We start from the raw sequence: 144,179 nt of genomic DNA, 5'->3' as shown, positions 1-144,179 counted from the left end.
GGAGGGTCCCTCTCGGATACAAAAAAAAAGAAAAATAAAAGAGGGAGAATGATCAGATCGCCAAAAAGAAACGATAAACAACAATTTGGGAGAAACACTTACGAGCAAAGTTCCACTCCTCGGGGAATCCGCTAGGGTTTGACACAACATGCTTCGTCCTCACGTATAAGAATATGGCCCAAAAGCGGTGATTCGTTTTATCGTCTATCTTCGACACCAATTCCTTTGTCCTACGGTGGTGAAGGTGTATCATCGTACCCCTGTAAAAACTTGGGACGAAGAGGTGAAGCAGATGATGAAGAGAAATCCCCTAGTTGGCCAGCTCCGCATACTTGATAAGCATAAGGAAAAGCTTGTATATGTACAGGGAGAGCTGAGTCGGACATACACCATAGTAACGGCAAAAGTTTTCCGCCAAGGAAGGAAGAGGAAGTGTATAGCCAAAAACAAATGGGTACGCATAGAATGCGTAGTACACGGAGCGATGTATCTGCACTACATCGCTACCAGTAGGAATGAGTTCGACATGGTCCAAAATTCGCCATTTAGCCCTAAAAGCAACAAGCACCGCCGCATCTATCTCAGAAACGACGGGCTCAGGATCGTCATCAGGTCGGTTCATGAAGTTTGATCTTACCCTCCCCGAATGTGGAATTATCTCATCCACAGTGGGGAAATTCTCATCTTCTACCATGGTTGTTCCTTCTTCATTAGAAGGTATGTCCCCATCCAACGCTATAGGATCATTGGCTCCCTCAAGATTAGACGATGCACTAGCCATTTTTCTGATTATGTGTATGAAAAGGAAATACAAAGGTGAAAGATATGACAATGAGGTTTTAAAAGCTTAAGAAAATGCAGGTGCAAGAAATTTAAAGAAGAAGAAAGAGAAGCTTGGGGTTTCAAAAGCTTAAGAAATGCAGCAGCTCAAGTAAGGAATGTCCATCCCTATTTATATGAATACGGCACCCTGATCAAGAAAGACAAACACTGCCTCATTAGTTTCGAAACAGAAGAAGTGCGGGAAATAACGTAACGTATTGGGAACATGCGCCATTCAAGTACATATAGTATGTATTAAAAATGTTCTTCCATGATGATTACTTTCAATTTTTGCAAATTAAAACTATTACAGGAAACTCCCAAAAAGGATTATTTTTAAGGCCATGGAAGAGTATGCAAAGGTTCTCCTCCATCACTTCAAGTGGCTAAGGGTGTGAATTATTTATTTTGGTAAACTTCTTTCTATCCCTCAAGGCCTCAACATGTTGTTCTCCACTTTTTTTGGGTATAAGTTACTTTTCTCCATGTTTATGTTTATCATTATGGTTATTGAGGGTAAGACTTAGCTCTTTTTGCGTTAAGTTTCTTGAATCAACTGGTGTGCTTGCTTTTGTGCTTTTAATTTATTTCATCACTTTCAAGCTGTAGTTACAACTTACAAGTTAAAGCTTAGCTATTTTCTTTTTAATATTATGGAACATATGGTGACCATGTCCAGCGTGCAAAAACTTTCCTCTTTTTTAGAGAAGGTAGCATTCTAATGCATGATCAATGAGATCTTATATTTATTGAAAGTTCTAGCTTTGATATTGCCTATTATTTGTGATTACAGAAGTTGCTTTAATTTCTGCTTGGCTAGACATGTGGCGTGATTTTTGATACAATAGCATGTAGTAGTATTTATACTTTTGAAATTATGTACTTCATAAATTGTACTATTGTTAGGTATTGAGTTTTATTTGTGAATTAAAGTACAATAACTCTTTAGAACGTTGTATTATTACCATGAGATATTCTTTCATTCTATGAGTTTATCTACTAAGATTGCGGACAAATAAAATAAGTAATCAAGGATAGTTTGCATGTTTATTGTAGAACGGTAATTGGTAATTATGACATGGTATAACATTTTTTATTTTCTTTTTTATACTTCTTTGAAAATTAGATATATTGTACTACAAATGCTCCTTAAAAAAAGTACAATTTATACAAAAGCAGTGACAGGAACAAATCAAAATTTTGAGAAAGAAAAATATATTACCTAGGTTGAGTACTGATAACTAGGGATTCTAGTTCATTTTACACTCCTTTTTACTTGATTTTTGATTAAAAATGTATACAATTAGTCCCAAAGCCTTATATGGTGTACTTGTTTGCAGGATCTGGTCAAAAAAATGATAAGTAGTCAAAACCAGCTCAAAAAAGAGTGAAACGTGCACAAGTACCAAGAATAAGTCAAGGCACTACTGCAGCATAAAATCAACTACAGCTACATCAGACCCACCGTGGCCACAGACCAATTAGTGTGGTCCGCAGTGGAGGAGTTCAGAGAGGTGCACTTTCGGAGCTTCAAGAAGTGCAGTAGCGGAGGATTTTTCACGGCCGCAATCCATTTTATGCAGTCCGTATAGAGGGAATTTAGAGAGTTGGGAGTTTGGGCGATTGAAGCCAGCGCGGTCCGCGGAGCATTTTGTGCAGACCGCAATGAAGCCACTGCGACGGCCGCGGTGGCCAGATTTAGAGAATGACAAGTCAAGCCAAAAGCCTCATTGCGGTCCGCGGTACATTTTATGTGGACCGCAGTACCTCCGTCAAGGGTATTTTGGTCCAGAAAATTTGGCCTAGTATAAATACTTTCTTTTCACATTTTTAGGGTATTTTTTGTAATCAGTTAGAGTCCAGAGCACGTGAACGACTTTTTTGTTCTATTTTGAGTAATATGTAGCTAGATTAACACTGAATCTTCAATCTCTTAATTTGTAGTCATAATTTATGGGTTATTCTTCATCTAATTTTCTGATTTCTTCCATTATTATGAGTAGCTAGACCCATTAGTTAGGGTTGTGACTCAACCCTATAGTGGGTATTTGATGGGTCTTTTGTTCAAAGGCTTAGATGTTTATGGGTAGTTGATATTTGCACTGAATTGTATTTTCTATCTTGAATTAGTGTTGCAAACACTAATTTGTGCCTATTTGACTTGGGCTCTTCTTGAGAAAGAGAGCTTGAGTCTAGGAAAATCAGTTCAATAAGGAATTGGGGTGTAATCAAGAGATTGATAGCCCCAATTAAACGATTAAACCTAGAGATAGTAATACCCGACTTGAGTCTATATTGCATGCACAAATTTGACACCTAATTGGTCTTGAGAAAGTCAATTAGGCCAAAGTCACTCAAGATACCGAGAGGTATAGAGTGAGTAGTTCCGTGCATTGGCTATATCGCAATCCCCAACATAACATCTTTGCCTTAGGCTTTAGAACCCATCAAGTATTCACATAGGAGAAAATCACTTCCCTAGTGCCTGTATAACTATTTAGAAAACCTTACAAGTATTCTCTCTTAGTCTCATTTAGCATACTATTAGCATAAAATTAGAAGTAACAAACAACAATTATGATTGGAAGTGTAATTAAAAGCACTATGCACTACTAGTTTAGATAGGAATCCAATTTCCAATTCTAGCTCCATGTGGATTCGATCCTGCCCATCTCGGGTAAAAGCTGCTTTGACCGCTCTCACCACTTTGTGGTGGTGTAGGGTTGGCACCGATCACTTTTTGGCACCATTGCTGGGGAGCTAACGGTTTTGGCTATCTATCCAAATAGTTTTGTGTACTGTTTTTCTTTCCTTTTGTGTTACTAATTTGTGTATGTTGCAAACTTAGGTACAAAATTGCGGCAAACAACGCACCTCTTAGAGACCTTCCACTGAGGGAGGAGGTATATGACAGTATTGATGATGAGGTTCCTATAGTACCTCAAGGACAAAGGAGAGGCCGTTAGGCCAATGATAATGTTCCAGACCCTCTCCCGCCACCTCCAAGAGTGGCTCCTTGAGTGCTTCCCAACCTAGGATATGCTAGTGCAATTGTCCCACCCCGGATCCGGGCGGGCAATTTTCAAATTACAAATGTGATGCTTACAAACATCTTAAGGGCTTCGTGGATACCTGCTGGGGGAGCAAGCAAACAAATGTGTCGAGCTCACTACATCTGCCAATAGTTCGCACAAGCTCCTCGTCCTTCTAGTCCAACTCCTCCCTAAGAGATTGGAGGTTACCACCTACTCTTAACCGTGCACGCATCTCGCGGTATTTATCACGATACCGGAGGTACTTTGAAACCATTTTCTGAAAAAACAACCTTTCGCTTCTCGTCCAGACGGGCGCTCTCGATCTCTAAAATGAAAGTATGAAAAAGAATGGAGAGGAAAAAGAAAAAGAAAAAAAACATAAAGAAAAAAGAAAGAGCCAAAAATCAATAAAGATAGAAAGAGGAAAAAGACGCGAAATGCAGAAATAATGAGGAAGGAAACTCACCCTCAAAGCCATCGGGCATATACCCAGTGACATGTCGAAATCCTTGAGAACCTAAAGAGTCCTGTTATCGATGGCAGAGCAAAGTGGGGCAAAGTAAGGGACCATGCTCACCGTATCCTCCATCAAATCACAATCCAAAGGGATTACGATCGAGCGAGAGGATCCATCTATTCTTATGTCCACCAAGGTAAGCCCTTTGTTGAATATTCTCACCTCTTCAGGATCGACATCAGAGCCGAATTCGTAATCATCTACGACCACTCTTTTCGCCCTCTTCTCATCCAAAGAGGGAACGATGGCCTTCCCTAACGTTGATGGGTCACTCCTCGGAATGATCACATCCGCTTTTGGTCGCTCCCCTTCATCCACGGAGGTGATCTCTACGTCCGAAGGAAGCACGGTCTCTACTTCCAAATCCATACCGTCCCCCAGCTCGGTCATGGTCAGCTCGGGGTTCAACCCCGCAGGTTCCTCATCCTCGATCGCTCCTCTATCCTTCGCCTTTTCAGTAGAGCTTATTCGTTTTTTCCCTAGTCTGACTCATCCACCAAATGAAACATTGCAGAAGGCGGAATCTCCGCTAATGGGGCAGCAGCTTGGCGGCTAGGCCCACTCGAGGCTAGGGTCCGAGGGGTGACAGTGGTCTTAGTAGGCTCGCTTGCAGCCACAACAAGTATATGACTGATCGAAGTACTTGACTTGCGAAAAGCAAGAGTAGGAGCCATTTCCCTCTTCGAAGCCCTTCGACCTACTAACAAATAAAGACAAGTAAAAACAAAAGTAAATAAAGGACGATATGAAGGTCAAAATTACTAAGATCAAAGCAAAGTGACTTACCGACCACAGCTCTGCGCCCAAACCTCTCATTAAACTACGGCCACTCACGAATCCCCTCAGTATGTGGCAAAATATAACCCACCCAGTCGCTCATATCGGTGACTAGCGAAGGAGGGTCCCTCTCGGCTACAAAAAAAAAGAAAAAAAAAGAGGGAGAATGATCAGATCGCCAAAATGAAACGATAAACAACCATTTGGGAGAAACACTTACGAGGAAAGTTCCACTCCTCGGGGAATCCGCTAGGGTTCGACACAACATGCTCCATCCTCACGTATAAGAATGTGGCCCAAAAGCGGTGATTAGTTTTATCGTCTATCTTCACCACCAATCCCTTTGTCCTACGGTGGTGAAGGTGTATCATCATACCCCTGTGAAAACTTGGGACAAAGAGGTGAAGCAGATGATGAAGAGAAATCCCCTAGTTGGCCAGCTCCACGTACTTGATAAGCATAAGGAAAAGCTTGTATATGTACAGGGAGAGCTGAGCCGGACATATACATAGTAACGGTAGAAGTCTTCCACTAAGGAAGGAAGAGGAAGTGTATAGCCAAAAACAAACGGGTACGCATAGAATGCGTAGTACACGGGGCGATGTATCTGCACTACATCGCTACCAGCAGGAATGAGTTCAACATGGTCCGAAATTCGCCATTTAGCCCTAAAAGCAACAAGCGCCGCCGTATCTATCTTAGAAATGATGGGCTCAGGATCGTCATCAAGACGGTTCATGAAGTCTGATCTGACCCTCCCCGAATGTGGAATTATCTCATCCGCAATGGGGAAATTCTCATCTTCTACCATGGTTGTTCCTTCTTCATTAGAAGGTATGTCCCCAGCCAACGCTATAGGATCATTGGCTCCCTCAAGATTAGACGATGCACTAGCCATTTTTCTGATTATGTGTATGAAAAGGAAATACAAAGGTGAAAGAGATGACAATGAGTTTAAAAGCTTAAGAAAATGCAGGTGCAAGAAATTTAAAGAAGAAGAAAGAGAAGCTTGGGGTTTCAAAAGCTTAAGAAATGCAGCAGCTCAAGTAAGGAATGTCCATCCCTATTTATATGAATACGGCACCCTCGAGAAAGACAAACACTGCCTCATTAGTTTCGAAACAGAAGAAGTGCGGGAAATAACGTAACGTATTGGGAACATGCGCCATTCAAGGCTAAAAAATGTTCGATCCCCACAGACGGCGCCAAATTGTTTGACCAAAAAGTGTTAAGTATTTTTGTTAAACTAATTGAATAAAATAATAATGGGCAAATCCTAGTTAAATATAATAAATTCTAGATCTGAGATTAACAGACGTCAATTATATAAAACCGCATTCAAGGCTATTAAATACCAAGGGGGTCTTTAATAATATTGTTATGAGTGAATGGCGGAATAATGGCAAGCAATAAATATGATAAATGTCAATAAACGTAAATAGAGAGAATGATTCACAATGAGGTAGGTGATTCTCTCTCTGACAATGATGTAAGGCAATCTAACGTGGGAATATAGAAAGCTTTCTCGGATCTGATGTAGGAAATCTTGGGACCAACAACAGATCGAATCTTGTAAAGACAATGTTTGTAGTTACTTGAGAGTCAACTTTTCTAGAGAGAGCTTATCATATAGAATATTACATACCCTTCTCTTCTCTCTCTATTCCTACTTATATGGGACATTTTCCCCACTTAACTGAAAGTACAAGTGCAAAAAATATTCTTTAGATTATTCCTTTAGAATATCTTATTACTAAACTAGTTGTTTGGACCGGTATGAGTGCTCGACTTCGGCCTTAACTGCTCAGCTCGCCAATATGTTATTACTTAAGCGTGAACTCGGCCTAATCATCTCTTAATTACCATCTCTTAGAAAAGATTACTCCAACAGATTTTGATCAATACAGTTAGTCCCTCCGCCCATCGGGGTTGTCTTTGAACGGGCTCGATGGGAGGACTTTGCGAGTTGCAATTTTGAGAAATCTAAGCTTGTCGGCCGAGGAGTGATCCTTTTATGGCGAGGTGATGATGTGACACCTCAAGATCACTCATTAATGGTCCAGGAGAAAAGACAAGAAAATAGCACAGATATCCAACAAATTTTGAGAAGCAAACAAGAGGGATAAAGATGTAAGGGCATGTATAAGAGGAGATCTAAGTCAAGGAAGTAGCTTAATTTATTTGTTTTACTTTTTACTCGCTGTTTATGGACAATTGGTAATACAATGTGTATTTGTTTGTCTTATTAAGAATTCTGATTCTCCCATTTTTAAGCCTAATTAGTCTTATTATTTATTGATGTGTCCATATAGCTAGGTACTAAATCAACATATGCTATATCATCCATACTTTCTTATTGTTCTCAACCTGACAGTTTTATGCAATTTTATTAGAATATTTTTTAAGTTTGTATTTTATTTAGATATTTTTGTAAAAGTACAAGTCATGGGTTGATCTTGCATGCTTGGCTGACGAATTTACTTGGTTACTTCTTGATAGTTGTTTCGTTTTCCTGTTAGTTCAGTACATGAATGCACATAAGTTGTGAAGTTTGTGTATTTATCAATGGATTCTTTAACATACATATAGTATGTATTAAAAATGTTCTTCCATGATGATTACTTTCAATTTTTGCAAATTAAAACTATTACACGAAACCCCAAAAAAGGATTATTTTTAAGGCCATGGAAGAGTATGCAAAGGTTCTCCTCCATCACTTCAAGTGGCTAAGGGTGTGAATTATTTATTTTGGTAAACTTCTTTCTATCCCTCAAGGCCTCAACATGTTGTTCTCCACATTTTTTGGGTATAAGTTACTTTTCTCCACGTTTATGTTTATCATTATGGTTATTGAGGGTAAGACTTAGCTCTTTTTGCGTTAAGTTTCTTGAATCAACTGGTGTGCTTGCTTTTGTGCTTTTAGTTTATTTCATCACTTTCAAGCTGTAGTTACAACTTACAAGTTAAAGCTTAGCTATTTTCTTTTTAATATTATGGAACATATGGTGACCATGTCCAGCGTGCAAAAACTTTCCTCTTTTTTAGAGAAGGTAGTATTCTAATGCATGATCGATGAGGTCTTATATTTATTGAAAGTTCTAGCTTTGATATTGCCTATTATTTGTGATTACAGAAGTTGCTTTAATTTCTGTTTGGCTGGACATGTGGCGTGATTTTTGATACAATAGCATGTAGTTGTATTTATACTTTTGAAATTATGTACTTCATAAATTGTACTATTGTTAGGTATTGAGTTTTATTTGTGAATTAAAGTACAATAACTCTTTAGAACTTGTATTATTACCATGAGATATTCTTTCATTCTATGAGTTTATCTACTAAGATTGAGGACAAATAAAATAAGTAATCAAGGATAGTTTGCATGTTTATCGTAGAACGGTAATTGGTAATTATGACATGGTATAATATTGTTTATTTTCTTTTTTATACTTCTTTGAAAATTAGATATATTGTACTACAAATGCTCCTTAAAAAAAGTACAATTTATACAAAAGCAGTGACAGGAACAAATCAAAATTTTGAGAAAGAAAAATATATTACCTAGGTTGAGTACTGATGACTAGGGATTCTAGTTCATTTTACACTCCTTTTTACTTGATTTTTGATTAAAAATGTACACAATTAGTCCCAAAGCCTTATATGGTGTACTTGTTTGCAGGGTTTGGTAAAAAAAATGATAAGTAGTCAAAACCAACTCAAAAAAGAGTGAAACGTGCACAAGTACCAAGAACAAGTCAAGGCCCTATTGCAGCATAAAATCAACTACAGCTGCAACAAACCCACCGTGGCCGCAGACCACTTAGTGCGGTCCGCAGTGGAGGAGTTCAGAGAGGTGCACTTTTGGAGCTTCAAGAAGTGCAGTAGCGGAGGATTTCTCGCGGCCGCACTCCATTTTATACAGTCCGCAGAAAGGAAATTTAGAGAGTTGGGAGTTTGGGCGATTGAAGCCAGCGCGGTCCGCGGAGCATTTTGTGCAGACCGCAGTGAAGCCACTGCGGCGGCCGCGGTGGCCAGATTCAGAGAATGACAAGTCAAGCCAAAAGCCTCATTGCGGTCCGCAGTGCATTTTATGCGAACTGCAGTACCTCCGTCAGGGGTATTTTTGTCCAGAAAATTTGGCCTAGTATAAATACTATCTTTTCACATTTTTAGGGTATTTTTTGTAATCAGTTAGAGTCCAGAGCACGTGAACGGCTATTTTGTTCTATTTTGAGTAATTTGTAGCTAGATTAATACTTAATGTTCAATCTCTTAGTTTGTAATCATAAATTATGGGTTATTCTTCATCTAATTTTCTGATTTCTTCCATTAATATGAGTATGTAGACCCATTAGCTAGGGTTGTGACTCAACCCTACAGTGGGTATTTGATGGGTCTTTTGTTCAAAGGCTTAGATGTTTATGGGTAGTTGATATTTGCACTGAATTGTATTTTCTATGTTGAATTAGTGGTTGCAAACACTAATTTGTGCCTATTTGACTTGGGCACTTCTTGAGAAAGAGAGCTTGAGTCTAGGAAAATCAGTCCAATAAGGAATTAGGGTGTAATCAAGAGATTGATAGCCCCAATTAAACGGTTAAACCTAGAGATAGTAATACCCGACTTGAGTCTATATTGCATGCACAAATTTGACACCTAATTGGTCTTGAGAAAGTCAATTAGGCCAAAGTCACTCAAGATACCGAGAGGTATAAAGTGAGTAGTTCCGTGCATTGGCTATATCGCAATCCCCAACATAACATCTTCGCCTTAGGCTTTAGAACCCATCAAGTATTCACCTAGGAGAAAATCACTTCCCTAGTGCCTCTATAACTATTTAGAAAACCTTACAAGCATTCTCTCTTAATCTCATTTAGCATACTATTAGCATAAAATTAGAAGTAACAAACAACAATTATGATTGGAAGTGTAATTAAGAGCACTACGCACTACTAGTTTAGATAGGAATCCAATTTCCAATTCTAGCTCCCTGTGGATTCTATCCTGACCATCTCGGGTAAAAGCTTCTTTGACCGCTCTCACAACTTTGTGGTGGTGTAGGGTTGGCACCGATCACTTTTTGGCGTCGTTGCTGGGGAGCTAACGGTTTTGGCTATCTATCCAAATAGTTTTGTGTACTGTTTTTCTTTCCTTCTGTGTTACTAATTTGTGTGTGTCGCAAACTCAGGTACAAAATTGCGGCAAACAATGCACCTCTTAGAGACCTTCCACCGAGGGAGGAGGTAGATAACAGTATTGATTATGAGGTTCCTATAGTACCTCAAGGACAAAGGAGAGGCCGCCAGGCCAATGATAATGTTCTAGACCCTCTCCCGCCACCTCCAAGAGTGGCTCCTTGAGTTCTTCCCAACCAAGGATATGCTAGTGCAATTGTCTCACCCCGGATCCGGGTGGGCAATTTTCAAATTACAAATGTGACGCTTACAAACATCTTAAGGGCTTCGTGGATACCTGCTGGGGGAGCAAGCAAATAAATGTGTCAGAGGATGCACTTCGGTTGAGATTATTCCATTTCTCACTTAGAGGGAAGGCTTTGGACTATCTTGAAAGGCTTCTCAACCATTCTATCACTACTTGGGATGAGTTAGCGGATAAATTCATTGATAAGTTTTTCTTGCCGGGACATATGGTAACATAGGGGGATGAGATCTTATCTTTCAAGTAGGAGCCCAACGAACCATTGCATGAGATATGGGAGAGATATCGAACCATGGTAAAGGAATGTCCCAACAATGATATGACTGAGGCAATGATACAACAAACATTCTACCGGGGCATTAACACAACAAATCAGTGCATAGTGAACCAATTTGTTGGGGGGTAATTTCATGAAGCTGCCTTATGATGAGGCTTGTGACATTTTTGATGAGATGGTTGACACATCCTCCACTTGGCAAAGTAGAGCCAATGTGCCAGAGGGTGACCCCACGGTCATTCACCTGTACAAAGAGCTCCATGATCATGGACAGGCAATAGCAGAGCTGACAACAACAATAAACCAGCTAGCAAAGGCACAGTTACAGCAGGTTCAAAATCCACAACAGGTAAATGCTATGGAAGGTGTCAACATGTTAGTAAACAAAAGAAGACAAAGAGGTCAACAAAACCAAGGGAGTTCGGATCAATATGACAATGATAGTGGTGGATTCCATGATGATGGTTATGATGGGCAGAATGAAGAAGTGCAATATGTAAACAATTATCAGGGCCAAAGGGGCAATTCTTCCAATCAACAACAATGGAGACCCCAAGGCAATTAGGGAAATCAACAAGAAGGGAATAGTAATTGGGGTAACAACAACCAAAATGCAAATTGGGGCAACTAGAGCGATAATCAGAACAACCAGGGTAATTAGAGTGGCAATAATAACAACAGAGGTGGAAACAATAATCAGGGAGGTTGGGATAATGGCAACCAAGAAAATCGGGGGCAAGGCTTTCAAAGGCCCCCAATGTATCAACAACCGAACAATCCACCCCCATTTCCATCCCAAGGTCCTAGTTCTTCCAATAATGAAATGTGGAGAATTGAAATGATGTTTGAACAGATGATGAAAAAGAACGCTGACTCTGATGCCTAGTTAGCATCCCATAATACTTCAATCAGAAACTTGGAGGTTCAATTAGGCCAAATATCACAATCCTTGAATACTCGCCCTAAGGGGGCTCTACCTAGTGGTACGGTAGTCAACCCAAAGGGTGGGAACAATTTTGGGCATGTAATGGCGGTAACCACAAGAAGTGGACGAGGCGGTGATGTGAATGCCTCCAAACAAAAAGAAATTTTGAGTGATGAAGGTGAGTTGCAAGAGGATGAGATCCCTTTGGTGTTTGAAAATGTGATTGATGATAATATGAATGAGGAAGTGAGAATTGATATCCAGGATGCCGAGGTGGAAACTCAGAATGACATGAACCCGTCTAGGGAACACGTAATAGACATGCCGGAAGTGGTTGTTCCTAAAGACAAAGCTCCTTTACCAAGGCCACCTCCACCTTATCCTCAAAGGCTCGCGAAGTAGAAAAATAAGAATTGGTTTAAGAAATTTATTGACATGATGAAGAGCTTATCCATTAATGTGCCTTTGGTGGGGGCTCTAGAACAAATGCCAGGTTATGCTAAATTCATGAAAAATTTGGTGACAAAGAAAAGATCCATGGACTCAATGGCTCCAAAGTTAGAAGATCGTGGTGCTTTCACCATTCCTTGCACCATTAGGAGTGCATACTTTGCAAAAGCTCTATGTGATTTGGGGGAAAGTATCAACTTGATGCCCTACTCAGTTTTCAAGACTTTGGGTATTGGGCAACCTCGGGTTATTTCAATGAGGTTACAAATGGCAGATAGAACTATGAAGAGACCATTAGTTATAATTGATTTTGTTCTTGTCCGGGTGGACAAATTTATCTTGCCGGCTAACTTTATGATCTTGGATTGTGAGGTAGATTATGAGGTTTTGATCATATTGGAAAGACCTTTCCTTGCTATTGGGAAGGCCTCAGTTGATGTGGAAGCAGGGGAACTCACCTTCCGGGTGGGTGATAAGAAAGTGGTCTTTCATGTGTGCAAGCAACGAAGCAGCCCAACAGTTCTGAAGTGTGCTCTTTTGTGGATTTTGTCACGGCAGTGATAGTTGATGATACTAGTGCAATGACCAATGTAGAGGACCCTCTAGAGGCAGTATTGTGAATATGGATTTAAATGAGGATGAAGGCCGAGTGGAATATGTCAATGCCTTACATGGAATGGGCTCCTACTCTTATGAGCCTCGGAAACTCTCTTTGGATCTTGAGAATAGGAAGAATCCACCAACAAAGCCCTCAATCGAGGAACCTCCGGTGTTGGAGTTGAAGATGTTGCCTCCACACCTCAGGTATTAATTCTTAGGCCCTAGTTCAACTTTATCAATTATTCTTTCCTCTTGTCTTACTAACATGCAGGTAGATGCCATATTGGCGGTGCTCCAAAAGCGGAAGAAGGCAATTGGATGGACCTTAACTGATATTTTGGGGGATAAGCCCCGCCTTTTGTATGCACAAGATTATTCTTGAAGATGATGCAAAGCCCTCCTTGGAACATCAAAGGAGGTTGAACAAGGCAATGCAAGAAGTTGTAAAAAAGGAGGTGATCAAGTGGTTGGATGTCGGGGCCGTGTACCCCATCTCTGATAGCTCTTGGACTTCGCCGGTGCAATGTCTGCCGAAGAAGGGTAGTATGACCGTGGTTACCAATGCGCAAAATGAGTTGATTCCTACCAGGACTATCACCGGATGGAGAGTGTGCATGGATTACCGCAAATTGAATAAAGTGACCCGCAAGGATCACTTTCCATTGCCTTTTCTTGATCAGATGCTAGACAGACTTGCTGGACGTGCCTTCTACTATTTCTTGGATGGGTATTCTGGGTACAACCAATTTTTGATTGCTCTGAAAGATCAGGAGAAGACCATATTCACTTGTCCATATGGTAACTTTGCTTTTTCTAGAATGTCTTTTGGGTTGTGTAATGCACTGGCTACATTCCAGCGGTGTATGATGCCCATTTTTATTGATATGGTGAAAGATATTTTGGAGGTGTTCATGGATGACTTCAGTGTTATGGGTGACTCTTTTGATGAATGTTTGAAAAATCTTGATAGAGTGTTAGCCCGTTGAGAAGAAACCAACCTTGTGCTTAATTGGGAAAAATGTCACTTCATGGTTGAGGAGGGCATAGTCCTTGGCCATAAAATTTCAAAGCGTGGTATAGAGGTGGACAAAGCAAAAATTGAAGTGATTTCAAGGCTCCCTCCCCCTACTTCAGTCAAGGGAGTTAGAAGTTTTCTTGGGCATGCGAGGTTCTACCGGAGATTTATTAAGGACTTTTCGAAGGTAGTGAATCCTTTGTGCAAGTTATTGGAAAAAGATGCTAATTCGTGTTCAATAAGGGATGTATGCAAGCTTTTGAACTTCTCAAGCACAAATTGACCACCACTCTAATTATTACCGCACCCAATTGGAGCTTGACTTTCAAGCTTATGTGTGACGCGAGTGATGTTGCGGTTGGGGCGGTCTTGGGTCAAAAAGTGAATAAATGTTTCATCCGGTGTATTATGCGAGCAAGACAATGAATGATGCTCAAGTTAACTATACAGTGACTGAGAAAGAGCTTTTGGCTATTGTGTTCACAATGGAGAAATTTCGGTCGTATCTCATGGGTGCCAAGGTTATAGTTCATACAGATTAGGGCGCACTCCAGTACTTGATGACGAAGAAGGATTCCAAATCTAGGCTGATGTGATGGGTCTTGTTACTTCAAGAGTTTGATTTGGATATTGTGGACCGGAAGGGTAGTGAAAACCAAGTGGCGATCCACTTTTCCTGCTTGGAGGAGGAGGGGACGCCTCGTGATGGCCTAGAAATCAGTAATTCATTTCCCGATGAACAACTCCTTTCTGTGTCGGTGAATGGTATGCCATGGTTTGCAGATGTTGCTAATTTCCTTGTGACTGGTATAATCCTGTGTGAGTTCTCTTCTAACCAAAGGAAGAATCTCAAACGAGATAGTTTGGACTTCTATTGGGATGAGTCATACTTGTTCAAAATCTGCACGGATGGTATGATCTGAAGGTGTGTTCTGGAGGAGGAGCAATTGAGTATCTTAGAGGCTTGTCATTCCTCCCCCTATGGTGGTCATCACAGTGAGGTGAGGACCACTTCAAAGGTTCTTAGTTGTGGGTTTTACTGGCCAACTTTGTACAAAGATGCAAGTGAACTTGTGAAGAGATGTGACAAATGTCAAAGAGCGGGTGGAATTTCGACAAAAGATGAGATGCCTCTCAATACAATTCTTGAAGTTGATATTTTTGATGTGTAGGGCATTGATTTCATGGGCTCATTTGTTAGTTCGTGTGGGAACACATACATTCTAGTGGCAGTTGACTATGTTTCAAAGTGGGTTGAGGCCGTGGCTTTACCCAAAAATGAGGCCCGGAGTATTGTTGTATTTCTCAAGAAGAGCATTTTTACTAGGTTTGGCACTCCTCGAGCAATCATAAGTGATGGGGGGTCTCATTTTTGCAATAGATCTTTCGACATTTGCTTGCAAAGTATGGTGTCAATCACAAAGTTTCTACCCCTTATCATCCTTAGGCGAGTGGCCAAGTTGAAGTCTCAAACAGGGAAATCAAGAGTATATTGTCAAAGATGGTCAATACAAATAGGACCGATTGGTCAAAGAAATTAGATGATGCTCTATAGGCTTATAGGACTGCTTACAAGACTCTGATTGGTATGTCTCTATATCGGTTGGTGTTTGGGAAAGCTTGTCATCTACCGATTGAGTTAGAGCACAAGGCCATATGGGCTTTGAGGAAGCTGAATCTTGAATGGGATGTGGCAACAAATCTTCGTGTAAAGCAGCTTAATGAATTTGATGAATTCTGATTGCATGCCTACTCCAGTTCGTCCTAGTATAAGGACAAGATGAAGTATCTTCATAATAAATATGCCCGCAAGGAGTTCAAAATGGGTGATTTGGTTCTCTTGTTCATGTCACGACCCTAAAACTGATCCGGTCGTGATGGCGCCTATCGTGAAACTAGGCCAGCAGACACAATTCCCAAATTTAACCATTATTCAATAAAAGTCATTTCTAAGCCTTCAATTAGTCAAATATCTCATAATGTAAGTCTAAGAACAGTGCAGAATAAATACACAAGCCCAACATCGGGGTGTCACAAGTCACGAGTATCTACTCAGGTCTGAATACAACATTTAGTCTAAAAATATAATAAAAACAATCTAAGAAAGAGAAGAGGGAGAAGAGCAGGGCTGCGAACGTCGGGCAGCTACCTTTCTAACTCCGATGACTCTGCCACTAAGAAATCAACACCCGCTACCGGGTTCAGAAATACCTGAATCTGCACATAAGGTGTAGAGAGTAATGTGAGTACGCCGACTCAGTAAGTAATAAAAATAAATAAAAGCTGAGCAGTAAAACAACATGTAAACCACGTCATAACGCTTCAACAAATGTAGTACATTTCCAAAACAGTACAGAAATTATTTACTTCATAAATCAAGCTCAGTTTCAGTAAAACCCTTTTCAAACAACTTTCAATAATTTCAAACGAGTGATAAAATTAGTGAGTAAAAATGATAGAAACGCAAACAGCCCCTCGGGCAAAACATGTACCATACACCTCCCCCGGGAAAATATCAACAGAACAAGCTCCTCGGGCATAACATGAATCTTAAACCGCCTCTCGGGCAAAACATGGATCAAGAACAGCCCCTCGAGCAATAATATGAAACAACAACAGTCCCTCGGGCTACATTGTATCACTCACACTAGGTACCCGCGCTCATTGGGGTGTACAAACTCCTGGAGGGGCTCCTACAGCCCAAGTGCTATAATAAGCCATCTCATGGCATAGTCAAACAGGCTCTCGACCTTATAACAAGCCACCTCGTGGCATAACAAATCAGGCCTTCAGCCTCATAATCATGAATCAGTACAACACTGCTGCGGCGCGCAACCCGATCCCATAATATCCTCACAACACAGGCCATCGGCCTCACTCAGTCAGAAGTTTCTTAAGCCACTCGGGCAACAATGAAACTTGATGTTCAACCCAAAATATCATTTAAAATATCAAAACGGAGTAAATATGGTTGAGTTATGAAAATAGTAGAATACAACATGACTAAGTATAAATATGAAGTCAAAACAGTGAGGAATAATAGTAAAAATACCCTAAGAGTCCAAAACAGTTGGCACGAGGCCCAAATATGGCATTCAGCCCAAAACACAATGATATCAAACAGTTTTCAATCAAATATACGATTTAACAGTCATACGGGACGGACTAAGTCACAATCCCCAATGGTGCATGACCCCACGCTCGTCATCTAGCGTGTGCGTCACCTCAAAGTAGCACAACGATGTGAAATCCGGGGTTTCATACACTCAGGACAATATTTACAATCATTACTTACCTCAATCCGGATGAAATTCTACTTCGCAATGCCCTCGTCGCTCGACTCGGCCTCCAAATGCTCCGAATCTATCCAAAATCAGTATATTATCATCAATATACGCTAAAGGAATGAATTCCCTATGAAAATTACAAATTAGACCTAAAGTCCCGAATTTGGCTCAAACCTGGCCCTCGGGCCCACGCTTCGGAATCCGACGAAACTTACAAAATCCGACAACCCATTCAACCATGAGTCCAACCATACCAAAATTACTAAATTTCAATAACAATTCGACCTCTAAATCCTCAAATCTTATATTCAAATTCCTAGGTCCAAATCCCCAATTTACACCTCAAAAACATGTAATCTAGTCGGATTATTTGATGATAATTCAATATTATAGAGTAGAAATGATCACAAGTGACTTACCTTAAGATTTCCCATGATTTCTTGCTCAAAAATCACCCCAAGCCGTGTTCTTTCACCAAAAAAATGTCAAAATAAACTAAAAAATGGAACAGCATTAATAAACCATATTCTGGTCGCTAAAAGCAATTTCCAGTCGCTAAAAGTGATCTAATCTGGTCGCTAAAGGTGCACATCAGATCTGATGCACCAGTAATCCTTAATTTCACTAAAAAGGCTCTAACTCCATCATACGAACTCGGAATTCGATGATTTTTGTTCCTATGAGTCTGAAATAATAATACGAACATAGTCCTTCAATCGAAACTTAATTCGGAGCTCATTTGCTCAGTGCGATACCCATTTCGCTTCTTAAACAATTAACTCATGATTTGCGTCAAAAACCCAATCGTGACTTGATGAAATTAGACCAAAATTTTCAGATCACTCCTATAAATTCATTATCAAAATTCCAGAAGTCTCGAAATCAAATTTTGATCTCAAGAACTAAAAATGGACCTTTGGATCATTACATGTTTATGCTCAAAACGTCAAAATCTTCCAAAAACTCTTCCAAAACTTATCCGAGCCTCATGGGACCCCAACCAAACATGCCAACACACCCCATAACATGATTCAAACTTGTTCCAACCTTCGGAACGCTTAAAACAACATCAAAAAATCGAATCACCCTCGGATTCAAGCCTAAGAATTTCAAAACTTCTGAATTCCGAATTTGATCAAAAAGTCTATCAAACCTCGTTCGAATGACTTGCAATTTTGCACACACGTCACAAATGACACAGCAGGCCTACTCCAATTTCTAGAATTCCATTCCGACCCTGATATCAAAATTTCCACTGCCGATCGAAATATGCCAAATTTCCAATTTCGCCAATTCGAGCCTAAATCTACCACGGACCTCCAAAATACATTCTGGATGCGCTCCCAAGTCCAAAATTACCTAACGGAGCTAATCGAATCATAAAAATCCAAATCCGAGATTGAATACTAAAAAGTCAAAACTTGGTCAAACCTTTCAAATTGAGAAATGTTCTTCCAAATCTATTCCAATTATCCTGAAAACCAAAACCAACGATTTACATACTCATAATACATCACACGGGGCTAGTCATGTCCGAGAACTGGCAAGCAAAGTGCAAAAGCTCAAAATGACCGGCCGGGTCGTTACATCCTCCCCCACTTAAACATACGTTCGTCCTCGAACGTGCCCAGGGTTGTTCCGAAAACCATCAAATTGTTGTGTAACCTTACCATGCACATACCCGGGGGTGATCCCACTTCACCCTATCCCATATAGGTCCGATAACACAACATAACTGAAATTTCACAATTCATCCTAGCCCATAACCTTAGAACCAATTTTCCACTTCCAAAACTATCTATAAGATCATAATCTCATATCTATACACTGAATAGTCCGAAGAAGCTGTATCAAACCATATTTGCAACCCTAGATGCAATTACATTATATACCCAATAACTCAGACACTCATAGCGATAACTTCCAATCATGAAAGCTACACACAATAACCGAATACCGATAATAAACCTCTTACCAATTAAAGTCTCATTCCAACACTTTCGTATACTGCCAATGATGAAAGAAACACGTAGAATCATAATAATTCCTCAGATCAACCATTCATGAAGCTCCCTCTCTTTTGGCAAGGACAATAGTAAATTTCTAAGCCGAATCCCGATATTATCCTTCCAACATGCTGAAATCGAATCTGATAGTATTCATTCTAGATCCCAATGTCCTTATCTCATCTAACATGACTACTCTAATGATATGACACATCAATACAATCAAAAGCCACAACTCGTGCGACCCGCGCACCAATAAGCAACAGTCCGTATGTACTCAAATCATGGAAAAATGACTCAAATGAGAGAGTTGTATCGCAAGCTCACCAGTACCACCACCACATAATGCTGAGAACCTATCACACATCGTAGAACCAGAACACACGAATCTAACCCAAAGGATCATACCTCCACATAACTTTGCTGCATTGCGCGACCCTATCCAATCACTGGTCCACATAAAACACCTCGAGTCGCTATGCTCAAAATCAACAACCACACTCAATTTGATGTCTAGTACCAAAAGCAAATCATCATAACCACGACAAGGAAAATGACATAACATCACACAAACCCGAAAGGACACAACCAATACGTTATCCACCGAGCAATACCCAATACTCTTCCCGCTCGAATTCCACTGAGAGACCCCAATAAAACCACACTACATGTGCCTATAACCAACAAATCCTAATGCGTCGCAACACAGAAAAGTAACTCATAGCTCTGCCCAAACATGAATAATCTTAATGACAATCGAATGGCACATCCCTCAACAATATTAGTTCGGAGTCAACATACCCGAGTCAATGCAGAACACCCATCCATATTGGGCCTACCAATGAACCCAAATCAACTCTGGTCACTCATAATTGATGAATAACTTTTCGAAAGTTCACAACGACTAAATCATGGCACGTACAACATCTTACTGGCTTTGCCCACATCTTTACAGTCCACAACCACAAAATAACTTGTTTATGAGAACTGCCAGTCTCCGAGTTCATAAAGCATACAAATCACCATATCCGATCCCAACTCCACTGCCCGAATATCTAACACACCTCTAATACTCAATCATTCCACGAGGGTACTCCAAAAATTCTCTTATGCCACCAAGCAAACTTTGAATATCAGCAGTCGATCAGACAAGATAGTGCCACAATACCAATGAAGTATACATAACTCAAACACATCGCCCTTTCTAAAATGTATACCCTCATCAAGCCACACCAATTAATGGTCTCATTTATCTCATCATCTGGAACCGTCCATGATGCCTAAGAATTTATGACCTTCCTTTCAAAACTGAATCACGACCTTACACACGCAAATCTCAACCCTACACAACATACCGTATATACCATGACATCCTATAATAAACATGAGAACTTCATATTCCACTCCGAGCTACAAGCAACTATGTACTCAACCGGCCAAGAACTTTTCCATTTGATCCCATCTAAAAGAAAATCACTACACATCACATGTTTCTCACGTCAATAGAAAATATACCTCTCTACTGTGGTAGAAACCATCAAGAACTCTCTGAATCCCACTGTCACACAACCCAACCATCTGGACTGAATTCCTTTAACTCAACCAAGCTACGCAAGCCATCAAAACCTAAGAGCATTACCGCGAAACACCTGTAGAAACCCACCGCATCATAAGCACCCAAGAACCGATCATATCCATTATCATGTCAATCTAACCTACTACCAAGTTGTCCTAACTCTCTGAGTTCCTTTCGTATTGCCTTCAAATTTATACATTTCCTTGCTAGTACACCATTATCCTTAACCAAAACTTGCCCCACAAACTTTAGCATAACATTACACCATCTAATGTTCATAAGCCACTGAATTCTCCCTCAAATATCCCAAAAAGCACCACATTCAAAATACTTACCCTAAAGAGACTTCCTGTGAATCTAAAGTTTTACCTTCACCTTCCTGATATTGATATGTAGAATCAATAATGATATAGAAATGTCATAAGTCTTGACACCCTCTAATGCAAACCTCAGCTCTATCCAAATATACAACTTGAAAATCTCCAATTATTACATGTAAAATCTTGAACCCATTAGAACCATTCTCGAGAGTCATCCACTCTACTCAAACCGCAATTACATCGATCATACAAACCGGACAAACTGTGCTCCATTGGCACTCTAACACCACAGAATGTAACCTCACCTTAATGCAACCAAGCAACTTCCTATTCTATGCACCGTACATCCTTTACCAAAACAACTCAAGTCATTCCGTGATTCTCATACACTCATAAAGCATAACATAACCTTTATTGAAATTTCCTTTACTCGAGCCATCCTCGGTCTCATCCTCTATAAGCCATAACTGATTCACTAGTATGCCTCAAACTAGAACCAACATAGCACATAACCGTGCAATCAACTAATCAATAGCAGACTCCCCCACTTGGCTCAAAGTCATAGATCAAAACACACAATAACTCATAATGCATATACTCTATTACTGCCATAATAACATAGTCAGATTAAACTCAATCCTTCATAAGCTCGTGCAAGACAAACCATCTAGTACTTCAAATCTTCTACAAATCTCACATTCACCCTCATAACAGTCAAGCCCACTCTCTTAAGCAACTCGAATTAAATTTGCAACGCATATATTTCACTGGTAAAAGATATCTTCCAACAAACAACATAAGGATCACACAAATTTTAGAACACTCTGTAGGAGATAACACATCTGCTTCGCCTTAAACTAACATCTCTTTATACCTTTTCACTGTCATAAACATTACGCAGTCACTTAATCTTCTTGAGTCTGAACTCATATCACGACATGAAATCTACTTCATTCCCCAACTAGAAAACATGGAAAGATCCTTCAACACACCCATAACTCGAGGCTAAACATCAAATCAAGATGGAATTCAAGCACCAAATAGCTCTTTCTACCCCCAAGCAGACCCTTCTCATCACATCCAAATCATATGAATTCATCTCACAGTCACATCATGCTCATCACGTAGCTATCCAACCATCACTTCCACTAACAAGGACATTACCGAACATATAAATACAAAAGCATATGCTCACACAATCAACGCCTCAGTGCTCAAACTATAGGCAAAATCCGGCCTCAAGTCCTCCAAACTAGCCCATCATCAACATGCCAAGATCACATCTTGCTCCTCAACCAGAAAATCACAAGCCCTAGATGCACAGCTAATATCGAGCGCTCATGTGCGCATACGAACATGTAGAAGGAATTCAAAGAGTTACATTTCAAGCTGAATCAAGGACACACGATAGGAATTCAAGAATGTGAAGTTTTTTCTAAAAGTTCTGCAGCCTCCCAAGGATAAGTACAAACGTCTCCGTACCGATCCACGAGACTCTATTAAACCTACTTATGACTCGTGAGACCTATGTAACCTAGGCTCTAATACCAACTTGTCACGACCCTAAAACCGACCCGGTCTTGATGGCGCCTATCGTGAAACTAGGCCAGCCGACACAATTCCCGAATTTAACCATTATTCAATAAAAGTCATTTCTAAGCCTTCAATTAATCAAATATCTCATAATGTAAGTCTAAAAGAACAGTGCAGAATAAATACACAAGCTTGACATCGAGGTGTCACAAGTCACGAGCATCTACTCAGGTCTGAATACAACGATGAGTCTGAAAATATACTAAAAACAATCTAAGGAAGATAATAGGGAGAAGAGCAGGGCTGCGAACGTCGAGCAGCTACCTTTCTAACTCCGATGACTCTGCCACTAGGCAATCAACACCCGCTATCGGGTTTAGAAATACCTGAATCTGCACATAAGGTGTAGGGAGTAATGTGAGTACACCAACTCGGTAAGTTATAAAAGTTGAGCAGTAAAAAACACATAAACCACGTCATAACGCTACAGCAAATGCAGTACATTTCCAAAACAGTACAGAAATTATTTACTTCGTAAATCAAGCTCAGTTTTAGTAAAACCCTTTTAAAACAACTTTCAATAGTTTCAAACGAGTGATAAAAATAGTGAGTAAAAATGATAGAAACGTAAATAGCCCCTCGGGCAAAACATGTACCATACACCGCCCCTCGGGCAAAATATCAATAGAACCAGCTCCTCGGGCATAACATGAATCAAGAACCGCTCCTCGAGTAAAACATGGATCACGAACAGTCCCTCGGGCAATAATATGAAACAACAACAGCCCCTCGGGCTACATCATATCACTCACACTAGGTACTCGCGCTCACTGGGGGTGTACAAACTCATGGAGGGGCTCCTACAACCCAAGCGCTATAACAAGTCATCTCGTGGCATAGTCAAACAGGCCATCGGCCTTATAACAAGCCACCTTATGGCATAACAAATCAAGCCTTTGGCCTCATAATCATGAATTAGTACAACACTGTTGCGGCGCGCAGCCCGATCTTATAATATCCTCACAACACAAGCCATCAGCCTCACTCAGTCAGAAGTCTCTTAAGCCACTCGGGCAACAATAAAATATGATGCTCTGCCTAAAATATCATTTAAAAAATCAAAACGGAGTAAATATTGCTGAGTTATGAAAACAGTAGAATACAGCATGACTAAGTACAAATATAAAGTCAAAATAGTGAGGAATAGTAGTAAAAATCCCCTAAGGGTCCAAAACAGTTGGCACAAGGACCAAATATGGCATTCAACCCAAAACACGATAATACTTTCCAAAACACAATGATATCAAACAGTTTTCAATCAAATACGCGATTTAACAGTCATACGGGACGAACTAAGTCACAATCCCCAACGGTGCACGACCTCACACTCGTTATCTAGCGTGTACGTCACCTCAAAGTAGCACAATGATGTGAAATCCAGGGTTTCATGCCCTCAGGATAATATTTACAATCATTACTTACCTCAATCTAGATGAAATTTTACTCCACAATGCCCTCAGCGCTTGACTCGGCCTCCAAATGCTCCGATTCTAACCAAAATCAGTATATTATCATCAATATACGCTAAAGGAATGAATTCCCTATGAAAATTATCAAATTAGACCAAAAATCCAGAATTTGGCTCAAACTCGGCCCCCGGGCCCATGCTTCGGAATCTGATGAAACTCACAAAATCCGACAACCCATTCAACCATGAGTCCAACCATACCAAAATTACTAAATTCCGATAACAATTCGGCCTCTAAATCTTCAAATCTTATTTTCAAATCCCTAAGTCCAAAACCCCAATTTACACCTCAAAAACATGTAATCTAGTCGAATTATTCGATGATAATTCAATATTATGGAGTAGAAATGATCACAAATGACTTACCTCAAGATTTCCCATGATTTCTTGCTCAAAAATCGCCTCAAGCCGTGTTCTTACGCCAAAAAAATGTCAAAATGAGCTAAAAAAATAGAACAGCATTAATAAACCTGATTCTGGTTGCTAAAAGCCATTTCCGGTCGCTAAAAGTGGTCTAATCTGGTCGTTAAAGGTGCACACCAGATCTGATGTACCAGCAGTCTTTAATTTCACTAAAAAGGTTTTAACTCCATCATACGAACTCGGAATTCGATGATTCTTGTTCCTATGAGTCATAAATAATAATACGAACATAGTCCTTCAATCAAAACTCAATTCAGAGACATTTGCTTAGTGTGATACCCATTTCGCTCCTTAAACAATTAACTCATGATTTGCGTCAAAAACTCAATCGCGACTTGATCAAATTAGACCAAACTTTTCAGATCACTCTTATAATTCATTATCAAAATTCCGGAAGTCTCAAAATCAAATTTCAATCTCAAGAACTAAAAATGGACCTTTGGATCATTACATGCTTATGCTCAAAATGCCAAAATCTTCCAAAAACTCTTCCATAACTTATTCGAGCCTTATGCGACCCCGACCAAACATGCCAACACACCCCATAACATCATTCAAACTTGTTCCAACCTTCGAAACGCTCAAAACAACATCAAAACATCGAATCACCCTTGGATTGAAGTGGTGTTTGTGACTCTATTTGGTGCACTTGACTTGAAGAGCAGAAATGGGGAGGTCTTCAGAGTTAATGGGCACAGGGTCAAGCACTACCTTGGCAAGATTGATGACAGCCACATGGTGGCACTGCTCCATCTAAAGTGATTTGATGGTAACCTGCATCATGTCACGACGTTAAATCAGGTGCTTCTTGGGAGGCAACCCATGTGTCTTTCTTTTTGTTTTTATTTGATTTTCTTTTTAGTATAGGATTTGCTTTTGGTCTAACCGGTTGTGAGATGTGTGTAGGATTGTTTTGATGCAGTGCAGGGCTAAACTGGAAAAATGATGCACTCTCTGAAGTTTGGACTGCTACCGCAATGCATGTTTTGTGGCCGCAATGGCCTTGTTATGGGGGCAAAATCTCATTGTGGTCCGCAGTGTTGAATGGTAAAAAGTGGAGGTTCTCTGAAGATTGTCACCACGGCCGCAATGCATTTTATGCGGTCCGTGGTGCCCTACCACGGCCGCAGTGCATTTCTTGCGGTCTGCAGTGACTGCCTCCCCCAGTGCTTCATATGTTTGAGTACCCCCGAACTGCGGTGCATTTTGTGCGATCCGCGGTGAGTAGGTGCAGTGGGCCCCAGGTCCTTTTTCTATAAATAGGACCTCAGGACTTCATTTAAAAATTATTGCTCATTTGCTCACTAAATAGAAAAAAACATTGTTCATCTCACCCCTAGCTGCACACATTCAATCACTAATTCACTTTCATCTGTGTTGCATCTCATTACTGGTACTTTTAATCTTTCCTTAGTCTCTAATTGTGTTTATTTTCTTTTAATTTGTTAGTTCTACGTCTTTTTCCTCCCTTTTTCTTTGAATTTTTAGCTTAAGGTTGCATAATGTGTTTAGATTAGGGTTAATTAGCTATGAATGATGATTGAACACCTAGTGGGTTAATGATATGTGAATTTAGGATAAAAATGAGACAAAAATTATTCCCTAGGTTGGTATTGCTGCTTATGACTTACTGCGGTCCGCGATGGTTTTTTTGCGGTCTGCGGTGCCTCTCTGTGGTTCGTGATGCCATTTTGTACGCACCGCGGTGGTTGAAATTCAGAGAGTTGAATGTTGAGGACCTTGGCCGCGGTGGATTTTTTGCGGTCTGCAGTGCCTTACCGCGGTCGCACTAAATTCTTGCGGTCTATGGTGGCCTTTATCAGAGAGTGGGTAATTTGACCCCCACCTCAATATGGACCGCGGTACCATTTTGTGCAGTCCGTGGTGGTCTCTTTGCGGCCGCATTGCATTTTATGCGGACTGCGGTCTGCAATTTTGCTTTCAACTGTCAACTTTCTGCAATCATACTCTTCACTGCTTCTCCTGGTACTGTGATACTAACAAGTTTTAATTGAATTCTCCTTGTAGACAATGGTTAAATCACGAGGCAGAAGTGAAAAACATAAAGGCAAAGGAGAGTCCTCCCGGGGTAGGGGTCGAGGTATGATCAAATTGACCCACCCCCCCCCCCAAGTTCGGCAAGCAATTAAAGAAACCAGAAAGTCAATCAAGGCTGCAAATAGAGCTGCTTCCTATTCATAGAAAAGTGAGTATGTACCCTCCCAGAGGCATCTGACTCTGGTTCAGTGCCAAAGTATATTCCTGACTGGACGGAGAGGCATAGATTGAGAGATACACCTTCGGACACTCCTACTGCTCAAGCTTCAATTCAAATTTCTTTTGAGTCATCTGAGGGCAGTGACAGCACAGCATCTACTTCACCCACAGCTTCAACACCCGGGGAGGACCCCATTGAAGGGGGAGAACCCTAAACCGGGGGGTGGAGAGGACTAGAAAACCGGAGGCTTGGCAGGATAGATTCGTCAGTGAGATTGCTTGCCACAAATTCCGAGAGTGGTGGCCCAAGAGGAAGTTGATACTTGAACGAAGATTCATTGAAAAGGACCTTATGCCTCACAACCCTAATATGCAGAGGCAATTCAGAGAGAGACCGGGCTGGGACTATTTTACATACAACGTCGAGGATGCAAATGAGCACTTAGTCAAGGAGTTCTACACTAATGCTTCCCACATCAAAAAGGAAACTAAAGTGACTAAGGTGCGAAACTTGACAGTGAAATTTGATGGGAAGACTATCAATGACTACCTGGGCTATCCGGACGACGATGAAACATTATACTTAGAAAAGATAGCATTGGGTGAGGATACCCCTCCGTGGATTGCAGAGTACTTGGTACTCCCAGGTACCACCCCAGCATGGCTGACAGCAGGAGTCCAAATTTTGAGGAGAACCCTGAACTTCGAGGCTAAAGGGTGGAGACCTTTGTTTGTAGCAGGTTGGACCCCACAACTCATGAGAACTCCCTTCCTATCTTCTGGGCAATTTTGGTAGCATCTATTATGGCGGGGTACCCTATCAACATTGGGAACATAATGTCTAGGGCGATCATAAGGGTGGTGAATGAAGGCGATAGATCCTACCCTTTTCTACATTTCCTGACAATTTACTTTGAGGACCAAGATGTGGATAAAAGGAAATTTGAAGTGAAGGTGAAACCGAAGGCGCCATTTTCCTGGTACATCCTCAAGGGTGATGACAACCCCAAAGACCCTAAAGGCAAAGCCATTACTTCTACTGGCCAGTATGAATAGCCAGTAGTAGTAGCTTCTTCTCAGCCTCCCTCAGCTATACCAGACATTGCCCCAGGACCCTCTACTACCACTGCTTCAGATATCCCCTCATCCTCAACTTACCCGTTGACTGCCCACCATTTGAGCCAAACCCTTGCCATTATCAACAACTGGATGCAGGAAGCTACTTCTAAGCTGTTTGTGCTTTCTAGCTTGGTGGAGGCCAAGTTCGTACCCCCACAGTCACGAGTTCCAGCCTCAGTGGAGGAGACTCTCAAGGAGCTTCTGGACAACCAGAAGAAGCTCCTGGAGAACTAGAAGTTGATCTTGAATGTTCTAGGTACTCATGGAAAGGCATTGAATAAGCTTGCAAAGGAGACAAAGAAGTTGAAAAGACTCGAGCTTCTAAGGAGTCAGTAAAGGAGTTAAGGGTAGAAATGGAGAAGATGAAGGCCACTGACCATCTACCATTGGACCTGCTATTGCATAACCCGATTACAGTAGCTCAGCCTGAGCCAGAGTAGGAGATGGAGAGGCCAGTAAAGAGGAAGAAGGTGATTCCCCGAGCTGATGATGTTGTGATAGAGGTGGAGGACCCCCAGGGAGGTTCCTCTAGCCAGCCTCAGGTCTCAGAGAAGCCACAGGTCCCAGTGCAGGCACAGGTTCCAGAGGTTGAGTCATAGGTTCTTGAGCAGTCCCAGGGACCCAGGCTCATGACCCCATACAGACGGAGGTCCAATAGGGAGTTTCTCTTTACTCTCTATTTTTTATTGAGCTATTTTTGGTTAGTTAGCATTGAGTACAATTCTAGCTTTCATTTGAGGGGGTAGCCCTATTTTGATGACATTGGGTTGTAAATATGATACTACTTTACTTTCTTTTTATTATGCTTTTGTTTTTACGTTTGGTATGTATATAACTTCACTACTTTATTTCACTTTTTGTACTTTGCAACTTTGGTCTGTATATAAATTTATTTTCTGATGTATATATTCATCCCCTCTTAAGTATATTCATTTAAACCCCCCTATTGTACATATTCATTTTTCTTTCCGCATTTTTCTTTCATAGGTTCTTACTTCACATTCTTAGCTTCTTGTTTTGAGTTTTGCGTGCAATAAACCTTTGATTTTCTTAATGCCATGGTTCTTTCCAAAGGTGGAATTTGTGTGAACTGGGTGGCCTTCCCGATGATGGATGGCATGACAACCTTCTTAAGGGCTTGAGTCTGTTTTCTTTTGTTTTAGTGTAAATAGTAGCTAATGAGTAATAGTTCCTCAAGCAAAGCTTCACTTGGGCCTAACACATTTGCCTTTGATCCTATGGTTAAAAACAAATTGTTGTGTATAGGATGGTGAAAGTGGTGACCTTGAGACTCTTGTGTTGGCCGATAATCATCAAGTGGTTTTTCGGGACCATGTGTGTTGCTCAAATCTTAGCTAATGTTGTTGTTGGCCCCCGAATCTGTCTCTTTAGCACTATAGCTTGTGTGGTAAGAATTTGGATTGCAAGTCCAAGTCCCGTGCCATTAGTCTAGAACTTACCCTGAATGTTTGTCTAGGCGAAATTCTAAGTGTAGTTTGACTTGAGAAGTGATTATAGGCTCTCCTTGATCCGAATGTTATCTTGAAAACATCCATATCCTACCAATGATAATATCCCTAGTCAACCCTTTTGAGCCATAGCCTTTTTCTTTCAAAGACCATGATACAAGCCTTTACCCGTTCTAAAAAGACCCTCTTTTGGCACCCGAGCACAAGGCAAAAGCTTAAGTTTGGGGGAGAGATGAGGAATGCAACAAAGTGGTAAAAGGTATAAAGAAAAGGAAAGGCAATGGAAAAGAAAGAAAATCAAAAATCAAAAAGAATGAACAATGTAGAAGAAATGAAAGGAGTCAATAAAAGTAAAGAGATGAAAGGTGTGAAAAGTTTAGAAAGGAGAAAAGGGTTTGAAATGAACAAGAAAGAGTGACATTGTGTCTCTCTAACCCCTAAGAAAGAGGTAAATGACTCAAAAACTCAACAGAATGTGTGCCAAAATAAAGTGCTTAAGGGAAGATGGAACCTACTTAGACCAAATATTTCCAACTCTGAACCAAAATCCTTCACTATATCTCCACAAAATTCCTATATGATCTTGAGTTGAATGAAGCTTACATTAGTGGTGACTCACATAAGGGTCAACCTTATGGTACTTAGAGCCGGACTTGTGACCTTTCTTTGAGAGAAATGAGTATGTTTTCCACAATCCTCGTTCTGAGTGCTAAAACCTAAAAGTGAGATTTGTTTATGGAGAGTTGAGGAATATGAGTTTGGGTTCCACAATGACCAAAGTAGTAGAAAGAGTTTCCTTGATGGATTGAGTCAACTCTTGATGCTCTTATGTCGCACTAAATCCATGGTGATTAAAAGGTCGAATATTGTTAATGATTCATTTGAATTGAGGGAAATTGTTAGTCTCAATTGATACTAGATGAGGTCACTTTAAGTCAGCTGAATTTTCTTGGTTTTGCTCTTAAGGAGGTGGGACTTATTTTGTTTGCTTGAGGACAAGCAAAGGTTTATGTTTGGGGGAGTTTATAACTAGGGATTCTAGTTCATTTTACACTCCTTTTTACTTGAATTTTGGTTAAAAATGTATACAATTAGTCCCAAAGGCTTACATGTTGTACTTGTTTGCAGGGTTTGGTCAAAAAAATGACAAGTAGTCAAAACTAGCTCAAAAAGGAGTGAAACATGCACAAGTACCAAGAACAAGTCAAGGCACTGCTACAACATAAAATCAATTGCAGCCGCAACAGACCTACTGCGGCAGTAGACCATTTTATGCGGTTCGCGGTGGAGGAGTTCAGAGAGGTGTACTTTTGGAGCTTCAAGAAGTGCGGTCCGCAGAGGATTTCTTGCTGTCGCAAAAAGCCTCTTTGCGACCGCAATCCATTTTATGCGGTCCGTGGAGAGGAGATTCAGATAGTTGGGAGTTTGGGCGATTGAAGCCAGCGCGCTCTGCAGAGCATTTTGTGTGGACTGCAATGAAGCCACTGGGGTCGCAGTGCATTTTATGCGGCATCGATGGCTAGATTCAGAGAATGACAAGTCAAGCCAAAAGCCTCATTGTGGTCGGCGGTGCATTTTATGCGGACCGCAGTACCTCCGCCAGGGGTATTTTTGTCCAAAAAATTCGGCCTAGTATAAATACTTTCTTTTCATATTTTTAGGGTACTTGTTGTAATCAGTTAGAGTCCAAAGCACGTGAACGGATGTTTTATCCTATTTTGAGTAATTTGTAGCTAGATTAACACTGAATCTTCAATCTCTTAGTTTGTAATCATAATTTATGGGTTATTCTTCATCTAATTTTCTGATTTCTTCTATTATTATGAGTAGCTAAACTCATTAGCTAGGGTTGTGGCTCAACCATAGTGTAGGTATTTGATGGGTCTTTTGTTCTAAGGCTAAGATTTTTATGGGTAGTTGATATTTGGACTGAATTGTATTTTCTATGTTGAATTAGTGGTTGCAAACACTAATTTGTGACTATTTGACTTGGGCTCTTCTTGAGAAAGAAAACTTGAGTCTAGGAAAATCAGCCCAACAAGGAATTGGAGTGTAATCAAGAGATTGATAGCCCCAATTAAAGGGTTAAACCTACAGATAGTAATACCCGACTTGAGTCTATATTACATGCACAAATTTGACACCCAATTATTCTTGAGAAAGTCAATTAGGGCAAAGTCACTCAAGTTATCGAGAGGTATAAAGTGAGTAGTTCTGTGCATTGGCTATATCGCAATCCCCAATATAACATCTTTGCCTTAGGCTTTAGACCCATCAAGTATTCACCTAGGAGAAAGTCACTTCCCTAGTGCCTCTTTAACTATTTAGAAAACCTTAAAAGCATTCTCTCTTAGTCTAATTTAGCATACTATTAGCATAAAATTAGAAGTAATAAACAATGATTATGATTGGAAGTGTAATTAAGAGCACTACGCACTGCTAGTTTAGATAGGAATCCAATTCCCAATTCTAGCTCCCTGTGGATTCGATCCCGACCATCTCGGGTAAAAGCTGCTTTGACCGCTCTTGCCACTTTGTAGTGGTGTAGGGTTGTCATCGGTTAAGTACCATTTCAAACATAAGGTGCTCCTGCAGAAGATAACACAAAATCGTCATTAATGTTACTTGGTTTATCAAGCATTAGAAGTTTGTTGATTAACTTCTGATTTGGAACTTCCAGAGTAAGTACCATCTTGAGTTAACTATATCTTGAATAAATTTTTATGTTTGATTATATCTTCTCCAATATTTCGTGAATTCTAAATTATTTTAATTTGTTGACTCTCGTAAAAACTGATTATTCATCAAAAAGAGATTCAAAAGAACCCCATGACGGAGGTATGTATTGGGTGGAACTACCATCTTAGTGAACATATCTAGATATAAAGAATGTGCTATATTATAATCAGCCTGAAGAGTTTGTACTTGAATTAAATTATCTACTCAGTATCCTTGGATATTTGACTTATGGAACTTCAGTTTGATACTTTATGTGATAAATACAGTAAATAAATTACTCTATCAGTGTCTTGAGATAGAGAAGAAATTTTCTAATTAAGGTCTGTGAAAAAAATGAGAAAAGCAAAATGGATTACTTTTTTATATTTTCCTTTTCATGATTTTTGATCAGAAAATTTTATTATTGACAAAGCCCACAAATATAATGTTGGGATGACTTAAGAAATATTAATATCATTTCATTTACTTCATATCCGTATATGTTCTTTATAATGAATGGACTATTTATGTCATTTGGTAGTCATATGATTTTAATGTATTTTTTTTCTTTTAATTGAGGGCAAGTAAAATGTATTGACCAACTTTTTTGGACATTATTTGCATTTCATATAATTGTCAGCATTAGTGTCACGACCCATTTACATAATAGGTCATGATGGCACCCAACATCGTTGTCAGGCAAGCCAACGCGGAAGTATTAGTGAATTCTTATTTTACTTACCCAAAACAGTTACAACATTTTTTTTCTTAATTTGCAATTAAAAGCAGGTAATAATATGCGACATTCAATAATAATTATACAATCCAAAAGAAACGTCTACTAATGTGTGTGCCAAGACCTGGTGTCACAAGTTGTGGGCAACTAGTAGAATATACAAAATAATACAACTATCCTACTGTCTGAAGCAGAATAGACAGTCAAAAGTAAGAAAGACTTCATCCAGCTGTTGATCGGTACAGGAAGGGAAAACAGATCACCGTGGAAGTCTCGGACTATGATCAGGGATGCGCACCGGTCTGATAACCAGATGAACCTGCCTCAGAGCCTGTACAATTAAGTACAGAAGCATAACATGAGTACATAAGCAATATGTACCCAGTAAGTATCCCGTCTAATCTCGAAGAAGTAGAGACGAGAGGTCGACTTGATACCTACTAGGGCCAAATAATATAATATGACGTTATGCTAGGCATGATGGTCACAATATATAACATGTGAAATAAGTATTTCTAAGTCATGTCATTTTAATACCTCAGTTAATCCTTTACCATTTAAACCATGTAATAGTCAAGTCATCAATAATAAATTCACATAAATATCATGCGCACGTTATGTCGAGGTCGACGGCCCGATCCAACATAAGAGATACTGTGCACTGCCAGAGGGTCGAATGACGCAAAACATAGATGCATCTATTTCTATCGAGGCGATCGGCCCGATCCACAAATATCAATTATCAACAGAAGAATACAAGAAGGCGCATTTTTAATCAAATAAACTCATACAAGTATTCAACACAACATATGTTCACTTATGTTCATTTCCAATTCTCTAGTATATCCTAACTGATCATATTAGCAAGAAGACATATAACATTTGCAACTATAGCATGACACGGGTCCTAAACTACCCGGACAATTAACATGTTAGTAGCTACGCACGGACTCTTGTTACCTAGTGCGTACGTAGCCCCCACATTTAGTAGCAAATTATACAATTATTACTCCTATGGGGACAATTCCCTCTTACATGGTTAGAAAGGAGACTCACCTCGCTCCAAAGTGCACTTCCAATACCAAGAACGAGCCCGAACCCTCAATTTGGAGCCGAACGATCCAAAACTAGTTAAATGGGGTAAGAACTAGTCAGTACAAGCTCATAAAGTCACATCCTAACTATTAAAGCAATTTCTCAACCTTAAACACAAGTTTCCTAAAATCCGACCCCGAGCCCACGTGCCCGGATTCCGAAATTTTTCGAAGAAAGTTGTTCTTTGTGACCTAAGGAACAATAATATATGATATCTACTTTGCTTCATAACTAATTTCGTGGAAAAATCTAAGTTTTATCAAAACCCTAGGTTTTACTCTAACCCTATAATTTTACCTTAATACTAGTGTTTAATCTACCTAAGACACAAGTATTAAACTAGGAATAGGTAGGATAAACTTACCTCAAGATGCTAGGTGAAAGTCTTCTCTCAAAAGCTCCAAAATTGCCTAATGGAGGAGTGAAAAGTGGCAAAAATAACTTAGAACCCATATTAAATGAAGCTCACTGCTTCAGCAATTTTCGAATCTGCGGTCAAGCTTCTGCGAGGAAGAGACCGCATCCGCGAAATTGGCCAAGCGCGCTGGGACTGCTTCTGCAGTCTTGAAGTCGCTTCTGCGAAGCCGCTTCTGCAGCTTGGGAGCCGCTTCTACGATTTTGGTCCTGGCTTGCCTTGGCCGCGTCTGCGAGAAGACGACCGCTTCTGCAGTCTCGCACCTGCGGCTGACCAACCGCAGGTGCGGTTATGACAGAAGCAGATGCTTCAGCTCTTCTCAACCTTTCCAACTTCACTCGAGCCTCGTTCGATTGACGCTCGGGGCTCCCGGGCCCTGCCCGAACATACCGACAAGTCTAAAATCATGAAACGGACCTACTCAAACCTTCGAAACACCTGAAACAATGCTAAATCTAAGAATCACCCCTTGAAACCAATTGAATCAAACTTATGAACTTCAAGTTCTTAATTCTCCTCTAACGAGCCGAAACGCACCTAAACTACTCGGATTGATACCAAATTTTTCAGGCAAGTCTTAAATGTTATATTGAACCTGTATTGGGCTCCAAAACCAACATACGATCCCAATACCCATGTGATCAATTAATTAGTTTCTTTAAATCCTTAGAATTTCAGTTTAACAATTTCTAATAAAAAATTATTACTCGGCCTAGGGACTTCAGAATTTAATTCCAAGCCTACGCCCAGGTCCTATATTTTCCTACGGACCCTCCAGGACCGTCAAAATACGAATCCGGATCTGTTTGCTAAAAATGTTGACCAAAGTCAAACTTAGCCTTTTAAGAAAATCTTAAGGAATCAAATGAGCATATTTCAACCCAAATCCTTCCAATCCCCAAACCCACCATCCCCGCGGGTCGTAAATTAGTTAAAGCAAGAGCGGGAAGCTTTATTTAGGGGGACGAGGTTCTAAAAAGCAAAACGACCAGTCGGGTCATTACATTCTTCACCTCATAAACAAACGTTTGTGTCCGAGGTAGGCCTAGCGACAAGTTGATTTTGAGAACTTAGAATGCTAAATGCCTCATTTTATTGATAAATAAATAAGACGAATCCAAATCGCCACTAAATAGACAGGAAATAAAAGTCACTAATGGCCATTGGCCTTATTACATTTATAAAGCAAAAAGATAAACTCTTATCTACTTGGTCCCAGAAGGACCTTCCTCGGGTTGAATATTCTCGTTGATCAAATCCTCCAGTTCGCGTAGGTTCACCAGTAAAAATGTCTTTGCCAGGTGTTCTCCTTCATTTCCCTCAGTGTTCTGGTAGTCGGTGACTCTCTTCCTCACTTTTCCTTCCAATTATAGCAGACTGTATTCCAGATATTCCAACTTTTTGCTAGCTTTGGTGGCCCTCTCTTTCCACTCATTGATTTGGTCATTTGACGAAAGACTCTTCCACCGGTCTTGCAAGAGTGGGAGAGTGCTAATCATACTAAAATTGGGGACCTAGTGCCTCATTTTTCTGCAATGTAAACAAGGTTAGGCCCTTACCCCCACCAGACTCGACTATTTAATATCAATAATTAGCATAAAGTATTTAGTTCTCCAAATAAATGCACAGAACGTGACGACGTCCGTTTGGGTTTAGGGAAACCCAGTGGACTTTTGGACAATGCTATTTTAAAGGATCATTATGCGGATGACAAAACTGATCCGGCTAGGTTTGACCATGATGCATGCACAATATAAATAGAGTAAGGTTTCTATGGAGTTTTAAACTGGTACCCTTGAGCGGACAACTCAAGGGAAAGGCACGGAACTGTCGACTGCACCACTGATCGACTAGTTTTATCGCAAATATGCCTTTCTGAATTTAGGGCGTAATGATATGGAAAGAGCGCAACCACTCATTAAAACCGTTGCTATGGTATTTATTCGGCACGAGTGGAGTATGATGTTGAGCATGATTATGCAATAATTAAAAGCATGTTGGAATGTATTTGCACGTTAAGAAAGCGATAAATACAATAGTTTCATAATTTAAAGTAGTAATAAGGAGATAAATAAAGAAGACATGTCAGTTTCGTAGTTGAAGAAGAAATTAAATGCTTTGAAGAAAATAAACAAGTAATTTCACAAAGGGAGGGTATAAATTCACAAGAACAATCTGAAATGGTAAAAGCCTAAAAATCCCCAGCAGAGTCGTCATGCCGTCGCGCCCCCTTTTTCCCTCTTCACATCGGAAAATCGGGTTTATGACATTTTGGGTATGGGACAACTCATTCCTTTTGGGAACTGGGTTTGCATTTTTCGAAGAGTCACCAACTAATGATTTAAGGTGCATTAAGACATCTATAAGGTTCATTTCTAAGTTTGTTTGATAACCAGAGATAGGTTAAGGGCTTGAAATTATCCTAAGGGGAAGGTGTTAGGCACCCCTCAAGATCCACTAGTGTGGTTCTCAGCCAGACAGTTTTTGTGAATTTTGTACAATTAGCAAATAGACAAGTATAGGCTCAAATAGTAGGGAATTTAAGTTTAAACACACAAGAGTTTGAAAACAATTATTAAAAGGCAAAATTTGAAAAAAAAAGAGTTAAAACATACTTAAGAATGTAAAAGGGAGGGGGGATCCTAGGTTTGTTTATAATATGGATCACATCAATGCGATACCCGGTATGACTCTCCTCAGAAGAGGTGATACACGTGGTATTAGCGCACCGGTCATCATATCCATATCTACCCTTCCCACCCCGTTAAGGTATTAGAGCGCGGATTAGTATCGACCTCTATTACATGCTATTACTCGTACCATTCCTATCAGTCCCGGAGGAATTTAGGACTACTATTCCTATAAGAGGGAGGATTTTAGGCTGACTCTTAGGTTTTAAAAGTAAAAGGCTAAGGCGACATACAAAACACGTAGGACTGCATTTTGAAGGGGACATATAAACAATTAAAGGGCTCATATGTACCTCCGCAGGTAATGCATATAAATAGCATGACTTAAACACAATTAGGGTCTGAATTCTAAAACACTAAAGCAGGGTGTTTAAATTGTTGAAGCAGACCAAATTTATTACATAACTCAGATAAGAAGTCCAAATCAGGCCTGTCTACTAGTTGTAGCAGTTGCTAAATAAGGACAGATTCAGTTTTATCATTATTATTACCTAAAGCTTGCCTAGGCGTAATGGTGAGGTCCTAGGAGCATGATATCTATTATTGATTAGGAGTGCAGTAAAACAGTAAACAATTTTAAACGAGCGATTTGGATCCTATAGACATGCTTTCTAAACCGTATTAATTAAAAGAGCAAGTTATTTAATCTAATTCAGAACAGATAGATGCGAGCCAAACTAATTTTTAACTAAACTGGTTTTTAGATCCTATAGGCATGATCTCTATCATAGATGATTCCTAGAAACATGGTATCCGAGCATTAAAGCTGACCCTTGGTCCTATAGGCATGGTATCTAATTGAACAAAGTAAGCATGCAGAATTTTATTAAAACCAAAGCAAATCCTATAGGCATGATTTCTATTAAAAGCCCTTTAGATCCTATAGACATGGTTCCTAATTGTGAAAGTAAGAATGCAGAATTTTATTTAAACCAAAGCAGATCCTATAGGCATGTTCTCTAACAAATCATATCGAAATACATCCTATAGACATGTTATTTACCCTTCTAATGGCTAAAGCATGCATAATCACCTCATCCCTTTTCACTAGCTAACCCCAATATTTGTTACAAATTATTATAGACCAAATGATTGAATTACATCAGAAAAAGTGCAAAAATAAGAAGGTACAACCATAAGAAGCCAGATTCTGACTTCCTCTCTGAGTTATGGAATAAACCACCTCAAATGCCAATGTTGTTCAAAGCCTTCCTCATATCTGAGTGTGTCAGAGTTCCCTAAGGACCTCATGGGATCTCGGGTAGTGCTCATACCCATATTTGCATAATCAAATAGAATGAGTGCTGTGTGGAAGGGCTAGCCCTTATGTGTCCAAGTTCAGAGGGAGCTCAGGCGTACAAGGCAAGGCTCACACAAGAGGGGCAGAACCTAGGTTCTAGGAGTATAGTGAAAGTGCAAAGCATAGTTGAAAAAGAGTTTGTTTAGGCTGGACTAGCAAGTCCATTTTAAAAGTAATCAGTAGCAGAAGTGTTTGATATCAGTAGGGATAATGAACAAAACTCAAACACACAGAATTAGTAGTCACAAAAATGGGTCAAGCGGTTTTGGGAGTACATTGTATAAAGCATATGACTCCAGTAGGGGTCAGGTTTGGTCATGCGCAGCAATAGCTGATGCTGGCATGCCCACAAACCAGCCAGAGAACACAAACACATAGAGGGGATATGGGTGGTTTGGGATTCATAAGTCAGCAAATACATAACAAGTGACTGACACAGTACATACATAAGGAAGCATTAATTTAAAAGGGAAGGAAACATATTAAAGCATGCTAGTAATATAACTTGACTGAAGAAACATAAGCAGGAGTAGATAAGAACGAAAGGAATTGGAACAATCAAAGGAACATGTTGTTGTTGGGGCCTTTAAAAATTAATTAGGACATACCAGTAGAGAAGAAAAGTTCATAAAGGAAAAGTAAGCAAGATTCCACAGTCTAGCCTTGGCTTTCAGCCGGCTAGACAAAGCAGTAGCAAAAGTGGTAGTAGAGAAAAGAGAGAGTTTTGAGTGTAAGTGTGTGTTATGAACTCAATTGTTCGTTTTTTTGAAAGTAGAGAGGGTGGGTATTTATAGTTTTGAAAACGAGTGAAAAATAAGGTAATAAGTAAAGTCTTAACACAAACATGGAAATAATCACAAATCAGATTCAATCAACGCAAGTGATTCCCCATAATTGAGGAATCACTGCTTAACGGATACTAACAGTGGTTAACTAAGGAAAGAAAATCAGTTTGAAACAGATTGATTATTGCCATATCAGGGGACAGTAAAAGCATGAAGTAAATAATCAAGTCTAAGTATAAAATATGCTTAGTTTTGGGAAAGGATTCAGCAAGATCAGACATTACAATAAAGGAAAAGAATCAATTAATTTTAAACAAATGAGTAAAAAGTTAGGGTTTATAAGGGAACCCTTTGCAATCAGTCGTAAGATTGAGGGAGTCAGAATCAATCAAGAGAGGGTCATGATTCTGCACCTCAACATATAAATAGCAAGGAATGAACAGGCATGCAGGGTCAAACATGTTGACAAAAGAAGCAACAGTAGCAGTAGGGGTAAGCTAGGATTCATTAGTAAGAAAATATTCGAAGCACAGTAGTCAAGTAGGTCAAGTAGTCACATGGAATGAACAGTGAAGAAGAACATGGTAACATGTAAGAAAAATCATAAACAAGTAAAGGTCTTACACTAGTAATAAGTGAGAAAAACCCCTTTTAAGAAATTAGGGCTTCGACAGTAGTCGAGTTTTAGAGATGATAAAAACTCAAATCAGATAAGTCAAACAAGGAAAAGTGAGTCAGAAACAAAGAACTTAATCGAATAAGTACATATTTAAACAAATAGTTTCAGAACTAGGATAACACCAAAAGGACCTAGGGTTTTCAACATGTTGAATCAAGTAGAAGGAAAGCATAAACAAGTTGTTTGAACATAGTAAAATCATAAAACAACACCAAAAATCAGAGAAGAGATCTTTAAAAGAAGTTAAGAGAAACCTTAATCGTTGAAAAATGAAGAGTCACTTTGAAAGAAAATCGGAGAACCTTTGAGAAAAACACTTAATAAGTTCATAATATGCACAGATCTAAGATACATCTGAAGAAAATTGAGAGATCCTAAAGGTTAGGGTTTCATAGATCCCAGAAAAAGTGAGAAAGACTTTAAAAGTTACCGATCTAGCCAGAAAAGTCAAGGATCTGACTTGTACAGCCATAGATGGCCGGAGAAAGGCTAGGAATGGCCGGAGAAAGGCCATGAATGGAAGTTGAGCAAGGACTGGACCAAATCTCTTTGAAATCTATCCATGATACATCTCAAACGGGCCACCGGGAGATGCAGGAGGCCATAGGAGACCATGGATTAGGTAGGGATTGGGGTGGATTAGGGTGGAAGTAGGTGGCGGCGGCTAGGGTTCATATGAGGCTGTAGAGAGAACTGAGAGAAGAAGGATTCAAGGGCGGTGTTTGGTGAAAAATGAATTAGGGTAAGGGGTCGTTTAGGTTTATTTTAGGAAGGGTGAATGATGGTCGTTGATCTAAATGATCAACGGTCTAAATTAAATGGGTAGGTGAGGAATCTGGGTTTGGGTTGGTTGAAATTGGATTGGGGTCGAGTTTAATTGGAATTGGGCCGGGGAAATTGGGTTTGATTTGGGGTTCAATTTAGGCTAAAAATTAAATACAAATGGGCTGTTATTTAAATTGCCAATTTTCCTCCTTTTAAATTATAAAAAATAGTAAATAAATTTCTGAAAATAAATTAAAAGCATTAAAATGGTTCACAACATGTAAATAACAATTTAAAAATATAGGGCTTAATTTTATGAATATAAAACACAATTAAATCTTAAAAAGGCTAATATTGCAATTATATGCAATTAGCTTTAAAAAATACTAAATAAAATTGTAAAAATTACCTCAGCTATGTTATGGCATAAAGATGAAAATTCAATTGATTAATTACCAAAAATAATAATTTTAGAAATAATTATTGGGATTTTATGGATAAAAAAACAAATAAATCAATTAAAATCTTTTTAAAACTATGGAAAAATAATAAAACACTTGGATATGCTTATATGCATATGTATGCTATTTTGAAGTTATTTTGCATATTGAAAATATATAGGGAAAAATTGGGTATCAACAGCTACCCCTCTTTACCTGGGAAGGATGAAAGAGTTGTCGGGTAAAGATATGATGGCCAATTTTGACCGAACGAAATAGTTTAAAGAAGTTAGGCCGCACCCTGGCTTCTGAGCTACCTACATATCCCTAGTTTTATAGGAATCAGGCCATATGTAGTTCAGGATTCACCTGCGGAGTGTGCCGATGGTGACTTATCAAGAACGGACGCAATATCTAGGGTAGGATGAGTGGATGGCTTGCGGGAATGGTTAGGTTTGATAAGGTTGCGGGAACTGGAGTGGGACCACTCCTGTCGGGATGGTCGTTGCTCACCGATTTACCTGCAATTAGGAACAATACAAGCGTATACTGTGCATAAATTTAAACATGATGCAAATTCCTGTCGGACCATGAAATGTTGTCTCTGGACGGTTAGGATAACGTCCTTAGACCATGATGTCCTGGGTCATGAAGCGTATGATAAAGGATTTACATGCCATGAAATGATGCCCTCGGGCTATGAGGATGGTGCCTCTGAACGATAACACTTTTGAATAATGATATGCAAAATATTGAAAGAGATCCTCAGGCCATAACATGGTGTTCTCAGGCTTTGAGGATGGTGCCTCCGAACGATGACGTCTTTGGATGAATTGGCGATATTTCAGCCCATGAAGGATATAGTAGTATGATGCTCTGTCTTGACAAATTGAAGGGCAGAGCTTAGCCATAAGAAAAGCAAAATAAATAGAGCTTGGGATAGCGCTTAGTTTCGAAGAAAATTGAAGGCAGAGCTTAGCCCCGGAAGGCAGAATGATAGCCTTATGCAAAGATGTGGTTGGAGGTAGAGATTAACCTCGGAAGGTAGAAGGGTAGCCTTATGCAGGAGTGCAGATGGAGACAACGTTTAGTCTCGGAAGGAAGAATGGTAGCCTTATGCAAGTTGGAAGGCAGAATAGTAGCCTTATGCAATGCAAATACAGATGGAGGTAGAGCTTAACCTCGGAAGGCAGAATGGTAGCCTTATGCAAGAAATGCAGATGGAGAAAGCGTTTAGTCCTGGAAGGCAGAATGGTAGCCTTATGCAATGCAAATGCAGATGGAGGTAGAGCTTAACCTCATAAGGCAGAGTGGTAGCCTTATGTAATGCAAATGCAGATGGAGGTAAAGCTAAACCTCGGAAGGAAGAATGGTAGCCTTATGCAAGAAATAAAATGACAATTGGTGGTAGAGCTTCCTTAGCTGATAGCAGATTGCGGTGTCGCGATTATTGTGATATACAGGATATCACCGGTGTATGCTGACAGCAAATGTTTGCAAGTGCAACGGTTTGGAGAGTCGTATCTTTGAGCAGTGTTCGTTCTGTAGGCGTACAGTATGTTTAATGACTTTGCGATCCTAGTGCCTGCATCCAAAGAAAAATCATGAGTTTTGTAAAAGGGGGAGGTTAGTTCTTATCCCCGCTAGCTTTTGCTTGGCTCGTTCGGCTTTGATTTGGTGATATTGTATGTATCATTGGGGTAGTGTTGCTAAACAAAGCAGTTTCAGTAATAAACATGCATGATTTCATAAAAACATAACATAAGTATATAATTAAAATAGCCTTTTAGATGGACTGATGACTGCGACGTAGCTCGGGACATTGCAACCTATCTTGGTACAGAATTTTGAGGCCCCCCCCCTTAAAATTTCTGCCCCAGTTTGATGGGTTGACGTTTTTGACTGTTGCTCGGCTGAAATTACTTCGGAATTTTGAGGGTCCTCCTCAAAATTCTGCCCCAGTTTCCAATGGCGGAGGGAAATGAAATTTTTATTGAATTGTGACTGAACCCATAGGGTTGCCTACGTATCCCCTCTTAAATGGGAATCAGGTTAGGCATAGTTCAATTTACATCATATATGAAAGCATAGAGATTACACATAGTAACGCTTGACTGCATCTGAATTAATCGGCTTCGGCCAGACTTCTCCGTCCATTTCTGCAAGTATGAGGGCTCCTCCTGTCAGAACTCGGTGAACCATGTATGGACCCTGCCAGTTGGGAGCGAACTTCCTTTTAGCTTCATCTTGATGCGGAAAAATTTTCTTTAGCACCAGCTGCCCCGGTGTGAACTGTCTTGGCTTGACTCTCTTGTTGAAGGCTCTGGACATTCTATTCTAATAGAGTTGACCATGGCAGAGTGCATTCATTCTCTTTATGTCTATAAGGGCTAGTTGCTCATAATGACTTTTTACCCACTCCGCATCGTCGAGCTCAGCTTCTTGTATGATCCTTAGGGAAGGAATTTCTACCTCAGCGGGAATGACACTCTGTACCATAAACCAGCATATAAGGGGTTGCCCCAGTTGATGCGCGGACTATGGTGCGATACCCCAATATAGCAAATGATAACTTTTCGTGCCACTGCTTATGCTTCTCTATCATTTTCCTCAATATCTTCTTGATATTCTTGCTGGCAGATTCTACAGCTCTATTCATTTGAGGCTTGTAGGTTGTGGAATTCTTGTGTCTGGTCTTGAAAGTTTCACACATAACTTTCATCAAGTCGCTGTTGAGGTTGGAGCCATTATCAGTAATGATTGACTTCGAGATTCCGAATCGACAAACAATGCGGTCGCGGACAAAGTCTACCACTACTTTCTTAGTTACTGCTCTGTAAGATATTACTTCGACCCATTTGGTGAAATAGTCAATGGTACTAGGGTAAACCTGTGTCCGTTGGAAGCTGCAGGCTCGATTGGTCCACTAACATCCATTCCCCAAGCGGCGAACGGCCATGGTGAGCTTGTTGCATTAAGCTTATTTGGAGGTACCCTTATCATGTCTCCATGTATCTGACAGCGGTGGCATTTCCGGATATACTGGATACAGTCTGTTTCCATAGTCATCCAAAAGTAACCAACCCGGAGTATCTTCTTTGCTAAGACAAAACCGTTCATATGTGGACCGCAGGTCCCAGCATGAATTTCCTCTAGTAGCCTAGATGTTTCCTTTGCATCGACACACCTTAATAACCCCAAATCAAGAGTCCTCCTATACAGGATTCCTCTGCTTTGAAAGAAATTATTGCACAACCTCCGAAGTGTGCATTTCTGAGTAGGATTGGCAAGCTCTGGGTACTCTCCTTTCGCCAAATATTCCGTGATATCATGAAACCAAGGCTTTCTGTCTGCTTCTTCTTCAACATGGGCACAGTAAGCTGGCTGATCATGGATCTTTACTGGAATGGGATCAATGAAATTCTTGTCCGGATATTGTATCATAGATGACAGGGTGGCCAATGCATCGGCGAACTCATTCTGGACTTTGGGAACATGTTGGAACTTTGTCTTCATGAACCTCTTTCTCAATTCATGTACATGATGCAGATATGGGAGTATCTTAGAGTTCTTGGTTGCCCATTCTTCTCATACCTGATGTATAAGCAAGTCTGAATCGCTAATTACTAGTAGCTCTTGAACATTCATGTCAATGGCCATTTTGAGTCCTAAGATGCAGGCTTTATACTCGGCCATGTTGTTGGTGCACAGGAACCTGAGTTTGGCAGACACCGGATAATGTTGACCGGTTTCTGATACTAGGACTACTCCTATGCCAACTCCTTTGAAATCTGCTCCATCGAAAAACATTCTCCAACCGTCATAGGGTTCTGCAATGTCTTCTCCTATGAATGATACCTCTTCATCAGGAAAGTACGTTTTTAGGGGTTCGTATTCTCCATCCACGGGATTCTCAGCAAGGTGGCCTGCCAGTGCTTGTCCCTTGACCGCTTTCTGAGTTACATAGACAATGTCGAACTCACTCAACAGGATTTGCCACTTGGCTAGCTTGCCAGTGGGCATGGGCTTCTGAAAGATGTACTTTAAAGGATCCATCCTTGATATGAGATATGTAGTATAGGCACAGAAGTAATGTCTCAACTTCTGAGCTACCCAGGTCAAAGCACAACAGGCGCGTTCCAACAGAAAATACCGGGCCTCGTACGGGGTGAACTTCTTACTGAGAAGATGTCCTGCTCCTTCCTCCCCATTTCATCATGCTGCCCCAGAACGCAACCGAAAGCTCCATCCAATACTGCAAGGTAGAGTAATAAGGGTCTACCTGGCTCGGGCGGGACCAAGACTGGTGGTGTTGACAGGTACTCCTTGATTCTGTTGAAGGCCCTTTGGCAGTCATTAGTCCATTTGGTAGCGGCGCCCTTCTTCAACATATTAAAGATTGGCTCACAGATAATTGTAGATTGTGCTATGAACCGACTGATGTAGTTGAGTCTCCCCAAGAAACTCATCACATCCTTCTTGTTCTTTGGCGGTGGTAGTTCTTGAATAGCTTTGACTTTCGACAGATCCAGTTCTATCCCTTGGTGGATCACAATAAACCCAAGCAATTTCCCAGCGGGAACCCCAAATACGCACTTGGTGGGATTCAATTTTAGATTGTACCTTCGCAATCTATTAAAGAACTTCCTCAAATCTTCCATATGATCAGTGGCCTTCTTGGACTTGATGATGACATCATCTACATATACCTCAATCTTCTTATGTATCATATCATGGAAAATGGTGGTCATGGCCCTTAGGTAGGTGGACCCTGCATTTTTCAGGCCGAACGACATCATCTTGTAACAGTACATTCCCCACGGCATAATGAAAGTCGTTTTCTCAGCATCTTCTTCATCCATCCAGATCTTATGATAACCAGCGAAACAATCCACGAATGACTGCAGCTCATGCTTGGCGCAATTGTCAATCAGGATGTGTATATTTGACAAAGGAAAGTCGTCCTTTGGACTGGCCCAGTTGAGATCCCGGTAGTCGACACAGACTCTGACCTCCCCATCCTTCTTTGGCACTGGCAAGATGTTGGCTAACCATGTCGGGTATTCTACTACCCTGAGAACCTTAGTTTTGACTTGCTTAGTGACTTCTTCCTTGATTTTAAAACTCATATCAGGCTTGAAATTTCTGAGCTTTTGCTTTACCGGCGAACATGTCGGGTCGATCTGCAGTTTCTGAGCCACAATAGACGTACTCAGACCAGTCATGTCATCATATGACCAGACGAATATGTCCTCATATTCCTTTAGAAATTCTGTGTATTCTTCCTTTTCTGGTGGCGATAGGTGAATGTTGATTCGCGTTTCCTTGACGTTTTTTGCATCTCCCAGGTTAACAATTTCGGTCTCGTCCAGGTTGGACTTAGGTCTGTCTTCGAAATTCTCAACTTCTCTAACAATCTCGTCAGGTATGTCATTTTCCTCCGAATCAATATCCGTTTGTTGCGTTGTCTCATTGCATGTCACAGTCATTGGTTCATCAAGATAAGTAATAGTAATGTTGTATAAGTAAAGTGATGAGAGAAAACAATAATGAGTGTTGATTCATAAAAAAAAAGTCAAAATGCTTTGATAAATTGCATAATTGTTTTGAACATTGAAGATCTTATTACGGGAATTGAAAATGCAAAAAGAAAATCATTTAGTAAATAAAATAGTGAATGATGCTTGTTTTAGCCTTGCTACCTCGAGGCTCGTCGGCCTCTGGTTGTCCTGATGGTCCAATTGTTGAGGCGTGCCCTCTGCTCATAGCCTGTATGGAAGGGCCTTCCTCCCCCTCCTCCTCGAGAACGACACAACAGTCCATGTCATTGTCTTCTAGGAACAAGTTCTTCACCGCTGCAAGTGCGTCTTCTTTGTCTGACCCATAAACAATGTCAATTTGTTGGAACTCCAAACGTGGTATTGGCTGCTCTAGCAGATAATAAGGACCACGCCATGGTGGCGACCAGTTGTTGAATTCTTCCCAGGTGTAATCATATCCCAAACCGAAGGTAGTGCCATGTTTCTTGAGTTTTATGGGCTTAGCGATTCCTTGGAGGTTCTTGCTGAGCCCCTTGCCAGGTTCGTACCCACTCCAATTCAGTATTCTCTCGATTTTCTTATCCCACCATTTGTCTTTGTCAACAGCATTTACCCGTTCAATGTGGTGGTAAGTCTCTTCACCCAGCTTCCTTCTTCCCTCGATCGCCGAAATGGTCTAGCGACTGTATATAGGGTTGCTACCGTCACCATGAATTATCACCTCTTGGTGATTCCATTCAAAATTTACTGCCTGATGTAGTGTTGATGCTACGGCCCTAGCAATATGAATCCATGGTCGTCCCAACAGCAGGTTGTAAGATGTTGGCACGTCTATCATCTGGAAATCGACATCGAACCATGTTGGTCCCATTTGCAAGCATAGAACAATCTCACCAACGGTGGACCTCTGAGATCCATCGAAGGCTTTCACATTGATTGCTCCATCTTTTATCTCATGCAGTCATTTACCTAGCTTCTTGAGTGTCACCAACGGACAAATGTTGAGACTGAAACCTTCATCGATTAGGATTCTGGTGATAAAATAGTCCTCGCATTTCACGGTGATGTGCAGTGCTTTGTTGTGCCCCAAACCTTCATGTGGCAGCTCGTCCTCATGAAAGGTGATCTTATGGCTCTCCAACACATGTCCTACCGTGTTGGCCATTTCCCCGCCAGTGATGTTGCTTGGTATGTATACTTCACTCAGCACCTTTAGCAGAGCATTCTTGTGTGCCTCAGAATTCTGTAGCAAAGAGAGAATGGATATCTGTGTCGGTGTCTTGTTTAACTGGTCGATGACCAAATACTCCTTGGCATGTATTTTCCTCCAGAGGTCATCTGGACCTGTCTCGATGATGGGTGACCAGTTAGAGGCCTGCTTGCTAGACTCAGCTAGATGTTCAGGGGCATAGACTCTACCAAATCTTGTCATACCATGTGCTGCAATAGTCTCTTCGAACATGACCTTACCTTTCCTCCTCACCTCGGCTGTATAGTCCCAGAGCACAGCCTTTGTATGGAATGGTGTCATGGCCGACATCGTCATTGGGATCGGCGTGGCTATCCTTACTCTGAATGGAGTGTGTGCCTTGGGTGGCAAAACTGCAACCTCAAATGGTGCGGGTGTGTTTGCCTAAGACACGAATTCAACCTCAATTGGTGCTGGTGTCTTTGCGGACGATGTTGATTCAAATTCAAGTGGTACAGACAAGTTCACCTCAGCGTCCTCAGATGGTTGAATCTGGACTATGATTGGATTGAGAGTGACTGCTAGCTTCTTTGGGTTATCACCTTCTGCGATCAACCCGATTGATCCCTCGGGATCCCAATCATCCTCTATCTCAATCATGTGTATACCTCCACCCTTATGGTCTGGCAGAGGGTTATTGCGGACATTTGGAGCAGGTTCCTTTGCCATAATAATCTTGTTATCAATTAAAGACTGGATCTTGTCTTTCAAGGAACGACATTCATCGATGGTGTGCCCTTTCATGCCGGAGTGGTATGCACAAGATTTATTTGGGTTGACCCACTGAGAAGGGTTCTCAGGGGTTGTAGAAGGGACGGGGGTGACATAACCAGCGGCTTTGAGTCTCTCATACAACTGGTCAATGGGTTCAACAATGGTTGTGTATTGTTTTGGAGGTCTGCGATCAAAATTTGGCCGAAGTCTAGGGAAGTTTTAGCGTGAAGGAGGTGATTGATAGTGGGATGGTTAAGTATTATAGGTTTGGTAGACATGAGCAGGTTGGGAGTATCTGGGTGAAGTAGGTTGATATGCGGGAGGTGGAGGTGACTGATAAGTCGGTGGAGTTTGGTATGAGGGTAAAGGTGCTTGGTAATTTGGGGTTGGCTGATATGTGAGTGGAGGTGTTGGGTAAGTTTGGTATTTGAGGGGAGACTTGGTCCTTTATGAACCCATCACGGCCCCTACGTCCCTTTTCTTCGATGCACCACTAGACTGTAAAGCCTTATTTGTAGCTTGCAAGGCCTCGAAGTTTGTAACCATACCGCTTTTGATACCCTCTTCAATTCTTTCACCTAGTTTGATAATATTGGAAAACTTGTGGTTCTCAACCATCATTAGCCGCTCATAGTACTATGGGTCCTGAGTCCGGATAAAGAACTTGTTCATTTATTCCTCTTCTAAGGCAGGTTTGACCTTAGCAGCTTCGGATCTCCAGCGAGTGGCATACTCGTGAAATATCTCTGTGGGTTTCTTCTTTAGATTCTGTATATAGAACACATCTGGCGCATTCTCTTTGTTAAACCTGAACATGTCCATAAAATCGGATGCCATGCCTACCCAGCTTGACCACTTCTTTGGATCTTGGCTGATGTACCAAGACAGCGCATCTCCTTTCAAACTCCTCATAAACAGCTTTATGCGGATTCTCTCGTCTTTCCCTACTCCAACTAGCTTGTCGCAGTACGTCCTTAAATGGACCCTTGGATTTCCTGTACCATCAAACATTTCGAACTTCAAAGGTTTGTACCCCTCGGGTAGTTCGACATTGGGCTGTATGCAAAGATTTTCATAGTTCAGCCCTTCGATTCCTTTGCTTCCCTCAATGCCCTGAATCCGGCTAGTAAATTTCTTAAGTTCCTCATCCAAGTTTCTAATAAGCAGATCTTTTTCATCAGACTCAGGTGTTCTTGAGATAGGTTGGGTGGAGTGTGGCATGGTTTCCACGTAGATAGGGGTGTTATGGTGGGTGTGAAAGTGGTCGTTTGTGGAGTTTTAGGGTTCTGGGATGAGTAGTGGAGTGTTGTTTGGGGTATGGTAGGTGTTACATTGGGTCTTTGGTGGAACAGTATGATGGTGAGAAACGGGATGATTTTGTTGCTTTGGGATATTTTGAGGAGGTGTAGGGTTTTGAGTGTTGGGAAAGTTGATATTTGGGGTGTTGAGGGAAAATGACAGGCTTGCCAGATTCCGAACCTGATCGAGCGCTTCTTGGAATTTCAGCAGCTTCTGTTCAAGTTAGGATACATTCACCTTAGGAACCTGAGTACCAGGGCCATTTGTGGCCTCTACCCGTTCAGTTAGATTCTTCTTTCTGACGTTGTTCAAATCTTCCATCTTGCTTTTGTTCTTGTTTTTGACAAGACTGAGATGAGGTGTGGGTGGAGGGCCCCTGGATATCGTGGAATAAGATGATGATGTCAGAGTGTACGAACTAACCTTTGGGGAGGGGAATAATAAAACAAAAAGGTAACCAAGTTAGTGAGGATCATAAAAAGTATTATAATATTTAAACACATAGTGTGGGAATGTAAATCGTGTCCTATTTTGGGGACCTCTTTATGCCCGGGGTAGACCTAGCGACAAGTTGATTTGGAGAATTTAGAATGCTAAATGTCTCATTTTATTGATAAATAAATAAGACGAATCCCAAATCGCCACTAAATAGACAGGAAATAAAAGTCACTAATGGCCATTGGCCTTATCACATTTATAAAGCGAAAAGATAAACTTCTATCTACTTGGTCCTAGAAGGACCTTCCTCAGGTTGAATGCTCTCATTGATCAAATCCTCTAGTTTGCGTAGGTTCACCAGTAAAAATGCCTTTGTCAGGTATTCTCCTTCGTTTCCCTCAGTGTTCTGGCAGTCGATGACTCTCTTCCTCATTTTTCCTTCTAATTCCAGCAAATTGTATTCCAGATATTCCAACATTTTGCTAGCTTTGGCGGACCTCTCTTTCCACTCATTGATTTCGTCATTTAATGGAAGACTCCTCCACCAGTCTAGCAAGAGTGGGGGCGTGCTAATCATATCGAAACTGGGGACCTCGTGCCTCATTTTTCTGCAATATAAACAAGGTTAGGCCCTTACCCCCACCAGACTCGACTATTTAATATCAAAAATTAGCATGAAGCATTTATTTCTTCAAATAAATGCACAGAACGTGACGACATCCTTTTGGGTTTAGGGAAACCAGGTGGACTTTTGGACAAGGCTATTTTAAAGGATCATTATGCGGACAACATAACTGACCCGGCTAGGTTTGACCATAATGCATGCACAATATAAACAGAGTAAGGTTTCTATGGGTTTTAGACTAGTACCCTTGAGCGAACAACTCAAGGGAAAGGCACAGAACTGTCGACTACACCGTTGATCGACTAGTTTACCACAAATATGCCTTTTCGAATTTAAGGGGTAATAATATGGGAAGAGCGCAACCACTCATTCAAAGCGTTGCTATGGTATTTGTTCGGCACGAGTGGAGTATGATGTTGAGCATAATTATGTAATAATTAAAAGCATGTTAGAATGTATTTGCACTTTAAGAAAGCGATAAATACAATAGTTTCATAATTTAAAGCAGTAATAAAGGAAAGAAACAAAGAAGACATGTCAGTTTCGTAGTTGAAGAAGAAATTAAATGCTTTGTAGAAAATAAACAAGTAATTGCACATAGGGAGGGTATAAATTCACTAGAACAATCTGAAATGGTAAAAGCCTAAAAATCCCCAGTAGAGACGCCATGCTGTCGCGCCCTCTTTTTCCCTTTTCACATCAGAAAATTGGGTTTATGACATTTTGGGTATGGGACAACGCATTCCTTTTGGGAACTGGGTTTGCATTTTTTGAAGAATCGTCACCTAATGATTTAAGGTGCATTAGGACACCTATAGGGTTCATTTCTAAGTTTGTTTGATAACCAGAGATAGGGTAAGGGCTTGAAATTATCCTAAGGGGAAGGTGTTAGGCACCCCTCAGGATCCACTAGTGTGGTTCCCAGCCAGACAGTTTTTGTGAATTTTGTACAATTAGGAAATAGACAAGTATAGGCTCAAATAGTAGGGAATTTAAGTTTAAACACATAAGAGTTTGAAAACAATTATTAAAAGGCAAAATTTGAAAAAAAAAGAGTTAAAACATACTTAAGAATGTAAAAGGGAGGGGGGATCCTAGGTTTGTTTATAATATGGATCACATCAATGCGATACCCGGTATGACTCTCCTCAGAAGAGGTGATACACGTGGTATTAGCGCACCGGTCATCATATCCATATCTACCCTTCCCACCCCGTTAAGGTATTAGAGCGCGGATTAGTCTCGACCTCTATTGCATGTTATTACCCGTACCATTCCTATCATTCCCGGAGGAATTTAGGACTACTATTCCTATAAGAGGGAGGATTTTAGGCTGACTCTTAGGTTTTAAAAGTAAAAGGCTAAGGCGACATACAAAACATGTAGGACTGCATTTTAAAGGGGACATATAAATAATTAAAGGGCTCATATATACCTCTACAGACAATACATATAAATAGCATGACTTAAACACAATTAGGGTCTGAATTCTAAAACACTAAAGCAGGGTGTTTAAATTGTTGAAGCAGACCAAATTTATTACATAACTCAGATAAGAAGTTTGAATCAGGCCTGCCTGCTGGTTGTAGCATTTGCTAAATAAGGGCAGATTCAGTTTTATCATTATTATTACCTAAGGCTTGCCTAGGCGTAACAGTGAGGTCCTAGGAGAATGATATCTATTACTAATTAGGAGTGCAGTAAAACAGTAAACAATTTTAAACGAGCGATTTGGATCCCATAGACATGCTTTCTAAATCGTATTAATTAAAAGAGCAGGTTATTTAATCTGATTCAGAACAGATAGATGCGAGCCAAACTGATTTTTAACTAAACTAGTTTTTAGATCCTATAGGCATGATCTCTATCATAGCTGATTCCTACAGACATGGTATCCGAGCATTAAAGCTGACCCTTGGTCCTATAGGCATGGTATCTAATTGAACAAAGTAAGCATGCAGAATTTTATTAAAACCAAAGCAGATCCTATAGGCATGATTTCTATTAAAAGCCCTTTAGATCCTATAGACATGGTTCCTAATTGTGAAAGTAAGCATGCAGAATTTTATTAAAACCAAAGCAGATCCTATAGGCATGTTCTCTAACAAATCATATTGAAAATCGAAATACACCCTATAGACATGTTATCTACCCTTCTAATGGCTAAACCGTGCATAATCACCCCATCCCTTTTTACTAGCTAATCCCAATATTTGTTACAAATTATTATAGACCAAATGATTGAATTACATCAGAAAAAGTGCAAAAATAAGAAGGTACAACCATAGGAAGCCTGATTCTGACTTCCTCTCTGAGTTATGGAATAAACCACCTTAAATGCCAATGTTGTTTAAAGCCTTTCTCATATCTAGGTGTGTCAGAGTTCCCTAAGGACCTCATGGGATCCCGGGCGGTGCTCACACACAAATTTGCATAATCAGATAGAATGAGTGTAGTGTGGAAGGGTCACCCCTTATGTGTCCAAGTTCAGATGGAGCTCAGGGGTACAAGGCAAGGCTCACACAAGAGGGGCAGAACCTAGGTTCTAGGAGTATACTGAAATAACATAGCGTAGTTGAAAAAGAGTTTGTTTAAGCTGGACTAGCAAGTTCATTTTAAAAGTGATCAGTAGCAGAAATGTTTGAAATCAGTTGGGGTAATGAACAAAACTCAAACACACAGAATCAGTAGTCACACAAAGGGGTCAAGGGGTTTTGGGAGTACATTGTATAAAGCATATGACCCAAAAGGGGTCAGGTTTGGTCATGCGCAGCAATAGCTGATGCTGGCATGCCCACAAACCAGCCAGAGAACACAAACACATAGAGGGGATATGGGGGTTTGGGATTCATAAGTCAGCAAATACATAACAAGTGACTGACACAATACATACATAGGGAAGCATTAATTTAAAAGGGAAGGAAACATATTAAAGCATGCTAGTAATATAACTTGACTGCAGAAACATAAGCAGGAGTAGATAAGAACGAAAGGAATTGGAACAATCAAAGGAACATGATGTTGTTGGGGCATTTAAAAATTAACTATGACATACCAGTAGAGAAGCAAAGTGCAGAAATGAAAAGTAAGCAAGATTCCACAGTCTAGCCTTGGCTTTTAGCCGGCTAGACAAAGTAGTAGCATAAGTGGTAGTAGAGAAAAGAGAGAGTTTTGAGTGTAAGTGTGTATTATGAACTCAATTGTTCATTTTTTTAGAAGAAAAGAGGGTGGGTATTTATAATTTTGAAAACGAGTGAAAAATAAGGTAATAAGTAAAGTCTTAACACAAACATGGAAATAATCACAAATCAGATTCAATCAACGTAAGTGATTCCCTATAATTGAGGAATCACTACTTAATGGATACTAACAGTGGTTAATTAAGGAAAGAAAACCAGTTTGAAACAGATTGATTATTGCCATATAAGGGGGCAGTAAAAGCATGAAGTAAATAATCAAGTCTAAGTACAAAATATGCTTAGTTTTGGGAAAGGATTCAGCGAGATCATACATCATAGTAAAGGAAAAGAATCAATTAATTTTAAACAGATGAGTAAAAAATTAGGGTTTATAAGGGAACCCTTTGCAATCAGTCATAAGATTGATGGAGTCAGAATCAATCAAGAAAGGGTCATGATTCTGCACCTCAACATATAAATAGCAAGGACTGAACAGGCATTTAGGGTCAAACATGTTGACAAAAGAAGCAACAGTAGCAGTAGGGGTAAGCTAGGATTCAGTAGTAAGAAAATATTCGAAACACAGTAGTCAAGTAGGTCAAGTAGTCACATGGAATGAACAGTGAAGAAGAACATGGTAAGAGGTAAGAAAAATCATAAACAAGTAAAGGTTTCACAGTAGTAATAAGTGAGAAAAACCCCTTTTAAGAAATTAGGGCTTCGACAGTAGTCAAGTTTAAGAGATGATAAAAACTCAAATCAGATAAGTCAAACAAGGAAAAGTGAGTCAGAAACAAAGAACTTAATCGAACAAGTACATATTTAAACAAACAGTTTCAGAACTCGGATAAGATCAAAAGGACCTAGGGTTTTCAACATGTTGAATCAAGTAGAAGGAAAGCATAAACAAGTTGTTTGAACATAGTAAAATCCTAAAACAACACCAAAAATTAGAGAAGAGACCTTTAAAAGAAGTTAAGAGAAACCTTAATTGTTGAAAAATGAAGAGTCACTTTGAAAGAAAATTATAGAACCTTTGAGAAAAACACTTAAGAAGTTCATAATATGCACAGATCTAAGATAGATCTGAAGAAAATTGAAAGATCCTAAAGGTTAGGGTTTCATAGATCCCAGAAAAAGTGAGAAAGACTTTAAAAGTTACCGATCTAGCAAGAAAAGTCAAGGATCTGACTTGAACGGTCATGGATGGCCGGAGAAAGGCCATGAATGGAAGTTGAGCAAGGACTGGACCAGATCTCTTTGAGATCTAGCCATGATACATCTCAAACGGGCCACCGGGAGATGCAGGAGGCTGGTATACATCTCAAACGGCCATAGGAGACCATGGATTAGGTGGGGATTGGGGTGGATTAGGGTGGAATTAGGTGGCGGTGGCTGGGGTTCATATGAGGCTGTAGAGAGAATTGAGAAAAGAGGGATTCAAGGGCAGCGTTTGGTGAAAAATGAATTAGGGTAAGGGGTCGTTTAAGTTTATTTTAGGAAGGGTGAATGATGGTCGTTGATCTAAATGATCAACGGCCTGAATTAAACGGGTAGGTGGGGAATCCGGGTTTGGGTTGGTTGAAATTGGGTTGGGATAAGGTTTAATTGGAATTGGGCTGGGGAAATTGGGTTTGATTTGGGGTTCAATTTAGGCTAAAAATTAAATACAAATGGGTTGTTATTTAAATAGCCAAGTTTCCCCCTTTTAAATTATAAAAAATAGTAAATAAATTTCTGGAAATAAATGGAAAGCACTAAAATGATTTAAAGCATGTAAATAACAATTAAAAATATAGGGCTTAATTTTATGATTATAAAACACAATTAAATCTTAAAAAGGCTAATATTGTAATTATATGCAATTAGCTTTAAAAATACTAAATAAAATTGTAAAAATATGTAAAAATTAACTCAGCTATATTTTGGCATAAAGATGAAAATACAATAGATGAATTACTAAAAATAATAATTTTGGAAATAATTATTGGGATTTTATGGATAAAAAAGAAATAAATCAATTAAAATTTTTTAAAAATTATGGAAAAATAATAAAACGCTTGGATTTGCTTATATATGCATATGTATGCTTCTTTGAAGTTATTTTTCATATTGAAAATATATATGGAAGAATTGGGTATCAACAGGACCTTCTCGCCAACTATGAATGATACATCGCGCGCCTTCTGATCCGCGTAACTCTTCTGTCTGGACTGAGCTGCGCGAAGCCTCTCCTGAATCAACTTTACCTTTTCCAAGGCATCTTGCACCAAATATGTACTGTATAACTTAGTCTCACCAGGCTCTAACCACCCGATAGGAGAACGACACCGCCGACTGTATAAAGCCACAAATGGGGCCATCTCAATGCTGGACTGATAGCTGTTGTTGTAAGCAAACTCTGCCAAAAGCAAGAATTGATCCCATTATCCTCCAAAGTCAATCACACATGCTCTAAGAATGTCCTCCAAGATCTGAATTGTCCGCTCCGACTGCCCGTCGGTCTGTGGATGAAATGTTGTGCTAAGCTCCACGCGGTTCCCCAACTCACCCTAAACAGCTCTCCAGAAATGAGAAGTGAACTGAGGGCCTCTATCTGATATGATGGAAATAGGCATATCGTGCAACCAGACTATCTCCCGAATGTAAATCTGAGCCAGCCTCTTCGAAGTGCAAGTAGTCACAACTGGTATAAAGTGTGCCGACTTGGTCAACCTATCCACGATGACCCATACTGCATCAAACTTCCGCAAGGTTCGGGGTAAGCCAACCACGAAATCCATAGTAATGAGCTCCCATTTCCATTCTGGTATAGGCATCTGCTGAAGTAAGCCACCCGGCCTTTGGAGCTCATACTTGACCTGTTGGCAATTCAAACACCTAGCCACATACTCCACTATGTCTTTCTTTATCCTCCGCCACCAATAATGTTGCCTCAAGTCACGATACATCTTCATAGCACCCGGATGAATGGAATACCGCGAACTATGTGCCTCCTCTAGTATCCTCTCCCTCAGACCATCAACATTAGGAACACATAGGCGACCCTGGAGTTGCAAAACACCGTCCTTGCCAATAGAAACCTCCTTGGCACTACCCTGAAGCAATGTCTTTCTAAGAACTGCCAAATGTGGATCATTGAACTGCCAGGCCTTGATTTGCCCTAATAATGAAGACTGAGCAACAATGCATGCAAGACTCGGTTGGGCTCTGAAATATCCAACCTCACAAGTCTGTTAGCCAAGGATTGGATGTCCAAAGCTATTGGTCTCTCCTCTACTGGAATGAATGCCAAACTACCCATACTCTCTGCCTTCCTGCTCAAGGCATCTGCGACCACATTTGCCTTGCCCGGGTGATAAAGAACGGTGATGTCATAATCCTTCAGCATCTCAAGTCATCTACGCTACCTCAAATTGAGATCCCTCTACTTGAACAAGTGTTGTAAGCTGCGATGATCAGTATAAACCTCACATGATACCCCGTATAGATAATGCCTTCATATCTTAAGAGCATGAACAATCGCGGCCAACTCTAGATCGTGCATATGATAATTCGTCTCATGGCTCTTTAGCTGATGTGAAGCATATGCAATAACTCGCCCCTCCTACATCAATACACATCCCAATCCAATGCGCAAAGCATCGCAATATACCATATACATCCCTGAACTAGAAGGCAATACAAGAACTGGTGTTGTAGTCAATACTATCTTGAGCTTCTGAAAGCTCGTCTCATAATCATCAGACCAATGGAAAGGATCACCCTCTAGGTCAATCTAGTTAGAGGTGATGCAATAGATGAAAAGCCCTGCACGAATCGTCTGTAATAACCTGCTAACCCCATGAAACTCCTGATCTCGGTCACTGAAGTAGGACGTGGCCAACTCTGAACTGCCTCAATCTTCTTGAGGTCCACCTTAATACCCTCCCTTCCATAATATGCCCCAAGAATGCCACTGACTCTAGCCAGAACTCACACTTAGAGAACTTAGCATATAGCTTCTGCTCTCGCAAGGTCTGAAGCACTACCCTCAAATGCTGCTCGTGCTCCCCAGGCTACGGGAGTATATCAAGATGTCATCAATGAAGACGATGACAAAGGAATCAATATAAGGCCTAAACACTCTATTCATCAAGACCATAAATGCTTCTAGGGCATTAGTCAAGCCAAAGAACATCACCAGAAACTCATATGGCCATATCTGGTCCGGAATGCAGTCTTCGGAATATCCGAGTCCCGAATCTTCAACTGATGGTACCCTGACCTCAAGTCGATCTTAGAGAACACCCTAGCACCCTGTAACTAGTCAAACAAATCATCGATGTGAGGCAATGGATACTTGTTCTTGATGGTGACTTTATTCAATTGGCGGTAATCAATGCACATCCGCATAGTCCCATCCTTCTTCTTCACAAATAACACTGGTGCACCGCAAGGTGATACACTGGTTCTAACAAACCCCTTTACTAACAACTCATCAAGCTTCTCCTTCAACTCCTTCAACTCTTTTGGAGCCATTCAGTACGGTGGGATAGGTATAGGTTGGGTGCCTGGAGCCAAGTCAATACAGAAATCAATATCATGATCTGGTGGCATGCCAGGAAGATTAGTAGGAAACACATCGGCAAACTCCCGAACTACTGAAACTGAATCAATCGTCGGAGACTCTGCGGTGGTGTCCCGAACATAAGCCAAATAAGCCAAACACCCCTTCTCGACCATTTGCCGAGCCTTCAGGAAAGAGATAACCCGGCTAGACATATCAGTTGTGGAACCCTTCCACTCCGACCTTGGCAACCCTGGCATCGCTAAAGCAATAGTCTTGGCATGGCAATCTAGGACAGCTTGATATGGAGATAACCAATCCATGCCCAGGATGATCTCAAAATCAATCATATCAAGCAACAGGAGGTCTGCTCTAATCTCAAAACTACAGAATGTGACCACACAGGACCGGTAGATTCGATCCATAACCACAGAGTCGCCCACAAGAGTGGACACATGAATAAGAGTGCCCAAGGACTCAGAAGCAATAGCCAGAAAATGAGCAAACAGAGATAACACATACGAATAGGTAGACCCTGGATCAAATAATACCGAAGCATCTCTACCGTAAATGGAAATAATACCTGTGATGACGGCATCTGAGGCCAATGCATCTGGCCTAGCCGGAAGGGCATAAAATCTGGCTAGAGCGCTGGATGGCTGGCCTCCACCTGACTTAGTAGTTGGCTGACCTCTCCCTGCCTGGCCTCCACCTCTAGGACGGCCCCTACCAGTCTGCCCTCCACCTCTAAGTGGCAGGGAGGACGGTGCTAGAATTATAGGTTGCTGACCCTGTTGTACTGCCTTGCCCTGAAGCCTGGGGAAGTATCTCCTCATATGACCAAGGTCTCTGCACTCGAAACAACCCCGCAGTGCGGCAACTTGCTGCCCTAACGACTGACCATGATGGCCTGTAGACCCACTGGAAGAAGCTTGAATAGCCGGTGGATGGTATGAACACTCCGGCATAGCACTGAAATAAGAATCAGAAGAACCCTGAGGACCTGAACACCCATCGGAGGAACCTTGAATAGCTGGTGGGCGATAAGAACTCTCTGGTATGGTGCTGAAATAGGGACGCGCTGGAGCAACCCGAGCAGGTGGTGGTGCTGAATGTGGGGGCCTACTGGGCTGTCCCCTCCCAAACTAACCCCTTCCCTAGGCCGGGGAACCTCTGAACTCTCCAGAGAATTTAACCCTCTTATCCTACTATATCTGCTCCCTACCCCTCAGACGGTAGCCCTCAATCCTCCGAGAAATCTCCACCACTAACTGATAAGGAGTCTCCATCTCCACCTCTTGGGCTATGTTGGCCCTGATGCCAGAATGCAACCCTACAACGAACCTCTGCACCCTCTCTGTGTTAGTAGAAAGTATCATCAATGCATGGCGGAATAACTTAGAAAACCTCACCTCATAGTCGGTCACCGATATCTGACCCTGCTCCAGCTGCTCGAACTGATACCGTAGCTCTTCCCTCTTAGAGGGTGGAATATACCTGTCCAGGAATAACTGTGTGAACTGACTCCAAGTGATGGGAGGAGAACCTGTTGGCCTGTCAAGAAAATAAGATTGCCACCATCTACCAGCCCTGCCCTCTAGCTGAAAAGTGGTGAAGTCAACCCCATGCGACTCCAATATCCTCATATTGTGCAGTTTGTCCCTACACCTATCAATGAAGTCCTGAGCATCCTCATGACGCTCACCCTCGAATACAGGAAGGTAAAGTCTAGTCCATCTATCCAACAGCTTCTGCGAGTCACCATTCGCAGCTGGTCTGGGCTCGGGTATCACTGCAGCAACTGGTTGAGCCCCATCCGCGGGTAGTGCACCGGGAGTCTGATACACTACATTTGCATGACCATGAGCCTGAGCAGTAGGGCTCTGTGCTCCCCCTCCTGCCTGTGATGTAGCTGGATCTGCTGGAAATAAACCAGCCTGAGTTATGGTGTCCATGAATTGTAGCATACGAACATGACCTCCTGGAATCCTGGTGCTGTCATAAAGTCCGCCGAGGTAGGCTCAGCTACGGGCACTTCGCCCTGCTTCTCAATAATGGGATCTCCCGTAGGATCTGCTGGTGGTGCTACTGGAAAAGCTCTGGGATGCCTCGTCCCCTTCCTCGGGTCGGTGCCCTCCCCTGGCCTTTGCCTCGGCCTCTAGCAACAAGGGGAGGAGCCCCTCCCGGGTCTGGAACATCCGTCGTGCGTGTCCTCACCATCTGTGAGAGAATAGAAGGGAGAAATTTATTGTACCATCCACTGCAAGATAGGAAATGAATAAAGAGTAGTTTCTTAACACCCTATAGCCTCTCGAAGATAAATACAGATGTTTCTGTACCGATCCGCAAGATTCTATTAGGTTTGCCCATGATTTTTGAGACCTACATGAACCTAGAGCTCTAATACCATGTTGTCACGACCCATTTACATAATAGGCCAAAATGGCGCCCAACACCGTTGTCTGGCAAGCCAACACGAAAGTATTAGTGAATTCTTATTTTACTTACCTAAAACAGTTACAACATTTTTTTTCTTAATTTGCAATTAAAAGTAGGTGATAATATGCAACATTCAATAATAATTATACAATCCAAAAGAAACTACTACTAATGTGTGTGCCAAGACCTGGTGTCACAAGTTGTGGGCAACTAGTAGAATATACAAAATAATATATTTATCCTAATGTCTGAAGCAGAATAGACAGTCAAAAGTAAGGAAGACTCCATCCAGCTGCTGATCGGCACAGGAAAGGAAAGCAGCTCACCGTGGAAGTCTCGGACTATGATAAGGGACCTGCACCGGTCTGATAGTCAGATGAACCTGCCTCAGAGCCTGTACAATTAAGTACAGAAACATAGCATGAGTACATAAATAATTTGTACCCAGTAAGTATCCCGTCTAATCTCGAAGAAGTAGATATGAGAGGTCGACTTGATACCTACTAGGGCCAAATAATATAATATGATGTTATGCTCGGCATGATGGTCACAATATATAACATGTGAAATAAGTATTTCTAAGTCATGTCATTTTAATACCCCAGTTAATCCTTTACAATTTAAACCATGATATAGGCAGGTCATCAATAATAAATTCACATAAATATCATGCGCACGTTATGCCGAGGTCGACGGCCCGATCCAACATAAAAAAAACTGTGCACTGCCAGAGGGTCGAATGGTACGAACCATACATGCATATATTCCTACCAAGGTGATCGGCCAGATCCACAAATATCAATTTTCAACAGAAGAATACAAGAAGGCGCATTTATATTCAAATAAACTCATACAAGTATTCAACACAACATATGTTCACTTATGTTCATTTCCAATTCTCTAGTATATCCTAACTGATCGTATTAACAAGAAGACATATTATAGCATGACACCGGTCCTAAACTACCCGGACAATTAACATGTTAGTAGATATGCACGAACGCTCGTCACCTAATGTGTATGTAGCCCCGCATTTAGTAGAAAATTATACAATTATTACTCCTATGGGGACAATTCCCTCTTACAAGGTTAGAAAGGAGACTCACCTCACTCCAAAGTGCACTTCCAATACCAAGAACGAGCCCGAACCCTCAATTTGGAGCCGAACGATCCAAAACTAGTTCAATGGGGTAAGAACTAGTCAGTACAAGCTCATAAGGTCGCATCCTAACTATTAAAGCAATTTCCCAACCTTAAACACAAGTTTCCTAAAATCCGAACCTGGGCCCACGTGCCCGGATTCTCAAATTTTTCAAAGAAAGTTGTTCTTTGTTTCCTAAGGATCGATAATATATGATTTTCACTTCGCTTCATAACCAATTTCAATCTATGTTTTATCAAAATCCTAGGTTTTTCTCTAACCCCATAATTTTACCTTAATCTTAATGTTTAATCTACCTAAGATACAAGTATTAAACTAGGAATAGGTGGGATAAACTTACCTCAAGATGCTAGGTAAAAGTCTTCTCTCAAAAGCTCCAAAATCGCCCAATAGAGGAGTGAAAAGTGGAAAAAATGACTTAGATACCATATTAAATGAAGCTCACTGCTTCAGCAATTTCCGCATCTGAGGTCAAGGGACTGCGTCTGCGGTCCCGCTTCTGCGAGGAAGAGACCGCATCCGTGGAATTGGCCAAGAAGGCTGGGACCGCTTCTACGGTCTTGAAGCCGCTTCTGCGGGGCCGCTTCTGTGGCTTGGGAGCCGCTTTTGCGGTTTTGGGCCCGGCCTGCCTTGGCCGCATCAGTGAGAGGACGACCGCTTCTGCGGTCTCGCACCTGCGGCTGACCAACCGCAGGTGCGGTTATGACAGAAGCAGATGCTTCAGCCCTTCTCAACCTTTCCAACTTCTCTCAAGACTCGTCTGATTGATGCTCGGGGCTCCCGAGCCCCGTACTGACAAGTCTAAAATCATGAAACGGACCTGCTCCAACCTTCGGAACGCCCGAAACAACGCTAAATGTAAGAATCACCCCCTGAAACCAATTGAATCAAACTTATGAACTTCAAGTTCTTAATTCTCCTCTAACGAGCCGAAACGCACTAAACTACTCGGATTGGCACCAAATTTTGCGAGCAAGTCTTAAATGTTATATTGAACCTGTACCGGGCTCCGAAACCAATATACAAGCCCGATACCCATATGATCAATCATTAATTAGTTTCTTTAAATCCTTAGAATTTCAGTTTAATAATTTCTAATAAAAATTCATTACTCGGCCTAGGGACTTCAGAATTCGATTCTGAGACTACGCCTAGGTCTCATATTTTTCTACGGACCCTCCGAGACCATCAAAATACGAATCCGGGTCCGTTTGCTAAAAATGTTGACCAAAGTCAAACTTAGTCTTTTAAGAAAATCTTAAGGAATCAAATGAGCATATTTCAACCCAAATCCTTCCAATTCCCGAACCCACCATCCCCCCGAGTCGTAAATTAGTTAAAGCAAGCGCAAGAAGTTTTATTTAGGGGGCAGGGTTCTAAAAAGCAAAACGACCAGTCAGGTCGTTACAATTAGCTTATCGAAGAACAAATAAGGCCAAGCATTTTTTTATTATTATTTCATTAATTGTTAAGTGGTTTAATCTTAAGGATAGGAAGATCTTATACCGTTTTAAGAGAAAAAAATTAGATTTATGATGCATCTTTAGATAGTAGTAATAGTGTCTTTCCCTTTACTTTCTTTGCTCCCTCTTCTCTAAAGGTCCATAACTCGACTCTTGGATATAGTACTCTGGAGTAGTTTGTTTGTGGAGATCCTTGGTTTATGTATATGATCCCTCTCTCTCTCTCTCACACACACACACACACATACGCATGCGCACATGCACACGCACACCCACATCCACACGTCTCTTTATGCCATGATATTTTTCAGTTCTTGCTATGGGACTTTTATTAGTTAATGTTTTCTATCTAAAAATGTTTGACTTCTTATTCTCTTTTTGGAATAGGACAAGAAGTTGTTTGAAGAATACATAGTAGCAGATGTTTCCCGTAATGAACAAATATTTGTAATACTCTATGGCTCTCAATTGGACTATGTTATCTCTTTTATTCATAGTGAAAACAATAATAGCAACTGATACATTTGGTTGATCACGTAGCTTAGGATTGTGGGTAGAAAATTAAGAGCTAATAAGGCGTATGCTTGAGTTTGATTTTGTAATTGTATTTAAAGGAAGTGGAAGAAACATAAATATTTGCTCAATTTCAACAAGTCCAAGGAGGCAATATACATTGTTCTATGTTTGTCACGATTTTCCAAGGTTGGAACTGTGCTTCCGTATTTATGAACTTATATTTATTCTAAACCATAAGCTACGTGGGTACAAGACTAGACACAACCAAAACAACTTTAGAATTCAAAATATTGGGTCCATGCTATGCACGAGCAATACTCATCTAGTTATAAATACATTATACTCAGGGGCGGATCTGCCCTACAAATTGGGGTTCACGTGAACCCATAGTCTTCCTAGCAAATCAGTTTTTTCATGTACATAATTTACATAAATGGTCTAATATTAACTTGAGGAACCCATGCTCTATATAGCCTATGGCTGTCCAACGGGACGGGACGGCCCGTCCCATCATGCATCCCCTCCCGTCCCACTTCAAATTAAACAGGATGGGCCAATGTTAAACAGGACACAGGATGGGACGGGGTGGTCATTTCGTCCCGTTTGTCCCATCCCGTTTCGTCCCGTCCCGTATCCCGCCTGAATTTTTTTAAAAAAATCTAGTCGTTGGGCAACGACTTAAATTGCAAAATAGCCGTTGCCAACGGCCAAAAATGGGCAAAACACCTCCTACCCCCTCCCCCAAACACCCACTACCCCTCTCCAAACTTTTAATATAATCCCTAAGTTTATTAAATTACACTTTGGTCCTATTTTCTACTACAAATACCCCCATTCTTCTTCATTTTTTCCCATAAAAAATCAATCTTCTCTCTCAAATCTCTTACATTCTAATATTCTATATATATTATTCTCTCAATTTTGTTACTATCAACTATTAAGTGATAACTTTCAAGTTTCAAGTATTTGAGCAAATTTTTTGTCACGACTCGGATTTTCCACCCTTGAGAGTCGTGATGGTGCTTACTAGTGAAAGCTAGGCAAGCCAACCATTTGAATTATTTACCTTTTTCCCATTTTTATCCTTTAGCAATTATGAACCAACATTATATATACAGCGGAATTAATAAGCAGAAGAACAAAATACAACCATTTAAATATTACCAATACAATTCCTTAAATAAAGACTACCCAGAATTGGTGTCACAATTTCACAGATGGTCTAGGAATACTACAAATAAAGGTCCGAAAAATAAGTACGATGATGTCTCTGAAATATATAAGTGAAACAGGATAAAAGGATAGAAGGAGACGCTAGGGCCTGCGGACGCTTGCAGAGCTACCTCGGATCTCCAAATGGAATGAAGGCAGCAACCCCAAAGCTAAGGTCCGAAAGTTGCTGCACTAGGATCTGCACACAGTGTAGAGTGTAGTATCAGCACAACCGACCCCATGTGCTGATAAGTGCCTAGCCTAATCTCGACGAAGTAGTGACGAGGCTAGGACCAGACTACCAAATAAACTTGTGCAGTTAAATCACATACAGTGGAAAATAAAAGCAGGAAAGTACAGTTAAGGATGGGAGGGGGAAACATGTTGCGGGGAACATCAAATAATAACAGAAGAACAGCATGTAAATATAAGGCACACCATAACTCAATTATAAACAAGAATCATAAATCAAACAAGTGCACGGCATCACCCTTCGTGCTTTTTCTCTCGTCCTCACCATAAGAATCAATATCATCTGCACGGCATCACCCTTCGTGCTTTTACGCTTGTCCTCACTATAAAAATTAATATAATCGGCACTGAATTGTACATCGTGCAGCACGGCATCACCCTTTGTGCTTTAACACTCTCTCACAAATATCATACACGGCATCACCCTTCGTGCTTTACACTCTTCCTCACAAAAAATCATACACGGCATCACCCTTCGTACTTTAACACTCTTCCTCACCCAAACAACAATCACAAAGCAATAAGGGCAAGGGAATCAACAAATTCACAATAAAATCCTGATAAGGGAACAATAGTACAACAATCATATCCCGGCAAGGGAGATAACATTAAAACAACAATATCCCGGCAAGTTAAACAATATCATAATCCTTTTTTTCACATTTACTTCACAACTCAATTCACAATTTGAACCAATGCTTTTTCAACTTGAGCCAACGCTCTTCAATGTTCAAATACCAATATTACTTCCACAAGCCTTGCTCAACAATAGAAATCATCACACAAGACATGAACAATACAAACGAAGTCACATTAATCAGAGTATAAGACTCACGGGCATGCTTGACACCAACGTATAGATACTCGTCACCATGCCTATACGTCGTACTCAACAACTAACACATATCAAATAGGACATAACTTCTAATCCCTCAAGTTAAGGTTAGACCAAACATTTAGCTCGATGCTACGAACACAATTCAAGCCTCAACTACCGCTTTACCTCTTGATTCTACTACCAATTCACTCGTATCTAGCCACAAGTTACTTAACTACATCAATAAATGCTAAATGAATCAATTCTAATGCATGACAATAGGTTTTCTAATGTTTTTCCCAAAAATTCAAAAATTGACCCCGAGCCCACATGGTCAAAATCCGAAGTTCGGACCAAAACCCGATTACCCATTCACCTACGAACCCAAATATATAATTTGTTTTGAAATCGGACCTCAAATCGAGGTCCAAATCCCCAAAGTTTGAAAAACCTAGGTTCTACCCAAAACACCCAATTTCCCCCATGAGAACCCTTGATTTTGAGTTGAAATCATATGAAAAGGTGTTAAAGATCGAAGAAGACGAGTTAGAAATGATTTACAATCGATTTGGAGAAGAACGTTTCTTTGGAAAATCGCCCAAGAGAGTTTATGTTTTGAAAGAGTTTGAAAAATGAAAGATTTTTGGCTAAGTTATGAATTTGTAGGTCGCAGATGTTGCAATTGCGAACCCCTTCAGGACCTGCTACCATCGCATTTGCGATAAGGTGTTCGCAATTACGAACTCGCATTTGCGAAGGGAGTTTCGCATTTGCGACAGCTGGGGATATCTGGGTTCTCTGCATTTGCGAAAGATTGCTCACAATTGCGAGAAAAGATGGCCAGGCATACTTCGCAATTGCGAAGTGGCCCTCGCAATTGCCAAGCCTGATAGGCTCGCAATTGCGACACCTGACCTCGTAATTGCGAGATCAGGGCCTGCAACACATACCAGTTGAAAACCTGCAATTTCCTAAGTTCAATTCCACTCTGTGGTATATCCAAAACTCACCCGAGCCCTCGGGGCTCCAAACCAAACATGCACACTAACCTAAAAACATCATACGGACTTGCTCGTGCAATACAATCATCAAAATAATATCAACAACTATGAATTAAACCCTAAATTCATGAAATCATTCAAGAACACCAAAATTTCCAATTTTTCAACTTTAAGTCCGTTTTATACCAAACCAATATCGATCTTTACCAAATTTTACAGATTCAACCTAATTATTATTTCAAACTTGTATCGGGCTCCGAAACCAAAATACGGGCCTGATACCATCAATTTCAAACATATTTCATTTCCAAAAACTCATATATATTCCAGAAAATAATTTTCTTTAAAAATTTATTTCTCGGGTTTGGGACCTCGAAATTCGATTCCGGGCATATGCCCAAGTCCCATACTACGGACCCTCCAGGACCATCGAATCACGGGTCCGGGTCCGTTTACCCAAAATGTTGACCAAAGTCAACTCAAGTTCATTTTAAAAGCAAAACTTACCATTTTTCACAGATTTTCACATAATGGCTTTTCGGATACACGTCCAGACTGCGCACGCAAATCGCGGCAAGACAAAAAGGAGGTTTAAGGCCTCGGAACACAGAATTTAGTTCTAAAACAAGTGATAACCTTTTCAGTCCTCACATTCTCCACCTCTAAAACAACAGTTCGTCCTCGAATGAACATAAGAAGGAAGTACCTGAGTCGAAGAAAAGATGGGGATAACGGCTCCGCATATCGGACTCGGACTCCCAGGTCGCTGCCTCAACAGGCTGACATCTCCACTGAATACGAACAGAAGGGAAACTCTTCGATCTCAACTAACGAACCTGCTGGTATAGAATAGCTACCGACTCCTCCTCATAGGACAAGTCCTTGTCCAACTGGACAGTGCTGAAATCTAACACGTGGGATGGATCGTCGTGATACTTTCGAAGCATGAATACGTGAAATACTGGATGCACGACTGATAAGCTCGGCGGCAATGCAAATCTATAAGCCACCTCTCCCACTCGATCAAGAATTTCAAACGGGCCAATGAATTTAGGGCTAAGCTTGCCCCTCTTCCCAAATCTCATCACGCCCTTCATAGGTGACACCCGAAGCAACACCCGCTCGCCGACCATGAATGCCACATCTCGAACCTTACGGTCAGCATAACGCTTTTGCTTGGACTGAACTGTACAAAGCCTATCCTGAATGATCCTGACCTTTTCCAAGGCATCCTATACTAGATCTGTACCCAACAATCGAGCCTCTCCTGGCTCAAACCATCCAACCGGCGACCGACACCGCCTACCATATAAAGCCTCATAAGGAGCCATCTGGATGCTCGACTGGTAACTATTGTTGTAGGCACACTCCTCTAAAGGCAAGAACTAATCCCACGAGCCTCCAAAGTCAATGACACAAGCTCGGAGCATATCCTCCAAAATCTGAATAGTACGCTCGGACTGCCTGTCCGTCTGAGGATGAAATGTTATGCTCAACTCAACCCGTGTGCCCAACTGCTGCTGAATTGCTCTCAAGATATGTGAGGTAAACTGTGTACCTCGGTCCGAAATAATAGATACGGGCACACCATGAAGACAAACAATCTCCCAGATATAAATCTCAGCTAACCTCTCAGAAGAATAGGAGATTGCCATAAGAATGAAATGTGCTAACTTGGTCAGCCTATCAACAATGACCCACACTGCATCAAACTTCCTCTAAGTCCGTGGGAGTCCAACAACGAAGTCCATAGTGATATGCTCCCACTTCCACTGAGGAATCTCAATCTTCTAGAACAAACCACTAGGTCTCTGATGCTTGTACTTTACCTGCTGGCAATTCAAACACCGAGCCACATATGCACAATATCCTTCTTTATCCTCCTTCACCAATAATGCTACCGAAAATCCTGATACATCTTAGCGACGCCCGGATGAATAGAGTACCGGGAACTATGGGCCTCCTCTAAAATCAACTCTCGAAGCCCATCCACGTTAGGCACACAAACTCTGCCCTGCAGCCTCAAAACTCCATCATCTCCTAATGTTACGTGCTTGGCACCTTCGTGTTGCACCGTGTACCTAAGGATACATAAATGAGGGTCATCATATTGCTGATCTCGGATACGCTCCAATAAAGAAAAACGAGCGACTGTGCAAGTTAACACACGGCTGGGCTTAGAAATATCCAACCTCACGAACTGATTGGCCAAAGCCTGAACATCCAAAGCAAGCAGTCTCTCACCGACCAAAATATACGCAAGACTGCCCATACTGGCTGACTTCCTACTCAAAGCGTCGACCACCACATTGGCCTTTCTAGGATGATATAAGATGGTGATATCATAGTCTTTCAATAACTCCAACCACCTCCTCTGCCTCAAATTTAGCTCCTTCTGCTTGAATAAGTATTGCAAACTCTTGTGATCCGTGAACACCTTACATGACATGCCATACAGATAGTGCCTCCATATCTTCAACGCATGAACAATGGCTGCTACTCATGGACCGAGTAATTTTTCTCATGAATCTTCAACTGACGCAAAGCATATGTAATAACCTTGTCATCCTGCATCAACACTGCACCTAGTCCAATACGAGATGCATCACAATAAACTGTATATGGCTCTGAACCTGTGAGCAAAACCAACACCGGTGCCGTAGTCAAAGCTGTCTTGAGCTTCTGAAAGCTCGCCTCACACTCATCCGACCACCTGAACTGGGCACCCTTCTGGGTCAACTTGGTCATCGGGGCTGCAATAGATGAAAACCCCTCCACAAACTGACGATAATAGCCTGCCAAACCCAAGAAACTCCGGATCTCTATAGCTGATGTGGGTCTAGGCCAGTTCTTGACTACCTCTATCTTTTTTGGATCTACCTAAATACCCTCTACTGATACAACATGACCCAAGAATGCAACTAAACTCAACCAGAACTCACACTTCGAAAACTTAGCATACAACTGACTATCTCTCAAAGTCTAAAAAACCACTCTCAGATGCTGATCATGCTCCTCCTGACTGCGGGAACAGATCAAGATATCATCAATGAAGACTATCACGAACGAATCCAAGTAAGGCTTGAACACACGGTTCATTAAATCCAAAAAAGCTACTGGGGAATTAGTCAACCCAAATGACATCACCAAGAACTCATAATGCTCGTACCGAGTGCGGAAAGTTATCTTAGGGACATCGGATGCCCTAATCCTCAACTGATGGTAGCCAGATCTCAAGTCAATCTTCAAAAATACCTTGGCATCCTGAATTTGATCAAACAAATCATCAATCTTCGGCAATGGATACTTATTTTTGATTGTAACCTTGTTCAACTGTTGGCAATCTATGCACATCCTCATCGATCCATCCTTATTCTTGACAATTAACACCGGTGCACCCTCAAGGCGAGACACTAGGTCTAATGAAGCCTTTATCAAGCAAGTCTTGAAACTGCTCCTTCAATTCTCTCAACTTAAGCGGGGCCATACGATACGGCGGAATAGAAATGGGCTGAGTGCCCGGAGCCAAATCAATGCATAAGTCAATATCCCTATCGGGTGGCATACTTGGCAGGTCTAAAGGAAATACCTCAGGAAACTCACGAACAACATGCACAGAATCCATAGAAGGAATCTCAGAGCTAGAATCACGAAAATTTGCCAAATAAGCCAAACACCCCTTCTCGACCATACGCCGAGCCTTCATATATTAGATAACACTACGGGTAGAATGACTAGGAGTCCCTCTCCACTCTAAATAAGGTAAACCCGGCAAGGCTAAGGTCACAGTCTTGGCATGACAGTCCAAGATAGCGTGGTAAGGTGATAACCAGTCCATCCCCAATATGACATCAAAATCAACCATATCCAAAAGTAACAAATCTACACGAGTCTCAAGACCCCCAATCACAACTATACACTAACGATGGACATGATCTACCATAATAGAATCCCCCACCGGTGTAGACACATATACAGGAGCACTCAAGGAATCACTAGGCATGACCAGATACCGTGCAAAATAAGATAACACATAGGAGTACGTAGATCTTGGATCAAATAAAACTGAAGCATCTCTACTACAAACCAGAACAGTACATGTGATAATTGCATCGGAAGCCTCAGCCTCAAGCCTGGCTGGAAGAGCATAACATCGGGGCTAGGCCCCACCACTCTAAACGACATCTCTGGGACGGCCTGCTGCAGGCTGTCCTCCACCTCTAGCGGCCTGACCTCCACCTCTAGTACCTCTACCTCCACCTCTAGCACCTCTAGTTGGCTGAGCGGGCTGTGGAACACTCGGTGCCTGAACCATGGCACGGGAACTCTGATGTTGAGAGTTGCTCAATACTCGAGGGCAAAATCCAGCAATATGCCCCATATCACCACAAGTATAACAAGCCCTCAGCTGTTGAGACTGCTGACCTTGACAACCTGAATGACCACCCCGAAAACTCTGGAGCGGCAGTGAACTGATAGGAGCTGGCGGTGCACTGTAGGACTGTTAATCCGAATACTGCATATGAGAACCGCGGCCACCTGAAGCACCATGAGAAACCTGAAGTGCTGAATAAAAAGGCCTAGGATGATGGCCTCTACCATACGAATCCCTGCCTCCAGATGACGCTCCACTGAATCTGCCTGAATAACGAGGCCTCTTATCAGACCCGTGACCACCCCCTGTGATAGAACCATCTCAACCCTCATGAACACATTGGAAGCATCCTGAAAGGAAATATCGCTCCCCGTCTCCTTAGCCATCTGAAGTCAAATAGGCTGAATGAGCCCCTCAATGAACCTCCTCTCTCTCTCTCTCAATGGGAAGTATAAGTAGAGCATGACGGGCCAAATCAATAAACCTGGTCTCGTACTGAGTAACAATCATAGAACCCTATTGGAGACGCTTAAATTGACTCCGATAGATCTCCCTCTGAGTGACAGGAAGAAACTTCTCCAAAAACAGCTGAGAAAATTGATCCCAAGTCAAAGTTGGTGACCCAACTGGTCTAGCCAAACAATAATATCTCCACCAAGTCTTGGCGGATCCAGATAAGCGAAAAGTAGCAAAGTCGACCCCATTGGTCTCCACTATCCTCATGTTACTGAGAACCTCATGACAACTGTCTAGATAATCTTGGGGATCCTCAGAAGATGCACTGCTGAAAGTGGTAGTGAAGAGCTTGGTAAACCTGTCCAATCTCTACAAGGCATCGGCAAACATAGTTGCTCCATCACCGGTCTGAGCTACCACACCCGGCTGAACTGCTCCAACTGGCTGAGCTGCTGGAGTCTGAAATTGGGGGGCCATCTACTCCGGAGTTCGAGTAGCAGGAGTCTGGGCTCCTCCTCTAGCTTGAGAGACAGCTGGTGCTACATGAAGCAAGTCTGCCCGGGTGACACTCTCCATAAGGCCCACTAGACGGACCAGAGCATCCTGAAGTATTGGGGTAGCAACGAACCCCTCTGAGACCTAAGCTGGGCCCACCGGAACTGCCTGGGCAGGAACCTAATCATCAAACTCAACCTGAGGCTCCGCCGCTGGTGCTGCTGCTCTAGGATGAGCTTTGTCCCTACCTCGGCCTCTAGCACGACCTCGACCTCGCCCTCTGCCCCTCGTGGGAGTTGCTATTGGGGGCTCGGGCTGCTGATCAGTGGATGAGAAAGTGCGTGTTCTTGCCATCTATGAAAGAACAGAGTAGAAATTCAATTAGCATTGAGAAACCAAACCGCACGACAGGAAAGAATAGATGTGAAGTTTTTCCTAACTCTGTAGCCTCTGGGGGATAAATACAGACGTCTCCGTACCGATCCCTCAGACTCTACTAAGCTTGTCCGTGAATTGTGAGACCTAAGTAACCTAGAGCTCTGATACCAACTTGTCACGACCCGAATTTCCCACTCTCGGGAGTCGTAATGGCACCTACTAGTGAAAGCTAGGCAAGCCAACCATTTGAATTAATTACCTTTTTCCCATTTTTATCCATTAACAATTATGAACCAACATTATATAAACAGCGGAATTAATAAGCGGAAGAACAAAATACAACCATTTAAATATTACCAATACAATTCTTTAAACAAAGACTACCCATAATTGGTGTCACAATTTTACAGACGGTCTAGGAATGCTACAAATAAATGTCCGAAAGATAAGTACAACGCTGTCTCTGAAATACATAAATGAAATAGGATGAAAGGATAGAAGGAGACGTTAGGGCCTGCGGACGCTTGCAGGACTACCTCGGATCTCCGAATGGAATGAAGGCAGCAACCCCAAAACTATGGTCCGAAAGCTGCTGCACCAAGATCTGCACACAGTACAGAGTGTAGTATCAGCACAACCGACCTCATATGTTGGTAGGTGCCTAGCCTAATCTCGACGAAGTAGTGACGAGGCTAGGACCAGACTACCAAATAAACTTGTGCAGTTAAATCACATACAGTGGAAAATAAAAGCATGAAAGTACAGTGAAGGATGGGAGGGAGAAACATGTTGCGGGGAACATCAAATAATAACAGAAGAAGAACATGTAAATATAAGGCACACCATAACTCAATTATCAACAAGAATCGGAAATCAAACAAGCGCACGACATCACCCTTCGTGCTTTTTCTCTCGTTCTCACCATAAGAATCAATATAATCTGTACGGCATCACCCTTTGTGCTTTTACTCTCGTCCTCACCATAAAAATCAATATAATCGGCACAGAACTGTACATCGTGCAGCATGGCATCACCCTTCGTGTTTTAACACTCTCTCACAAATATCATACACGGCATCACCCTTCGTGCTTTACACTCTTCCTCACAGAAAATCATACACGACATCACCTTTCGTACTTTAACACTCTTCCTCACCCAAACAACAATCATAAAGCAATAAGGGCAAGGGAATCAACAAATTCACAATAAAATCCTGATAAGTGAACAATAGTACAACAATCATATCCCGGCAAGGGAGATAACATTAAAACAACAATATCCCGGCAAGTTAAACAATATCATAATCCTCTTTTTTCACATTTACTTCACAACTCAATTCACAATTTGAACCAATGCTTTTTCAACTTGAGCCAGCGCTCTTCAATATTCAAATACCAATATTACTTCCACAAGCCTTGCTCAACAATAGAAATCATCACACAAGGCATGAACAATACAAACGAAGTCACATTAATCATAGTATAAGACTCACAAGCATGCTTGACACCAACGTATAGATACTCGTCATCATGCCTATACGTCGTACTCAACAACTAACACATAGAAAATAGGACACAACTCCTAATACCCCAAGCTAAGGTTAGACCAAACACTTACCTCGATGCCATGGACACAATTCAAGCCTCAACTACCACTTTACCTCTTGATTCCACCACAAATTTGCTCGTATCTAGCCACAAGTTACTTAACTACATCAATAAATGCTAAATGAATCAATTATATTGCATGACAATAGATTTTCTAAAGTTTTTCCCAAAAAGTCAAAAATTGACCTCGGGCCCACATGGTCAAAATCCAAAGTTCGGACCAAAACCCGATTACCCATTCACCCACGAACCTAAATATATAATTTGTTTTGAAATCGAACCTCAAATCGAGGTCCAAATCCCCAAAATTTGAAAAACCTAGATTCTACACAAAACACCCAATTTCCCCCATGAAAACCCTTGATTTTGAGTTGAAATCATGTGAAAAGATGTTAGAGATCAAAGAAAACGAGTTAGAAATGACTTACAATCGATTTGGAGAAGAAATTTACTTTGAAAAATCTCCCAAGAGAGTTTATGTTTTGAAAAAGTTTGAAAATGAAAGATTTTCGGCTAAGTTATGAATTTGCAGGTCTCAGATGTCGCAATTGCGACCGGGGGTCGCAATTGCGAACCCCTTCAGGACCTGATCATCACATTTGCAATAAGGTGTTCGCAATTGCAAACTCGCATTTGCGAAGGGAGTGTCGCATTTGCGACATCTGGGGATATCCGGGTTCTTCGCATTTGCGAAAGATTGCTCGCAATTGTGAGATAGGCTGGCCAGGCATACTTCGCAATTGCGAAGTGGCCCTCGCAATTGCCAAGCCTGATAGGCTCACAATTGCGACACCTGACCTCGCAATTGCGAGATCAGGGCCTGCACACATACCAGCTGAAAACCTGCAATTTCCCTGTTTAATTCCAATTCGTGACCTATCCAAAACTCACCCGAACCCTCAGGGCTCCAAATCAAACATGCACACTAACCTAAAAATATCATATGGACTTACTCGTACAATCAAATCATCAAAATAATATCAACAACTATGAATTAAATCCCAATTTAATGAAATCATTCAAGAACACCAAAATTTCCGATTTCTCAACTTTAAGTCCGTTTTATACCAAACCAATACCGATCTTTACCAAATTTTACAGATTCAACCTAATTATTATTTCAAACTTGTACCGGGCTCTGGAACTAAAATACGGGCCCGATACCATCAATTTCAAATATATTTCATTTCCAAAAACTCATATATATTCCAGAAAATAATTTTCTTTAAAAATTCATTTCTCGGGTTTGGGACCTCGAAATTCGATCCCAGGCATACGCCCAAGTCCTATATTTTCCTACGGACCCTCCGAGACCTTCGAATCACGGGTGCGGGTCCGTTTACCCAAAATATTAACTGAAGTCAACTCAAGTTTATTTTAAAAGCAAAATTTATCATTTTTCACAGATTTTCACGTAATGGCTTTCCGTATACATGCTCGGATTGCGCATGCAAATCGAGGCGAGACAAAAAGAAGGTTTTAAGGCCTCAGAACACAGAATTTAGTTCTAAAACAAGTGATGACCTTGAGCAACTTTCAAGCTTCAAATTAATTCGTCAAGTATTTGGAGCAATATTTTGGGCAATTTATTCAAGTTTCAATATTTAATCGCAGTGCACTCATTCCATCTCGTTATATTTAATCACGGTGCACTCGTTATATTTGTATTTGAGATTTGAAAGTTCTATTAATAAAATAAAAGGCTCTAAGAGTTGGATTTTTTTATGAATTATCTTAGTTACTTAATACTTTGAAATTATATTAAATAAATTATAACTCTGTTATAAATTTATAATTGCTAGAATATTTCATTACAAGTCTTTTGTTTTAATATTTTATAATTCTTTACTTAGTTTTCTAATTTTCGTTTTAACATTTAAGTTTATTAAATAAGTTAAAAATCTAGCCGTTGCAAACTTTAAAAACATAGTAATTTTCAAAAAACTAGTCGTTTTTTAAAGAAAATACACTTAAGGCCCACGAACCCGTCTTGTCCCGTTTCGTCCCGTCCCATCTTGTCCCATCCCGTTTGTTAGCGGGATGGGATGGGATGACTGTTTCGTCCCGTCCCGTTGGACAGCCATATTACAGCTAAGTGGTGCACTGGCTGGATGGTTGTTTTATTTCCCCAAGAACAAGGGATCGAATCCCCTTGGACCTCCTCGCCCTACATTTTTCTTTCTTTCTTTCTTTCTTTCTTTCTTCCGTTCATTTGTTTCCTTCCGTCTTTTCCTTTCTTTCATTCGTTTCCTTCCGTTTCTTTTTTTCTACTCATTACTCCCTTATATTTTGTGCTTTATTTTGCACTAAAATTTGCACAAGTTTCAAATTACGGTATTAAATTATCATTAACATTTTTTTTTCTTTGTTTTGATTGTAGAAGATAAGAACTAAATTATTTAAGAAATGTATAAGTTATCTCTTTAATTAATACTATTTAAAATTGATAATAAGTCAAAATACTAAATGTTCTCACATTATTGACCAATTATTTTTAACACTATTTACAACACCAAATTTACGTTAAAGCCGGTGGTGCACCCATGGTCTCAAAATCCTGGATCCGCCTCTAATTATACTAACAGTTACATCTCATTCACGTCTACTACAACTCGTCTTTCTAAGTTGTTGTACTCTTCCGTGAATTTCAGGATGCATTTTTCAACTTTTGAGTGTGTGTACATGTGAGAATATAATTTTTTTAAGAATACTCCTCCCTCCGCTCCACTTAATTAATTTTTTAGTGTTTTTTTATGGTTCATATTATTTGTTTTTTTTAAATATAAAAAAAGAATTAACCTTTTTTTTTCAAACCTATCCTTAGAGTAAAGAGCCTAGGAGTATTTATTATATTTTTAATGACTAAACTAAGGTTAATATAATCAATTTTATTATTAATTAGTGTTAAGAGGTGAATTGCTTAATAGGTATGAAAATAGTAAAAAAATGGGATGGAGGGAGTATTATTTAGGTTTGTCACACTCACACCTATGTTTATTCTATTTCTAAAAAAAATCATTATTTTTGTTAATTAGTTTAAATTATTAAAATTTCTGATTTTCAAGAACCCACGACCTTGGATTCAACGTGCCGTAAAAGACCAAAAAACAAAAAACAAAAAAAATAAAAACGTGTATCGTCATCTTCCTTACATTTTGTCGTGATAATCAAATTCCATTAAACTTCTGTCCTTATGCATTACACTGCTAAAATCTTAACCCAAAAGAGGAACCCTTTTTGCAAGAAAATGGAGCTTCGGAAATCCCATTTTCTTCTCAAATCAATTCTTTTGCTGATTTTTCTCCTGCTCTTTGTTTCTGTAAGTTATCAAATTTCGATCCCTGCCAAACAAGATGGCTTCTGGTACGAGAACAGAACACCAAAGGTAGATTCAATTTTGATCGAGGCTTTCTTTGACCCAGTTTGCCCCGACAGTAGAGACGCATGGCCCCCACTTAAACAAGCTCTACAGCAATACGGTTCTCGTGTCTCTCTTCTTGTCCATCCATTCCCTTTGCCGTATGCTCTTTTCTAACACCTTTTGTTGTTTATTTTTCAAATATCATTGTTTGATTTGTCATAGTTAGACTATTTTAGGCTGGCTATCATCTTACTTCAAATACTGGTGGCTCATTTTATATGATATTGTTTGACTGGACATAAGTTTTAAAAAAAGATTTTGAAACTTGTGATCTAATAATTACTTCAATTAGGGTAATGTGAGTATCTTAAAGTGAAGTTGTTCTAGATATAGAAGAAATGTATCGTTCCTTCAAACTAAAAAGAAAAACGTATCACACAAATTGGGACGGGGGGGGGGGGGTATTGGAATGAAATGAATCTATTGGATATATAGGATTTTACATATAGCTAAATGAGGTGTAGTTGATTGATTTTTAACTTTCAGTTTATATCTGGAACTTAAATCCCTTTTTTTTTTTGTGTGTGTGTGTGTGTTGGGGGAGGGGTGGGGGGTGGGGGAGGGAGGGGAATAGAAGTTAATCTAAGTGGAAATATGAATGATTTGACCGATTTATTACTCCCTTTACTGAGTTTCAAGAATTCGTGAGAACCTATAATTACTTTGCCTTCTTGAACGTAGGGGTAAGGTGCCGCGTACACACTAGCCTCCCCGGATCCCACTTGCGGGATTACACTGGGTTTGTTGTTGTTGTTGTATATAGGTAAAAAGAGAATTTTTTTGGGTGAATCTCTGCTTGCTGTTAGCTGAAATGATGATATATTCATTAGTGTAGGCTCTTTTTTGCTGATTGATGTAATTTTCTTTTCTATGTAGACTTCTTTTGCATTCTATCTCAATCTTTTGAGCTCAAATTGCCGATGTTTTGGTTGACTATCTGATATGTTTACTCTCTTTGGTATATATTGAACATCCAATTGCTTCAGTAATGGTTAAACACTGTGGTCACTGGTCATATATCACTGTATATATTTTCATTCTCCATTTGCTGTCTGAAGCATTATGTAAGATGGTGTCATCTTTATCGAGAACTTGCCTACTTAACATCTACATGCTAAGATGAACATGAATGATGCTTCTTTGAACTTTGCTTCAGCACAGTAAAGTTATCGACTGCTATGTTGATCTTTAGAAAGTATTAGCTAATGCAATGTCTGTATTTGAAAATTCATTATTCTTTTGAACTTGCTATACCATTGTGTAAAATGGTGTGTATTTCCTCCCACAAACGCAATTGCTAGCGTTTTTCCTCTTCCTCTTTTTCTTTTTTGTTGAGATTCAAATGTTGCATGAGTAATGCATGACAATATGTTGTTTTCCTGTTCAGCTTTTGGAAATAAATCCTACCAGACAGAGATTGACTTGTTTGCTCTTGCTATTCTGCAGTTACCATGACAATGCATTTCTTACCTCGCGCGCATTGCATGTTGTCAATAAGTTGAATGCATCTGCCACGTACAAGCTACTGGAGTCTTTCTTTGATCATCAGGTAAGAGGACTTCTGTACTGAGTATGTGGAACCTCAACTACTGTCAATAACTCATGTTAAAAACCATTGTTCTAAGTGAAAAGATACATGCATCTCTCATTTTTCTGTCTATGTCCATGTTTGTTTTTGCCTTGATAGTTAATGTTCTTTGTGATTTAATTTTCAAGATGAAAGTGTATGCTGCTGATTTCCTTTTCTCTTTTCCCCTAATATACTTGTTGCTCTATTGTATGCTTTAGCGTGATGCTTCAAAAGTCCTACTCCTTTAGCTTATATTCCTACTTTCCAGTTACTTGCTATTGTCATGGACTTCTTATTCTAGTTTATAAGATACTTTGAGGTGTCTATAGGCAATGTAAATGATGTTTTTGGAACCTTACGACTAGGTAACTTTCAATTTATGGCTTCATAGCATCTTCCTTCTACTTTAAACAACCTTGACATCATTAGTTGTGTGGCCTATTATGTTCCTGGTAAATTACCTCAAAGAGTAGGTCTTCTATCACTCAAGTTCCTTCAACTATTGATCTGTAGCTGGAGTGCTTTTAGTCAAGAAAATTATTCAAAAGAAAGCATTGCAATTTGCAATATGTTCAAATTCCGAAAATTGGAGAATTTTGTTTGATGGTTATGACTTGTTATTACTTCAATTCTTTTCCTCCCCTTCATACCCCCACCCCTGGTGGAAGAAAATCCCGAGAAGATGAAAGAGAGAGAGAAAAATGACCTCTTAATTCAGGCATAGAAGCTAGCTAATCAGTTTATAGTGAACAAAAACCTCTTAGTTCTGTAGTTAAAGCTTTGTCAAAGCAAAGTAGTGAACCTAAAACCTTTTCGTTATTTGATTAAAGCTTTGTCAAGGCAGAGTGAAAGACAAGTGAAAACGGACAAAAAAAAAAAACAAGCTACTATAACATTTCAAAAAGGGGACCGCACCCGTTTGGCCATGAAATATTACCTTCATATTAGTTCAACATATTTTTTGCCTATACTAGTCTGGCACATATTTGTGAATATTGAACTTCAGTATTTGAGCTTGCTTCAAGTGAAATATTGACATTCTGGAAGGTTATTTCAAGTGAAATACTAGTTTCCTCTCATAAATCTTCAATTTTCACAACTTTTATTCCAAATGAAGTTCATGTGCAAACACAACTGAATCACAAACTTATTTTCATCTAGAAATTCAAATTCTCCTTTTCAACTTCAATTCAAATATTGTCCAAACGCCTATGAAATGTCACTACTTTTTTAGACATTGGTGAGCTAAAAGATGTGCATGAGTGTAATAATTTGAAGCAACAAAAGAACCTAGAAAAACATGGCTGATCGTGAACCACGGATTAGTCAACTGATTGAATGCACAAAATTGTTAATTTACGATGTTTGACATGTATTTGAGTACTTAATTTGACGGTGCATTGTTGAACAGGAAGAGTTTTACAACAAAGCGACTTTCAACTTGTCTAGAGCATCTGTTGTCGAAAAAGTTGCGAGATTTTCAACTAATGCAATTGGGAATTCAAATTATGATGTGATTAAGGCTGGGTTTACTGACTACAAAACTGATCAATCGACACGATTTTCCTTCAAGGTAAATTATCGTTAATTATCACTGATGCCGGACGCCTTGTTCTTTCTCCCCTTTTACTTCTTCTAGCTGATTCATTTATGTTTTTTCTCAGTATGGCTGTGTGAAAGGTGTGTATGGAACTCCCTTTTTCTTTGTAAATGGGTTTCCCCTACCAGACGCTGGCTCAGCAGTGGACTATAACGGGTGGAGACGCGTGCTCGATCCATTGATTCACCAGCAGGACACCGGGAGGAATGACCTTTTGCATTTCTTCTTGTGAATCACAGATCTTTAACTATCTATTTGCATCTATCTCAATAGTTAGATTACTGAGAAAGACGAATCTGTATCTTGTTTAAAATAATTCGGTTGTTAATGTAGTTTTCTGGCTGAAGTGATTAAGTATGAATATTTCTGTACAGTTAATGGATAATGGATTGTGAACTCTCTTTAGCTAATGTTGTTGATATGGTAGATGAGCTGGGAACCCGCATGTTAAATACCCACAAATTCTAGGAACTAAGTTAGATTCAAATGTCAACTAAATGTTTCCTTGCATCAATCCTTTTTCGATCAATTTATGGCCTAGCTTTTGGAGGTGGATCTAGGATAAACTCTATAGGTTTAACCTCAAATATTTTTAGGATTGAACCTATTGTATTTTTTTAGTTATGAGTTCATATTTATTAGTTTTTGTAGTTTTGGTGGACTTTTACACATAAATATATGCTCCGCGTCGAAGTTACCGTTGGATTTTTTAAGCTTATTTTAGCTTAAAAGAGGGTGAATGGGAAATGGAGGAAAAATAAAATATTTGAATTTCTCTCCTTGACAAAGGGACATTGTCACATATTGTAGGAGGAAAAGACTTTTAATTGGTATATATACAATTGCTTTTCTTCTAGCTCTTAAAGAATTAAGAAGAAAGCAAGCCTTGCGATGTCGTTGTCGCTCGCTCGCTCGGACAGACCTTCTGAAGAGTTGCACCTCTTCGTTTAAACTCAACATATTGGCTTCCTTTCAGCATTGTTTTCTTACACAAAACAAATAACGTAAGTGTGATTTGATGCTATCATTTGAGTTCTCTGAAACACTGGGTTTGAAGTACCGTTTTGTGTAATTTGTTCTATTCTGGGAGGAAATAATCCACAACCTCGGGTATTAAGAGGGGATTAAGTTCCTTAAGGAAATACTGTGAATTCAGTGGGCTCGGATTAAATTATGTTTCTTCTACATTTATGTTTAACGTTATTTTTCTTCTCCAGAATTATTTTACAAATACAGTATAGTAACAAGCTTAAGGAACTTAATATTTTCTATTTGTGTTATACTCACTGTTCTGGATACTAAAACCTTTGTGGTTTTCTAATCTCATTTTGGAGATTAAAGCCTTCGTGGTCTTTTACTCCATTTGTTTACTTTAACGTATATTCTATTTTGGTTTACTATCTGTTATTCGGAGATTAAAATCCTAGTGATTTTCTACTCTATGAAGATTAAAATCTACGTGATTTTCTACTCCAGTTTTATTCAGTTTGAAGATATAAAAACTTCATCGTTTATTAAATGTTTGTTTATGTCATTCTTTTACAGAAATGACGAATGAGAATGGAAACCAGAATGTTCCTATGGTGACTGCCAATGCATCGACAAGCCGAACAACAGTGCCGTTGGCACCGGCACCGACAGAAAAACCTGAAAAAATTTCCGGGATTGATTTCAAGCGGTGGCAGCACAAGATGTTCTTCTACTTGATGACTTTAAGTCTACATAAGTTCATTAAGGAAGATGTTCCTGTTCTGCCCGACGAACAATGGAAGCTTTCTCGTGACTGAGGCGTGGAAGCATTCTGATTTTTTGTGCAAGAATTACATTCTTAGCGGACTGGAGGACGATCTGTATAACGTCTATAGTAATGTGGAGACGTCAAAAGAATTGTGGAATGCACTTGAAAGGAAATACAAAACTGAAGATGCTGGGTTGAAGAAATTCGTTGCAGCTAAATTTTTGGACTACAAAATGGTAGATAGCAAGTCTGTTATTACCCAAGTCAAGGAATTGCAAGTGATTATTCACGATCTTCTTGCTGAAGGTATAAGTCGAATTAATATTGATGTTGAAAATATTAATTATATTATCATTACTAATAGAATTTTCATTGAAGGCCTTGTCATCAATGAAGCATTCCAAGTTGCAGTGATATTGAAAAATTGGCTCCTTTGTGGAAGGACTTCAAAAATTACTTGAAACACAGACGCAAGGAGATATCGCTTGAAGATTTCATTGTTCGGTGGAGAATCGGAGAGGACAACAAAGCTGCTGAAAAGAAAGGTCGTGGAAACCCAACATTAATGGGAGCAAACATTTTTGAGGATGCTCCTCAAAATAATAGAAAGAGGAAGAAGGCTTCTGGACCTAAAAACAACCAAAGCAAGAAGCGGTTCAAAGGAAATTGCTACAACTGTGGAAAAACTGGGCACAAATTTGTAGATTGTCATGCTCCAAGAAAAGACAAGAAGAAGGGGTCAAGCAATCATGGTTGAAAAGCAGGAGGATATTGACGACTTGTGTGTTATGCTTTCTGAATGCAACCTGGTGGAAAATCCTAAAGAATGGTGGATTGATTCTATAGCAACTCGCCATGTTTGTGCTGTTGGAGAAGCGTTTGCTACTTATGCTCCCGTTGGACCCGAAGAGACACTTTCTATGGGAAATTCTGCAACAGCCAAAATAGAAGGATGTGGCAAGATATTTCTGAAAATGACTTCTAGCAAGGTGGTGACTCTGAACAACGTCCTTCATATTCTCGAGTTAGGAAGAACGTAATCTCTACTGCACTTCTTGTTAAGAACGGGTTTAAGTGTGTCTTTGTATCTGATAAAGTTGTAATAAGTAAGAATGAGATGTTTATAGGAAAAAGTTACCTCACTGAGGGCCTTTTCAAACTGAATGTAATGGTCGTTGAGAATAATAAAATTTCAGCTTTTTCTTACTTACTTGAGTCAAATCTATATTATATTAAAAGGAGAGTAGTATGCATTGTGGTTAAGCCAAGTGGCAAGCTAAAATGAAGCCACTTGGCAATTTTAGGACAACATTAATAATTAGAAATATATATATAAACATAATTAATGGAGGTATTTTAATGAATCTTAAGCTAAACACAATTCTAATACATACATACATACATACATACATACATACATATATATATATATATATATATATATATATATATATATATATATATATATATATATATATATATATCAATATCTATATTTATATCTATATATTGATCCACTCATAGATTTTCTTCTATGTTAGCTAGAAATATGGAGGTGAAAAATTAATTAAAAACTATAATAGAATATATATATATATATATGAAGACGTGAATTGAGATAACCTATGACTATTTATACTTTGGAGTAAGTTAAAATATAAAATAAAACTAAAAATTACTTAAGATATTAAAGATTTATTGAGTTTAAAAACTAAATAAATTCAAGCAATAAAATAAGATCTTACATAAAGTATACAAATTAATTATAAGGTAAGAAAAAAAATAATCAGCAAAAGATATTTTAATAACGAGAAAAATAAATTCATATTAATATTGATAAATCGTGCAAACGAATATTTTATACGTAAATATTACTACAACATTTAGATATAATGTGTTCAAACAATTAAGAAAATATTTTTCTATGATTAATATTTGAATTGAGTTTAGTTAGTTTAAGTTTGAAAGCATACCATAATTTTTTGAAAATATGGTCCAATTAAGAAAATAGAATGATAAAAATTATTTGAATTTGAGATGAGAAAGTATTTTAATTTTTATCTATATTATATTAGAATGAGTGTGGTAAAAATAGATATTAAATTCAAACAGGCTAATAAAAATTCACATGACAATGTAATAATATTAGGTATTGAATAATATAAAATCAATAATAAAGAATAAATAGAAAAAAAACTAAGATTTTTTATCATAGGAAAAAGTGTAAAACTTATTTAAATTTGAGATGAGAAAGTTTTTTATATTATGATAAGAAAAGTCATAATATAAGTCCACATAACTCAAGTCTAATATAGTAAAATCAAAAACTAAAAATATTGAACAACAAAAATAAATTAGAGATAATATAAGGACATTTATAAATCATAAGTTTAGAAAATAAAATAAAGTAAATATACAATACTTAAAAATATTATTAAATTTTAAATAATTTAAAATTTTCGAGCAATAATTTTAAAACAAAATAAATATTTATTTTATAATTAAAAGATTATATATTTATCTTATATTATTAAAGAAAAGTAGTTGAGAATGATATTCAATAAAGTTATGAGTTAATGAAAAGCCACATAAAACATAATAAGACTATATATTAGATTAAAAAATAGGAAAATTATGTTAACTTATTAGAAATTTACTATTAGAAATGAAAAGAAAAGACTATTTGAATTTGAGATTAGAAAGTTCTTAAAACTATGCTGCAAATGCTCAAATTATGAATAATACCACGAAATTGAAGTCTTATTTATAAAAAATAAAACAATAATAAAATAACATTTTAAATTATAAAATAAATTTCTAATATAGGTAATTTTATAAAAATTAAATTTGTATCTTAAAATAAAAAAGAAAAAAAATTTATGTAAAGAAGTAAAATGACAGTGAAAATATTACTACAACATTTAGATATAATATGTTCAAACAATTAAGAAAATATTTTTCTGTGATTAATATCTGAATCGAGTGCAGTTAGTTTGAGTTTGAATGCATAGCATAATGATTTGAAAATGCGGTCCAATTTAGAAAATAAAATGATAAGAATTATTTGAGTTTGAGATGAGATTTTTTTTTGAAAATATTACATAAAGGATTAAAATGACAGTAAAAATATTATTACAATATTTAGAAATAATGTGATAAAAATTAAGAATGTTTTTTCCTATGAATAAATAAACTTTTAAAAATACAAAATAAATTTCTAATATTGGTAACCTTAATAATGAAAATTAAAAATTAAATTTTATCTTATAGCTAAAAAAGAACAAAAATTTAACTGCATCTAATACAAAATTAATTATAAGAGAACTTAATACATTTGGAACATGATAATCAAATAACTTATATATTAATATTTTGGACTTATGATTAATATCTGAATCGAGTATAGTTAGTTTGAGTTTGAATGCATAGCATAATTTTTTGAAAATGTGGTTCAGTTTAGAAAATAAAATGATAAGAATTATTTGAGTTTGAGATGAATTTTTTTAAAAAAAATATTACGTAAAGAATTAAAATAATAGTAAAAATATTATTACAATATTTAGAAATAATGTGTTCATAAAATTAAGAAAGTTTTTTTCTATGATTAAATAAATTTTTAAAAATACAAAATAAATTTCTAATATTGGTAATCTTAATAATGAAAATTAAAATTAAATTTTATCTTATAGCTAAAAAGAAAGAAAATTTAACTGCATCTAATATGAAATTAATTATAAGAGAACTCAATACATTTGGAATATGATAATCAAATAACTTATGTATTAATATTTTAGACTAATTAAAAGTTACAATTTAAAACAAAATATGACATTATTTTGGTTATAGGTAAAATATTAATATAAAACTAGTTAACATTTATAGTAGGGAAGAGAATGTATATTAAAAAGAAAATAGAAGTAGTGTGAGGATACTTATACTTTAAATTAATTTTAATATATATAAAATCAATTAATTAAATTATATTTAAAAATATTATTGGCAAATTTAAATGATTAAAATATTATGAATAAGAGGATAAAAGCATAAAAATATATCAAATTTCGAGAATAAAACATTTATTTTTATCATATACTATTAAAAGGATAATAAGCAAGATATTAATTTAGTCATAAGCTAACAAAAAATTATATGATATTATGATAATATGAAATATTAAATAATATAACTATAAGAAAAGAACAAAAAAAAAGAATTTATGTAAAAATGATGTGATGAATAAGACATATTTGACTTTCCTAATAAAAATAAAGTGATTGTAAGAATTTTGTTAAAATAATATGATCTAATGTGCTCGAACAAGACAGATCACAATATGACATGTTTAGTATTCTTTAATATCGACAACGGAACGAAATGCAAGTACTAAAATCAAGGGGTTAGGTTGCTACAAATATATGTTAAAAAGATTGGTTGTCTACTACGAGATTTGATCAATAATTTCATATCCTGCTTCATAATTAAATTCTCATGTTATATAATTTTTATATGAGAGATATATATTTTAAGGTTATTTGTACATAATTTATATATATATATATTAAGGTTATTTGTACATGATTCAAACAACATACATCGCAATTTGAAATGATTTGTCCGCGCATCGCGCGGGTACTAATACTAGTGAATTTTAAGAGGAAAATGAAAGATGATGGCACTATTGATAAATATAAGGCAAGACTTGTGGTCAAAGGGTATAGACAACGAGAAAGTCTTGACTATTTTGATACATACTATCCAGTTACAAGAATTAATCCATACGAACGTTAGTAGCATTAGTTGCAGTTCATGGTCTTGAAATTCATCAAATGGACGTTAACACGACCATCTTAAATGGAGATTTGGAGGAAGAAATCTACATGGAACAACCTAAAGGGTTTGTGGTTCCAGGTAAAGAAAAGATGGTATGTAGACTTGTTAAGTCCCTTTACGGACTAAAACACCCAAACAATGGCGTGCGAGATTTGACCAACTAATTTTGTCAAATAGTTTTAAGATAAATAAATGTGATAAATGAGTGTACATTAAAAATGTTGCAAATCACATAGTCGTTGTTTGCTTGTATGTGGATGATATAATGAGTAATGACATTGCCAACATAAATGCGACTAAGCGTATTCTAACTAGCAAGTTTGATATGAAGGACTTGGGAGTTGCTGATTTAATTCTGGGCATTAAGATCCATAAGACTCCTCAAGGTCTGGCATTGTCACAATCTCATTATATTAAGATAGTACTTGGAAATTCAAGTACTTAGATTTTAAAGTTGCAAAGACTCCAATTGACGTGAATCTTGCACTAACAAAGAACAAAGGCCAAAGAATATCACAATTGGATTATGCTCGTGTGTTCGGATGTTTAATGTATATCATGAATTGTACACGACCAGATATAGCTTTTTCTATAAGTAAATTGAGTCGATACACGTGTAATCCATGTCAATCTTATTGGATGGCAATGAAACGAGTTTTGGGATATTTAGAATATACCCAGGACTTTTCTTTGCACTACAGTAATTATCATGCGGTAATTGAGGGATATTGTGATGCATATTGGATCACCGGTTCAACTGATTCTAAGTACACAAATGGATATGCATTCACTATTGGTGGAGGAGTGATATCTTGGAAGTCGTCCAAATAAACCTGTATTGCCTGCTCTACAATGGAGGCTGAGTTCATAGCCTTAGATAAAGTCGGTGAAGAAGCTGAATGGCTCCGGAATTTCTTGGAAGACATTCCATTTTGGCCCAAACCGTTGGCACCAATATGCATACATTGAGATAGTCAAACGGCAATTGGAAGGGGCTGGGAGCGTTATGTATAACGGTAAATCTCGTCATATACGACGAAGACATAAAATCGTTAGGCAATTACTCTCAAGAGGAATTATCACGATTGACTATGTAAATTCAAGCGATAATGTGTCAGATCCACTTACGAAAGGCCTAACTAGAGAGATAGTTGAGAAATCATCTAGGGAAATGGGACTATGGCCGAGGACAAGTCATTCTAGCGATAACTCTACCTAGAAGACTAGAGATCCCAAGATCTAGGTTCAAGGAAATCAAACAAAGTCATTAGTGACGGTTCAACATTGTCAACTAAAATCTTAGTCCATTCTCGGGATATGACAATGTTCAGTACCAAGGATAAAACGTTAAGGCTTTTTAATGGTTTCTAAATTTGATACGGGGTATATCAAATAGTGTATCTACGAGATAAAATGTTTAGGAATCACCTATGTAAGTGTGAAGTGTTAGCCGCTTCAAGGAGAATTTTGTAAGGCCAGTTCTCTATGCACTTATGAAACCAGGCAGTGTTCATAGCTGAAACGAACACAACAATGAGAATCAAAGACGGTTAAGGGTTGATTGTGTGACTTATGTTTGTATAAGTATACACTAAAGTTCGACGGTTCAAAAATATCAAATTTATCGATTGATCGAGTATATCCGACATAAGTTCACTACGGAAAGTTCAAAGGAAAACCTACTTATCCAGATGCGATTAATCCTTGCTTGCGAATCACACAGTTTTCATGTATATTTCCATGATATATCCATTCCCCATTCATGTGGGAGATTGTTGGGGTTTTAAGCTTATTTTAGCTTAAAAGAGGATGAATGATACATTGTCCCATATTGGAGGAGGAAAAGACTTTTGATGGGTATATATATAATTGCTCTTCTTCTAGCTCTTAAAGAGTTAAGAAGAAGGCAAGCCTCACGCCGTAGTCGTTGTCGCTCGCTCGTCTCGGCTTCGTCTTCGGATTTAGATTAGGATTGGTCAAATGATCGATTGATTGATTAATTTTTTGAACCAAATTTATTTGTTAATATTAAAAATTACCATAATATTATTCAATCCAAATTATCCATTTTTTAATGGAAAATTAATTCTCCTTCGTGTTGTCACGCCCCAAATCTGGGGAGGTGTGGTTGGCACTCGGTGTCGCACTGGCCCGAGCGAACCACTCTTTAACTCATGATCATTCGACCAAAACTAGAACATACATAGGCTGAGTTAGCTGAGCTCATTCCTTTCGTAACTATCATGAGCCAACATAGCCATAACTCATAATGTACAACTGTAAGTGGAAAACATTGTACCACTGAACCATTTTTCTTAAAACATGAATACATATGGGCCGTCAAGGCCTCTGATATATTGTACAAAATGAACCTCTGTCTACAAAGCCTTTAAAATTATTTGACATCAAATGGGCAAGGTACCGACCTACCCATAAGTCCGTCGCTAAAACTCTGACACGATGACTTATAGACTCGGCTGCACTCCAAAAGAGGTGGAGTCTTACCGGTCCTTTGCTGAACGCTAACCTTGTCTACCATGAGGGCTCGTCAAACTGATTACCTATACCTGCAGGCATGAATGCAGCGTCCCCAACAAAAGGATGTCAGTACGAATAATGTACTGAGTATGTAAGGAAGAAACTGAAACATAACAATAAGTCAACATTAATTAAAGACATATAAGAATTAACCTGAATCTATGAAGTGTCACCGTATATGCATACTTATTATACTTACACATATAATGCTTCTCTTTGAGACTATTTCTTTTATCCATATCATATGATGCATGACTGCCCAACTGATCAGTGGTAACTGCCCGACCGACCATTGCACGGTGGTAAATGTATGACTGCCCAACCGGTGGTAAATAATGATACATAACTTCCCAACCGGTGGTAACTGTCCGACCGGCCGTCGTACGATGATAAATGAATATGCATGACTGCCCAACCGGCCGTAGCACGGTGGTAAATATATAATTGCCCAACCGGTCGTAGTACAATGATAAATACATGACTGCCCGACCGGCCGTAGCACAGTGGTAAATGCATATGCATGAAGATGCATGTATTACTATATTATATACATTAACATCTTTATCAAATACCTCAATAGGGAACTAGATACATACTTAGACATGCTTGAATATTACTTTACAGGAATGAATAACATAGACATCCTTAACTTCTAAGAGTAGAACCACTTATGAAATATTATTATGTTTACGTATCGTTACTTGGATCATGCTAAAAGAAAGACGGGATAGCCTTAACATACCTTTGTCGCCAAATTTCTACTTGTATCCATGAACAATCTCCTTAAAAATAGATGAAAGACGATGTTGTAATTACTGCACGAGCCAATCATCATCTAGTTTACCAAATATAGATTGAAATATTGAAAGAGAAAGCTGCAATAGAGTCAGTGTTACAACTGAAATCAGTTTTGACCGTAACTCCACCTCCATTTCCATGTCTCACCTTCCCACAAGTACATGGAGAAAACGAGAAAAAGAGCTTCATTTAAAACATCGTTCGTGCTACAAAATAATCCCAATTCAAAGCTTAATCAAAGAAATTTTTTTGCGGAGTTCTACAATGAAAAAAAATTAAAAAATAATAATATACTAACTCCTTGTAATGGTAACCCTCTAAGACACTATATAAATATATTATCTATTAAGTCTCTACTTGCACTAATTAGAATGTCTTATGTTCACAAAATGAACAAAATAGCCCCACGTAATAAACAATCAAGTATAGGTGGCACAAGCTCAATACATAGCGAACAATTAAATTAGCGAGTTGCATGTCTAGTTACACGTGGATTGATGCCCACACAATACTTATCTATTAATTAATAAATTATTCATATAATTAAAAATTATCTCCAATTACTTAAAATATTATCTATTTTTAATACACTTTATGTACCCTACTATCATGGTCATGTGGTACCATATAAATAAATAAATATATTATTATTTCATTAAAATATTCATGTAAAAAAAATACATATATTTTCTCAACTTATAATTTTCTTAATCTCATATAAAGAGTACAAGTTTTCGTACGCTTAATTCTTAAAATGGTAAAAGATAACCTTCTTTTCTTGTGAGAAAAATAATTTCTATCTTTACAATAAAGAAAATCTCATAAACTTTCTTATATTATGTGTATAATTTAAAGCATATCCAGAAGTAGCAATATTAATAACTATATAAAATCATATTTTTCAAACTTTTTTCTACAATAAATGTCTCACTCAAAATAAATACCATATCAAAATATATCTAACGGTATCAATGTTGTTAAACTTACGGGGTCTTATAATAACATAGTCACAAATCCTCTATAATCTCATGAATGATATTAATCCCTTCAAGCTCATAGGGATTACTATGACTTATCCTAATATTAAAGTACGAGATGTAACACACGTTTTAAATTTCCGTTTTGTTTTGCGTAAATAGCCATTTACGTTATGGCAGTTTTACGTGAACAGTCATGACAAACCTTCTGAAGAGCTACACCTCTTCGTTTAAACTCAACATGTTGGCTATAAATAGCACATTATTCCCTTAGATTTTTCATACGAAATTTCTGAGTTCTCCTCTTCCTTTCTGCATTGTTTTCTTACACAAAACAAATAACGTAAGTGTGATTTGCTGCCGTCATTTGTGTTCGCTGAAACACTGGGGTTTGAAGCACCGCTACACCAGTGTGTAATTTGTTCTATCATGGGAGGAAATAATCCACAACCTCGGGTACTAGGAGATGATTAAGTTCCTTAAGAAAACACTGTGAATTCAGTGGACTCGGATTAAATTCTGTTTCTTCTACATTTCTATTTATAAGTTATTTTTCTTCTCCAAAATTATTTTACAAATACAATATAATAATATTTACTAGGTTCAGTTGAAGTCTGACACTCGTATGCAGTATGCTGCATTCGTCCCTGCTAGCTTTAGTATGGTAGGATTATAAAATCATGTGGTTGCACGTCTAACGAACGGTACTAAAACAACTCTTGAATAGTCCTTTTATATATTTCCCGAATGCAGTAGACATTTTCTTCCCCCATTAGAATATTGTTTTGGTTAATAAATATCTATACTTGGTTTTGTTTTCACTATTTCCAAACTTAAACGTGAACCCCATATTTTCCCCCAACTTGTAACACCTTTTGAACAACAAAAAGAGGGGGGAAATGAGAAGAAAAGGGACCTTGAGATTTGAGAACATATGATATCAAGTTTTAACGATTCCCCTTTGAATAAAAATATTTGGAGAAGTTCTCTAAAAACAGAACACAAATGCATCTCTGTTCTTTAAAAAAAACAAATATCAAATAGTCTTTCACGAACCAAAATAAATATTAAAAAAATATATAATTTAAATATCTCAATTCACTTTTAATGAGTTTTTAAAGCCACGCAAATATTATACTACTATGTTTCTTAAGGTTACAATTTTAAAAGTTAATACTCCCTGCGTTCCAGTTTGGGTGAACGTATTTACTTTTTGGTCCATTCTAACCGGAATGACCCCTTTTTAAATTTGGAAATAATTTAGCTTAACTTTTTAATTTTACCCTTAATGAGAAGTTTTTATAACCATATAAGTACTCTGGACCCTATTCTAACATGTTTAGGATCATAATTTTTTTTTTTTTTTTTCTTAAACTTCGTACCAATCAAACAGGTTCACATGAATTGGAACGGAGGCAGCATTTCTCTACCGAAGGAAAAAAAAAAAGGAAAAGAAGAAAAACCCAAGTAAAAACCGATTAGACCGGTTGAATGCAGTTAGGGCAGCTAAGAAACCGGGAGTATAAATAATCCCCCCAAGTTCGCTCGCTGTAAACGGTCAGGGGGCGTAACAAAGCCGAACAAGACTGCTCTTCCTTCGCCAAAGAACAACTCCTACTATCTTATCCTTATTCTCAACAACAACAAAAGGTATTCCAGATCCCATCTCTCAAACCCTAGCTTCCATTTTACACTCCTAACAATTCCAAATTTGTGTTCTTTCTTCTGAAATAGTAGTAATTTCTTCTTTGGATTTTTGACTTGATTTGTTGTTATTAATAATAGATGGATCGGTACCAGAAGGTGGAAAAGCCAAGAGTAGAAACACCCATTGATGCAAATGAGATTCGTATCACCAGCCAAGGCCGCATGAGAAGCTATATTACCTACGCTATGACCTTGCTTCAGGTATAAAAATCTTTTCTTTCCTTAAAAGAATTATTTATCTATCGTATTGTTTTGTGCTATGATGTTGCTTACCATGCTGCTGTGTTTCGGTTCCTTTTGTTTTTGTTTTTTAATAATGTGGTTTCATATTAAAAGTCAAATTATTAAGTATTGGAATGAAATGGGTTATCATAATCTCCCAGTAATCTATTTTATAGACTTTCGTAATGTGGTTTTCATAGTGTGGCCTAGAAATGAGCCTGCTTCAGGTGTTTCTTTGATAAAAATGTTATCTTTTTAAGTCTTACTCAAATTGTTATGCTAGTTATTTTGCTTATCATGCTTCTATATCTGACCTCTTAATGTTGTTTTTTGTTTATTTTTATAATCTGGGTTTCGTATTAAAAGTCAACTTATTAAGTATTGGAATGAAATGGGTTTCATAATCTCTGTCTCATAATTTTTTGTAATGTGGGTTTCATTTTATGGTCTTGAGATATCCAGCTTCAGGTGTTTCTGTGATTGCGCTCTTAATGTGTTGCTTTATAATGTGGGTTCCGTTTTAGAAGATAAATTATTAAGTTTTGAAATGAAATGGGTTTCACAATCTTTTGTTATCAATACTATAATTTTTCATAATGTTGGTTTCATTTACGGTCTTGAAATTAGCCTGCTTCTCTGATAAATTTTTTAATTTTTGCTATTTATTGAATAATTCTGCTAGTGTTCTAATGTTTCCATGCTTCTATGTTTGCACTCTCGATTTATATATTTTTCTATATTTCAAAACGGTTTCATTTTATAGTCTTGCATAACCTTGATATGAGCCTGCTTGAGGCATTTCTCTGATAAAAATCTTGTCCTTTTGCTCTTTATGGTATCCTTCAACTAGTGTTCCTAGCTTTCCATGCTTCTGTTTGTGTTCTGTTAATTATCTTTTATTTTTAGTTTTCATAATACAGCTTTTACGCCCCCAGGGCATTGTTCTAGTGGTAAAATTGCAACATGTGATGTGTGGATTCGGCACATGGCACGAGTTCGAACGCTGCCATAGACAAAGACTGGTATTTAAGTGGATAAGGGTAGAGGGGGTGGGGCATCATCCACCTAGTTTGCACTGTTCCTCCGAGATTTCTTAGTTATAATATGAATGGGGCTTTTATTATTTGCTCTTAAAATGAGCGTGCTTCCAGTTTCGTTGATAAATTTCTTACTTTTTACTCTTTATTGCGTACTTTGATTAGTGTTCCTAGCTTTCCTTTTTTCTGTAATGTGGGTTTCAGTGTATGGTCTTGAAATGAGCCTGTTGCAGGTTTTTTCTCTAAAAAGATCTTATGTTTTCTTTGTTATATCCTTCTGTTCTAGCTTTCCAGTTTCTTTTGGTGTTAGGCTAGCAACAGTGAGTTTACATGGTTGATAGGTTAGTTTGTATAGAATATAGATTTGGTTGTCCATTTGTTGATGTCTCTAGCTTCTGAGTTACTTCTGAGTTCTGAGTTATCTAGTTATCCTAAGGTCCAGTACGTCAGTTTCTCGAAATACCAAGAAAAGAAAATCATGAATTTCTCCAATTAGTTTGCTGAAGAGTGAATATATTGCCAAAGCCTTATAGAAACAATGCTTCTGCCCATCAATTTCAAAAAGGACCCCAAAAAGAAGGAAAAGGAAAAGGAAGAGAAAGAAGCACTTTTAAATCTGGAGCAGTATTAGTTTGGTGAAAACTACATTACCAAGAGACTGCTAGATTTTGGTGAGTGAGGTTTTATTGCCATACTAAGAACTTTATATTGGATTTTGGTGGGTGAGGTTATTGTCCCATAATGAGTACTTTGCCCTATGGGTATGGAAAGCTAAAAACTGTTCTGCAGCAGAAAACCGACTCAAACTGACTTAAAAAACTGACATGTTCTTTACGTTGATACGGTTTGGAGTTTGGACTTTGATGTTAACATTAGAAGAATCTATCCCCTCCTCATGAATATAGCCTATTAAATTTTAGGTCTCTACTAGAGTTTAACCTTTTAAAGGTAACTTCAGTAAGAGGCCTCATACTCTTAAGGTAAGCTAAATTCAGAATGTCTAATATGTTCTTGATAATAATTTGCTTCTCACTAGTCATGTAACGCTAACATTTTGTGTTTCTTCTTCTTTTAACAAGTTTATTCAGTTTTAAAATCTTGCTCTATCTCCAATACTGCCTAGAATCTTCAAATAGATGCAAGAGAGCACATTCTTCGCAGACAAGTTAACCAAAGTCAAAAAAGTACTTAGCACTGATAAAAAGGCAATAATGAAAAACAAAAACAGAATAAACGAAACCGTTTGTCAATATTTTTGTTTCATTTGGTTTATGCAGTTAACAAGCCGACTTAGTGCATGTTTGATTTTTTTGAACCATGAATACCCCTACTTTGACCTTTCATTTCTAGATGGCTTACCAGGGAAGATATTGCCTTATTGCTGATTCTCTTCTTTCCCCTTTTGCTGTTGGAAAAAGGGGCATGGGAATTAGCATCAACCTTAAAAAGTTTAAAAGCTAATTAGCTTTCTACACCTTGCATATTGCTGCATAATTTGCATGAGATTGTTTTAATATCTCTATTGATAATATGATTCATGTGTACTGCTCTCTTATGATACTTGATGTTCTTACTTTCGATGCAAAATCTGCAGGAAAACACATCAGATGAGATTGTGTTCAAGGCCATGGGCAGGGCAATCAACAAGACTGTGACAATTGTGGAATTGATTAAGGTAGACAATGCTTACTTTTTCCTTTGTAGTTCATTTGATCGTTGCATATTAGATCTCTAATAGACTTTTGGATTCGATCGCATGGTTCCAATGCAGAGGAGAATTGTTGGTCTTCACCAAATTACTTCAATTACATCCACAGACATTACTGATACATGGGAACCCCTTGAGGAAGGCCTCCTGCCGTAAGAGGATCTTACTGAAACTATGCCTTGGAGCTTTTGTCTTATTCTCTACTGCCTTAACCATTCCCTCATTTAACTTAATTATATCCGTACATGTTTTTTTTTGTGCTGCAGTCTTGAAACAACCAGGCATGTCTCAATGATTACAATTACTCTTTCTAAAAAGGAGCTGGATAAGAATAACATCGGGTGAGCTTCTTAATTTTTCAATTATTCCCGGACTTTGCATCTTCGACTTCTATTCCATTTTCCTGGAAAAGAAGCAGTATTTCTGAAGAACTTAAGCACGTTCATATAGAAATTATCTGCCTACTTTCTAGTTATCTTCAGTTTTACCTACTATGTCAAATTTTCCGTTCTGAATATGCCAGTTCTTGAATATTTCCTGAGCCATAAATATTTCTTTCTTTATTTGGATTGCTGCTTATTGTATAAGCATAAAGACGTGTTGTCAAACTTTTTGTACTTAGACCAATTGCTAATTGGCTTACAAAATCTGTGTGTCATGCTATGCTCTGTGCTGGCAGGTACCAACCTCCAATTCCAGCTGACCAGGTGAAGGTGTCTACAGACATTGACTATGAAGGAGGTTTGTTATATTGTGCAAATGAATAAGAATTTGGTTACACGTGAAACAAAATGGAATTTATTTGGTAATATATGATCTTTAGATGGATCACCTAATGGTCGAGGAAGAGGTCGTGGTGGTAGAGGAAGAGGAAGGTCTAGAGGTTATTCAGGTACGTCGTTGAGCTTTATTGTTGTAAAAACTCTGCTGATATGTAAATTTACACTCACATGTCAGGGCAACTTCTCTGCGAACACAACATGTTTGATTCTATTGGGGCATTGGTTGTTCACTGGTTGTGCAAGTCTTTCTTTTGGGATATATGGAATTGAGTGTATGCATATTTTTTAATCAGTAACGTGTATATACTCTTTGTATGTGCAACTTATCAGTTGAGGCTGAAATTAACATGTCTTAATGCACATGCTTCTTTTTTGTAAAACTATATAGTGAGGAATTAGGTCATATATGGCTTGTGATAAAAGGATTCATCTATAAGGGAATAAATCAATTATGCAAAGGTTTCCGCAGAAGAATGAGGAACCAAGTCACTAACTGCATGCCATTAGTGCAATTTTTAAGGTGAAATTAAATTAGTTTACTTGATTTCTTTTTTGATAATGTATGGTAAGTATTTTAGAAAGTGGCACCAAGTAGGTGCAGCAGCTATTTGGTTTGGTGGGTGATCTGGAAGCAGAGAAAGCAAAGGATTTTTGAAGGAAGAAAGGAATGCTTGTAGAAGATCAAATACAATCTGTTTGTAGCAGATTGTATCTTTACGTTAGTACTGGTGTAAGATGTCAAATGTATATGATGTTGATACTTTGACAGAATTCCTCAATTCCTTACTTTTTTCCTTTTTGATAAGTTTACTTATCAAAAAAGGACAAAGGAAAAAAATGAGGAACCAAGTCACCCATCAAAAAAAGAAAAAGAAAAAGAAAAAGAATGATGAACCAAGTCAACTAAGAATTATGTTAGAGAGGGGGTTTGGGAGGAAAGGGAGTGCTAGAAGTATTTTAATTTTGCAAAGTGTCTTGAACTAGCCTTTCAATTTTCTTGAAGTTGTTCTCTAATTTTTTTTTTTTTTTATGAAATGATGTGGTAAGTACTAAATAAATGCTCTGCCAAATTCTCAAGTCATAAGGTTGGAGCATTATATGCAAAGAAATAATTTTAGTTCATAAATGGCTTGTAGGGGAGAAACCATGTTGTGTCAATTGTAATACTTCCTCCGTTTCAATTTATGCGAACCTATTTCCTTTTTAGTAATGACCCATTTCCATATTTGAAAATCATTTACCTTTATGCAATTGATTTATAGTCACGCAATATATATACACACACACATATATATGCCTCATTTTACACCACAAGTTTGAAAGTCTTTTCTTTTTTTTCTTGAACTCCGTGCCCAATCAAATAGCTTCACATAAATTTGAAACAAAGAGAGTAGCTTTTTTCATAGTTCAGAAATGTCTACAAATCCTTGAGCCGGGTTCTGTTGGAAACCACCTCTCTACGTTCAAGGTAAGAGTAAGGAAGGTACACACTACCCTTCCCAAACCCCACTTATGGGATTATACTGGGTTTGTTGTTTCTGTTGAAATGTCTACAAAACCATGATATTGATTCAAAATGTGATGCATTTTTTTTATGCTATCCTAATACTTGCTTTCACCATGATGTCTACAAAACCATGATATTGATTCAAAATGTGATGCATTTTTTTATGCTATCCTAATAATTGCTTTCACCAAAATCCTGACCGCCCCACCAAGTGGGTGATGATTGATGTGGAGTTCTCTGTCCCCACTCTATGTTCAAATATATTTACATACATGTGAACTGAGGATGGTTATTCATGACATTCTGGCTGCATCTTATTCAGGGAATGGCTTTATGCCTGCGGAGTATGATGATGGAGGGTATGATCGGAATCGGAGCTACGGCAGGGGCAGGGGTCGAGGCAGGGGTCGGAACTTCCGTGGGCGTGGAAGAGGAGGGTATGGTGGTGCTCTGGACACTCAGCAAGATGCTGGTGGCTACATCCAAGAAGCACCTGTTCAGGGCCGAGGTAAGGTGTCGATGCCTTTGCATAGTTGTATGTTCCTCTGAGTAATTAAAATAACTCCTCTAAGACATTTCTAATGCTGGTTCACTCTTCCCTTTTTAAAATTTAACAACCTTTGTGTTCATGTTTATAAATTTCCCCAGCTTGTTTGGTTTTGCCCTCTAATGGAGTTGTGTTAAGTGCAATAAGCTTCCAGTTATAGAGAGTGTTGCTCAGAGCAAAATGGTATAGAATGGACAGAAGAGATGATAATTATATTTTACACCCACCCACCCCCTCCGCACAGGGGTTAACAGTGATTTCCCACTAGAGGAGCTTTACCACTAGCGTAACTGTGCCTCGTGCATGATGAGTTTTAAAATTCATTATTACTGAAGTAGTGTAAGAAATTGTGAGTGGACATAAGAAAATGCTACTCTAACAAGTGGAAGGTTAACTAGTAGTTATTGCTGTAATTTATTGATCCCATGCTTCCTCTTCCTAAGGGTTTATTTTGCTGTAGGCCGTGGACGTGGCAGGGGACCTCGTGGCAGGGGACGTGGATTCAGACCTAATGGGCCACCAATCCATGTTGCTGCTTAGTTGGTCAAACTTGGAAGCAACACAGAGATTATGTTCTATGAGTGCCTGCTCCTTTTTTTTCAACGTTTTTCTTTCATTTGTTCGTATTAACTTTAGGTTATTTTGATAATGTAATCAGTGTAGACTAGCATTAGAACTCAGTACCACCCTCCTTGTGGTGAGCATTTTTGTTTTCCTTAAGATCTTTCATGTTTTTTCAAGTAGGTTAGGTGTTTGATCAAGTGTAATTTCAATAGCGAGCAGCACATTCTTTTATATGTTTGTCAGGTATTCAGTGTTGACTTCATTCCCAAGGACTGCCAATAATACCCTGTTTACTGTATCTGCTTCTTACAGCCATCAGCTTTTATTATCTTCTCAATTTTGTTGCATGGCAATTGAGATTAGTCTGGTGTTTAACAAAATGTCCCATCCATGTAAAAAGTGATTAGAATACAGTTGTGTGTGGATTGATATTTTTCTAAACAAAAATTGTATCAGGCAACCTTTTACTTTGCATAATTATCTATCAGCAGTTCACGTTATTAATTTCAGTTACATCATATGACATTATAAAATTATTCCGAAACAACCTGCATGATATCAAGCGTGTTTTGTTTTTTGTTTTGAAGAACTAATATAAACACAGTACTAAGAAGTACAATGTAATTGTAAATTTTAATAACTAGCATAGGATAAAAGGGAGCTATAGAAAAAGTTTGAACATGATAATGAGAGAAAAAGTAACCTATAAAGAAGAGTCAAAATGATACAAATTTTTATAAGGTTGTGGGTCAACGTAGAAGAAAGTTTAGCTTAGCTTTAGTTTATTTAAAACGACAAAAATAACCCATCTATCTTTTGAGAAAGTAATGTTTTGCTTTCAGAAAACATTTTTTTTTTTTTTTTTTTTTTTTGTAACCAAAAGAAATGATTTTTAATTTCAGAAAACTATTTTAATCTGGGAGAACATGGCTCGTTACTTAGGCTCCAAGAACCTCAGAAGATTATTCATGGTGTCGGAATTATAATATTACTATTATAATTCAATTGCTGAAGTATGTGCCTATGTCATTTCATCTTCTTGGGACCATTTTAATGATTGCCTAAAGCTTATAGCCTTATATTAAGATCAGATTTCCCTTTCCTTTAATGAAGGAGACAAACTCAGTTTGAGGACAGTTCCTAGTTGGGAAGAAGCAAAAGCATAGAGTGGAAGAAGAGCTTCAGTAAAAAAAAATGGAGAGAGAAGAGAACATTGTAATTGTGGGTACTGGCATAGCTGGTTTTGCTACTTGTTTGGCACTTCACAGGTAAGAAAGAATATACTCTAGCAAAACTTATCATAGATATTACTGCATAAGTATGTTGAGTTTTGGGAGCTGTACTTGTTTGACGACCACAGATCTGGCATATAAGCTACGAGTTATGTAAAAGGGGCTTAGACAAATTTAAAAGTTTGTGTATATATTGAGAGGTGTATTCACTACCTTCAAAAACTTAATTCACCAGTAGCAAAATGTGTCATGTATTATACTGCATATGTTTGTTGAGTTGAGAGTTAGTGTTGTGTCTATATAGTGGCGGAGAAACCTGATAAGAATCGGGCATAACTCAATCCCAAAAGCTAGCTTAAAGGGTGAGAATTGCCCGAGCTATATAAGGAGTCCAAGGAACCCATCCATCTCCGGTGTCGGTGAGGGATTCCATCATCACTGAAAGGGTGAGGACTGGCCAAGCCATTTAAAGAGTCCAAGGAACCCATCCATTTTCGACGTGGGATTCCATCAAAAACCTTGGTACACAAAAACATTTTCTACAAATGTCGTTTGTGTCTACACAAATATGTTTGACGAATTGCATAAATGCTTTGTTTTGTAGGGTGGGGCTGCAGAGTATTGTCTTGGAATCAGCAGATTCGTTGCGAGCGACTGGATTTGCTCTGGCATTATGGACTAACGCCTGGAGAGCTTTGGATGCACTGGGAATTGGAGACTCTCTTAGACAAAGTTCCTTATCCATTACTGGGTAAGAGTTTCCCCTTATATTTCAATCTTATGAGATATCTGATTGAATTCAACATAATCCGATAGCATACGGATCAGTTTCTAAATTGGTTGTTGGAAAAATTAATTTAGGTTGGTCTCAGAAGAAAACAATTATACCTGATTGGAGTTAGTCATAGAAGAACTGATTTGGGAAAGTCTCGTCTTTTAAACTTCAGTCAAAACCTTTTGGAAAAATATCACTGAAATCCTAACTTTATAGCGATTTCATATGGTTAAAATTAGCAGGAAAATCAACTAAACACCTTTATTTAGTTCAGTAATAAATTTATTTTCCGGATAGCTGAAAAGCAAAAGAAATTGTCTCTATATCAATATATATTGAATTGGGTTGGGGGGGAGGTTGTCCAGCAGTAATTTCAAACAGCTGATAAAGAGAAAAATAATTGTTTTTGAAATGTGGAAAATTAAACATATAGAAAACAGGGAGGCCAAAATTAAATTTCCAGATATCAGAAACCAAACACATAATCAAAGCTGATGTTGCAAAACCGAAAACCCATTGTTTAGGGGTTAAACGCTAAACTGATTTGGTTGGTTTGGTTTTAGAACATTTCTAAACCAAAAATGAGCAATGGCTTTATTTGCTGATCTTGTTAGTCGCTCTTCCAGTCCTCATTATTATTGTTGTTGTTTGTTGTCGTCGCTTCTGTACAATCACATAAACACTCTAACCATATCTTATCCTATAGCAAAATGCATTCCTTTAGATCAAGGTACAATCACATAAGTGCTCTCCTCAATTAGTAAAAGCCCATCCTCGATCAGTCCCTCGAAGCTGTATTCACACAACTAACTACACTAGTATTTGATTGTCCAAATTGCATGGGATTTCTTGTGTTTTACTCTTTATCAAGTATCAACTATTGCTGCAGGATTAAAAGTTTCTCTGCGGATTCAGGAGCACCTATCAAGGAGGTATCATTTGTGGATGATAACTGGTAAATATTCAATGCTTAACTGATTAATTTATTTGTATAGTTGTTCAATCAATCGATCAACTATACATCAATCTCATATTAGTTGGGGTCGGTTATATTAATCTTTTTATGCGTCACCTCTATTTAGGTACATTTTGTTCTAACACTAGATAATCTAGGTTTTAAGACAAATTAGGAATCCTCTAAAATAGTATCACAATCTACATAGACATACAAATCTCTAACTATGATAAAAATTAACTCAAAAACACCGAAGTAACGTAAGTATAACAAGAAAAACTAATGTATTTAATCTCCGTGTACTATCATATAAGCCTTGACGATCTCACGACATCTTTGGACAGAACAATCACATATGTCACAAAGGTCTTAAGTATGAATAGGATGCACTGCACCATCGCGTATTCAGGGGATGCTGCATACCAATTGTCTGATTGTTCATTGGTGAAGTGATTTGGTTCATTGTCCTAATCCCTATGATTACGAAAAAGAAAGTTCATCTTTGAACAATGTTTCTCTTGGCTGACAATGTGTTTCTTAGATCTGTTTGTTGAGTTGAGTATGCCTTCCTTCAACTACCGGATGGACTGATTCCTCTGCCAAAATTTCTGTTTTTGAAGTCAGTAGAAAGTCATCTAAGGCGAGCTATATCATGTTTCAGTATAGATTATGAAAGCCGTTGCGTGAGAAGGAAAGATCTGTTGGAGAAATTAGCGAATGAACTGCCTCAAGGCGCTATTAGATATTCTTCCAAGGTTGTTTCCATTGAAGAATCTGGACCAATGAAAGTGGTACATCTTGCAGATGGTTCCACTATTAGAGCTAAGGTATATCTTTCTGTGGAATCTTTCACTTATGGTCCAAGATCGCTTTTTCTTCAACCTTGGAATCCTTATACGTATTGAAGCTTCAAATATAAAATTCCTTATTGTAGTCTGATATGACTAACTATGACAATCTTCAATTAAGGCCTTAATTGGGTGTGATGGAGTCAATTCTGTGGTGGCAAACTGGCTTGGGCTTCAGAAACCTGTTTATTCTGGGAGATCTGCAATTAGAGGGTTCGTTGAGTATCCGGACAAACATGGTTATCAGCCTAAGTTCCATGCATTTTTTGGAGGTGGACTTCGGTTTGGCTTTCTTCCTAGTGATGAGAAGAGTTTGTATTAGTTTTGCACATTCACACCATCTGCTATCCATTGTGAGCAAAGCTCATACATACTGTTATTTTGCAAACAGATTATTCTAATTTGGTGATGTTAAGAACTTGTGTTTCTCATTACAGAATATCAATCTAAACATGTTTAATTGTTCCCTTTTAATTGGACTGCAGTTGATGGAAATGCAGAACAAGATTCACTTAAACTGAAGCAATTTGTGTTGAACAAGGCCAGTAATGTGTCTAAAGAACTCTTCGCCGTTGTAGAGAGAACAACGCTAGACTGTATATCTTGCGCTCAGCTGAAATTGAGATTGCCGTGGAATGTTTTGCTGGGGAATATTTTGAAGAATAACATTTGCGTAGTAGGTGATGCACTTCATCCCATGACTCCAGACCTTGGTCAAGGTGGATGTTCTGCCTTAGAAGACAGTGTTGTTATTGCAAAATGCCTCAGAGAAGCTTTGGTGAAACCGATAACAGATAGAGGAGTTGAACAAGAAGATGAGGACGAGGACGAGGAGGAATTTATAAAGATCAAAAAAGGACTTGAAAAGTATGCTAAAGGGAGGAGATGGAGGAGTTTTACATTCATCAGTGCTGCTTATTTATCTGGTTTTATACAAGAGAGTGGTAGCAAGGTAATCAGTTTCTTAAGAGAACGCTTTTTGGCTGGAGTCACTATAGCAGTTACACTCAGAATGGCTAACTACGATTGCGGAAAACTCACTGTTTCTTGAAATGTATGTCCATACATCTCAAACTGTTGAACTGAAGAAAGAAAGAGGTGCCAACATTGGTGAAATTCCAACTTTTTTTGGCCATTATGATATACTATTCTTCTTGTATAACTTAGTCAACAGCATAGTTTGTGGCATGTTCCATTGAAACTCCTCCCTGGTTAATAAACAACAACCCAGTGTAATTCCACAAGTGGGGTCTGGGGAGGGCAGTATATACGCAGCCTTACCCCTACCCTGGACGTGTAGAGAGATTGTTTCGGATAGACCTTTAGCGAAAAGGATGAAGAAGCACCGATAGCAAGTCCCTGGTTAATAAACAAACATTATAATTGCTTGGCTCTCCAGTACATATGTATGCAGGATGTTGTGGATCTTTTGATGTTGAAATCCATTCTTCTGACTGAAATTATGTAAATGAAGATGAACTAGTGCCTAAATTAAAAGTTGATTGGTTGGTCTTCACCTAAACAACAAATAACATAACCTTGAATTAACTCGAACTGAATGGTTAAAATGCAACTCCTGTCTTCCATTTGAATACATGGTCAATTAGGCAATAAAGTGGAAACCAAACACCTAAGACTTAGAGAAGAGAAAACTACCCTCTATAGCCCCTCAAAATTTTAAGGGATTTTTTCATTCTTATACACTATTGGAAACTTTATTACCCTAAATGTTCATGTTTACTAAATTACCCTACCTACACAAGTTTTGTTTACAAAATATATACTTTCCACCTTAAAAGGCTCCCAATCCAATTTTAGTGCCTTCAATTAAGGGATTTAGTTACACCCTTTTCCTTTTTTTTCCCTCCTCTCTCCTCTCTTCTCTCGAGATTCTGTCTTTCTCCTTCATTTTCTCGAATTCCTACAATACAAATTAAAAGTCAGATACTTCCATACAATACCAAACAGAAAGCAAATAATTGCCACTCTTTTTAGCAACAATCCACTAAAAAATGGACAAGATACCCATCAACAATTATTTTAAACTCTATCTTGGCACACTAACTCTTTTTCAAACAAACAGTTAATGATAATAGGCGTTACTTTCAGGCTAGAGTGGTTATTCACAATAAAACAATGATGCAGTAGCATAAAAAATTAAATCTTTAATTAGTTAGTCCAAAATTTAATTTATATTAAGCTCCTACGCTTCTTAAGTTGGTTTGAGATTGGTACAATCAAAACATTAATTAATAAAACAAAACTTTAATATATATTTTTTACTTTAAATCTGGAGTAGATATGGAGGACAAAGAGCCAATTTTGTCTGCATTTTGATTAAAATTTTTTTGGGTACGGGCAACTAGTTCACCTGTTGCGTTCAAAGGCGTGAGAAAGTCGCAGGGATTCCTAAAGCTGGAATTTTAACGTTTGCCAACTCTATAGGAACCAGTGGTATTATTCTTCATTCCTGATAACACGCGACGAAGACACCTTTGCCAAAGCCTCTCTCACCTCCTAGTTATATACAACTACAATATAATATCACTTAGATATAATTTTTATATAATATGTCTTTTGTATATTTTGTATCTTATTTATACATAGTAAAAATAAATTTCATACAACTAATTATATATTATACAATATATCTACAACTTATCTATAACTTTCACACATTATTTTCAGCCATTTAAATACAATTACAATAACATACAACTTAAATACAAATTTTATATACTATGTCTTTTGTATATTTTGTATCTGATTTATATATAGTAAAAATAAATTTCATACAACTAATTATATACTATACAACTTATCTATAATTTTCATACATTATTTTTACTCAGTTATATACAACTATAATATCATACAACTTAAATATAGTTTCTATACAATGTTGTTCAACTTTCATACAATAGTTAAATAAATAAAAGAAAAATATATAACAACAGAATATAATTTTTCTATAATTTTTCTACAATTCTGCAGTATAATGTATGTCATGCCTTCGAGTTTCAATTTGAAATTAAGCCAAAGCCAGGTCTAATCTTCACCAAAACCCCTGAAAATTCTTCTTCTTCTTCTTCTTCTTCTTCTTCTTCTTCTTCTTCTTCTTCTTCTTCTTCTTCTTCTTCTTCTTCTTCTTCTTCTTCTTCTTCTTCTTCTTCTTCTTCTTCTTCTTCGAGTTTCAATTTGAAATTAAGCTAAAACCAAGTCTAATCTTCACGAAAATCCCTCAAAATTGAGATATAAACTCCAAACTATATTCCCAATTATTTGCAACAACACCCAATCCAAACAAATAATGATTTTTAAGAACCCAAATTCGAATTCAAAGCTTTTTAATAGTTGTGAATGGTAGAATTGCTGTTCTCTTTTCCTTTGCTTTACATTACTGAAATTTGGGATTGAGAGATAGAGAGAGACGTAGAGAGAATTCTCAATTCTTTGCAACAACATCAAATCCAAACAAACAATATTTTTTGAAAACCCAAATTCGAATTCAAAGCTTCAAAACTTTTTAATGGTTGTCAATGGTGGAATTGCTGCTCTCTTGTGCAAGATACATGGGATGTAGAGAGAGAAACGTGGAAAGAGAAACGTGGGGAGTGGAAGATATATTAGAGTAATTTTAGGACACTAATTATTATCATTAATTCTCTTAGAATGTACATAAATGGTAATCGGGGTATATAAAATGTAATTATAGTAAAACTTGAGTAGGAAAAGTAATATAGTTTCATATAGTGTATAAGAATGTAAAAATTCCAAATTTTAATAGCCCATATTTTTTCCCATTGACAGAAAATAGCCCTCCGGCCCAAACATATTACATCAAATAGCCCGAAATATCTATTTTGTATAGTTTTTGCATAGGGACAGTCTATTTTGTATATTTGTTGTATAGTGACAGTCTATTTTGTATAGCGACATTATATTTTATATATTTTATTGTATAGTAATAGTCTATTTAGTATATATTTTGTATAATGACAATCTATTTTATATATATTTTGTATAGTGACAGCCTATTGTATATAAATTATATAGTGACAGTCTATTCTGTATATTTTTGTATAGTGACAGTTTATTTTGTATATGTTTCATATAATGACAGTCTATTTAGTATATTTTCTATATAATGACAGTCTATTTTTGTATATATATTGTCTACTGTATATAAATTGTATAATGATAGTCTATTTTGTATAATTTTTGTATAGTGATAGTCTATTTTGTGTATATATATATTTTGTAATAATACCAATATATTTTATTTGATTTTTCCTGATCTGCTGTAAAACCCCATTTAAAATCTTGTAAAAATATGAACTTGCAAATATACGAGATGATATACATGTACAGGAAAAATCAAATAAAACAAACCTAGGTCAAGAGTTTTGAGAATGTTATATTTGTATGGTGAGTGTAATGTGCAGCTGCTATACAGAGAGTGGAACAAAAGAAGAGAGAATTCAAGAAAAAGATGACACGCGTTCACTGCCATTTCAGTGACCATTAGTTCATCAAAAGGTACAATTTTTCAGTGTTTTAATATTCTCTGCAGCTTCTTCAATATTTCTCCATGTTGCTAACGTGTTCATTACGCCGTTGTTGGATTTCAAGCTATCCATTGATTGATACACCGAAACTCCGTGATACTCAAGCAAAGATTGCTTCCCTTCCGGCGTCAATTTCTTAAATTTCGGAACAAATTTCTTCATTGCGTCATCTCCCGGGCAAAATTCCGTTAATCCGCCGTCAACATTGTGTTCAAATGCTTAGGGTTTTGAGGAGGTGGTGGTTCTGGTGTTGGCTGAGGATGAAGGGATGGTGTAATTTGAATTCTGACAGCGGCGGAGAGAGCAGAGGAGGATGCCCTAGAGAGGGGGAAGAGTGGCAGTGGTCTTGGGCTAGCCTTTTAATTAACTTTGGGCTATAAAATACATACTACAATTTTGTGGCTAGCAGCTGATGTTAGTTTCTAGCGGCTGGCTACAAATGAAGATTGCTCAACACTTAACGACATAGTTAGCCCATTGAATAACCGTGTTGTGCCATTTCTCTTGGCATTTGCATCTATACTCAGTTTTTGGGTCACTATTGAAATTACATCCACTTTGCATAAAAATTTGCAAGTTTACTCACTCTAAGATCAACTTCGGACTTATCAGGTCTGCATTTGAAGAATTTTTTTTATTCTGAAGTACAACGCACTCAAGGCCAATTAAGTGTAAAGTGCAAAAATTACACTTAAGATGCACTCAAGGCCAAGTAGGCCTGAAATTCAACCAATGTCTTCGTACACCTGAGGCCAAATAGGGCTAAAGTGGAAATTGCCCGGGAATAGAAACTTCTTCGAATTTCAATAATCTAACACACGATTCAATACCTAAATCTACTCTAAGCGAGCTCAAATTTGAAATATAACCTCCAAATATCATAAAGAACAAACCCCAATCATCAATTTGTCAAAACAACAATAAGTTTAACAAATTTGTTTTGCAATTAAGAAGAAAACAAAGAAGAAAAAAAACCCTAAGTAGTAACAAAGAAAAGAGCACCACTAATATTTGGCTAAAAATATGCCTAATATGTGTTGAAAAAAATTGGATGATTATGGAGAATAAAAGGTTTAGCTTGAGGTGTGTCAATGACACCGTCCTTAAGAATATTTCACCCACACCGTGATAAATAATATTAGGCATATCCCCCAGGATTCAACAAGCTCTTCTAGTATAACTAGGAACAGAAACAACAAAGTTTAACGAAAAGAAAACCCAGCACAAAGAAAAGGGAAAAAGAGTTTTTAGCTTTGTTATTTTCACTATTCTCAAAAGATGAAAAACAGCAAAATATATAGTCCAAAACTTCACAATCTGATGAAAAAAAATACGTTAACAATCAAAGCAATACATTGAAAACTTTTTTGTTACAAAATAATCATAAAGACAATGTAATAGGCCATAACGTATAACAGCTATCATTAACTGTCAGATTTCAAAATCTGTTACAAAAGTAACCCATGAGATAATTTGATAAAACCGTTAACAAATAACGTATAATAACTACTATCACTTAATTGTCAGATTTCCATTCAAATGAATTCAAACTAAATAAATTAGTGTTACAAATACATTAAAATTATTATTATAATAATGACCAATTAATACAATGGTGTGAAAATGAATCTAGACATAGTTTTGGAATGTTTCTTTTTGAGATATTAAAAATATTTTTCTATCAATCCCCACATATCTCAAAAAAAGTATTAAAAAAATAATAAATAATAAAATAATTTGCTGGGTTTCACAAATGAGCATAATGTGTCGAATCTAGTGTCTCTTGGACTATGAACCGGACCTAGATAAAATAAGATTAAACTTACAGAACAATTGGTGAAGTTCAAAACTTCTACGAACCAACAATTCTTTTGTAAGTTTAGTGTCTTATCTATCACATTATACCCGCACACACTTTGTTGTTTGTCGCGGTTTTGCGCTAATAGGCCATGCGCGCGCCTGGTTTTTATGAGTGCTCTAGAAATTTTTTTCCATAAATTTCATAGGAGCGACCCCACACCACACTCATATAGGTCCATCCATCAAGTGTATTCTGCAGCATAATACACCACCTATAAAAGGCTATGGATTATTAGATTAAGAGTTTAATAACTCAGCCTCTCATTCCTTGCAGTCTTGCACTATATACACACGCACACCATAGGAAGGGATATAATTAATAATGCACATTTGATCAACTAATGACTTGTTATTACCAATATGAACCTACTTCATTGGATCTCCAATCACATAGGTTGAGTTACCATCATAGTTGATATCACTCAAATTGACAAAAGTCCCATTCCACACGAGGGTTGCGCTCGTTGCGGGACTTAACCCAACACCTTACGACACGAGCTGACGACAGCCATGCACCACCTATGTCCGCCCTCGATGTTTCAGATATTAATTTTCTTCCCAAAGGTTTAGTCAGAGGATCGGCCAACTTCACATAATCTATGAAAATAATTTCATCTCTCAGCAGCTGCTTTATCACATTATGTCTCAATCGGATATGTCTACTCTTCCCATTAAAGGATTTATTTTTGGCAATGGCTATTGCAGCTTGGCAATCACAATGCATCGACACAGAAGGCGTCGGTTTAATTCCTAATGGAATACTCGCCAAAAGGTTCTTTAACCACTCGGCAATTCCAATGCCACAAACTCAGATTCCACGGTAGATCTAGCTATTATTGTTTGTTTAGCTGATTTCCATGCCACAGCACCCCCAACGAGGGTGAACACATAACCACTAGTGGATTTCGTCTCATCTGAATCAGAGATCCAGTTAGCATCACTGTATCCTTCTAGTACAGTGGGAAATCCACTATATTTAATACCATAGTTCATGGTAGCTCTCAAATATTTCATTATTCTTATAATGCATTCCAATGATCATGACTCGGGTTTTGAGTATATCTACTCAATCTACACATAACATATGCAATATCAGGTCTAGTAAAATTCATCAAATGCATTAGGCTACCAATAATTTGAGCATATTTATTTTGATACAAGATCTCCCTTATTCTTTTTTAATTGACTACTTGCATCATAAAGAGTGCTTACATGTACCACATCAAAATTATCAAAATTTTTAAGAATCCTTTCAACATAATATTCTTGAGTCAACATTAAACTATTGCCATCTCTTATAATTTTCATGCCTAAAATAACACTAGCTTCTCCCATGTCTTTCATCTCAAAATTAGAAGACAAGAAAAATTTGGTTTTATGTACCAAATCAAGGCTAGAACTAAAAATAAGCATGTCATCCACATAAAGGCAAATAATAACACATGTACCATCTACACATTTTGTATAAACATATTTATCTACTTCAATTGATGAAAAACCATCATTAATCAATACTTGATCAAATTTTTCATGCCACTATTTAGGCGCTTGCTTTAGACCATATAAAGATTTTAACAATTTACATACTTTATTTTCTTGTCCAGACACTATACAACCCTCAGGTTGCTCCATGTAAATTTTCTCTTCCAAATCACCATTTAAAAATGTAGTTTTAACGTCCATTTGGTGAATAAAAAGTTTATAAATAGAAGCCAAGGCAAGTAAAACATGAATTGAGAAAATTCTAGTTACATGAGCATAAGTATCAAAATAATCAACATTTTGCTTTTGGGTAAAACCTTTTGCAACAAGTCTAGCTTTGTATTTATCAATGGAACCATCCGGATTGAGTTTCTTCTTAAAAATCCATTTACAACCAATGAGTTTAGTCCCCGGAGGTAAATCAACTAAAATCCAAGTTTTATTTTGTAAAATTGAATTTAATTCTACATCAATAGCTTCTTTCCAAAATGAGGCATCGCATGAATAAATAGCTTCAGAATATGTTAAAGGATCATTATCCAGAAGATAAGTATAAAAATCATTACCAAAAGATTTTTCTTTTCTTGGTCTTTTGCTTTTTCTTAAATCCTCACTTTCAAAATCATTTTGAACAATTGGAACATGTGAAATATTATCACTTGGAATAATAGGAGCATTAGAAATTTTCTCAAATTTTAAAGGAAAAATATTTTCAAAAAATTCAGCATTTTTTGTTTCAACAATAGTATTGTTTTCAAGTACATCACTTTTGACTACTAAAAATCTGCATGCTGCACTGTTTTCAACATACCCAATAAATATATAATCAGATGTTTTAGATCCTATTTTCTTTTCTTAGGATCAGACAACATAACTTTAGCAAAGCACCCCCACACTTTCAAATATTTCAAATTAGGTGGATACCCTTTCCATAATTCATAAGGAGTTTTATCCGTTTTCTTATAAGGAATTCTATTTTGCAAATGACAAGCAGATAAAATGGCTTCACCCCAAAGATTATCCGGAGCACCAGAACTAACAATCATGCTATTCATCATTTCTTTTAAGGTCCTATTTTTTCTTTCCGCTACATCATTTGATTGTGGAGAATATGGCGGAGTTATCTCGTGAATTATGCCTTCTTTGTCACAATAATAATTCAACAAAATAAATTCACCACCTCTTTCGGATCTAACTCTTTTGATTTTCTACTTCAGATTTATAAATTAAAAACTTATCAAAAGCTTCATCTTTATTTCTCAACAAATAAACTTTTGTATATCTAGAAAAATCGTCTATAAAAGTCACATAATATTTTTTCCCTCCTCTAGTCATTGTTTGTTTCAAGTCTCTTAAATCAGTATGAATTAAACTTAATAATTCAGATTCTCTAAATACTGAAGCACATGATTTCTTAGTTTGTTTAGCTTCTGCACAAACTTCACACTTATCAATATTCGAAAAATTAATATTTGAAATAAGACCTTCAGAATGCATTTTTTTAATATAAGATAAACTAACATGTCCTAATCTAGCATGCCATAAATTAAAAGAATCAATCAAGTAAGCAGAAGTACTAGCATTTTCATTGATAACATTGATAACTCTTGCCAACAAAATTATTATTCTTGGTCAACACGACCTTATCAGATTCAAAAGAAACCTTCACCCTCACTTTTTCTAATAATCCCACAAAGACCAAATTGGCTCGGATACTAGGAACATGCAACAGGTCATTCAATGCCAAAGTATTGCCAGATGTGAGTTTGAGAAGAACTTTGCCTTTTCCAAGAACTTGAGTAGTTCTTGAGTCACCAAGATAGACAACTTCTTCTCCCTCCTCAACTTGGGCGTAAGACACAAAGTCTTTTTTGTTAGCACATATGTGCCTAGTGGCTCCAGAATCTAACACCCAATCTTTCACATTGGCCACAAGGTTCGCTTGGGAAACAACCGCAACAATTACATCATCCACTTTGGCTTCAGTCAAATTTACTTTAGCCTTAGTGGGATTGTCATTCCCAAGCCTTTTTCGGCATTGAGCAATATAGTGGCCAGGTGTACCACACACAAAACAGTTGCCTTTTTCCTTGAAGGTTTTATTGTTGGTTTTGGGTTTATAACCATTTCTTTTATCATACCTGTTACTTGATTTTTTCTTACGGTTGTTCTCCTCCACAAGGCTACTTCTAGTAGCAATTTCTTTTCCTCAGTCAAAAACAGCGTGCTTGCGGTTAAAATTATCTCCACCAAAAACAACAACAGAAACAGTTGGTGCAGCAGGAGTAGTAGCATCGACAACAACATTAGCAGTGTTATTCTCCATAATAACAACGTAAAATATCTTTAAGATTGTGGGAAGAAATTGGATGATTATGGAGAATAAAAGGTTTAGCTTGAGGCGTGTCAAGGACACTGTCTTTAAGAATATTTTGCCCACACCGTGATAAATAATATTAGGCGTATCCCCCAGGATTCAACAAGCTCTTCTAGTATAACTAGGAGTATAAACAATAAAGTTTAACGAGAAGAAAACCCAACACAAAGAAGAGAGAAGAAAAGTTCTTAGTTTTGTTATTTTCATTACTCTCAAAAGATGAAAAACAACAAAGTATATAGTCCAAAACTTCACAATCTGATGAAAAAAAAAACGCAATCAAAGCAATACATTAAAAACTTTTCTGTTACAAAAGTAATCATAAAGACAATGTGATAGACTAACGTGTAATAGCTATCATTAAGTGTCAAATTTGAAAATCTTTTACAAAAGTAACCCATGAGATAATGTGATAAAACCGTTAACAAATAACGTATAATAACTACTATCACTTAATTGTCAGATTTCCATTCAAATGAATTCAAACTAAATAAATTAGTGTTACAAATATATTAAAATTATTACTATAATAATGACCAATTAATATAATGGTGTGAAAATGAATCTAGACATAGTTTTAGAATACTTCTTTTTGAGATATTAAAAGTATTTTTCTATCAATATGATGTCATTTACCTTGCAATCCAGCGTAATATTAGTGGTATTAAAAATATTTTGTGAAGTTTTTAGCTTAGTTGTGATGTTTGTATGTGTAGGAACAAATGAAAGCGAATAAAGTAAATGTGCATGATTTGTGGCAAAAAATAATAGGGAATGTGCAAAGATGGAAGATAAGAGTTGGGCAAGGCACATAGAGGGGAGTCCAGCGCCTAGCACCCATTATAGCACTAAATTTCAATGATATCCCCAGTTCTAGCATCGGATACGACACTCAATTTTAGTGCTATCCTCAGTGCCCAACACTCACCATAGCATCCAAAGTCAATGCTACAGGTAGTGTGGTGCACCTAGCACATTCCAGAGGCCAACTTTTTTCTTTTTTGCTTGGACTTGGTTAAAGTTGTGTAGAACTTTTTCTACACATATAAATAGTCCTTAAACTCAATTTTTGAAAGGAATTCGATCAAGGGAGAGCAAGGCGCCGCCGTGGAGGCTGACGTTCATTATTTCATCTTTCTTCCACCAAATTTAGTAATTTTTATATTTTTTGGATGATTTATTTGACTATCATATCTATGTGGAGCTAAACTTCACGTTTTAGGATTGTAACGACCTGACCGGTCGTTTTGAGCTTTTTCACTTTGCTCGCTAGTTCTCGGGCATGAAAAGCCCCGCGTGATGTATTATGACTTATATAAATCATTGGTTTTGGTTTTCAGGGTAATCAGAATGAATTTGAAAGAATAGTTCCCAATTTGAAAATTAAAATTTGAAAAGTTTGACCAAGATTTGACTTGTTGGTATATGATCTCGGATCGAAATTTTTATGATTTGGTTAGCTACGTTAGGTGATTTGGGACTTAGGAGCGTGATCAGAATGCATTTTGGAAGTCCATGGAAGCTTTAGGCTTGAATTGGCGAAATTGAGATTTTGGCGTTTTCCGGTTGATAGGTGAGATTTTGATATAGAGGTCGGAATGGAATCCCGGAAGTTGCAGTAGTTTCGTTATGTCATTTGGGATGTGTGTGCAACATTTCAGGTCATTCGGACGTGGTTTGATTGAGTTTTTGATCAAAAACGGAATTCGGAAGATTTTAGAAAGTTTGGCTTGAATCCGATGTGTTTTGGTTGATTTGATGTTTGAGGTGTTTTGAAGGTTGGTACAAGTTTGTATAAGGTATTGGGTTATATTTGTCCTTTTGCTTGAGGTCCTAGAGGCCTCGAGGTGATTTCGGATGGTTAACGGAGAGGTTGGAATCTTGTTGCAGCAGTTGATATTGCTACTTCTGGTATTTTCCGCACCTGCGGTTTGGGGACCGCAGGTGCGGCACTGCAGAGATTTGGTCCCAGAAGCGGGAGAGGCTTGAGGAATAGGAAACCTCAGACGCGGCTAATGGGATCGCATTTGCGGAATCGCAGATGCAAATGGAGAATAGCATATGCGGTTTGCGGCTGGTAGGTGAATTCCACAGAAGCGGAGGATTAGACCGCATATGCGGTACCGTAGAAGCAGGTTTTGGACCGCAGATGCGGGTATCCCTGGGGCAGAATGCTTAAAAAATGAGTTTCGCGAGCTTTGGTCTATTTTCTCCATTGTTGATCGATTTGTGGAGCTTTTGAGAAAGATTGAAGAGGAAATCGAAGGGTAACACTTGGAGGTAAGATTTTTGAACTCTATTCTCGATCCTATGTTAATTCCTACTTGTTTAATCATGAAATATGTGGAAATTAAAGCTTAAAATTGGAGAATTAGGGCTTGTAATTGGAGACCTAGAAATTTGGATTTGAGGGGCCATTTGAGGTCCGATTTTGATGTTCTTGGTATGTATAGACTCATGAGAAGATGAGGATTCTACTGATGTAACTTTTATCGGATTCCGAGACATGGGTTCGGGGGCTGGGTTTGAGCACTTTCGAGATTTTTGATGTAAACTGGATATTTTCGAGTTAGCTTTGTTCCCTTAGCATATTTTAATGATTATGTACTGATGTGGCTAGATTTGGAGTATCCGGAGGTCGATTCGTGCGGGCAAAGGCATCGCGGGCTAGAGTTTGGACCAGATTGAGGTAAGTAATGATTGTAAATACTGTCCTGAGGGTTTGAAACCCCGAATTACACATCGTTGTGTTACTTTGAGGTGACACACACGCTAGATGACGAGCGTGGAGTTGTGCACCATTGGGGATTATGACTTGGTCCGTCCCGTACGACTGTTAAGTCGCGTATTTGATTTGAAATCTTATGATATTCTATGTTCTAGAGATTTATATTATATTTTGGGTTGTATGCCATGTTTGGGGCCTTGTGCCGACCTGCTGAGACCCTTAGAGGCATTTTCACTATTTTTCCTCACTCCATTTGTTTTGAAAGCATATACTCAGTCATGTTTTACCTGTTATTGTTTAAATCTGGTTTTATCACTTTACTTCTTAAAATGTGAAAACTGTTTGGGTTGAGTTCCTATTTTATTGATTGTCCGAGTGATTGTGAAGTTGATGACTGAGATAGACCGATGGTCTGATAATGAGGGTATTGACTGAGATAGACCGAGGGTCTGATTGTGAGGTTAATGACTGAGATAGACCAAGGGTCTGATTGTGAGGTTAATGACTGAGATAACCGAGGGTCTCATAGTGAGGTTAATGACTGAGAGAGGCCGAGAGCATAATTGTGAGGATTATATATTTATGGATCGGGTTGCATGCCGCAGCAATATATATTTATGTATGTATATGTATATGGATCGGGCTGCACGCCACAACGATATGTTGGATCGGGCTGCACGCCGCAACGATATAGCGTTTGGGCTGTAGGAGCCCCTCCAAAGTCTGCACACCCCCAGTGAGCGCCGTTGATGAGATATACGGATCGGGCTGCACGCCGCAGTGATATACGGATCGAGCTGCACGCCACAACGATATACGGATCGGGCTGCATGCCGCATCGGTTACTATATGGTACCTATTGAGTGTGAGTGCTGAGTGTGAGCATTGAGTGATAAGAGTTGAGTCACGAGTGACTGAGAGGCTTGCCCGAGGGGCTATAAATATATATACAGGTACATGAGTGATGCTTTGCCTGAGGAGCCTGGTTATGAACTTACTGTTTTTCACTCCTCCTTAAAGTGAGTTTTTTTTATCGAATATGTGGATTTAATTACTGCTTTCACTCATCTTTAGATCGAGCCTCTATTGAAAATGTTGAACAAATGTTTTAAATAATCTTTCATTCAAACATAAGTTTTTAAGTTAGAAATGGGTACAAATTTATGTTTTTTTTGCCCGAGGGGTTGTATAAGAACTAAGTTTTTGCCCGAGGGGCCGATTATGGTTTTCATCTCTTTTATTATAATTGGTATCGAACCCCTATTGAAACTGTTGGAAAGCATTTTAAATGATTTTTTACCAAAAGCTGGATTTTAAATGAGACGTTTGACTCGTATTCCGATTTGAAAGCCTGTTGTGCTTATTGAGTTTATCATAAATGTGGATTTATCGTTTCCTACTGCTCAGTCTTTATTTACTCTTATTACTTACTGGGTTGGAGTACTCACATTACTCCCTGCGCCTCGTGTGCAGATTCAGGTATTTTGGAACCCGGTAGCGGGTGTTGATTGCTCAGACGCGGAGTCATCAGATTTAGCAAGGTGGCTGCACGACGTTCGCAGCACTGCTTCCGTCCTCTCATTTTTATCATTGTATTTAGTACATTTTTAGACTCTTTTCGTATTTAGACCTTGGTAGATGCTCATGACTAGTGAGATTATTGGTTTATAAAAACAACCGGGTTTTTTAGACTCTTGTTGTATTCAAACCTTGGTAAATGGTATAAAAACAACTTTTATCGGAAAATGGTTGATTTGGGAATTGTGTCTGCTGACCTTGTCTTCACGAGAGGCGCCATCACGACCGGGTCCGATTTGGGGTCGTGATAAGTTAATATCAGAGCCTAGGTTACATAGGTCTCACGAGTCATGAGCAGGTTTAGTAGAGTCTCGCGGATCGGTACGGAGACGTCTGTACTTATCCTCGGGAGGCTGCAAAACATTTAGAAAAAACTTCACATTCTTGACTTCTTATCGTGTGTCCTTGATTCGGCTTGAAAAGCAACTCTTTGAATTCTTTCCACGCGTTCGTATGCGCGCATGAGCGCTCAGTATCAGATATGCATTGATGGCTTGTGATTCCCTGATCGAGGGGCGAGATGTGATATCTGTGTGTTGATGTTGGGCCGTTTTGGAAGACCTGGGGCCGGATTTTACCTATAGCTTGAGCCCTGAGCTGTTGATTTCGCGAGCGCGTGTTTCTGGATCTATATGTTCTGTTATATCCATGTTAAGGGAAGTAATGACTGGATAGCTTCGTGGTGAGGGTGAAGTGACTGCGAGATGTGTTCATATGAATCGAATGAGGTGAGAAGGGTCTGCTTTGGGGCAGCAAGAAATATTAGGTACTTGATTTTCATCTCGATTTGAGGTATAGCCCTGAGTTATGGGCGTATGAAGAATCTTTTTATGTTTCACAGCTGGGAGTGAAGTAAATTTCATGTTGCGGTATGAGTTCAAGCTCAGGAAGGCTAAGTGACTGTGTAATGTTTATGACAGTGGAAGGTATATAGGAATGTTAGTTGGACGTAAAACAGGTGGGTTATCTCCTGTGGAGTGTTCTGAGGTTATGTGATCCTCATGTTGTCTGTTAGAATATCTCATTTACAAGTGAAATATAAGTGTTGAAGATTTAAATTTGGGTCACTTAAGAGAGTGGGCTTGGCTGTTGCGAGGATGAATGCAAGATTGACAAAAGATTCAAAGTACTAGATGGTCTGTGTTTCACAAGCTTACAAAGGATTTGAGTTTAATCTCACTATTGTATTATGGCAACAATAAAGTATATGCGTTATGAGTTATTAAGTGTGTTATGATTTATGGCTTCGAGCCAAGTGGGGGAGTCTGCTATTGACTAGTTGATTGCACAATTATGTGCTATGTCGATTCTAGTTTGAGGCGTTCAGGTGAATCAGTTATGGCCGACGAAGATTGAGACCGAGGATGGCTCGAGTAAAGGAAAATTCTTAACAAAGGTTATAGGATGCTTCATAGGAAGTTGCTTGGTTGTAATGGAATGATGTCACCTTCTGTGGTGTTAGAGTGCTAATGAGGCACGTGTTGTTCAGTTTGTTTGATAAGGCTAATTTCAGTTCGAGTAGAGTGGATGAATCTCGAGAATGATTCAAATGGGTTCAAGATTTTTACATGTAATAGTTGGGTATCTTCAAGTGGTATATGTGGCTAGAAACTGAGTTTTCGTTGGAAGATGTCAAGACTTGTGGTATTTTCTATATTAATTATGGGATTCTATATATCAGTATCAGGAAGGTGATGGTACTGGCTTTGGATTCGTAGGAAGTTTCTTCAGGGTAAACATTTTGAATGTGGTGCTATTGGGAATATCTAGAGAGTATTCATCGGCTTATGGATCGTAGAACGGTGTGGCTTTATGCTTGGGTCTCGTGTGGTAAGTCTGGGTTGAGGAATTGTGATGTTATAGCAAGAAGGAGTATCAAGTTGAAGGTAAATTAGGAGGTAACTCGGATAGATGGGATAACTTGGTAGTAGGCCGAGTCGGTATGGTAAGGATATGATTAGTTCTTGGATGCTTACGAGGTAATGAGTTTCTACAGGTATTTCGCGGCAATTCTTTTAGGTCATAGTGACCTGTGTAGCTTGGTTGAGTTAGAAGGACACAGTCCTGACGATTTAGAGTTGTACAAATGGAATTCGGAGAGTTCTAGATGGTTTCCACCACAGTTAGAGGGGTATATTCTTCCTATTGGTGTGAGGAGCATGGGATGTATAGTGATTTTCTTCTAGATGGGATCAATGGGAAGTTCTTGGCTAGTGGAGTACATAGTTGCTTGTGGCTCGGAAGGGATATGAAGTTCTCATGGTTATCCTAGGATGGTACGATTTATGCGGTATGTTGTGTAGGATTGAGATTTGCATGTATAAGGTCACGGTTCAGATTTAAAAGGAAGGTCACAAATTCTTAGAGAGCATGGGCAGCTTCAGGTGACTAGATAAGTGAAATCGCTGATTGGTGTGGATTGATAAGTGTATACATTTCAGATAGGGTGATGTGTTTGAGTTATGGATGCTTTATTGGTATTGCGGCACTATCTTGTTTGATCGACGAATGCTATTCGAGTTTGCTTGGTGGCTCAGAAGAATTTTAGGTGTACCTCTCATGAGATGATTGAGTACTAGAGGTGTGTTATATATGCGAGCGACAGAATTGAGATCAGATATGGTAATTCGTGTGCTTTATGGACTTAGATACTGGAAGTTCTCGTATACAAGTTAGCTCGTGGTTGTGGACGGCAAAGATGTGGGTAAGTTAGTCAGATGATAGTACGTGCTATGATTCAGTCATTGTGAACCATCAGAGGATTATTTATCTGTTGTGGGTAACTAGAGTTGATGCGTGGTTCATTGGTAGACCTATATGGATGTGTGTTCGGCATCAGAACGACTTTGTTGACTTCGAGTTGCTATTGGTGAGGGATATGTTGATTCGGTTGTTATTGAGCTATTAGTAATCAGGGGGATCTATGAGTTACCTTTCTGTGTTGCGAGCCGTCAGGATTTGTTGGTTATAGGCACATATGGTGTGGCGTTATTAGGGCCTCTCAATGGAATTCAAGTGGAAAGAGTACTGGGTATTGCTCGGTGGATGGCGTATCGGTTAAGTCCTTTCGAGTGGTGTGGTGTTATGTAATCGCTTCACGGTGGTTACGATGATCGCTTTGGCTTTAGACATCATACTACGCGCGGTTGTCGATTTTGAGCATAGTGACTTAAGGTGTTTCATGCAGACCAGTGTTTGGATGAGGTTGCACATTAGAGCGAAGCTATGTTGAGGTATGATCCTGCGGGTTAGATTCGTGTGTTCTGTTTTTACAATGTGTGACGGGTTCTCAGCCTTGTGTTGTGGTGGTACTGGTGAGCTTGCGGTATAACTCTTTCATTTGAATCATTTTCATGACTTGGGTATGTTCGGATTGTTGCTTATTGGTGTGCGGGTTACACAAGTTGTGGCTTTAGCCTGTATTGATGTGTCATGTCACCAGAGTAATTGTGTTGGATTAGATGAGATCGTTGGGGTCTTTAATGAATACAAACGGATTCGATTTCAGCATGTTGGAAGGATATATCGAGGTTCAACTCAGGAATTTGCTATGGTCTTTGCCAAAAGAGAAGTGACTTTAGGAATAGTTGATCTGGGAAATGGTTATGGCTTACTGCGTGTTTCATTTATCATTGGCAGTATATGAAAGTGTTGGAATGAGACTTTAGTTGATAAGAGGTTCTCTATCGATATTCGGTTGTTGTGTGCAGCTGCTGTGATTAGAAGTTATCGCTACATGCGTTTGAGCTATGTGGTATATCACATAATCGCACCGAGGTTGTAGGTATGGGTTATTACAGCTGGTTCAGGCTTAGTCTGAGTATATGTGTGAGATTTTGATCTTGTGGATGATTTTGAAAGTGGAAATGTGGTTCTAAGGTTCATGGGCTAGGTTGGACTGTAGAATTTCAGTTACATTGTGTTATAGGACCTATACGAGATAGGGTGACGAGGGGTCACCCCCAGGTATGTTCATGGTAAGGTTAGTCAGCGATTTGTTGGATTTTGGAACAACTTTGGGCACGTTCGAGAATAAACGTATGTTCAAGTGGGGGAGGATGTAATGACACGAACAGTCGTTTTGAGATTTTTCACTTTGCTCGCCAGTTCTCGGGCATGACATGCCCCGCGTGATGTATTATGACTTATGTAAATCGTTGGTTTTGGTTTTCAGGGTAATCAGAATAAATTTGAAAGAATAGTTCCCAATTTGAAACATAAAATTTGAAAAGTTTGACCAAGATTTGACTTGGTTGTATATGATCTTGGATCGGAATTATTATGATTTGATTAGCTCTGTCAGGTGATTTGGGACTTAGGAGCGTGATCAGAATGCATTTTGGAAGTCCGTGGAAGGTTTAGGCTTGAATTGGCGAAACTGAGATTTTGGCGTTTTCCAGTTGATAGGTGAGATTTTGATATAGGGGTCAGAATGGAATCCTGGAAGTTGAAGTAGTTCCATTATGTCATTTGGGATGTGTGTGCAAAATTTCAGGTCATTCGGACGTGGTTTGGTTAAGTTTTTGATCAAAAACGGAATTCAAAAGATTTTAGAAAGTTTGGCTTGAATCCGATGTGTTTTGGTTGATTTGATGTTGTTTGAGGTGTTTTGAAGGTTGGTAAAAGTTTGTATAAGGTATTGGGTTATGTTTGTGTTTTTGGTTGAGGTCCCGGGGGCCTCGGGGTGATTTCGGATGGTTAACGGAGTGGTTGGAATCTTGTTGCAGTAGCTGATATTGCTGCTTCTGGTATTTTCGCACCTGCGGTTTGGGGGCCGCAGGTGCGGCACTGCAGAAGCGGAGATTTGGTCGCATAAACGGGAGAGGCTTGAGGAAAAGGAAACCGCAGAAGTGACTAATGGGATCGCATCTGCGGAATCGCAGATGCAAAGGGAGAATCGCAGATGCGGTTTGCGGCTGGTAAGTGAATTCCGCAGAAGCGGAGGATTAGACAGCATATGCGGTACCGCAGAAGCGGGTTTTGGACTGCAGATGCGAGTATCCCTGGGGCAGAATGCTTAAAAAATAAGTTTCGCGAGCTTTGGTCTATTGTCTCCATTGTTGATCGATTTGTGGAGCTTTTCAGAAATATTGAAGAGGGAATCGAATGGTAACACTTGGAGGTAAGATTTTTGAACTCTATACTCGATTCTATGTTAATTCCTACTTGTTTAATCATGAAATATGTGAAAATTAAAGCCTAAAATTGGAGAATTAGGGCTTGTAATTGGTGACCTAGAAATTGGGATTTGAGGGGCCATTTGAGGTCCGATTTTGATGTTCTTGGTATGTATAGTAACTTTTATCGGATTCCGAGACGTGGGCTCGGGGGCCGGGTTTGAGAAATTTCGCGATTTTTGATGTAAATTGGATATTTTCGAGTGGGCTTTGTTCCCTTAGCATATTTTAATGATTATGTACTGATTGTGTCTAGATTTGGCACATCCGGAGGTCGATTCGTGCGGGCAAAGACATCGCGGGCTATAGTTTGGACCGGATTGAGGTAAGTAATGATTGTAAATACTGTCCTGAGGGTTTGAAACCCCGGATTACACATCGTTGTGTTACTTTGAGGTGACACACACGCTAGATGACGCGCGTGGAGTTTTGCACCGTTGGGGATTATGACTTGGTCCGTCCCGTACGACTGTTAAGTCGCGTATTTGATTTGAAATCTTATGATATTCCATGTTCTAGAGATTTATATTATATTTTGAGCTGTATGCCATGTTTGAGGCCTTGTGCCGACCTGCTAAGAACCTTAGAGGCATTTTCACTATTTTTCCTCACTCTATTTGTTTTGAAAGCATATACTCAGTCATGTTTTACCTGTTATTGTTTAAATCTGGTTTTATCACTTTACTTCTTAAAATGTTAAAACTGTTTGGGCTGAGTTCCCTGTTTCACTGATTTTCCAAGTGATTGTGAGGTTGATGACTGAGATAGACCGAGGGTTTGATTGTGAGGGTATTGACTGAGATAGACCGAGGGTCTGATTGTGAGGTTAATGACTGAGATAGACCGAGGGTCTAGTAGTGAGGTTAATGACTGAGAGAGGCCGAGGGCCTGATTGTAAGGATTATATATTTATGGATCGGGCTGCACGCCGCAACAATATATATATATATATATATATGGATTGGGCTGCACGTCGCATCGATATGTTGGATCGGGCTGCACGTCGCAGCGATATAGCGCTTGGGCTGTAGGAGCTCCTTCGGAGTCTGCACACCCCCAGTGAGCACCGTCGACGAGATATATGGATCGGGCTGCACGCCGCAGCGATATACGGATCGGGCTGCACGCCGCAGTGGTTACTATATGGTACCTATTGAGTGTGAGTGCTGAGTGTGAGCGTTGATTGGTAAGAGTTGAGTCACGAGTGAATGAGAGGCTTGCCCGAGAGGCTATATATATATATACAGGTACATGAGTGATGCTTTGCCTGAGAGACCTGGTTATGAACTTACTATTTTTCACTCCTCCTTAAAGTGAGTTTTTTTATCCAATATGTGGATTTAGTTACAGCTTTCACTCATCTTTAGATCGAGCCTCTATTGAAAATGTTGAACAAATATTTTAAATAATCTTTCATTCAAACTGAAGTTTTTAAGTTATGAAATGGGTACAAATTTATGTTTTTTTTGCCCGAGGGGCTATATACGTACTAAGTTTTTTCCCGAGGGGCCGATTATGGTTTTCATCTCTTTTATTATAAATGGTATCGAACCCCTACTGAAACTGTTGGAAAGCATTTAAAATGATTTTTTACCAAAATCTGGATTTTAAATGAGACGTTTGACTCGTACTCCGATTTGAAAGCCTATTGTGCTTATTGAGTTTATCATAAATGTGGATTCATCGTTTCCTACTGCTCAGTCTTTATTTATTCTTATTACTTACTGGGTTGGAGTACTCACATTACTCCCTGCACCTCGTGTGCAGATTCAGGTATTTCGGAACCCGGTAGCGGGTGTTGATTGCTCAGACGCGGAGTCATCAGAGTTAGCAAGGTGGTTGCACGACGTTCGCAACACTGCTTCCGTCTTCTCATTTTTATCACTGTATTTAGTACATTTTTAGACTCTTGTTGTATTCAGACCTTGGTAGATGCTCATGACTAGTGACACCCCGATGTCGGGCTTGTGTAATTATTCCGTCTTTTTCTTTTAAATGTTCATTATGAGATATTGGTTTTTAAATGGTATAAAAACAACTTTTATCGGAAAATGGTTGATTTGGGAATTGTGTCGGCTGGCCTTGTCTTCACGAGAGGTGCCATCACGATCGGGCCCAGTTTGGGGTGGTGACAAGGATGTTGGTTCTTTTGACTATTATTATTAGAATATTGATATTGGTTTATTTATTCAATCATGCGCTTAATTATTTGATTGATTGATCGCCAATTGAATACTATCTACCAATTTAGAATTGAACTTTAAAGTGATAATTCTAAATTGCACATAGAATTGAGTAAAGCAAGTTTTTGAACTTAGGCATGAGGGAATGGATTCGCCGTTAGGATAGATATATACTTAATCATCTTGCTTGGTTATTATGCAGGACTTATGGATGCATTCTTGTTGATTCTAACTCTATAGACATATAGGCAATATGTTAGCTTGAATAGGCGAATAAGAACTCGAGAGATGCTTATGAGCAATATTAGCCATGTCAACCAATAAACTAGATAAATTAGTTAGTCAATTCAAGTGAAGAATACATTAGGATTGTTAGATAGCCCTTAACCCTAAATCGCTTTCATCACATTGATAACATAAAAATCTGCTCTTCTCTGTTTAAAGTTCATTATTTATTTTTTCCCATTTTAGTCAGTTTAAATTTAAATACTTTCGGGCTTAATCTTTGTTTAGATAATTAGAATAATCTTTAGTTAATAGTTGATAACAAGTTCTCGTAAGAGCGATACTCTTCTTATCACTTAATTACTTGACGACAGCATATACTTGCGTATACGTTTGGCCACAACAGCCACAACAACTCACTATTATAAAATACCATAAACTACCTTATAACCTTCTCAGAAATACCATGTAAATACACCGTCACATTTGACTAAGAAGAAGGAGGATGTGGAGAAAAAAGCCTGAAGTTTTATATACTTTGAGTTCCATTTAAACTTTATAAAAAAAAATGGGTACATATTAAATGGGGACGACTAAATAGGATGCCTCATAATTTTTTTTACCCTTTTTCTTGTTGTGTAATTGTATTGGATAAAGCCTGCAACCACCATTTCGCTCTATGATGAACATGTTATGGCCCGCGTTGTGTAAAGTAACATTTTGTCCAAGATCATAGGTATTCATGACTATTTTATATATGTAGTTTCTCTGCATATGCGTTGCACATGTATCTCCAATTTTTTAATAACTATGAAAGTTTGTTAAAACCTGTTTTTGAGTAACGGAATAAAAATTAAGAGAGTAAAAGCAACTTGATAGACGTTGAGTTCGAAATGATTAATATAAACCAAACTTTGATGTATATATTGTCAACAATATTGATGATTTTATGTATCGATGATGTAAGGGACCAAAAATACAATTTTTATTTGCATAATTAAATAGTTTAAGTTGCTTAAAAACTAGATCAGTAGAATACTTTCTCCGGTCCATAATAAGTGACCATTTTATCTTTTTATTTTGGTCCAAAATAAGTGTCCATTTATATAATCAAGAAACAATTAATTAGGGAATTTAGGGTGGCAACTGGAGAATATGCCTTGGTGTCACTAGATACGATTCAAAATGAACCACAACCTGTGAATTTAGGGAGATAGTTTTTTGAATAAGGAGAAGAAGATGCAATGTTACAATAATGTAGAGAAGAGGCGGCAAGAAAAGGGGATTTATCACCAATGCATAGTGGAAAAATTTGCAAATCTCATACAAGGAAGAATAGTTGGGATGACAAGGTTAGTGATTTTTTAAATGTTAGGCGACCTCCAATGAGAGTTGCCAAACAAAAGAAGGCCGCCCCAACTACATCAACAAAGTCCAATCGTTCAAAAAAGAAATCATGAATTTTGAATACATCTTGAAGAATTGGGATTGTGATGAAAAAGAGTTACAAATTGAAGAAATTACAAGTTCGGACAAGAAGGGACAACATTTTAATTCCTTCATCATTTTATTCTACCATTATGTTAGTATACTCATTTGTAATATCATCACAGAGTATGTTATAAACTCTGTGATGATCATTAAATATTTGGTTCTTTCCAGTTCTTTCTTTTTACATGCTTGTTAGTAAGCGAGGCTTTTTATTTGCCTCAATAGGATTAGTAAGGTAAGGTTTAGCCCGATTTGTATTACCTTGGTCCTATGCCTTTGGAAAATATCCACACGGTTATGAGATTATATGCCCTCGTGAGACATTGCCGACAGATACACCATGAATCCTCTACATGAGGCTGTCATCATAAGGCAGTGTGAGGCGCAGAAGAGTGATTATATAGCCAAGGCATATGGGTAACAATACCGGTGCTATTGTCCCCCTTATTTGTACTTTTCCTATTTGTTGTATTTTTCTGTTCTTTTATTAATAAAAAACTTAGCCCTAGGCGTTTGCCTAGCGGATTGCCAAAAAAAAAAGAAGAAACAATTAATTTATTTTTCTAAAATCTTCCCTTATTTACATATTTCAATGTGTCAAGGTAATAATTAATTAAGGTTAATTTAGTGAATACATCTTTTTTTTCTCTAGGAGTTCATATTTCAGTATGAATAACGCGATCCGCAAATTATTTATGAAAATTTATATACATACAATGGTAGACTGATGCTAACAAAACATGAAAGTTTCATTTAATAAGACACAAAATTAGAAATCATCAATATGAGATAGTCCTTCAAGAGTGACAGTTCAAGATTTGCTTTACCAATTTTCGCATGATACCTGATTTTTTCAGTCCTAACAAGTGGTATCAGAGCGAGGTTCAAGACAGATTTATCTTGGCAAGTTTATTCTAGCCCCAACCTATTTGATAATAATCATGATTTTTATCTAAGAAATCTGACTAGAGTGGTGTTCACATTGAGACAAACTTTGCGATGGAGATTTGGAGATGTGGCCTGTTGAGCTTATGTGAAGAAAGTGGATCAAGTTTGTTTTTGTCAGAAAATTTAGGCCAAAATGGAGAATTGTTAGGTGTTTGCCCTAATTTTCTTACCATATTTAGTTTTCCTATCTCTTTAAGGAAAGGGCAACATATTTATCATAATTGGGTTTTCCTTCTTGTAAAGGAAATTACAGATCTCTCATATTTGGCTAGTCCATTTTCTTGTAGAAAAGGTTTGGGTTCGGCTCTGCTCCATCACTTTTGGCTCCAATAAACATCAATACACATCCAGATGGCTGACACGTATTCATATAACTATGAAAGGTTGAGATTACTTTTTAAATTATTCTTGTACTTTTGGTTATTCTCCATCTTCTGTGGACTAGAACAAGAAGAAATTGGTCTGCGCCAATTTTTTCCTCCAAAAGCTTCTATACCTAATACACCTATGAAAAGTAGTAATAGTACCAAAAGAACAAACAGACAACATTTGACATGGACTAAGCAAAAGACATTCTATTAGAATCCTACAAAAAAAAATTTCACTCCAACACTGAGGGAAGTGAGACAGATGACCAACCAGGAGATTCCACCGACGGTGGCACGGGAGTCAGCCCCACCTCAATGAACTAAATCAATGAACTTCGTCATATGGAACTGCAGAGGGCCCAGTCCCCGAAATTTAGGAGGAATTTTCGTTCTCTACTTAATTATTATCGGCCACCATTAGTTATTCTTCTGGAAACTCACCTGGCATATCACCTCTTTATTAAAGAAGACTTTAATTTCTCCAACATGTCCCAAGCTCCGGCACTAGGGCAAGCAGGTGGTATAGTAATTTTATGGAATGAAGCCACTGTTAATATTAATGAGCTCTTTGTCACAAACCAGGCAATACATTGCACGGTGCATGTATGTTCTCATGGCCCACCTTTTTTATTTTTAGCAATTTATGCAAACACGCTACTACAATCTAGAATAAATCTATGGGAAAACTTGAAGCACATAGCTAACTGTTATACATGCCCCTAGATTGTAGGAGGAGATTTTAATGAAATTATTTATGCAAAAATTTGGAGGTTGTTCTTTAAATAATAATAGGGCTGATATGTTGTTTAATTACCTAAATTATTGTCAACTTATAGATTTGGGATTTAACGGTAGCAAATACACATGGAGAAATAAGCGTAGGTGGGATAGTCTAATAATAGAAAGACTAAATCGTATAGTTGCAAATGTGGAATGGCTAAATATTTATCCGGAAGCTCATGTTACACACCTACCTAGAACCCATTCAGACCACTGCCTTTTATTGTTAACTCTGCAAAATAAAAACTCCCCAAAAATGATATTTTTAGAATGGAAACTATGTGGTTATCCCACCACGAATTCCCCAGTATAGTTCGTCATATTTGGAGTACTATCCTCCCATGCTAGAAGCCATACAAGATTTCACCCTGCTAATTAAACGTTGGAACAAAGAATCCTTTGGTAATATCTTTAAACAGAAAAACCAACTCACTGCTAGGCTAGCAGGAATACAAAAATCTCCTCATTATCCAACAAGCGATTTCCTTCAAACCTTAGAAAAAGATCTCATACGCCAATACAATCAGATACTGGCTCAGGACGAAGATTTTGGAAATTGAAATCGCGTATAAATTGGCTGAATCAAGGAGATGATAATACTAGATTTTTTGATTTATCTACTCTCAAAAGACGGAGACGTAATAAAATATTTTCCCTAAAAGACTCTTTTGGAAATTGAATTTCGGACCATGGTCAACTCACTCAACTATCAGTCACTATTATCAAAATTTGTATACAACCTCACACACTTCTTCATAAAAAAGTTTCCTACATGTACTTACAATACTCTATCACACAACGAAGCAGATAGCCTATGCTCACCAGTGACAACCCAGGAAATACTAGAGGCAGTCCAATCCTTCCAACCAGAAAAATCCCCAGGGCCTGATGGCCTTCACACACTGTTTTACCAAAAATTTTGGAATCAAATTCAATCTTCTGTAGTTCCTTTTTGCCAACAAATTTTCCGAACAGGAACTATTCCGAGTGACCTAAATAGGACTTACATTTGTTTAATCCCAAAAATTAAAAGTCCTTCCACCACAACACACTTTAGACCCATTAGTTTGTGTAACACGCTCTATAAGATTATCACAAAAATTATCGTAAACCGTATAAAGCCACTTAGATCGAATTATACACCCTACTCAATCTGCGTTTCAAAAGAATAGACGAGCATCCGATAATGCCATAATTGTTTAGGAATTACTAAATCATTTCAATAAATCTAAATTAAAATGCTCTAGCATGTTGCTCAAAATCGATCTAGAGAAAGCTTTTGACAGAATGGAATGGAGCTTTATACGTAGATCATTATATATTTTCAAATTCCCTCTCCACTTAATCTCACTTATTATATCCTGCATCTCCACTACTTTCACATTCATTCTTATTAATGGCTCACCGACTCCTTATTTCAAGCCTTCTAGAGGAATTAGGCAAGACGATCCGCTCTCACCCTACCTATTTATTATGTGTATGGAACTACTATCAAGATGAATTAACACCGCAGTGGATTACCAACAATGGAAGCCTATCACTATAAATGTCAAATCACCTCAAATATATCCCTTATTCTTCGTAGGCGATATTATTTTAGCTTCCAAAATAACTACTAATTTCTGACACCAAATTATTGATATACTAGAATAATTCACCTCCCACTCGGGGCAAAAGTTAAATTTTGAAAAGTCTAAAATCTTTTTCTCAAAACACTGCTCCATCTCCGATAAAATTTCATTCTTTCTTCCTTTAATATGCCCGAAGGCAAAACTTTTAGTAAATACCTAGGCTTTCCTATTTTCACTTCTAGGCCTACCAAAAGAGATTTTTAATTCTTAATAGACAATTCTAAAAATAGATTAGCCGGCTGGAAAACAAATCACCTTAACATAGCAGGACGCACCACCTTAATCAAGGCTACTCTTAATACCATTCTCAACCACGTTATGCAAATCGTATCAATCCCTTCCTATGTGGTCAATCGATTAGAATCCTACCAAAAAAAATTTCTTTGGGGCTCCACTCCTCAGAAAAGATGGCTTCACCTTCTCAATTGGAATACCCTCACTACTCAAAAGGATCAGGGGAGCTTAGGCATCCAACGACTTATACATAAAAATAATGCTCTACTAGCTGCTACCGCTTGGAGACTTTTCCATAACCCTCAAAGCCTTTGGGCTTCATTCCTAATTCATAAATATACAAATCACCAACGTCACCATTCAAAAAAACCTTCCGTACTCTGGAAACACATTATGAAAGGGTGGCAAACCTGCCAACTAGTCCTCCAATGGCAAGTTAATAAAGGCACCAATGTGCTCTTTTGGAGTGATAATTGGATTGCCCCAAACACTAATATTCGAAGCCTCATACAAGGCCCTCTGACCAACCATGAAGCGACTCTAACAGTTGCTCGAACATTAAATATCCATAGAGAATCAACCTTCTCCTTTTCTTTTGAATTACCTATCCATATAATCCACTTAATCAATTTCACATACTTATCTCCTTATGAACACAGGCCCGATCAAGTCACTTGAGGTGTCAATCCTAAAGGATGTTTCACTGTTAGTTCTTGTTACAAAATGCTCCAGCCACCCAATGATACGAGAAACAATCATGGGTGGATATGAAAAAATCATATGCTACCCAAAAAAAAAAATCTATGGCTCATTAGTCATAATAGATTACCCACCAATATGTATCTCCATAGGCTAGGGATAATCTCGTCCAACATGTGCAGCATTTGCCATAATGAGGAAGAATCCATAAGCCATATATTACTTCACTCCTCTAGAGACAAACATTGCTGGGAAGGGTTACACCTAAGACCCTTTATAAATTTATTAAGTACTAATACAAACACTAACACTTGTTGGTTAAAAATACTTGTCCTTCAAAAGGGTACACTAGTTAATTCTCAAATACCCCTACAACTAATCATTTCCTTTACCTTGTGGCACCTTTGGAACGTTAGAAATAAATTCTGCTTTGAGAATCCACACCATACACCCTCCATTTCCACAATTCTACAATACACCCAGGAGTATCAATACCTTGTTAATCACTCTACCAAACCATGCACCCAAATATCTATGTATGTTAAATGGAACCCACCACTACCCACCATTTTTTGTCTAAATACGGATGGAGCTATTAAACAGGAAAAATAAACGCAGGCTTTGGTGGGGTATTCAGGGACTACAAGGGCAATTAGGTTATGGGTTATGCGGGTTATTCTCCCTCTACCAGTGTTATCAATATTGAACTCATGGCATTACTACGTGGCTTGTAAATGACACTTACGTATCATTTAACTCCACTTCAAATCCAGATGGATGCACAAGAGGTAATAACAATGATGAACAATAACTCACTAAACTCACCCATTTTACTTGACTGCAGGTTCCTGATCCAACAACTGAGTAGTCCACCACTCAGCCACACTTACAGGGAGAAGAAAGTAGCTGACAAACTAGCACATTTTGGCATGGAACTGGAGGGCACTACCATCACCTTTTTTGTAGACCCTCCTCACTTCATATGGCAGGACCTTTTGCATGACAAACATGGCTATGGAAAGATTAGAAGGGTAACAAAAAGCAATACTTTTTGCATGGACTCAACACACTCTTTTGGTACCCACACTGAAGCACCTTCCACAAGCTCTACTCCTATAAGAGCAGCCATTTGCAAGATGCTAACCAAAGGAGTAGTACTAGTTCTATTTCTCAACATAGTAGTAGTAGTAGTTTTAATTATCCTTGTAATGTACAATGGCACAACACTGCCGCTAATAGTTCTCCTAGGCTTTTTGTATCAATGCCTACGGGCAAAAACTCCCTGTAACGTTTTGACTAATTAATATAAAGTAATCTTAAAAACCAAAAAAAAAAAAAAGACTAAGCAAAAGGCTGGTTTGTCTTTTTTTTTTATATTTAAATATATTTTGCTAATTGTTTACTTCAATTGAACTTGATTACTAATCACATAAATTTATACCTAGTCTCTTTATATATTACATTAGACATGGTAAATTTTACATGAACACAACACCTAGGGAAATGTGATAAGCTTTTCTCAACAAAAAAATCTCTATTTTGTGATGACCTTTTACTTGTGTTAGAAATAAATTCTGTGTTTCGAGGCCTTAAAACCTCGTTTTTACCTCACCTCGAGTTGTGTGCATGGTATGGACGTATATCCGGAAAGCTTCTATGTAAAAATATGAGAAGTAGACATTTCTAGAGTTAAAATTTAATTATGGTTAACTTTGATCAACATTTTGAGCAAACGGACCCGGATCTGTGTTTCGACGATCCTGAGAGGTCCGCAGTAAAATATGACACTTGAGTGTATGCCCGAAAATGAATTCCGAGGTCCAAAGCCTTACAAATCCATTTTTGAACGAAATTATTTTGCTGAATTATTTTTGAAATAAAGAAAAGAATTAATGTTTGAAACCATTGGTATCGGGCCCATATTTTGGTTCTGGATCCCAGTACAAACTTGTTAAAGTATTTAAATGATAACTGTAAAATTTGGTAAAAAATGGAGTTTGTTTGACGTGATTTGGACCTCCGGTTGAAGAGTTATGAACTTTAAGTGTTTTTGATGAAAATGATGAGTTTTGAGGTTTAATTCATAGTTATTGATGTTATTTTAAGAATTTGATTGCATGAGCAAGTCCGTATGATATTTTTGAGTTAGTGTGCATGTTTGGTTTGGAGCCCCAAAGGCTCGGGTGAGTTTTGGATAAGCCACAGAGTATTTTGAACTTAGGGGAAAAACTGTTGTGTGTTGTAGGTCTGCAGGCTTTGCAATACGAGCTCGAATTTGCAAAGACTGGGTTGGGTAGAGAACCTTCGCAATTGCGACCTTACCAGGCACCGCATTTGCGAAGAATGGTTTGCATTTGCGAAGTAAGCAGAGCTAGGAATCCTTCACAATTGCGAAACTTTTGCCGCAATTGCGAGTTCGCATTTGCGAACATATCATCGCAATTGCGATACCTGCGCCTGTGTAAATAATAACTTAGTCGAAAATTTCTCATTTTTCAAACTTTCTCAAAATCTAAACATCTTTGGGCGATTTTTCAAAGGCAACTCTTCTTCCAAATTGATTGTAAGTCAATTCTAACTCGTTTTCGTCAATTTTTAACATTTTTTCACATGATTTCAACTCAAAATCAAGGGTTTTCATGAGGGAAACTGGGTGTTTTGGGCAGAACCTAGGGTTTTCAAATTTTGGGGATTTGGACCCCGATTTGAGGTCCGATTTCAAAACAAATTATATATTTGTGTTCGTGGATGAATGTGTAATCGGGTTTTGGTTCGAACCTCGGATTTTGACCATGTGGGCCCTGGGTCGATTTATGACTTTTTGGGGAAAACATTGAAAAACTTATTTTCATGTATTAGAATTGCTTCATTTAGTATTTACTAATATAGTTAAGTAACTTGTGGCTAGATAGAAGCGAATTGGTGGTGGAATCAAGAGGTAAATCAATAGCTGAGGCTTGATTTGATTTGTGTTCGTGGCATCGAGGTAAGTGTTTGGTCTAATCTTAGCTTGAGGGATTAGGAGTTGAGTCTTAATTGCTATGCGTTAACTGTGGAGTACGACATATAGGCATGGTGGCGAGTATCTATACGTCGGTGTCAAGCATGCCCGTGAGTCTTGTATTGTAATTTTATGACCCCGTTGTGGTTTATTCGTGCTTCATATGAGAATTATATTATTGTTCCCTTGTCGGGATGTTGTTGTGATATTATTGTTCTCTTGCCGGGATGTTGTTATAATATTATTGTTCCCTTTCCGGGATGTTGCTATTATATTAATGTTCCCTTGCCGAGATATTGTTATTACATTATTGTTCCCTTGTCGGGATGTTATTGTTATACTATTGTTCCCTTGCCGTGATCCTTTTATGATTGGTGTTGATAAATAAAATGGGAGTGGGTTGCACGCCTGTAACGGTAACATATGAAATGGGAGCGGGTTGCATGCCTACAACAGTAATATATGAAATGGGAATGGGTTGCACGCCTCCAATGGTAAGATATGAAATGAGAGCGGGTTGAACGCCAACAACGGTAAGATATGAAATAGGAGTGGGTTGCACTCCTGCAACGGTAATATGTGAAATGGGAGCGGGTTGCACGCCTGCAACGATAATATTTGAAATGGGAGCGGGTTGCACGCCTGCAACGGTACTTTATGAAATGGGATCGGGTTGTACGCCTGCAACGGTATTACATGTGCACTTGTTTTCCTTACTTCCTTATCTTTTGCTGGTAATTGATTTATGGCGTTCCTTACATTTTTCTACCGTTATTCTGTTGTTATCTGTTACTCCCCGCAACATGTTTCCCCCACCCAACTTTAGTTGTAATTAGCTGCTTTTATTTTTGTTGTATATGATTTAACTGCATAGGTTTATTTGGTAGTCTGGTCCTAGCCTCATCACTACTTCGCCGAGGTTAGGCTAGGAACTTACCAACACATGGGGTCGGTTGTGCTGATACTGCACTCTACACTGTGTGTAGATACTGATACCAGAGCATTTGGACTACAGTGAGGGTGGTGTCTTCTGTCCATTCAGGCGACCCGAGGTAGTCCTGCAGGCGTCCGTGGGCCTTGGCATCTCCTCATATCTTTTCTCTTCTGTTTTTACTCATTCAGAGATAGACTTATGTATTTCATTCAGACCTTATTTGTAGTATTCTTAGACAGTCCGTGACTTGTGACACCAAATTCTGGGTAGTATTGTACTTCAAATTATGTAGCAATGTTTGGTTGAAATATTAAGTTTCGTCTTCCGCACTTTTGATTATTTAATTTATTTCACTGTTTAATCACTTATTATTTTAAATTATCGAACATGTTTAATAAAAAGGGGTAATGATTTTATAATATTCGGCTTGCCTAGCTTCTACGAGTAGGTATTAGAAAATCCGACTCTCAAGGATAGAAAATCCGGGTTATGACAAGTTGGTATCAGAGCTCTAGGTTACTTAGGTCTCACAATTCACGGACAAGTTTAGTAGAGTCTGAGGGATCGGTATGGAGACGTTTGTATTTATCCCCTAGAGGTTGCAGAGTTAGGAAAAACTTCACATCTATTCTTCTCTGTCGTGCGATTTTGTTCTCTCACTGCTAAATTGAACCCTCTACTCCTGTTCATTCACGAATGGTGAAGTCACGTACCGCTTTTTCAGCCGAGCGAAATCTCCGACCGGTGATGGATCAACTACATCTTTAGATGCCTTGTGGAGGTTGGACAAGTTCACCAAGCTCTTCACTACCACTTTCAGCGGTGCATCTTCTGAGGATCCCCAAGATTATTTGGACAACTGTCATGAGGTTCTCAGGAACATGGGGATAGTGGAGACCAATGGAGTCGACTTTGCTACTTTTCGCTTATCTGGATCCGCCAAGACTTAGTGGAGGGATTATTGTTTGGCTAGACCAGTTGGGTCACCAGCTTTGACTTGGGATCCGTTTTCTCAGCTGTTTTTGGAGAAGTTTCTTCCTGTCACTCAAAAAGAGATCTATCGGAGGTAGTTTGAGCGTCTCCATCAGGGTTCTATGACTGTTACTCAGTATGAGACCAGGTTTATTAATTTGGACCGTCATGCTCTACTTATACTTCCCACTAAGAGAGAGAGAGAGAGAGAGAGTGAGGAGGTTCATTGAGGGACTCATTCAACCTATTCGACTTCAGATGGCTAAGGAGACAGAGAGTGAGATTTCTTTTCAGGAGGCGGCCAATATGACCAGGAGAGTTGAGATGGTTCTATCACAGGGAGGTGGTCATGGGTATGACAAGAGGCCTCGTCATTCAGGTAGATTCAGTGGCACCTTATCTGGAGGCGGGGATTCGTATGGTAGAGGCCATCCTCCTAGGTCTTTTCAGTCAGAAACTTCAGGTTTCTCACGGTACTTCAGGTGGCCGTGGTTCTCATATGCTGTATTCTGATTAGCAGTCCTACAGTGCACCACCAGCTCCTCTCAGTGCACCGCTGCTTCAAAGTTTCAGGGTCGTGAGCCCCTGCAGCCGAGATCTTATTTTACTTATGGTGAAACGAGGTACATTGCTAGATATTGCCCTCGAGCACCGAGTAGTTCTCAGCACCAGGGTTCCCGTGCTATGGTTCAGGCACCGAGTGTTCCACCGTCCGCCCAGCCAGCTAGAGGTGGGGGTAGAGGTGCTAGAGGTGGAGGTAGAGGTATTAGAGGTAGAGCTCAGGCCGCTAGAGGTAGAGGCCAGCCAGCAGGAGGCCATCCTAGAGATATAGTTCAGAGTGGTGGGGCCTAGCCCCAATGTTATGCTCTTCCAGCTAGACGTGAGGCTGAGGCTACCGATGCAGTTATCACAGGTACTGTTTTGGTTTGTAGTAGAGATACTTCAGTTCTATTTGATCCAGGATCTACGTACTCCTATGTGTCATTTTATTTTGTACCATATCTGGTCATGCCTAGTGATTCTTTGAGTGCTCCTATGTATGTGTTTACACCGTTAAGTGATTCTATTATGGTAGATCGTGTCCATCATTCATGTATCGTTGTGATTGAGGGTCTTGAGACTCATGTATATTTGTTACTTCTGGACATGGTTGATTTTGATGTCATATTGGGGATGGACTGGTTATCACTTTACCATACGATCTTGGACTGTCATGCCAAGACTATAACCTTAGACTTGCCGGGTTTGCCTCGTTTAGAGTGGAGAGGGACTCCTGGTCATTCTATCCGTAGTGTTATCTCATATATGAAGGCTCGGCGTATGGTCGAGAAGGGGTGTTTGGCCTATTTGGCATATGTTCGTGATTCTAGTGTCGAGGTTCTTTCTATTGATTCTGTGCCTATTGTTCGTGAGTTTCCTGAGGTATTTCCTTCAGACCTACTGGTTATGCCACCCGATAGGGATATTGACTTCTGCATTGATTTGGCTCCGGGCACTCAGCCCATTTCTATTCCGCCGTATCGTATGGCCCCGCCTGATTTAAAAGAGTTAAAGGAGCAGTTGCAAGAGTTGCTTGAAAAAGGTTTCATTAGGCCTAGTGTCTCGCCTTGGGGTGCGCCAGTGTTGTTTTTCAAGAAGAAGGACAGATCGATGAGAATGTGTATAGATTACCGGTAGTTGAACAAGGATACAATCAAGAATAAGTATCCATTGCCGAGGATTGATGATTTGTTTGATCAGCTTCAGGATGCCAAGGTATTTTCGAAGATTGATTTGAAATCTGGCTACCATCTGTTGAGGATTATGGCATTCGATGTCCCTAAGATAGCTTTCTGCACTCGGTACGGACATTATGAGTTCTTAGTGATGTCATTTGAGTTGACAAATGCCCCAACAACTTTTATGGATTTGATGAACTGAGTGTTCAAGTTTTACTTGGATTCGTTCGTGACAGTCTTCATTGATGATATTTTGATCTATTCCCACAACCGGGAGGAGCATGAGCAGCATCTGAGAGTGGTCCTCCAGACTTTAAGGGATAGTCAGTTGTATGCCAAGTTTTTGAAGTGTGAGTTCTGGTTGAGTTCAGTTGCGTTCTTGGGTCATGTTGTATCAACAGAGGGTATTCAGGTAGATACAAAGAAGATAGAGGCAGCCAAGAACTGGCCTAAACCAGCATCAGCTACAGAGATCCGGAGTTTCTTGGGTTTGGCAGGCTATTATCGTCGATTTGTGGAGGGGTTTTCATCTATTGCAACCCCGATGACCAGGTTGAACTAGAAAGGTGCCCAGTTTAGGTGATCGGATGAGTGTGAGGTGAGCTTTCAGAAGCTCAAGACAGCTTTGGCTATGATGCCAATGTTGGTTTTGCCCACAGGTTCAGGGCCATATACAGTTTATTGTGATGCATCTCGTATTGGACTTGGTGCGGTGTTGATGCAGGATGGAAAGGTTATTGCTTATGCTTCACGTCAGTTGAAGATTCATGAGAAGAACTATCCGGTCCATGATTTGGAGTTAGCAGCCATTGTTCACGCGTTGAAGATTTGGAGGCATTATCTATATGGCGTGTCATGTGAGGTGTTCATGGATCACAAGAGTTTGCAATACTTGTTCAAGCAGAAGGAGCTAAATTTGAGGCAGAGAAGGTGGTTGGAGCTATTGAAGGCTTATTATATCACCATCTTATATCATCCAGGAAAGGCTATTGTGGCGGCCGATGCTTTGAGTAGGAAGTCAGCTAGTATGGGCAGCTTGCGTATATCCCGGTCAATGAGAGACCGCTTGCTTTGGATGTTCAGGCTTTGGCCAATCAGTTCATGAGGTTGGATGTTTCTGAGCCCAGCCATGTATTAGCTTGCACAATCGCTCGTTCTTCTTTATTGGAGTGTATCCGAGATCGGCAATATGATAATCCTCATTTGTGTGTCCTTAGAGACACGGTGCAGCACGGAGGTGCCAAGCAGGTTACATTAGGAGATGATGGAGTTTTGAGGCTGCAGGGTCGAGTTTGTGTGCCTAATGTGGATGGACTTCGGGAGTTGATTTTAGAAGAGGCCTACAGTTCCCGGTACTCTATTCACCCAGGCGCCGCTAAGATGTATCAGGATTTGCCGAAATGTTATTGGTGGCGTAGAACAAAGAAGGACATTGTTGCATATGTGGCCCGGTGTTTGAATTGTCAACAGGTTAAGTACGAGCATTAGAGGCCTGGTGGTATGTTGCAGAAGATTGAGATTCCTGAGTGGAAGTGGGAGCGTATCACAATGGACTTTGTTGTTGGACTCCCACAGACTCAGAGGAAGTTTGATCTAGTGTGGGTTATTGTTGATAGGCTAACCAAGTCAGCACATTTCATTCAAGTGGCAGTCTCCTATTCTTTTGAGAGGTTAGCTGAGATCTATATCCGGGAGATTGTACGTCTTCATGGTGTGCCCCTGTCTATCATTTTGGACCGAGGTACGCAGTTTACCTCACATTTCTAGAGAGCAGTTCAGCAGGAGTTGGGCTTACGGGTTGAGTTGAGCACAATATTTCATCCTCAGACGGACGGGTAGTCCGAGCGCACCATTCAGATTTTGGAGGATATGCTCCGAGCTTGTGTCATTGACTTTGGGAGCTCGTGGGATCAGATTTTGCCTCTAGCATAGTTTGCCTACAACAACAACTACTAGTCGAGTATCCAGATGGCTCCTTATGAGGCTTTATATGGTAGCCGATTGGATGGTTCAAGCCGGAAGAGGCTCGGTTGTTGGGTACGGATCTAGTACAAGATGCCTTGGACAAGGTTAGGATCATTTAGGATAGGCTTCGTACAGCCTAGTCCAGGCAAAAGAGTTATGCCGACCGTAAGGTTCGAGATTTGGCATTCATGGTCGGTGAGCGGGTATTGCTTCGGGTGTCGCCTATGAAGAGCGTGATGAGATTTGGAAAGAATGGAAAGCTTAGCCCTAGGTTCATTGGTCCGTTTAAGATTCTTGATCGAGTGGGGGAGGTGGCTTACAGACTTGCGTTGCCGCCTAGCTTATCAGCCGTGCATCCAGTGTTTCATGTGTCCATGCTTCGGAAGTATCACGATGATCCTTCCCACGTGTTAGATTTCAGCACTGTCCAGTTGGACAAGGACTTGTCCTATGAGGAGGATCCGGTAACTATTCTAGACCGGCAGGTTCGTTAGTTGAGATCGAAGAGTTTCCCTTCTGTTCGTATTCAGTGGAGAGGTCAGCCTGCTGAGGCATCGACCTGTGAGTCCGAGTCCGATATGCGGAGCCGTTATCCCCATCTTTTCCCCGACTCAGGTACTTCCTTCTTATGTCCATTTGAGGACGAACGATTGTTTTAGATGTGGAGGATGTAATGATCCAAAAGGTTATCACTTGTGTTAGAAACAAATTTTGTGCTCCAAGGCCTTAAAACCTCTTTTTTTACCTCACCTCGAGTTGCATGCATGGTCTAGACGTATATCCGGAAAGCTTCTATGTAAAAATATGAGAAGTAGACATTTCTAGAGTTAAAATTTGATTATGATTGACTTTGGTTAACATTTTGAGCAAACGGGCCCGAATCTGTGTTCCGACGATCCTAGGAGGTCCACAGTAAAATATGAGACTTGGGCGTATGCCCGGAAATGAATTCTGAGGTCCCAAGCCTTAGAAATCAATTTTTGAAAAAAATTATTTTGCTGAATTATTTATGAAATAAAAAAAGAATTAATGTTTGAAACCATTGGTATCGGGCTCGTATTTTAGTTCCGGAGCCCGGTACAAACTTGTTAAAGTATTTAAATGATAACTGTGAAATTTGGTGAAAAATGGAGTTTATTTGAAGTGATTTGGACCTCTGATTGAAGAGTTATGAACTTTAAGTGTTCTTGATGAAAATGATGAGTTTTGAGGTTTAATTCATAGTTATTGATGTTATTTTGAGGATTTGATTGCACGAGCAAGTCCGTATGATATTTTTGGGATAGTGTACATGTTTGGTTTGGAGCCCTGAGGGCTTGAGTGAGTTTTGGATAGGCCACGAAGTGTTTTGAACTTAGGGGAAAAACTGTTGTGTGTTGTAGGTCTGCAGGCAGGCTTCGCAATTGCAAGCTCACATTTGCGAAAAAACCCATCGCATTTGCGAAAACTGGGCTGGCTAGGGAACCTTCGCAATTGCGAAGCTTATGTCGCAATTGAAACCTTAGCAGGCACCGCATTTATGACCAATGATTCGCATTTGCGAAGTAAGTAAAGCTAGGCATCCTTCGCAATTGCAAAACTTTTGCCGCAATTGCGAGTTCGCATTTGCAAACATATCATCGCAATTGCGATACCTGCGCCTGTGTAAATCTTAACTTAGCCGAAAATTTCTCATTTTTCAAACTTTCTCAAAACCTAAACATCTTTGGCGATTTTTCAAAGGCAACTCTTCTTCCAAATCGATTGTAAGTCAATTCTAACTTGTTTTTGTCAATCTTTAACATCTTTTCACATGATTTCAACTCAAAATCAAGGGTTTTCATGGGAGAAATTGGGTGTTTTGGGTAGAACCTAGGGTTTTCAAATTTTGGGAATTTGGACCCCGATTTGAGGTCCGATTTCAAAATAAATTATATATTTGGATTCGTGGGTGAATGAGTAATCGGGTTTTGGTTCGAACCTTGGGTTTTGACCATGTGGGCCCGGGGTCGATTTTTGACTTTATGGGGAAAATATTGAAAAACTTATTTTCATGCATTAGAATTGATTCATTTAGCATTTATTGATATAGTTAAGTAACTTGTGGCTACATACAAGCAAATTGGTGGTGGAATCAAGAGGTAAAGCGATAGTTGAGGCTTGATTTGTGTTCGTGGCATCGAGGTAAGTGTTTGGTCTAACCTTAGCTTGAGGGATTAGGAATTGAGTCTTAATTGCTACGTGTTAACTGTGGAGTACGATATATAGGCATGGTGACGAGTATCTATACGTCGGTGTCATGCATTCCCGTGAGTCTTGTATTATACTTTTATGACCCCGTTGTGGTTTATTCGTGCTTCATATGAGAATTATATTATTGTTCCCTTGCGGGATATTGTTGTGATATTATTGTTCCCTTGCCGGGATGTTGTTGTAATATTATTGTTCCATTGCCGGGATGTTGCTATTATATTATTTTTCCCTTGACATGATGTTGTTGTTACATTATTGTTCCCTTGCCGGGATGTTGTTATTATACTATTGTTCCCTTGCCAGGATCCTTTTATGATTGGTGTTGATAAATGAAATGGGAGCAGGTTGCACGCCTGCAATGGTAACATATGAAATGGGAGCGGGTTGCACGCCTGCAACGGTAACATATGAAATAGGAGCCGGGTTGCACGCCTACAACGGTAAGATATGAAATGGGAGGGGGTTGCACGCCTGCAACGGTAATATATGAAATGGGAGCGGATTGCACGCCTGCAATGGTAATATATGAAATAGGAGCGAGTTGCACGCCTGCAACGGTAATATGTGAAATGGGAGCGGGTTGCACGTCTGCAACGGTATTACGTGTGCAATTGTTTTCCTTACTTCACTATCTTTTGCTGGTCATTGATTTATGGCATTCCTTACATTTTCTACTGTTATTATGTTGTTATCTGTTACTCCCCGCGGCATGTTTCCCCCGCCCAACTTTAGCTGTAGTTATCTGCTTTTATTTTCGTTGTATATGATTTAACTGCACATGTTTATTTGGTAGTCTGGTCCTAGCCTCGTCACTACTTCGCCGAGGTTAGGCTAGGCACTTACCAGCACATGGGGTCGGTTGTGATGATACTACACTCTGTACTGTGTGCAAATACTGATACCGGAGCATTTAGACCGCAGTGAGGGTGCTGTCTTCAGTCCATTCA

The 144,179-nt window shown here is 38.7% G+C and overlaps 7 protein-coding genes across 10 annotated transcripts; 4 read left to right on the top strand and 3 right to left on the bottom strand.

The window, feature by feature from the left end:
* Positions 1-12,278: 12,278 nt before the first annotated feature.
* LOC138876170 (uncharacterized) lies at positions 12,279-13,224 on the top strand. Its single transcript, XM_070155073.1, has 2 exons — positions 12,279-12,707; positions 13,114-13,224. The coding sequence occupies exons 1-2, from the start codon at positions 12,279-12,281 to the stop codon at positions 13,222-13,224; spliced, it is 540 nt and encodes a 179-aa protein (XP_070011174.1).
* A 43,330-nt stretch (positions 13,225-56,554) lies between these two features.
* On the bottom strand, positions 56,555-58,523 carry LOC138876169 (uncharacterized). The gene is made up of 3 exons (XM_070155072.1): positions 58,390-58,523; positions 56,996-57,212; positions 56,555-56,863 (listed from the first exon to the last, which is right to left on the bottom strand). Exons 1-3 carry the CDS (start codon positions 58,521-58,523, stop codon positions 56,555-56,557), a joined length of 660 nt encoding a protein of 219 aa, XP_070011173.1.
* LOC138876168 (uncharacterized) lies at positions 58,524-59,519 on the bottom strand. The gene has a single exon (XM_070155071.1). It carries the CDS (start codon positions 59,517-59,519, stop codon positions 58,524-58,526), a length of 996 nt encoding a protein of 331 aa, XP_070011172.1.
* Positions 59,520-59,759: 240 nt separating this feature from the next.
* Positions 59,760-60,506, bottom strand: LOC138876167 (uncharacterized). The gene has a single exon (XM_070155070.1). It carries the CDS (start codon positions 60,504-60,506, stop codon positions 59,760-59,762), a length of 747 nt encoding a protein of 248 aa, XP_070011171.1.
* Positions 60,507-77,855: 17,349 nt separating this feature from the next.
* Positions 77,856-81,721, top strand: LOC104250007 (uncharacterized). The gene is made up of 4 exons (XM_009806544.2): positions 77,856-78,244; positions 79,593-79,695; positions 81,128-81,289; positions 81,381-81,721. The coding sequence occupies exons 1-4, from the start codon at positions 77,919-77,921 to the stop codon at positions 81,546-81,548; spliced, it is 759 nt and encodes a 252-aa protein (XP_009804846.1). The 5' UTR covers positions 77,856-77,918; the 3' UTR covers positions 81,549-81,721.
* Positions 81,722-93,759: 12,038 nt separating this feature from the next.
* On the top strand, positions 93,760-100,569 carry LOC104221418 (uncharacterized). The gene is made up of 9 exons (XM_009772490.2): positions 93,760-93,847; positions 93,983-94,105; positions 96,758-96,838; positions 96,935-97,023; positions 97,138-97,212; positions 97,551-97,612; positions 97,695-97,763; positions 99,483-99,668; positions 100,168-100,569. The coding sequence occupies exons 2-9, from the start codon at positions 93,983-93,985 to the stop codon at positions 100,245-100,247; spliced, it is 765 nt and encodes a 254-aa protein (XP_009770792.1). The 5' UTR covers positions 93,760-93,847; the 3' UTR covers positions 100,248-100,569.
* Positions 100,570-101,209: 640 nt separating this feature from the next.
* On the top strand, positions 101,210-105,479 carry LOC104221417 (monooxygenase 2-like). 4 transcript variants are annotated; one of them, XM_070155389.1, is made up of 7 exons: positions 101,215-101,284; positions 101,385-101,539; positions 102,108-102,254; positions 103,168-103,233; positions 103,895-104,060; positions 104,203-104,353; positions 104,567-105,479. In XM_070155389.1, the coding sequence occupies exons 2-7, from the start codon at positions 101,466-101,468 to the stop codon at positions 105,130-105,132; spliced, it is 1,170 nt and encodes a 389-aa protein (XP_070011490.1). In that variant the 5' UTR covers positions 101,215-101,284; positions 101,385-101,465; the 3' UTR covers positions 105,133-105,479. The 4 variants fall into 4 exon arrangements, with proteins under 4 accessions (XP_070011491.1, XP_009770791.1, XP_070011490.1 ...); XM_070155390.1 differs by having other exon boundaries at positions 101,210-101,539; positions 103,900-104,060; XM_009772489.2 differs by having other exon boundaries at positions 101,213-101,539.
* Positions 105,480-144,179: the final 38,700 nt, after the last annotated feature.

The sequence above is a fragment of the Nicotiana sylvestris genome, chromosome 8, assembly GCF_000393655.2.
Source record: "Nicotiana sylvestris chromosome 8, ASM39365v2, whole genome shotgun sequence".
In the NCBI taxonomy this organism is placed as follows: Eukaryota; Viridiplantae; Streptophyta; class Magnoliopsida; order Solanales; family Solanaceae; genus Nicotiana; species Nicotiana sylvestris.
Note: the sequence above shows the minus strand (reverse complement) of the source record. Positions and strands in the feature narration are given on the sequence as shown.

Coding starts and splice junctions, on each gene's coding strand:
- LOC138876170 (XM_070155073.1), top strand. CDS start 12,279: ATGCCAGGTTATGCTAAATTCATGAAAAATTTGGTGACAAAGAAAAGA. Junction 12,708..13,113: donor CAGGGGAACTCACCTTCCGG/GTGGGTGATAAG, acceptor ACTAACATGCAG/GTAGATGCCATATTGGCGGT.
- LOC138876169 (XM_070155072.1), bottom strand. CDS start 58,523: ATGGCTCCAAAAGAGTTGAAGGAGTTGAAGGAGAAGCTTGATGAGTTG. Junction 57,213..58,389: donor AAGGATGGGACTATGCGGAT/GTGCATTGATTA, acceptor TGGATATTTCAG/AGCCCAACCGAGTCTTGCAT. Junction 56,864..56,995: donor GGGAGAGGATACTAGAGGAG/GCACATAGTTCG, acceptor AATTGCCAACAG/GTCAAGTATGAGCTCCAAAG.
- LOC138876168 (XM_070155071.1), bottom strand. CDS start 59,519: ATGCCGGAGTGTTCATACCATCCACCGGCTATTCAAGCTTCTTCCAGT.
- LOC138876167 (XM_070155070.1), bottom strand. CDS start 60,506: ATGGACACCATAACTCAGGCTGGTTTATTTCCAGCAGATCCAGCTACA.
- LOC104250007 (XM_009806544.2), top strand. CDS start 77,919: ATGCATTACACTGCTAAAATCTTAACCCAAAAGAGGAACCCTTTTTGC. Junction 79,696..81,127: donor AGTCTTTCTTTGATCATCAG/GTAAGAGGACTT, acceptor ATTGTTGAACAG/GAAGAGTTTTACAACAAAGC. Junction 81,290..81,380: donor CGACACGATTTTCCTTCAAG/GTAAATTATCGT, acceptor GTTTTTTCTCAG/TATGGCTGTGTGAAAGGTGT.
- LOC104221418 (XM_009772490.2), top strand. CDS start 93,983: ATGGATCGGTACCAGAAGGTGGAAAAGCCAAGAGTAGAAACACCCATT. Junction 94,106..96,757: donor ACGCTATGACCTTGCTTCAG/GTATAAAAATCT, acceptor CAAAATCTGCAG/GAAAACACATCAGATGAGAT. Junction 99,669..100,167: donor AGCACCTGTTCAGGGCCGAG/GTAAGGTGTCGA, acceptor ATTTTGCTGTAG/GCCGTGGACGTGGCAGGGGA.
- LOC104221417 (XM_009772489.2), top strand. CDS start 101,466: ATGGAGAGAGAAGAGAACATTGTAATTGTGGGTACTGGCATAGCTGGT. Junction 101,540..102,107: donor ACTTGTTTGGCACTTCACAG/GTAAGAAAGAAT, acceptor TTTGTTTTGTAG/GGTGGGGCTGCAGAGTATTG. Junction 103,234..103,894: donor TCATTTGTGGATGATAACTG/GTAAATATTCAA, acceptor ATCATGTTTCAG/TATAGATTATGAAAGCCGTT.